This window comes from Scyliorhinus canicula, chromosome 18 (genome assembly GCF_902713615.1).
Source record: "Scyliorhinus canicula chromosome 18, sScyCan1.1, whole genome shotgun sequence".
Taxonomy (NCBI): domain Eukaryota; kingdom Metazoa; phylum Chordata; class Chondrichthyes; order Carcharhiniformes; family Scyliorhinidae; genus Scyliorhinus; species Scyliorhinus canicula.
The window spans coordinates 10,884,667-11,028,845 of NC_052163.1; the positions used below are offsets into that span (position 1 = coordinate 10,884,667).

Sequence of the window (144,179 nt, forward strand, 5' to 3'; positions counted from 1 at the left end):
AGTAACTTCATTTGAAGCCTAATCGTGACAATAAGCGATTTTCATTTCATTTCCTTCCTAAAATGAGGCGACCAGAACTGCACACAGTACTCCAAATGTGGCCTGACCAAGGTTTTGTACAGCTGCATCATCACCTCACGGCTCTTAAATTCAATCCCTCTGCTAATGAACGCTAGCACACCATAGGCCTTCTCCACAGCTCCACTTTCAAAGGTCTATGAACATAGCCTTGCACCCTGGCAGTGCCACCTGGGCACCCTGACAGTCCCACCCTGGCAGTCCCACCCTGGCAGTGCCACCTGGGCACCCTGACAGTCCCACCCTGACAGTCCCACCCTGACAGTCCCACCCTGGCAGTGCCACTGTGCCAGATTGTCAGTGTCAAGTTTTGCAGATGGTAGGGGGAGTGCCAGGGTAACATATACTGCAGTACTGAGGGGGTGCTGCACTGCCAGAGGTGCCATCTTTCAGTTACATTTATAATTAGTACCCAATTATTTATTTATTTTCAAATTAAGGGGCAATTTAGCACGGCCAATCCACCTAGCCTGCAAATCTTTGGGTTGTGGGGGTGAAACCCACGCAGACACGGGGAGAATGTGAATCCCGCCCCCGCCATATTCTCCGGCCCACCAAAAATCCCCCCGACGTGAATCGCCCATTTTAGACCCATCCCGCCGGCATAAATTAAGGTAGGTACTTACCGGCGGGACATGGCTCTGCGGGGGCGGCCTCCGGGGTCCTCGGGTAGGTGCGGGGGGGTGGATCTGGCCCTGGGGTAGGGGGGGGGGATCGGAGCCCACCTATCCAGGGGCGGGCCTGTGCCGTGGGGGCACTCTATTCCTCCACGTTGGCTGCTGTGGACCTTTGCGATGGCCGACGTGGAGATGAACCCCCCCCCTGCGGATGCACTGAGATGACGTCAGCATACGCTGGCGCTCCCACGCATTTCGCTGGCCGGCCGGAGGCCCTTCGCGCTGGTTGGCGTAAGTCCCTTTCACGCCTGCCGGTGTGGCGCAAACCATTCCGGCGCCGAGCTAGCCCCTGAAGGTGCGGAGGATTCCCGACGCCGGAGTGGTTCACGCCACTTCTTGGCGCCGGAGTTGCCTGCCCCGCCGGTTTCCGAAGAATCCCGCCCACGGTCTTGTAAAACATTCTTTCACATGAAACATTTCTCAAACCCGGCGACACAGGCCCAAGCCTTCCAATCAGAATCCCAGCCCCTATTTCCAGCCCTGATCAGACAAAGAAATACCCTCTTCCTTCCTCCCATTTTCCTGGGCAATCCTCAGTTGAAGGATTCTTCCAAAGTGATTCAGCTCAGGAAACCTCGGAGACCTCGGCAAAGGGTCAGGCCCCCTTTTTTGCTTCACTAGTTGCCGCCTTCGGCTGAGTAAAAGGTTTAAATGTCCCAAAGCCTATTTGAAAAGTGACAGAAAGAAGGTAAGTGGGTGAAGGGGAAGGGTGGGTCATGCAGTAAAGGGGTATGGTGGTAGGGTGAGGAAGGGGGAAGGGTGGGTGAGGTAAGTGGGTGAGGGGGTAGGGAATGTGAAGAAGATGGTTGGATGGGTAAAGTAAGTGGGTATGATGGTAGGGTGGGTGACGTTAGTGGGTAAGGTGGGTCAGATCTAGGAGTGGGCCAGTCAGTCAAAGGTTTTCAGCCGCTTGTGTACCTTTATTTTTACAAGGGTGGCTGGGGTAAGGGGGTACGCTGGATAAGGGCATACGCTGGCAGCTGGATAAGGTGGTGAGGGTCAGGTAAGGCCAGGGGGAGTCAGGGTTTCAGGGGAGGAGGCAGATGGTGAGGTCACGTCAAATCGAGTCAGCGGTTGGGGGAGTCGGGGAGTCGAGGGGTGGGGGGAGTCGATTGTTGACGTCGGGTCAGGGGGGAGTTGGGGTATTCCAGGGGTTAGTTATGGGATTGGAGCTACCTGGGGGTTGAGGTGAGAGTTGTAAGGGATGGGACTCAGTTGTATTGTTACCCACGAGTTCGATTCTGTCCCGGTTTCCTGGATAACTATTCAGGTAAGCAAGTCAGATAAGGAGGATTCCTTTTCCTCAGAACTCATTGAACCTGTGGGATTCTTTAGCGCAGATGGTTGTCGAGACTGGGTCATTCAGTATGTTCAAGGCTGTGATGGATAGATTTTTAATCAGTAAGGAAATCAAGGGTTATGGGGTTAGGCGGGAAAGTGGAGTTGAAGATTATTAGATCAGTCATGTTCTGAATGATGGAGCAGACCTGATGGGCTGAATGGCCTATTTCTCCTACGTCTTATGATCTTATATGAAGTCTTTAACTCAAGACTGGAAACTTTTTTGGAGGGTCCCGAGAAGCAGGGGAAGTACAAACTTACAATTTTCACAGAGTCAGAGCACTGGGACTTGGGGTGCAATCATCGCACATCTCCGGGTGGGGGGCAGGGGGTTGGTGAGGGGTGGGGGGGGGGGGGGGGGGGGGGAGGGGGATGGTACCTCCGGTTTCTGACTATCTAGTCCATTAAAACATGACTTTTCTGCATCTACTTTGGGCTTTCTCGAAAGGGTTAAAGAGGTGGGCAGGGCAGAATATTTAAGGGTTTCACTGATTAGCATTCAATGAAATATGTCAAAAAACATCAGACCCACGTCAAGATAACAAATTACACTTGACAAATACTTGAATGTGCACGTTTTAATTTAACACCAGAATACCTCAGCAGCAAGGACATTTAGCAGCAACTGGAACCAACAATCTCACTGGATTTACAAATGAAAAGGTTATAAAGGTTGCTAAAAACAACAAACAAACATTTCTGTTCAGGCACTTGTACAATAGAATTACAACATCAAAAAAACAATAGGAAACAAAAAGCAGAGTTTCCATTCTATACCTGATCCATGATATATGGAACAACTGATGCCCAGAAGCATCATTCAGATAACAATGGGATACCGAGTTGTGATTATAAACCATAATCCTGTCAACATGATGTCATAAATATCTTGAGTACTTCATCACAGCTAATTGTCATCCACCAGAATCAATACCACATCACTCTATGGTTGGAGGACTTCACAAGTGGAGTTCCATTGACGGGATGGGCCGAAGGGCCTTGTCTGTGCTGTAGATCTGTACACTTTTACTGGCCACAAAGGTCAGCAGGGCAACTTTGCACAACTTTGCTTCTGAAATTCACTGAAGATTCTTAATGTACGTTACACCATCTGGAAGACTCAGTGCTGTTGATTGTGTTAACTAGTCAACATACACCACTGGTCACGGCTAGGAATACAGAGAGCGTTGGGACATTGGTGGTCGTAACGGTTGCTATATAAATGCAAATGTTTCCTTTTTTTATGAAAGTAGAAATGTACACAATAGTAACACATACAACTTGAAAAATTCTGGGTCCTGACAAGATCACGGCGCCAAGCAATGTAGAAGTACTTCCTTCTTAACTAAGACTAAAATCTTACTGTTCCATTTACAGTCTGAAAAGGAATGGTCTTTAAAAAAGCAAGGGCTCAGGACTGTCTTTCCAACAGATGTGTACCTTATTTATTCTGATTATATATAATCAATCTCAATGGAAAATAAACAGAAGTTAAACCATTTTTACTGCATTGCAAACGCAAGTCTGCAGTTACAATAATCATCCCTTTGCTCATTGTTATTCCAAAGGTTTACTTATTTGGACCTTTCAGGTTGGTGTGGCAAATATTTCCTGAGAGGAATCATGGGCACATGAATTTGGAATTAAGGCAGTGCAAATACTTGGGTATCCCGTGGTCCATTGTTCTTAAGTTGATTTCCCATCAGCCTGCTTTACTTTCCTCCGCCTTACTTTCCCAAGGACAAATCACCTCCTTCGCAGAGTGATTGTGGGGGCAGTGACAATCTTCACCCTCATCCTCGGAATCGATGGGGTAAATTTTGCTTTCGGATGGGATGTCCACTTTGATTTGGAAAAAGCTGAGGGAACAGAATGAAACACAACAAATGGTTCCAAAAACATTCGAAATGCTTTGAGGATCACACCGGATAAAAGCAAATTACTGCGGATGCTGGAATCTGAAACGAAAGAGAAAATGCTGGAAAACCTCAGCAGGTCTGGCAGCATCTGCAGGGAGAGAAAAGAGCAAACGTTTCCAGTCCAATGACTCTTTGTCAAAGGTCTTCCATGCTTAACATTCCAGGCCCAAAACACTCATTCCAGGTTAAGCAGCGTTTCACTTGCACCTCTTTCAATCTGGTCTATTGCATTCGCTGCTCCCAATGTGGTCTCCTCTATATCGGAGAGACCAAACACAGACTGGGTGATCGCTTTGCTGAGCATCTTCGGTCTGTGCGCATTCAGGACCCTGGCCTTCCTGTTGCTTGCCATTTTAACAAAAGACCCTGCTCCCATGCCCCCATGTCTGAGCTTGGCCTGCTGCAGTGTTCCAGTGAAGCTCAACGCAAACTGGAGGAACAACATCTCATCTTCCGGTTAGGCACGCTACAGCCTTCCGGCCTGATCATCGAATTCAACAACTTCAGATGATCAGCTCTACCCATTTGTTTTCATCCCATTTCATTTTAACTGTCTTTTACCATTTATTTCTTTCTTCTCTTTCTTAATATATATTAACCCCCCCCCCCCAATCTTATCCACCTTTCCTTACCCCTTCTCCCCTTTGCTTCCCCCTTCCTCTCCCCCCATATCTACATCAGTCACAGTTTCACCTCTGATGTTAGTTTCTCTGCTGTTTGATCTTTTGTTCTCTCTGGGAACTGCCATTAGCACTCTCCCAGCGCCGGCCCTAGGGTTGCTGGCGCCCCGGGCAAGCTGAACTTCAGCGCCCTTCGGGGGGGGGGGGGGGGCGGGGGGCGGAGCCGGGGGGTGGGGGGGGGGGGGGGGGGGCGAGGGGGGGGGTGGGGCCGAGGGGCGGGGCCGAGGGGCGGGGCCGAGGGGCGGGCGGGGGCGGATGGAGGGGGGGGCCGCCCTGGGGGAGGGCGGCCACCGCGCATGCGCTGGTTGACACCGGCACAACTGCGCATGCGCGGGACCCGAGTCTTTGGCGCCCCCTAGCACATGGCGCCCCGGGCGACTGCCCGAGTTGCCGGTACCTTGGGCCGGCCCTGCTCTTTCCCCTTGGTTTCTGTGGCCATTAGCACCCGGTTTCCCTGGGTTTCTGTGGCTATGACTCATCTTTCATTCTCACTCACAGTATAAATATTTCCCACTTTGTCTGTTAGCTTTGACAAAGAGTCATCGGACTCGAAACGTTAGCTCTTTTCTCTCCCTACAGATGCTGTCAGACCTGCTGAGATTTTCCAGCATTTTCTCTTTCCTTTAAGGATCACAGTTGCTCTGGGCTTTTTCATTTGCTGATTGCCCTCGGTTCATATTTTTTTTGTCCTTTTCTTTTCTGAAGGTGCTACTTCTCGCTGGGATACAGCTCCGTGAATACCAACCCTCTCCAATACCTGAGCCAAGTGGTGATCACTCATATTTGAGTCAGGTCTGGTCAGTGGGTATTGGTACAGTGTCAATGTGGCCCGTTCCTGTCCAACTTCATTCCTTACTGGCCCGGAACCAATGATTTAGAACATAAAACATACAGTGCAGAAGGAGGCCATTCGACCCATCGAGTCTGCACCGACCCATGTAAGCCCTTACTTCCAACCTATCCCCATAATCCAATAACCCCTCCTAACCTTTTTGGTCACTAGGGGCAATTTATCTTGGCCAATCCACCTAACCTACACGTCTTTGGATGAACTGTGGGAGGAAACCCGGAGCACCCGGAGGAAACCCACGCAGACGTGGGGAGAACATGCAGAATCCGCACAGATAGTGACCCAGCGGAGTATCGAACCTGGGACCCTGGCGCTGTGAAGCCACAGTGCTAGCCACTTGTGCTACCATGCTGCTCACTGTAATGCCCCTATCACTGATTCCATCTCCACATGCAAAAACTATTATCACTGAGTGTACCAGAGGTAAACGCTGAGACCTTTCCGAATTGGTTTGCTTGACTTAATATGTTATCAGGCATTGCATTTAATCATCTGGAATGGCTTAAGTTGTTCTGGATGCAGATGTGCTCTTCACTGAAAGGATAGTAGGACTGTTGAACTCTCTTCCCTAATCATATTGTGAGAACTGGTTCATCTGAAACTGTCAAGACTCAGGTCAGTAGGTTTTTGTTTGTATGAGTATCAAGACATATGGAACAAATACAAAGAAATGGAATTGAGGTATAGGTCAGCCTTGATTTAATTAAATCGAGGAATGTTCGAGAAGCTGACTGGCCTGAAACTCTACAATGCGTTAATTGAAATCTAGAAATAAATCAAAAAACAGTGGAAGATAAGTGAAACTGCTTACTTGGACACCCTTCTTGGCTTCTGCTGCGGCTGTTTCTCTTCAGCGTTTAGGGGTTGGATCTTTCGATTGTTCAACGAGATGCACTTGGGTGACAAAGTTGCAAAGACGGGAGAATTTGTACAGCCCCGTTTCAAAAACTTGCTGAAGGACAGAGCCATTTTGGATTTCTGAGAAGGTTTGGTTTCCACAGACACTGGTGTCTGGTGGCTGTTGCTCGTTTCAGACCCAGTAGACAACTCGGTGCTTTCAGCAACGGAGGAAAATTGATTAGAAATGGAAGGATTTTGCTCCCATTTTCTTTCTGTTGCTGGGGTGCTGTCTATCGCTACGCTGATGGGTGAGGGGCAGATGGCACTGTTTGGCAGTGGAATATATCTGGGAGAGAAAAAGGGCATATCACCGTTGCTGGGGTTGGATAAGGATGGGCTTGGGGGACAAGGTGGGATACATAAGCCTGTGTACACGGTCAGGTGAGGAACAGGTGCAGTAAACCTGCATATCTATTAAAAAAAAGAAAAAAGGTTCAGAACATAAGACCACAACAAAAAGGTGAAGGAGCAAACCGCCTGACCTCCTTCAGACTGCTAGCTATTCAGTAAGATCAGGGCAAAATCTACCGATCTCGGTCTTGCACAACTCAACAACTGAGCGACCATAGGCCTCATGGGTGGTGAATTCCAGTGTCATTTTCTGGTTACTGTCTGCACAACTCTTTCAACACAAAGAAACAGACATTATAGAATCCTGCCAGGTACAAGGATCACATTGCAACGATTGAGAAGAGGTTTTAGCAACATTGCAATGAATCACACGATCAGTAGCTTCCATGTGTACATCAAGAAAATTAAATAAGAAATGCCATATTTTCCTGATAGTGATGACATTGTGAGAATAGATTCTCTTTCATGTGGTGGGGGTCTTCGCTAATTTTTTTTAAAAAATAATTTTTATTCAAATGTTCACATTTTCACAAAAAAGAAAACAGTAACAGAAAAATCTAAGAACAAAAAGAACAAATCCCCCCATATATACAAAAGAGAAACAATAAATAAACGCCCGTCGTTGGCAAAGATTCAACCCAAACCTAAAACAAAACAAAGAGACCCCCCCCCCCCCCCCCTCTGGGTTGCTACGCTAATTATTTTTAAATGCTGGTCTTGGTGCGGTGTTGTTCCTGGTCTACACCAAAGAGCTTTTCAGGACATGTTGCCATGACTACAGATTATGAAGTTGTGTATCCTTCATTACCAATATATCAGATTGGAAAATATCCACTCAGTCTGTCATTCTCCTGTCATATCTGTAGTGGGAGGCCATTGGATTCTACATCGGAAGTCAGGAACACTGACCCCAGCATTGTGTTCAAGTTTGCAGAAGGCTTTGTAGTGTCTGCCCAGAGAAGGCCATTGTCCTAAGTGTGGACGTTGAGTGCTCCTGCCACCATTATTGCCTCATTGAGTCTTTGCTGTATCCTATAAGCCCTGTCAAAGCAGCTGTATTCTTGCATGACAGAAGCATAGAACAGTAACAACACAGGAGGTCCCGTGGGAGGGTGAGGTGTCATCTGATGTCTGACTCTGGAGTTTTTGTTCTTTTGTTGCAAATTGCATGTTTTTTTTTATTTCCACTAACGTTTTACTTTCTTTTTCTTCACCAGTTTTAAAGATTGTTTTTGGACACTATGCAAAAGTAGAAAATCCCCTAGCATACATTGTGGGCTCTATTTTACTTTATAGGGGTTAGAATAACACAATTTCTGGAAGATTCTCACCTTCCTAACAAATGTAAATTACAGAGACGTCAGCACACGACATGGTGACTAACTGGATACAACCACAAACTGACTTTCCATCATAACTGGTCAAAATGTTGGAACTCCCTCCCTAACAGCACGGTGGGTATACCCGCACCTCAGGGACTGTAGCGGTTCAAGAAGGCAGCTCACCACCACCTTCTCAAGGGGCAATTGGGGATGGGCAACAAATGCTGGCCTAGCCAGGGACACCCACATCCCATGAATTAATTTTTAATAAAATTTACCGGGTTCTCACTTCTGGAAGGGCGTTGGAGCAAGGCCGTTACCGGAATTCTCTGTCCGTTCACACCGGCAGGGTACCCCGGTCCTCGCTGCAGTGAATGGAGTTTTGGCTGAGTGTCCTGAGCTCGTTGGCAGAGGAGGCGGGGCGAACTCGGGTCGGAGAATCTGGCCAGGTGCCATGTCTATCTTCTCAACAGCCCATTAGTGAGCAGCTATGTCTTGTTCCTGGCATCGGGGTGCCAGCTTCTCGAGGGTGCAGGAAACTCATGGAAGGGGAAGAGTGGGGGGCGCGGCAGAGTGTGCTGTGTAGAGAAAATCAGGAAAAATTGATCAAAATACACGGTAAGGGAAGAGATGCGCATGGGAGAAAATGAAGAAATAGCAAATTGGACGGAGTGGAGAAACACTGAAAGATCTCCGGCAGGGTGGGCAAGGACGATGGTTCGCAAAGTAGCGGAATTACTTTATCAAAAGTCAGCAGCAGGAACTGTCTAATCATACAAGTTCCTCAGACCATAATAAATAACAAGGGGGGGGGGGGGGGGGTGACAACTAGCACAGTGGTTAGCACTGGGAATACGGCACTAAGGACCCAGGTTCAATCCCGGCCCCAGGTCACTGTCCGTGTGGAGTTTGCACATTCTCCCTGTGTCTGCGTGGTTTCACCCCCACAACCCAAAGATGTGTAGGTTAGGTGGATTGGCCACGATAAATTGCCCCTTAATTGGAAAAAATTATTAATTGGGTACTCTAAATTTATATTTAAAAATAAATAAATAAATAAATAACAAGGAACAATCTAGAGAGGGAGCTTGATTATTTTAGCACAAAATAAAGCTGAGCTGAACACAAAGACATGGACTTCACTGGACCCAATACAAAAGGGCAAGTGTTGGAGGATGTGCTTTGGGTAAAAGATTGATGTTTTAGAGTTATAAATAAAGATGCAAAAAGGCATAAGATGGTGTTCAACAATGATGGTGGCATTGGGTGCATGGGAAGAAGCTCTGAACATGTGAAAGACACAATGAAAACAAGGAAACGGATTTGGAGTTTTACACCAACACAGAAATGTCAAATCCAGGGTTTGGAACAAGATGAGAACATCAATCAGACTCAACAGAAAACACACAAAGCAGATGTGTAATGATAAGCATGGCTTTATTTTTATTAAATGAACATGAAACAGAACCTTCAGCCACAACATGTCATTTTGCAAATCCACTGTTCACAGGAGCTCCAGTCTGTGGAATTCCAGCGTTAAAATACAGAGTTATGGGAGACATGCTACAAAAACTAATGGCATAACAATCTCAAGTTGTGCAAGGACAGAACTGGGTTAGATGTTGGGGGTATTTTCAGGCCCAGAGTGCTCTGCTGGACTGGCTGTGATCACTGAAGGAGGTTGTTTTACCGCACCATCTACTTGGCAGGTCTCCCCGCTTTATCCACCAACTCCCCACCCGCCATGTAGGGATTTCCTCCCTCCACCGGTGTGATGTCACATGGAGGGGTTGACGACAGGTTTTGTAACACAGGAACCGGGTGAATGGTCCCCGCTGTGGGTGCACGGCTAAGTGCAGCCCACAGGCAGTACCCTGGCAGTGCCTCAGTGGGTAGTGCGGGGGGGGGGGGGGGGGGCTTTCAATGGGGAAGTCCATGGGGGGGGATTCCGGGGGGGGGGGGGGGAGGATGGTTCCCATGTCCAAGTGGGGAGCAGGAGGTTCCCCTGCCTGTGAGAGGGAGGCAGGAGTGAGGGAGTTCACGTGTCCATGGGGGGGGGGCAGAGGGTTCCTCCATCCATGGAGGGGGGGTTTTCTGTATCTGAGTTGGGGGGGGGGGGAATTCTTGTTTTTATTTATATTAGATCTGGGCACCCTTTAAAAATGGCGCAACAATCTCTCGAAGGCCGAGGTTGCTTCACTAAGTTCCTAAAACTCTGTCAGGAGCAGCCGGCAGCGGAGGGTCACTGGCCCTTCAGTTACTAGTTGTCCAAACCCTTCTTTCTCCTCCTTGCTTTATCATGGCCACTTATGGCTTATGGGAAACCTGCTGCTGGGTTTGGCCAATGTTGAAATTGGGAATTGTATGGGAGCAACTCAAGTGGTAAATTGTCCTCCAATCTGGCAGTATAGACTCTGCTGCACTCCCACAGTGACACAATTCTAATTCATGTGTTCGTATCTGTGACCGGGAACGTAGTGGTGTGTGGATCCATTATGAGCACAAAGCTGCTTCTCCCCACTCTGACACACTCGTCTAGTCTAATACTCCAGCACATCATTCGCTGCAGCCGATACACATATTACAAATGAGGATTAACGACATTAAAACTATCGGAATCATAACTTCAGAGCTCATTACAACTAAAATATGTTACTTGTGCTCTGCATATTGTGTAAATTTAAACCTACTTCAAAACAGTAACACATCTTACAGTTGTGAGGACACAGATAAACTACTTGAGCTTGTTTCTACTAGATCGTTAATTGAACCGGTGCATTAATACATTGGAACACACCCTCATACTATCTGATGTTAAGCCTTGTGCTAGATGTATGTTGCCTTGTATAGAGTTCAATCTTAAGTATTGTATATAGCTGTATGTTATCCTATTTATATTTACACCTGTATGTTATCCTATTTATATGGTCTCCTGCTACTGTGTTTTTTCTTAGATGCAAATCATTCCTATAACACACTTTCTCCTGTGATCTGTATTTTTGGTCTGCAAATACAACCCTATTGTTTGATTTGATTTGATTTATTTTGCTGAATCACGGTGAGGCAATGTCGTGGAGAACTGAACTTTCAAAGATCATACACTCTCCATGGGGAAATGCCCGAGATGATAAAACTCATTGTAATTCTTCCTAGACCCCACCTCCCTCCCACACATAGGAATAGGAGCAGACCATTCAGCCCCTCGAGTCTGTCCTGCCATTCAATCAGATCATGGCTGATCTTTGACCTAACTCCATATACCTGCCTGTGGCCACATCTCTCAATATTTTTGCTTAACAATAATCTATCTCAGATTTCCAGTTGCTGTTTGTGAGAGAGTTCCAAATCTCTACCACCCTTTGAGTGAAGAAGTTCTTCCCAACATCTCTCCTGAACAGTCTGGCCCTAATTTTTAGACGATGCACCCAAGTTTTCGAATCTCCAACCCGTGGAAATAGTTTATCTTTATCTACCCTGTCTTTCCCTGTTAATTTCATGAATACTTTGATCAGATCACCCCTTAGCCTTCTAAATTCTAGTGAAAACAGATCTAATTTGAATAATTTCTCCTCGAATCTCAACCCCTGTAATCCAGGTATCATTTTTGTTCAGATAATTGAGTGACAAATGGGGAGGCAAATAGTGCCGTGGTATCGTCACTGGACTAGCAATCCAGATACCCAGGGTAAGGCTCTGGGAATCCGGGTTCAAATCCGCGCCCACCTCGAAACTTGATATCTGGAAGTCTAATGGTGATCATGAAATCAATGGTGACTCTTGTAAAAACCCATCTGGTTCACTAATGTCCTTATACCTGAAAATAAGACTACTGTAACCTGTGTTGTTTCAGCTTGTTGACTCCTTATTTCCTATTGCGCTTTCACCTTTAGTGACTCAAATGAACCATCAGCAGCATCTACTGACGTTAACCTGTTAATTTTGATCTGTTGGGCTCATTAACATCTCCCAGCCACCAGCCTGAAGATGGTATCAGAAATCACGGTTTGCGCTAAAAAACATTCAGAACTTCAACAGAAATTGACCAAAATTATTCAAATAGGGGTGATTGACCATTCTTTGCACCTAATTTTCAGAAAGCAGACATTTATCCTGACAGCAGCATTGGGAAATTTCATAAATAGTACTGTGTGCAGTTCTGGTCGCCTCATTTTAGGTATGTGGAAGCTTTGGAAAAGGTGCAAAGGAGATTTACCAGGATGTTGCCTGGAATGGAGAGTAGGTCTTACGAGGAAAGGTTGAGGGTGCTAGGCCTTTTCTCATTAGAACGGAGAAGGATGAGGGGCGACTTGATAGAGGTTTATAAGATGATCAGGGGAATAGATAAGAATAGACAGTCGGAGACCTTTTCCCCGGGTGGAACAAACCATTACAAGAGGATATAAATTTAAGGTGAATGGTGGAAGATATAGGGGGGATGTCAGAGGTAGGTTCTTTACCCAGAGAGTAGTTGGGGTATGGAATGCACTGCCTGTGGAAGTAGTTGAGTTGGAAACATTAGGGACCATCAAGCGGCTATTGGATAGGTGCATGGATTACGGTAGAATGATGGGGTGTAGATTAATTTGTTCTTAATCTAGGACAAAAGTTCGGCACAACATTAAGGGCCGAAGGGCCTGTTCTGTGCTGTATTTTCTATGTTCTGTGTTCTAAATCTGTACACAATTTCATGTTTAAAAGTTACAAAGGACAACGTGATGATGTTTGTGTTTGCAGGGCTCCCTGTCACCAGATGACTTGTTCTATGTGAGTGCAATAATTATTCTTACTCTACTGAGTACTTTTGTGACTTTTCTATTCCTCTTCCCACTGACTATTTACACATACCCTCCAGCTTACCCATGAACCAGATCACACATTTCCCCACATGAAATTTCCTCCTCAGCTGCCTTGGCAAAGATGTACTCGAGTGGCAGATTTAATAAGGCGCCACCCTCTGAATCTCCCTACCCGCCAATGTAGGCTGCTTTATAAACCTTCAGTGACCACGTTAGCGGCAGGAAGTAATTAATTGAAGTGAAGAAGTATCAGCTTTCAATCACATCAACAGACAGTAACAATTGGCTACTGTGTTCAATAGCCAATATTTAGATTTGCGTAGACACTTACTAGTATAGTTTTAGACAGGTACATTGTACACAGGGTTCGAAGGGAAATGTTAATACAAGGTGTTGGATTCGGGATGGTGGAGATTCTGGGATGCTGAGGTGAGTGATGGTGGGAGATTTGAGATGATGGGGGGTACGTGTAATGGTGGGAGACGCTGATGGGATGTTGGGTGGGAATGCGTTTGGGCTGAACATGGGAAGCAACAGAAAACTGAATGAAATAGTCAACATCTATGAACAATTGGACAATGTGGTACTGCTCGCATGAAAATAATTATTTGGCAACACCGCCTGACTTGCATTATGTGGCTGAGTTCTAAACATGTAGTTAGTGCAGTTGTACTAAAATAAATTCAAAAATGTCTTTACTGTAGTAAAACATACCACGGAGCTTCCACAGAAAAGCATTATCAAACAAAAGCTCACACTAAACCAGATTTATGGATACTTGTGGGCACAGCACCTGCTCTCAAAGGATTTAGCTCTGTGCTGGGACCTCGAGTTTGGAAAATCGGCCCTTTTGCATCAGCTTAATTGGCTGAGGTTATCACAAAGGTCTTCTCAACCTTGCCCATTGCCTGAGATGCGGTGACCCACAGGTTAAATCACCACCAGTCAGCTCTCCCCCTCAAAGTGGAAAGCAGCCTCTGGCACTATGGTGACTTTACTGTTTTATTTTACTTTAATTGGCTCAGCCAATAGAGCCTCTTGCTTGTGAGTTAGGGACGAGAGCTACTCCAACCTGCCAGATTTGACCTTTCACTGAAGCCCAGTCTGCCTGTTTGGGTAGATGTGAAAGAACCTCAGTGAAGGAGATTCAGTGTTTAGGCCGACATTTCTTGACTAGGAATCTCAGATGAGATGCTCATTTCTCTCACCGCTGTTTGTAGGATGCTGCTGAACGCATAATTTCCTGTGAGCTGATTCTGCTCTGTGCCGGCAACATTGCTGCAAGTGAAAGCCTATCTATTTGAGTAAACTGCTTCCCGCTGGCAAAACAACTCCGGGGATAATCCTGGGCAGCACGCTATGCCAGGGTGGCAATAAAATTAATAGATGCCTTGTTTCATTGAGGTGGTGATCAAAAGGTTCCTTTAACTGTGTGACATAAAGGGCAGCACGGTGGCGCAGTGGGTTAGCATTGCTGCCACACGGGCAGCACGGTGGCGCAGTGGGTTAGCATTGCTGCCACATGGGCAGCACGGTGCGCAGTGGGTTAGCATTGCTGCCACACGGGCAGCACGGTGGCGCAGTGGGTTAGCACTGCAGCCTCACGGCGCCGAGGTCCCAGGTTCGATCCCGGCTCCCGGCATAGTTACCAGAGATAACCCCGGTAACTATAGACCAGTGAGCCTTACTTCTGTTGTGGGAAAAGTCTTGGAAAGGTTTATAAGAGATAGGATGTATAATCATCTGGAAAGGAATAATTTGATTAGAGATAGTCAACATGGTTTTGTGAAGGGTAGGTCGTGCCTCACAAACCTCATTGAGTTCTTCGAGAAGGTTAACCAAACAGGTGGATGAGGGTAAAGGAGTTGATGTGGTGTATATGGATTTCAGTAAAGTGTTTGATAAGGTTCCCCACAGTAGGCTATTGCAGAAAATACAGAGGCATGGGATTCAGGGTGATTTAGCAGTTTGGATCAGAAATTGGCTAGCTGATAGAAGACAAAGAGTGGTGGTTGATGGGAAATGCTCTGACTGATGTCCAGTTACTAGTGGTGTGCCACAAGGATCTGTTTTGGGGCCGTTGCTGTTTGTCATTTTTATAAATGACCTGGAGGAGGGCGTAGAAGGATGGGTGAGTAAATTTGCAGATGACACTAAAGTCGGTGGAGTTGTGGACAGTGCAGAAGGATGTTAAAAGTTACAGAGGGACATAGATAAGCTGCAGAGCTGGGCTGACAGGTGGCAAATGGAGTTTAATGCAGAAAAGTGTGAGGTGATTCATTTTGGAAGGAATAACAGAAAGGCAGAGTACTGGGCTAATGGTAAGATTCTTGGAAGTGTGGACAAGCAGAGAGATCTCGGTGTCCATGTCCATAGATCCCTGAAAGTTGCCACCCAGGTTGAGAGGGTTGTTAAGAAGGCGTACGGTGTGTTAGCTTTTATTGGTAGAGGAATTGAGTTTCGGAGCCATGAGGTCATGTTGCAGTTGTACAAAACTCTGGTGCGGCCGAATTTGTAGTATTGTGTGCAGTTCTGGTCGCCACATTATAGGAAGGATGTGGAAGCATTGGAAAGGGTACAGAGGAGATTTACAAGAATGTTGCCTGGTATGGAGGGAAGATCATATGAGGAAAGGCTGAAGGACTTGAGGCTGTTTTCGTTAGAGAGAAGAAGGTTAAGAGGGGACTTAATTGAGGCATACAAGATGATCAGAGGATTAGATAGGGTGGACATCGAGAGCCTTTTTCCTCGGATGGTGATGTCCAACATGAGGGGACATAGCTTTAAATTGAGGGGAGATAGATATAGGACAGATGTCAGAGGTAGGTTCTTTACTCAGAGAGTAGTAAGGGCGTGGAATGCCCTGCCTGCAACAGTAGTGGACTCGCCAACACTAAACGCATTCAAATGGTCATTGGATAGGCATATGGACGATAAGGGAATAGTGTAGAGGGACTTTAGACGCGTTTCACAGGACGGTGCAACATCGTGGGCCGAAGGGCCTGTACTGCGCTGTAATGTTCTATGTTCTGGGTCACTGTCCGTGTGGAGTTTGCACATTCTCCCCGTGTTTGCGTGGGTTTCGCCCCCACAACCCAAAGATGTGCAGTGTAGGTGGATTGGCCACGCTAAATTGCCCCTTAATTGGAAAAAATTAATTGGGTACTCTAAATTTATTTTTTTTAAGCTGTGTGACATAAATGTGAGCTGCCTCTCTCTATCCTCTCTCAGCAGTGAAGGGATGGCGCAAGTTTTCATAGAATTTACAGAGCAGAAGGAGGCCACTCGGCCCATCGAGTCTGCACCGGCTCTTGGAAAGAGCACCCTACCCAAGGTCAACACCTCCACCCTATCCCCATAACCCAGTAACCCCACCCAACACTAAGGGCAATTTTGGACACTAAGGGCAATTGATCATGGCCAAGCCACCTAACCTGCACATCTTTGGACTGTGGGAGGAAACCGGAGCACCCGGAGGAAACCCACGCACACACGGGGAGGATGTGCAGATTCCGCACAGACAGTGACCCAAGCCGGGAATCGAACCTGGGACCCTGGAGCTGTGAAGCAATTGTGCTATCCACAATGCTACCGTGCTGCTCTTTTATGCTAGGTCAAGAAGAATTTTACCACAAAATTATTGCATGTCAGTGAGGCAATGGTGCATTTTAACATGAAATACATCATTGAGCCATTGGTATACCTGAAAAGTAAAGGTTTAGTCAACATTTTTTCCCCATACAAAGACCCCATTCACAGAGAAGGCTCACAGCAATGGCTGGGCGAATTTCACCTCCAGTTTCCTTGTATATTGTTTGACTCAGAATGAGCAGCAATATGGAGAAGAGGGACAAGAGGAGGGGAGAGGCAGGAGGGGAGAGGCAGGAGGGGGAGACAGGAGGAGAGAGGGGGTAAGAGGCAGGAGGGGAGAGGCAGGAGGGGAGAAGCAAGAGGGAGAGACAGGAGGGGAGGGCAAGAGGGGAGGGCAAGAGGGGAGAGGCAGGAGGGGAGAGACAGGAGGGGAGAGACAGGAGGGGAGAGACAGGAGGGGAGAGACAGGAGGGGAGAGACAGGAAGGGAGAGGCAGGAGGGGAGAGGCAGCAGGGGGAGGCAGCAGGGGAGAGACAAGAAGGGAGAGACAGGAGGGGAGAGGAGGGCAGGAGGGGAGAAGCAGGAGGGCAGGATGGGAGCGTGGGAAGGAGTACAGGAGAGCAGGGTGGAGAAGAGGGGAGGGTGTGGAGAGGTTTGATGAAGCAGGACAAGGACAGAAAGGGATAGGCTAGTGGAGACATGCTGGAGGGTAGGGTATGGAAGGAAGCTCACAATAAAGTGACATTTCAGCTTGGTGAAGTGCCGGTGCCAGTATGTGCTGCATCCTCACACACCTCGAGCACCGAGTACCTGCCCTTAACTGTGTTAAATGTTGAATTTATTGAACATTTTGCAGACATGGTGGTCTAGTAATTGCTGAGGCTGTTTACTGAGCCTCTTCCTTGGGAGGCTCCTGCTTCAGCTGGTTCCTGCGATCTAACTTGCTCATAACCTGTGTTATGTCGACCACCTTCGTCCCGCTTGCAGCTGCTTTTGCTCTCGCCTCCAGCTCCAGCTGCCGCAGGATCACTGGACTGGGACTGGAGCGTCGGTGCCTCTTCATGAAAGGGAAGTTACTGTGAACAACAAAAATCATCATATAAGATGCATGAAAAGTGGTTGTTTCTGCGATATTTCTACATCTATTCTGAACGATAAAGAACTCAGCCCCCAGCCCCCCTGCTCACACAGTGGGTTTATACACCACCCCCCGTCCTTTATACATCTCAGGGATGTCTGCTTAGCTGTACACTTGTCAAATGAAACTGCAGCCGAGCGAGAATTGTCCTAAATGCTGCATCACTCAGAAAATGTATTAAGTTATGAAACTTGGGATGTGATGAATCGCTGTGTAAAAGCAAATTGCTTCTTTCAATATCTCTCATTCCTTTCGTTCTCCCCATGTCCGTGGAATGGTTAAACCGTCCACCCATAGGCACAGTTTATATTCCCAACTTGCTGTCTGGGAGGCCGGAGCAGCACATACAACGCACCTCTCAAAACCTCAGGACACCCCCCAACACGCTAATTACATACATTATTTAAAAACAAATGTAATCCCTGCAGTACTGTGGGAAACGTGGCAGTCAATGCACGCAGAGCAGGATCCCACAGACAGCGAGGTGATAATCGGGCAGGAGAGCATTGGAACACCCGGGTCTACAGGATTTCAGCAACAAGTGGGCTGGGGCAGGGGAGGGAGTGGGCGATGCTACGGAAGGAGGTTTGGCCTATTCATACAGCTCGGGTACTAATCCCACCCACACTCAAGAATCCTGAAATCTTAGTGAGGTGAAAGAGAGCCCAGGAGTTGAACCAAAAAATCTTAACACCTCAAGTGTTTAGAAGTGAATCCCCTTCAGAATTCTTCTTCAGCCCCTTCTTGTCTCCCCCCCCCCCCCCCCCCCCCCCCCCCACATGCTCAGCACTGTTGCCAACCGAGAGGAGACTCGGGGATACATGAAAATCTCCAGCCCGCTGCTGATGGGAGCTTCCCTTTTCCAATCTGCTCCAGTGAAGATCAGTGTCTGCATTAACCCAGAGTATTGGAAAGTGGCCTTTTTCTCTTCACTTATTAATGTAACAGATTTATTTTAATGTAGCTGCCCTTTGGCTGATCAGCCAAGGCTCTGGTGCACTTAGAAACTCACCACGATTAAGATCAGTCCACCCAATCTGTTGAGTTTCCACTTGACTGACTGGAGTGTCTGCGCTACTACTGCAAGGACACAGGCCATTTACCTTAAACTTAGATAACAGAAACAACAGGACTGAGACCATGCAGCTCTTTGAGCCTGTTCCCCTGACACAACCACATGCTGGAAATAGCCACGGCTTTGATCTGATAGTGGGCGTAACGGGACTTGTGGAGTTTACCCAGCTGAAACTTCACAGTTTACCAGCATGAATCACTGGCAAACTTCTCCATGTACTGTATAAACCCCCTGCCTGTGGGTTCCAAGATGTGGCGCCCTGAACTGCTCACAGTTAAGGAGATGGAGCCCTGGAAGCAAGTGATTGCCTCTCTACAACCCAATGCAGCCCCGGTGGTGTGGTGGTAATGTCACTTTACTAGTAATCTGGGGATTACTATCACGGCAGCTGGTGGGATTTGAATTCAATGAGTAAATCTGGTCTCAGTCTCTCATCGATTGCTATACAAACCCACCTGGATTAAGGAAGGAAATCTGCCAACCTCACCTGGTCTGGCCGTTCCAGACACACAGCCCTGTGGCTGACTCTTTACTGCCCCTCTGAAACAGTCGAGTCGCTCAGCTCGAGGGCAATTGGGGATGGGCAACATATATCGACCTTGTCAGTGACGCATCGCATGAGCGAATAAATATAAAGTCCCACAGTCGGAACAGAAACACAGTTCGTCTCCACACAATGCCTCTGATATCACAGCTCTCAAAGTTTCCCATCAGCTGCATGTTAGACATCTATATTCAGAATGGTGGAAGTTCCCGTGCAGTCTAGTTTCCTCTCAAAGTCACGGGCTCATCTTTCTTGTTGAGTCAGGTTGAGTGTGAGCCAGCCTACAGCTGGTCAGTGCCACCTCTCCATCTCCATTCCACCACAAGTCCCCTCACAGTCTGACTCCCCTTGTCACATTGTGAATCATGGAAGGCGTAGCACAGAAGGAGGCCTTTCAGCCTTCTGTGTTGGTCCTTTGAAAGAACTGTCCAGTTAGTACCATATCGTCCTGCTCTTTCCCTGTAAACCTGCAGTGTTTTTCCCAATTCCCGGCTGAAAGTCACTCATGACTCTCTTCCACTGTTCTCCCAGACGGTACATCCCAGATCACAACTCAATGCCACTTTGAATATGACTGATTGAAGAGTGGGAACATTCCAGTACTGACCTTTTTTGCTTGGTCTCTTCGGGAATGAGAGCCTTGCCTTCCGTTCCTTTATAAATGGGGGATCGTAGGAAACGTGGGTACGAATCCTGTGCAAGAGAAACAAGAGGTGGTGACCCGAGCGTGATGAGGACAAGTTTCAACCTGCTCTCCGAGAAGCTACCTGTGGCAGTATGATTAGGGATATTACGGTACCTTAGACTGAGCTGCTATTGGTGCAGAGGACTCGCTGCCAATTGGCCCGGGTAAGTCATGTGCCTCTCAGCCAATTGGCTGAGAGGTAGGTAGCTCCACCTACAAGGCGGGTTATAAGAACCCGTGCTTCCCGGCAGTCGGCCATTCTTCTGTACGTCTGCTGTCGGGCACACATCTTGTGCATTAAAGCCTTTTGTTTGGATCACATCTTCGTCTCGTGTCCAATTGATGGTGTATCACTACCCAATGAAGCAACTTTGCCCATCTAGCCACTGTGATAAGGAGTTGTGTAATTGAGGAGAAAACAGACAACGCCGACCCACCCAATCAGAGGTGACAAAGCGACAAAGCTATGAAATCTGCAGAGAGAAAAAAAAATGACTGGTGGACCTTTTTCATCAGCATGTAGATGTGAGTCTGTGCAGCATCCAACACATAGCGATGTGGGTGCTTCAAGCCTTTCACAGTAATCTCCATCGTTCTTCCATCAATATTGATCCAACGCCTTGCGCCCTGTGTGAGGAACGTTCTGAAATCAGAGAAAACAACATTACTGAGTTTAGGTTATGGGCCGGGAGATGTTACCCAGGACATTACAGCTGCTTTCCTCTGCAGAATTTGCTTGTTATTGCTGTAGCTCTTGTCAAATGTTTAAAGCTTTCTGAACTCTTTTGTTGAATGTTACAGAAGTGACTAAACTGACTTACTGTTTTAAGGGGCGTAAATCCAAGAGAGCCATTGGGGGGTGGGGGGGGCGGCACCCTGAGAGATGGCTGGGAATGTATAGGTGGAGGAGGCTTAGGGGATGCGAGGGTCCCGGGGTTGAAGCCATAACTGACTGTCAGTCTCTCACTCTAGAACATAGAACAGTACAGCACAGAACAGTCCCTTCGGCCCTCGATGTTGTGCCGAGCAATGATCACCCTACTCAAACCCACGTATCCACCCTATACCCGTAACCCAACAACCCCCCCTCCCCCCTTAACCTTACTTTTTAGGACACTACGGGCAATTTAGCATGGCCAATCCACCTAACCCGCACATCTTTGGACTGTGGGAGGAAACCGGAGCACCCGGAGGAAACCCACGCACACACGGTGAGGACGTGCAGACTCCGCACAGACAGTGACCCAGCCGGAAATCGAACCTGGGACCCTGGAGCTGTGAAGCATTTATGCTAACCACCATGCTCTTCAATTCTTACAGATATCACAGTATGGATGATATTGTGGAACCTGCAGTAGCTGCCGTTGTCCAGGCGGCTAGACGCTGGAAAAGACAGAGGCCCTGGGCGGCAGCCTGCCCCACACCCTGAGGACCCAGCCACACACCAGGCCAGAGAGGGACCCAAGGTGTACAGGCGTCGCTGGTTATTTGAAGAGATGTCAGACAGCATGTGCCACAGGAGGCTCCGCCTCGCGGATTTGGCACCACGTGGAGGAGGAGGATGCTTGCTCCCAGGGGCCGTGTGGCATTTCCCAGCCAACAGCCCACAAGTGCATCCGTGAAGTCATGGATGCCCTGTTGCCCTTGTTAGCTGCTAACTATATAAACTTTGACCTGGACTAGGTCCATCAAGGTGCCTGGGCAGCACGATTCTCCACCGTCACCGGGATGCACTTGGTCCACGGGTTAATAGATGGCACGCATATCGCCTTGCGTGCACCGGGCGGTTCGGGAGTACCCTTCATTAACAGGGAAGGATTCCACTCCCTGAACGTTCAACTTGTATGTGACCACCAACTCAAGACAGATGAGGCACTGGATGAATTCTTCCAACCGTGCACACTCCCTCAGTAATGCACTGGAGCGTCAGCCAAGATTCTGTGTTTAAATCTCTGGAGTTGGACTTGAACCCCCGACCTTATGACCCACAGCTGAGAGACTGAGCTCTCCATGCTCATACCACATTGTCCCTAAGTTCTGAATTGATTTTATTTCTATTCGTTGTTCCTTTCTCTCTGTCACTGTACCCTTGTCTGCCTGGTTGCGTTTACAAAGCCAATTTAGCATTAGAGCAAAGTAATTCAGTATAACTTGGGTGTTAAGGTCCAACTTCACTTCTGAGTGAGCCCCTCTTTTCTGGTAAGTTGCACCCCATTTCATTCCAGTGGCAAGTTGGGTTATGACCCTGGATTCAGGGATCTCGCTCAACACTCGAGAGATTTTCTCTCACTGTAACCTCTTCCATAGAACCCCTACAGTACAGAAGGAGGCCATTTGGCCCATCGACTCTGCAGCAACCCTCAAAAAAGAGCATTCTTTCTGGGGGTTCGTGCAGACTCCAGGATCCTCTGTTGTCTCTGGGCTCTTCCCATTCCGGCTTCTTGAGCGCCCTTAAATTATGGTCCCCCGTTGGCAGCCTCAACCGCCTGAGCCCTCAGATTTCAATTTCCCTCCTTAAATGCCAGTGTCCCTCTACCTTGTTGCTCCTTTAAGACGCTCCTTAAAATCTACGTCTTTGACCAAGCTTTAGAGCCAGGTGCCTTATTGTCTCGTGTGCCACAGTGCCAGGTTTTGTCTGGCAATATCTCTGTGGAGCACTGTGGGATGTTTTGCTACATCAAAGGCACTATATAAATGCAAATTGTGTTTGTTCTTGAGGAGGCTTCACACCAACTCACTTGTAAATCTCCTCAGCTTTTTCCTTGACCTTTGATTGTTCTCCGTATTTCAAGTCTTCGCAAGCTTCCCAGAATGCCAAGTTCTCTCCTAAAATGCAAAACTACATCATTTAACATTCATCCAGATTTCACATCATTATGTATCTACACATGAAAGCAAGGTATAGTTCAGAAGAAATTAAGCTACTTTTAAATATGCAGAAGTGCATCAAGTACACAGCACACAAACAGGCCATTCAGCCCATCTAATCCATGCAGGCATTTATGCTGCACGCAAGCCTCATCCCATTCTTCCTCAACTAACTCCATCAAGCATAACCCTTTATGACCTTCTCTCTTCACATGTTTATCTAGTTTCCACTTAACTACATCCACACCATTGGCCTCAGCTATTCCCTGTGGCAGCGAGTTCCACATTCTCAACAGCTGTTAAAACAGTCCTCCAGAATTCCCATCTTCCATAAATTTAAACTCGTCCAAAACATTGCTGTCCACATCACAAATCACACCAGGTTTCTGTTCACCTGTCCCCCCTCTGCGTACCGACCCATCTTGGCTCCTGGGAACATCTCGATTTTAAAATTCTTACCCTTGTTTTCAAATCCTTCCATTCCCTCATTACACCCTATCTCCGTAATCTCCTCCAGCCCTCCACAATCCCCTCCAGCCCTACAACCCTCCACAATCCCCTCCAGCCCTACAACCCTCCACAATCCCCTCCAGCCCTACAACCCTCCACAATCTCCTCCAACCCTCCACAATCTCCTCCAGCCCTACAACCCTCCACAATCTCCTCCAGCCCTCCAGCCCTACACAATCCCCTCCAGCCCTACAACCCTCCACAATCCCCTCCAGCCCTACAACCCTCCACAATTCCCTCCAGCCCTACAACCTTCCACAATCCCCTCCAGCCCTACAACCCTCCACAATCCCCTCCAGCCCTACAACCCTCCACAATCTCCTCCAACCCTCCACAATCTCCTCCAGCCCTCCAGCCCTACACAATCCCCTCCAGCCCTACAACCCTCCACAATCTCCTCCAGCCCTCCAGCCCTACACAATCCCCTCCAGCCCTACAACCCTCCACAATCCCCTCCAGCCCTACAACCCTCCACAATTCCCTCCAGCCCTACAACCTTCCACAATCCCCTCCAGCCCTACAACCCTCCACAATCCCCTCCAGCCCTACAACCCTCCACAATCCCCTCCAGCCCTACAACCTTCCACAATCCCCTCCAGCCCTACAACCCTCCACAATCCCCTCCAGCCCTACAACCCTCCACAATCTCCTCCAGCCCTACAACCCTCCACAATCCCCTCCAGCCCTACAACCCTCCACAATCCCCTCCAGCCCTCCACAATCCCCTCCAGCCCTACAACCCTCCACAATCTCCTCCAACCCTACAGCCCTCCACAATCTCCTCCAGCCCTACAACCCTCCACAATCCCCTCCAGCCCTACAACCCTCCACAATCTCCTCCAGCCCTACAACCCTCCACAATCCCCTCCAACCCTCCACAATCTCCTCCAGCCCTCCACAATCCCCTCCAGCCCTACAACCCTCCACAATCTCCTCCAGCCCTACAACCCTCCACAATCCCCTCCAACCCTCCACAATCTCCTCCAGCCCTCCACAATCCCCTCCAGCCCTACAACCCTCCACAATCTCCTCCAGCCCTACAACCCTCCACAATCTCCTCCAGCCCTCCACAATCTCCTCCAGCCCTCCACAATCTCTGGGCTCCTCAAGTTCTGGCCTCTTTAGGTACCCCCTATTTTAATCACTCTACCACTTGCAGTCCAGCTGGCTTGTGCCACCATTCATACTTTGCGTGATCCTCATTACTTTATCCAGCTGCATCAACATAACTTAAATTCTTTTCTCCCTCAGGTGCTCAGCTGGCTTCCCCTTAAATATTATTCACTTCAACTATTCCGTGTGGTAGCGAGTTCTGCATTGTAACTCCCCCGAAGGGTAAAGGGGTTTCTTCTGAATTCCTTATTGGATTTATTTGTGAGTGTCTTATATTCATTAGTGTTCATTTTGCATTTTTAGCATTCTGTAAACGTCTGCGATGTCGACCAGGATTCCAGTGTCCAGTTTAACAACAGAAGCACAGAGCTAGGAAGAGGCCATTCAACCAAACGTGACCGCGCTGCCTGTTCCACCACTATCTCCAACCCACCTCTTCCCATTTGATGGAAAGGTCCGTCTAATGAACTAACCACAATATCTGGCACGCAGCCTCCATCCCTCATCCGCGGGGGCCCAGGGGAGGGCCACGTCAGCTTATCCCTATCTCAGCCACTCCTGACAAACCTCCACCCTCACCTACCGCTGAATTCCTTCCTGAGGAAGAGCTCGAAATCCTGCCGGCCTCTGGGATCCCGCATCAGCTCAATGAAGCTGAAGGTCCATCGCTCGACTCGCAGTTTCGTCGGGTTGTCCACACTGTCGAAAGTGGGTCAGTAAGTAAGTAAGCTCCGGACTGGAAGCAAAAGCCTTTAAACAGGAAGCTATGTTACATTGCCTTCTGCAATAGGATAAAAGGTATCAGCATTTTCTTAAGGGTAGAATCACAGCCAGAGCACTTACATTGGATTATTCAGTTCCCAAAATGTTGTATCATCAGTGAACCAAGGATTACTCGGAAGACACCCAGACATTATAGGATCATGGGTAAAATACTGCTGACAGTATTTTACAATCCTGAAGGAAGGGATAACAAACATGGCATTAATGTTCAGTGCAGCATGATAAACACTGTGAGGACATTGCAGAGTCATTGAAATATCACCTATATTACATATTGTACACTTCTTGTTGCCAAGGGGTGGTCCCCCCCCCCCCCCCCCAAGGGGTGGCCTCCCCCCCCAAGGGGTGGCCTCCTCCCCTCCCCCCCCCCCCCCCCCATTGGCCGGCAGCAGGATCTTCCAGCCCCACCCTATTAAAGGGTTTTCCTGTTGTTCTCGCCCTCCACCACTAGGGACCCTGAGGCGGGAGGTCACCGTCAGCAGGACCAGAAGATCCCGCCAGTGGGAACAACCGGAAAATTTGGGGCCATGTTTTTTGTGTGAATTTTTCAGATTAGAAATTTCCACCTCGGCAGTTATAATGGGAATCGCCCATGTAAACCGTCACGCTGTAAGCGCACTGTCCTTCCAGTGGTGGCGCTGTGGCTCCTCAGTTTTGCATCTTGCGTCACTACTGCAGACAAACTCACATATTCTAAACCAACTCTAATTCTCTCTTCCCAAATCAGTTATTTTTGCTATTTAGCTACAAACGGAATCAAAGTCTGCCGTGTAAAATTAAGGGAAGAATCTTGAAAGGACTGAATTTGTTTTGAGGAACTGCCTCGTGGAGGGGCGGTTTGCCAGTTGTAGGGAGATAGCTGATAAATTTCAGCTGCCCAACTCCAGCCTATTTTGTTATTTTCAAGTTTGTGGCTCCTCGCTTTTCCTTCCTTTCCTATGGCGCCATCGTCTTCCTTGATGACGAGGATTCTGTCCGTCTTGGCCAGGCGAAGGGTTTATTTTGAACCTATTTGGCCATATTACCTCTTGGATCCCTCCCCGCTAGAACGAGGTGTCATAATCTCAGGATAAGGTGCAGCGTTATTTATGTTTGCTCTATTACGTATTTTCTTTTCATGTACGGATGATCTGTCTGAGCTGCACACAGAACAATGTTTTTCACTGTACCCCGGTACACGTGACAATAAACAAATTCAACAATCAAATGGGCCCTTAACCTACCAGTGAGGTTTGGAGTGAGGCCCTTCACAGGGTCAACTCCACGTCTTCATGTGCTTGGTTGAGCCTTATTCAGTTTACGGTGATATACAGGGTGCATGTGACCAGGGCAAGAATGAGTTGGTTTTTTTCCCCAAATGGTGAGGATAGGTGTGATTGCTGTTCTCGTGACCTGACTAGCTACATGCCTAGGTTCTGGTCCTGTCCCAAACGTGTAGACTACTGAGCTTCCTTCTTTAATTCCATGTGGATTTCGATCCATGTCCGCTGGTGGCCATATTTTGGGTGTCGCTTTCGCCGGTGATTCAGTCTGGATTAGAACCGGTTGTCACCGCCTTTGCCGCATTGACAGCCCGGAGGCGAATATTGCTCAGTTGGATGCCTACCATTCTGCCCAGTGCCTCTGCAATGGCTGGGTGGCTTAATGTCTTTCTTACACTTGGAGACAGTCAAATTCATCATCAAGATGTCAGTGGAGAGGTTCTATCTACAACCGTTTGTTTCCTTTTTTAAGGATCTAGTCACCGTCGGCTGTTACGGGTTTAGTTTAGAATCATAGAATTTACAGTGCCGAAGAAGGCCATTCGGCCCATCGAGTCTGCACCGGCCCTTGGAAAGAGCACCCCACCCAAGCCCCACACCACCACCCTATCCCCGTTACCCAGTAACCCCACCCCACCTTTTTGGACACTAAGGGCAATTATCACGGCCAATCCACCGAACCTGCACATCTTTGGACTGTGGGTGGAAACCGGAGCACCCGGAGGAAACCCACGCACACATGGGGAGAGTGTGCAGACTCCACACAGACCGTGACCCAAGCCGGGAATCGAACCTGGGACTCTGGCGCTGTGAAACAACTGTGCTAATCCCTGTGCTACTGTGTTTTATTATTTATTCATGTTCATTGCAACTATGCAACGTATTGGTGAGACCGAACCTGGAGTACTGTGCAGTTTGGGTGCTGTAATAATCCACGGGAGGCAGGAGTTCCGTCACCACACCAATATTTATTTACAATAACGATATTACAGGAGCAGCTACAAACAGTGCTGCTAGCAGTCCAGTCAACTTCAGACTGCTCACAAAGCCTACACAGGTGGTTATATGGGCCCCCTCAATGAGCTATCATTGAGGGAGCTCATACTCCATTGGCCAACCAATAAAGCCAATTGGAGTTCATTACAGGTGCCCTTATTTCAGGAAAGATGTAGTGACATTGGAGGCAGTTCAGAGAAGGTTCACGAGATTGATTCCAGAGAAGAGGGGGTTGTCTTATGAAGACAGAACGTACGGCGCCGAGGTCCCAGGTTCGATCCCGGCTCTGGGTCACTGTCCGTGTGGAGTTTGCACATTCTCCCTGTGTTTGCGTGGGTTTCGCCCCCACAACCCAAAGATGTGCAGGTTAGGTGGATCGGCCATGATAAATTGCCCTTGGTGTCCAAAAATGGTTAGGTGGGGTTACTGGGATGGGGTAGAGGCGTGGGCTTAAGTCGGGTGCTCTTTCCAAGGGCTCATGCAGACTCGATGGGCCAAATGGCCTCCTTCTGCGCTGTAAATTCTATGATAAGAGAGATACAGAAGTTTATGCCTATACTCTCTAGAGTTGCGAGGAATGAGGGGAGATCAAATTGAGATATACAAGATGATAAAAGGTGTGGATAAAATAGACGTGGAACTGATGTTTCCTCTTGTGGGGCATTCTCGAACGATAGGTTATAGTCTCAGGATAAGAGGTAGCAAATTTAAAACATAGATAAGGAAAAACATTCTCCCAAAGGGCTGGGAATCTGTGGAATTCGCTAGCCCAGAGTGTGGTGAATGCTAGGACAGGACAGTGAGTACATTTTAGGAGGAGTTACATGGATTTTTAATTAGTAATGAGTTCAAAGGTTACGGAGAATGGGGAGGTTGGTGGAGTTGAGGCCCTTCAGCCAGGATCATATTGAATGGTGGAGCAATCTCAAATTGCCGACTCCTGCTCCCAGTTCTTATGGGCCGGGATTCTCCCCTACCTGGCGTTGCCCAGGGTCCCGGCGTGTCGGAGTGGCGTGAACCACTCCAGCGTCGGGCCGCCCCAAAGGTGCGGAAGTCTCTGCACCTTTAGGGGCCAAGCCCTCACATTGAGGGGCTAGGCCCGCGCCGGAGTGGTTGGCGCTCCGCCGGCTGGCGTGGACGGCCTTTGGCGCCACGCCAGCCGGGGCCGAAAGGACTTCGCCGGCCTGCGTAAGTCCGCGCATGCGCCGGAGCATCAGCGGCTGCTGACATCATCCCGGCGTTTGTGCAGGAGAGGGGGTCTCTTTCGCCTCTGCCATGGTGAAGACCATGGCGAAGGCGGAGAAAAAGAGTGCCCCCATGACACAGGCCCGTCTGCCGATCGGTGGGCCCTGATCACGGGCCAGTCCACCATGGGGGCACCCCCCGGGTTCAGATCACCCCGCGCTCCCCCCCCAGGACCCCGGAGCCCGCCCGCGCCACCAATCCCGTCGGTCAAGTAGGTGGTTTAATCCACGCCGGCGGGAGAGGCCTATCAGCGGCGGGACTTTGGCCCATTGCGGGCTGGAGAATCGCCGCGGGGGGCCCGCGACTGGCCCGGCGCGATTCCCGCCCCCGCCGAATCTCAGGGGGTGGAGAATTCGGGACACGGCGGGGCGGGATTGACGCCGGCCCCGGGCAATTCTCCGGCCCGGCGGGGAGTCGGAGAATCCCGCCCCTGGTGTCTTGATTAATAAGGGGTTCGGGGTTATGGGGAGAAGGCAGGAGAATGGGGATGAGAAACATATCAGCCACGATCGAATGGCGGAGCAGACGCGATGGGCCAAATGGCCTAATTCTGCTCGTATATCTTATCGTCTTGATTATTGTTTAAAAACCTAAACAAATATATATTTTTTTAAAGCTACACTTGTATGCAACAAGAGATTAATGACTAATATATTATTAACATTTTCCATTGAGTCCTGTCTACAAGCCTTTCTTTTGCTTTTAACATTTTTTAATCACACCTATCCCATTGTCAACATTTTCCATTTAATTTTGCTATGTCTGCTGTCACGTCGCACTGTCAACTCCTGACAACTAGCTGGTTCTCTGGGGCATTTATTATATATACATTGTATGCAAAAAAGCTTATATTCAGCAACTGACCAGGGGCAACACCATTGGCAATTTGAATGTCTAAAACCCTTACAAAAAGCGATCCCTGACACGTACAAACCTTTTTAGTAATTATGTCTGCCAAATGCAATGAGATATTTTATCCCATCTGGGTGTGATATTCATATATTTAATAGAAATGTTCTTGTCTTCTCCACCATACTAATTCACAAATAGAATATGGAACAGTTTGGGTATATGTGGTTAGAACTATTGGCTGACATGGAGAGTGGAGGCTAACATGGATTGGATGGATTGAATGTCCTGTTTCCATGTTGTATATATTTCAGTATATGAGTGAAAGGGGCAATGTGGAGCTGGTCAGGGTTGTGGGCAGGTTCAGTGATTGGAAACTGTCTCGATGGGGAACGTGGAGGAATGTCTACATCTTCAGTCACCTCCACTCAATCATCTCCTTGCTCATTTTCGCACTTATAATTCAGCGTGCAGACGTGGATAAGGCCTTAACCTGCATTTGCATTCTCAAATAAGAACAATTTTAACTTCTGAGTGAGACATGGCAATCTGTTCTGCATAACCTACCCTCCCAGTGAGACTGAAGACTTCACTCTGGATCTGACGAGGATCTGTTGATAGTAGAGAATCTGACACAAACCCAGAAAAACAGAGTCAAAGGCAGCATGTGTAAACGTGAAGGTCAGTCCATGTGTACAATGAAGCAAATGTTAGGGTGTTACTTTGTAAACCTACAATCATTGGGAATTTGACCAGGCCAACAACTGAAATGGCTGGTCAAAACCTGTGGCACTTAAATACATTAACGCAAACACAATGAAACGCTGTCCAATTAAAGTAATTCAAAACCAAATGTTATTCCAAATTTCAGAGCTGATCCTCTCACACAAAATTGAAACATCAGCAAAATATAGCCACAATATTTACCTCTTTTCTGTAATAATCATATGTCTTTTTCTGTTAGGAGAAAGAAAGCAATTATTAATAATTTTTTAAATGAAAATATTTTGACTTTGCTTTGTATTAGATACAATAGAGTTCCGATTAAAGCTGTTCCAACTCCGGCTTGCTTGTATAATGTCTGTGAATGTTTCTGTAATAAGCATCAGCAAATGAACGAGCAATTTGTAATGCTGGTTGCTAATTTGGTGGATGGAGAGTTTCTATCTCAGATCTTCAGGAACTATAGAGGAATGTTGATACCGTGGGTTTCACAGAGTTCTCTCCATTCAGTGATGTGTAGCCAGTGCTAACGGGCAGGAAAGCAACGGGCATTTTTAAAATTAAGAAATATTAATAACAGCAGTGCCACATTTTGAGAATGATGTGGAGATGCCGGCATTTTGAGAAAACTTCATAAATCACTGGGAGCAATTTAACGGGACAAAAACAGAGTCCCATTTTGAGCAGGTTTTGCGGAGTTTCTCGGCGTCTGCAGTGTTGAGAATGACACCGCTATTTAACAGTGCTTTGCTATTTTTATTTTGGCCTCAGTGAGAGACGCCCTGCCTTGGCTACACTTACAATCATTTCCTGCACTGACGGGCTCAGCTTGCCAGTACAGTCAGAGTATTTGCCAATCGGGACGCCATTTTTAAATGCCAACCCGATCTTTCGACTCCCCTCAGCCACCCCACTCCAGACTCCGGACCCTCCCACCACTGCACACAATGTATCTCTTACAGGGTCCTCGAACCCCCCTCAGCCCACCTCTTAAGGGCAACGCACGCCCCGGCCTGAGCAACCTGGCACCTGGGCACTGTCACCCTGGCAGTGCCCCTGCCAGAGCCAAAGTGCCCGAGTGCCAGCAGGTGTATCAGGGTACCACCCTGCCCAGAGCCTGACCACACGACGATCTCTACTGGCCTTGGTGACCCCCTGAGGTGCCGCTAAGCTCGGCCCACGTTTATGCAGACCAATGCTGAACGGCACCCTGGCACGGTGAGGCCGTTAATTCCCGGGTTCGGAGGAATACGCCGCAGGCATATGTGAATTAACCAAATGGCTCGTTTAAGGATGTATATCTGGATCTCACCCAGCGAGGATAAGATTCAGATCACGACGCAACGCAAGATTTCATTAAATATCACCCAGTCAGACATGACGAGGCCATTAAAACACACCAATGTTTTTAAGAAATAAAAAAGTACAATGGCGCAGAATGTTTTTTTAAATAAATTTAGAGTACCCAATTCATTTTCCAATTAAGGGGCAATTTAGCGTGGCCAATCCACCTAGCCTGCACATCTTTTTGGGTTGTGGGGGCGAAACCCACGCAGACACCGGGAGAATGTGCAAACTCCACACAGACAGTGACCCAGAGCCGGGACCGAACCTGGGACCTCAGCGCCGTGAGGCCGCAGGGCTAACCCACTGTGCCACCGTGCTGCCCAATGGCGCAGAATTTGATAGAAAAATAACGCTGTATGACCCATGGTTATTAGTATTGACGGCGAATCTGCCAAAAGATTATGAGGGAGCGATGTCCTGCGATTGTAAATTTTCACAAGTTGCGGGACAAATCGCTGTTAGCTTGACGAACATTTGATGAAATTCCTGCATTTGAACATTAATTTTTTAATTAATCACACCACAGAAAATTGAGCCTAGCAAACAGCAGTGTAAGCATCCTTTTATCAATACAAACGTGACTTATAATCAACCTCTTGGCCCAGAAAATGAACAATTAAAAAAGTGTTGAATCTCATTTCTTCCGGTAGTGAATTGTTGTTGGAGATTTTATAAACTGCTTTCCTTTCTATTTTTTCTTTCGTAATTTAATTTTTCCTTTCCCTCTCTTTAGTTCTGTTTCTGATTCGACATTGGATTCGTCCACCCACCTTCTCCATCCTTTCTCAGTTTATTTCTCAATTCTTTAATCTCATTGGTTAAGGAGATGCACTATTTGGTCCCATCATCCCGAATACCCTGTCATCATTACCAGCTCAAATTTCTAACAACTTGTGGGCAAAAAGTGTTTTAAACCTAAACACGGGGAACAAGTCTAACTAACAGAGTCGGATCTAAGATGCCTCACTCCATTAAATCTGGGCCAATACTTCATTCTCATATCAGAAATTAGTTTAATCTGTATTTGACACAAGTATTTGAACTAATTTTGTATCAGGAATTTTACAATTATGGAGGGTGGAAAGGTCAATTTCCTCGAGGCTTCCCGTCTGACATAAATCTACTGTTTCTAAGTTACAGTGTGGAATGTGAAAACACCCCCAGAGAATTCCCCCCCAAATATGTCTGCCGTCCTCTACACCACCTAGTGATGGTTAGTGGTATTGTCACTGGACTAGTAGTCCAGACACCCAGGCTAATGCTCTGGGGACCCGGGTTCAAATCCCACCACGGCATTTGGTGAAATTTGAATTCAATAAGAAATCTGGAATTAAAAGTCTAAGGATGGCCATGAAACCATTGCCGATTGTCGTCAAAACCCATCTGGTTCACTAATTCCCTTTAGGGAAGGAAATCTGCCTTCCTTACCCCGGTCTGGCCTACATGTGGTTCCAGATCCACAGCCAATGTGGTTGACTCTTAAAATGCCACTCAGCTCGAGGAGCAATAGGGCTGGGGACAACAGATGTGGGCCTCACAGAAAAGGGACAAAGAAAAAAAAAGTGTTCGCCACAGGAGGGCGCTACTGGACATTCCATTACACTGGGATGGGTTACAACAGGTTTCAGCCGAGGTGTTTGACTTACAATCAAAACCTTTCTGAGCCTTGTACACGACGTTGTGTAGAACAGTTGCTGATTTCTGGGAAGGCAACCCTCCGTGGGGAAAATTTGTTAACTTCAGGTTAAAAAAAACAAATTTAATCTTGATACAGAATCGTTTGAGAAACCTTTGCCAAAAGAAAATGACTAACCTTTAATGAGCCAATTCAGGGTGTTAAGCCACGTCATTTTACAGCAGCTGACAATTATTTTAAAAATTGGATGTGGTTCCTAATTAAAAGGGGGGGGGGGCAGAAAGAAAGACTGATTGGGTGCTGAGTAAATCTGTACATGCAGCTGTAAGTGGTGGTGGTATGCCAGACAGAAGGGGATAATCATAAATCATTTTAAATGGTCCTTTAGTCTGACAGCAAATTCCCAATTTGCAAGTTCATGCATATGCAGGAACTAATTATGCCGCAGCGGGAAACTGTGGACATTTCCAAGGTTTTCAAAGCAAAAGGCATGGAAATGTGGGAACATTCGAGCAAAGCCGGGAGGAGTGGGTTGAGGCCAATCATATGGGAGAAATTAGCAGTTTGTGGTTCCAGGTCCCTCATTCCCAAATTCTGTCAAATTTGTATTAAATCTCTCCCTGCCTCGGTTTGGCACCATGTACTCTCCTTTCCACCCACCGACGTGTTGGTTACTCACTAGGGTGGCAGAAACCCTCTGGTACCGAGGCAAGCTCTTCGGCTATGGGGGGCTTCGCTTAGGCGCAGTATCATCTGCCCCTGGTGTCCACTAGGGATGGAAGCAGAAGTGAAAGGGAGAGGGCCGGAGAGGAGGAGTTGGAGTGGAGGTCGGGCGGTGGGGGAGGTTAGTGGGAAGGGGGCAGTGATCAGGAGGTTAGTAGAGGGATGAGGTAGGGTGGGGGTGAATCAGTGGTCGACTTTGTTCCTGGAGTCAGGATGAGATGAAATGTTCTCCCAGCATCATATTTTACACATCCTGTTTGGCTGCCTCTCAGGCATCTTTAATGACTGTTGATTAGGCCATATATGGACCTGGGGTTTTCCTAAAGGTAGCTGGCTCGATGCTGGCTGTGCTCAGCGCAGCACAGATTATCACAACAGGACTTCAGGCAGGAAAGTGTTTTGAGGGCGGCACGGTGGCGCAGTGGTTAGCACTGCAGCCTCACGGCGCCGAGGTCCCAGGCTCGATCCTGGCTCTGGGTCACTGTCCGTGTGGAGTTTGCACGTTCTCCCCGTGTCTGCGTGGGTTTCGCCACCACAACCCAACGTTAGAAATAAGGTAGAATGGGACGGCACGGTGGTACAATGGTTAGCACTGCTGCCTCACAGCGCCGAGGTCCCAGGTTCAATCCCAGCCCTGGGTCACTCTCCCATGTGGAATTTGCACATTCTCCCCGTGTTTGTGTGGGTCTCATCCTCACAACACAAAGATGTGCAGGGTAGGTGGATTGGACACGCTAAATTGCCCCTTGATTGGAAACAAAAAAAATTGGACACTCTAAATGTATAAAATAAAAAAGTAAAAAATACATTTTTTGGAACTAATTAGTGGTTCTGTGACTCTCTTCCTCGACATGTTAGTACAAATAAGTAGAAGGTACGTTTTTTTGACCCAGGGTTCCACCCTGGAATCTTCCTGTGCAGTTATAACATCCACTGGGATCCTTACAACATTCCCCAGTGAAATAAAACCAAGAATATCCTGAGCTGAAAACAGCAACTCAGCTCTTTATGGTTGGAATGTAGAACCTGTGGCCACAAGGGTGACTAACAGAGAATACATTTAACGGGAAGCTGGAGAAATTGAAGAATAGGGTTGTTAGGGTTAGATAGGGTCAGGGGAGGGTCATCTGGAGCATAACCGGCACAGATCGGTTAGACTGGTCTATTTCTGTGCTGTAGGCTCTATGATCCAATGGGACTATTCCTTTCACGACGCCCTGGTCCACTCCTCAATCAACTCTGACACCCTCTCCCCTTGCCCATGGAAGCTCAGCTTCTTCCTTCTCAATGCCCAAAACACCAAATACTCCTTACAAGAGAAACGGCAATTGACTTGTACTTTTTCTGTTTAGTATGTTGTACCCACTGTTCCCAATACTATCTTTCCAACACTCAGGTGACCAAACGCAGACTGGGTAAATGCTTTGTAGAAAACCTCCGTTCAGTTCGCAATCGTGCCCCCGAGCTTCCTGCTGCCTGCCAAGTTTAATTCTCCATCTTGCTCTCACACTGACCTCTCCATCAAGCTAAACTCCAGGAGCAGCATCTTTCAGTGAGGCACTTTGCAGCCTTCCAGACTCAACTATTTCAGGTCAGTGCCTCTGTCCCCACTATTTCTGGACAGCGGTAGTTGGTAATGATTCTGTTCTTCCCATTTCCACACCTACTCAAGACCTGCCTTTTGTTTCTTGTCCCGTTACCATCACCTTTTGCCTTGCCCCATCGTCCCTCCTGCCTCCCACACTATCGCACACTGAACCCTTTGTTACTTCCTCCCCCTTCTCAAAATGTACGACGTTCCCCAGATCTGATGGAAGGTCACTGATCTGAAACTTTGGCCGGAATTCTCCGGTCATCGGGATTCACTTTCCCCACTGGCAGCACCACTCCAGCCCGGGGGGGGGGGGTTTGTGGCGGTGGCTTCAATGGGAAATCCCAGGGGCTGGTTTAGCTCACTGGGCTAAATCGCTGGCTTTTAAAGCAGGCCAGCAGCACGGTTCGATTCCCGTACCAGCCTCCCCGGACAGGCGCCGGAATGTGGCGACTAGGGGCTTTTCACAGTAACTTCATTGAAGCCTACTCGTGACAATAAGCGATTTTCATTTCATTTTCATTTTTCATTGACAAGTGGCGAGAGGATAGAACCCCGATCCAGCGGATGGTGCGCCGCCGGGAAACACGGTGCTGGGAGACCGGAGAATCCGGCTCGTTAACTCAGTCTCTCCCTCTGGAGGTGATGCCAAACCTGCTGAGTGTTTGCAGCATTTTCAGCTTTTATTTAGAGTCATTCGGACAGATCCAGCTCTCATTGTGGAAGCACCATGACCACAAGGACTGACACATGTGAGGAGAGCTTCACCGACCCTTTCCCAGGACATCTGGGCGGGGGGGGGGGGAATTAATGCCAGTTTTGCCAGCGATGCCCAGGACAAAGACGAATCTTACTATTAACACAGGTTTCATGATCTGACATGTGGTGATCTTCAATAACATTGAATGGAAAGGTCACATTCCCCTGTGGTGAATGACTCAGGTTATACCTGAGTGGGAAGTGATTAATGCCGTTGCTGGGAAACTAGAAAAACAGATTATTTTATTTCCCCAATAGTGTATAAGCCTTTCACTTTCTAACATTCAACATGATAGCTAAACAGAGTTCTGAGACGGCTGATAAGTCCAGTGCACCACCTGCAGACTCTGCCACATGTGGGGTAGGTGCTGTTTGAAGGGTTGAGTAGAGTAGATGGGATGTTTGGAGGTTTATGCGACCTCTCTGATGCCTTGACTTCACCTCTGCATGTTCCCAATGAGGTCTGCCTGTGTTTGGTACCTTCCCCAATGGACTTTCCCTATTTTGGTCAGTAAGTAAAGTCACCATAGTCCCAGATGACCATCGGCAAGCTTTCCCCTTTCAGGCGATTTAACCTGAGGATCACCACACATCAGGCGAGGTTGAGAAGGCAGGGTCTTCATGAATAACCTCAGCCGGTACGGGAATTGAACCTGCGCTGCTGACGTTCTTCTGTATCACAAACCAGCTATCCAGCCATCTGAGCTAAACCGGCCCCCGATCCTTTGGTCAGTAACAAGCCAGGGTCTCTTGTGAGTCGATGGGGGTGTTTGACATCCTCAGGGATGATTTGAGGACCTTCTTAAAGTGTTTCCACTGTCCTCCCGGGAGTCTCCTGCCACGAACTTGCCCTGAGTAGAATGGTTGCTTTGGGGGTTTGGTGTCAGGCATATGAACATGTTGCCGCCAGCAGAACTGGCTCTGGGTGATTAGCGCTTCAATGATGGGTAAGTTTGCTTGTGGAGACAATGCTGCTGTAGGTTCTCCATTCTTGCCACTGGATTTGAAAGATTTTGTCAAGGTACCGTTGCTTTCAAGGACCTGTTCAAGTTTCCGAAGCCTACTGGAGATCACTGCTGTCCCGTAAACCATGATCTTCGTCTCAGGATATGAGATCCTGGTCCTCCAATGCTCTTTTACTCAGACAGCTGAAGGTTAAGCTGGCGCGTTGGAGGGAATGAGGAATTTTGTTGTTCATGTCTGCCTTCGTTGAGAAGAGGCTCCCAACAAATGGAAAATGGTCCACGTTTTCCAGGATCCTGACCAATGTTTCTACATACCTCAATTCCTTCTCTCGTACCAAAAACCCACCAAGTTGTCCCACAGAGTCACACACATTGTCCATGTCAATAATTAATTCTGTATTTGCTGCTACCCTCTGACTGAACACAAGTTCCGTTTCATTTCCCAACTTCCTCCGGATTTCCATGGGTACGTTTTTCTATCTGACTAAAGATAGCTTGTTTTATACAAACGCTCGCCCCTCCTCAACGAACTTTAATAAATAAATTGTTTCTGTTAACTTTATAGAAATTTCACCGCATAAAAACTCGCAATAAACTCGTAATAAGAACTCAGAACCTGTGGCTCGCTTTGGGAATACAACCAACCTCAGAAACCTCAATTCCTTCGGGAACGTTTGAGGCAGAAATCATCGTGGGTGGGGCGGAAAATTTGATGGACTGGCAGGAATTTCCCGATTGCGGGATTCAAAATTCCCGACCTCAGAAACTACAATTAGGATTCTCCAACCTGAAGTATTTCTAACTTCCTAAACGCATTCCGTTCTGTTTTATGACGGGAAACATCACAACTGGATTATAGGGAATGAGAACTAAAATCTATAGGAACAGCGGGATGAAGAGGGACATGATAGAAACAAGGATAGGGACAGGGACAGGGCTAGGGGAGAGAGATAGGGACTAGGGAGGAGAGATAGGGAATAGGGAGAGAGGCAAGGAAAGGGAAGAGAGAGGTAAAGGGGAGAGAGACAGAGATAGGGGAGAGAGACAGGGATAGGGGAGAGAGACAGGGATAGGGGAGAGAGACAGGGATGGGGGAGAGAGACAGGGATAGGGGAGAGAGACAGGGATAGGGGAGAGAGATAGGGATGGGGAGAGAGACTGGGATAGGGGAGAGAGACAGGGATAGGGGAGAGAGACAGGGATAGGGGAGAGAGAGACAGGGATGGGGGAGAGAGACAGGGATAGGGGAGAGAGACAGGGATGGGGGAGAGAGACAGGGATAGGGGAGAGAGACAGGGATAGGGGAGAGAGATAGGGATAGGGGAGAGAGAGACAGGGATGGGGAGAGAGACAGGGATAGGGGAGAGAGAGACAGGGATGGGGAGAGAGACAGGGATAGGGGAGAGAGAGACAGGGATGGGGAGAGAGACAGGGATGGGGAAGGAAGAGGGATCGGGAGTGGGACAGGGGAGAGGCAGAAGGACAGAAATAGAGATGGTGATCAAGGATAATGATAAGAAATTGGGATAGAGAGACAATAGGACAGGGACAGAGACAGATACGGAGAGTGAAATATGTTGCAGTCTTACAATGGGTCCAGCAGATAGACAGTCACAAAACACTAATGAACAGGAAGAATCTGAATGGAAACAAAAAGAGAAAAATCAACAGATTTAATCAGTACCCTACACAATTCATGAGCTATACTGTATCAATATCATTACACAGTACTAACATGGGATGTGGGCATTGCTGGCAAGTGCTACTTTTGTTAACCCCCCCTTATTGCCCTCGAATGAGTGAGGCTATTGCAGAAAGCAGTTAAGAGACAATCACATTGCTGTGGGTCTTGGACACACACACTTCCTTCCCTAAAGGACATTACTAAACTGGATGAGGTTGTACAATTGATGAATGTTTCATGATCACCATAACCGAACCTCGTTTTTCCATTCCACGTTTATTTATTGAGATTCGAACCAGAGAGTTTACCTGGGCCTCTGGATTACTGGTGCAGAGATATTTCCAGGACACTTTCTCCCTTATAGATACATACGTCACAAACAGGGAGAGCTTTTGAATATCACAGCACTGGCAGGATTGAGAACAGAATAAGGAGAAAACAAGCACTCCCCGCACCGGGAACACCGGTCAGAACATCGCTCAATTTCTCATTAATTTCATCCAAGTCAAGGGTGTCCGACCAGTGCTCCCGGGAGGATCATTCCTCACCGATCGGAAAATTAACAATAGTCTGTTTTTCTGGTTTCAAGGCCTCAGCTGCACCTTTTAATAAAACAGTCACAGAAAAAGCAGAGCTTTGTGCCAGACGCCTGCCTCCCAGAATGGTGAGCAGCCAGAATGTAGCAAATCAGCAAATCCTTCCCAACTGGGCATTGAACATCTCGCTGTAAAATGTAGCTCAGATTTGGAGAGTGCGTGTTTGATGAAGTGGATGTGGAGAAGTGGTCGGCACAGATCAGCAACGATATCACTGCCTAAACACAATAATAGCTGCCGGTACGGCTTGTACTGAAACTGAGCGCTTTTAACATAGGATCAAATCCCAAAGTGCTTTGCAGGAGCGTTATCAGGTTAAAGATCGACGCTCAACCAAAGGAGAAGCCATTCGGTCAAGTTACCAAGGTGGGAGGGGTTTAGAACATACAGTGCAGAAAGAGGCCATTCGGCCCATTGAGTCCTCATTTCCGCCCTATCCCTGTAACCCAAGAACCCCTCCTAACTTTTTTTGGTCACTAAGGGCAATTTATCATGGCCAATCCACCTAACCTGCACGTCTTTGGACTGTGGGAGGAAACCGGAGCACCCGGAGGAAACCCACGCAGACACAAGGAGAACGTGCAAACTCCGCACACACAGTGACCCAGAGGGGAATCGAACCTGGGACCCTGGCGCTGTGAAGCCACAGTGCTATACACTATGCTACTGTGCTGCCCCTACCTTTAGGGAAAGAATTCCAGAGTTTACAAGGCTGTTTAAGGCACAGCACCAATTTGAAGTGATCAAAACTGGGGATGTGCAATGTTGTGTTCTGTGATATAACTGTAGTAATGATGTACACAAAGCATATAGTTGTTTAACTATAAAGATGATTTATTAACAAACACATGGAAAGATAACTAACAAACTATAATACAGACGATGGCTATTAAATTAATTCAGTGGATTCTCCTGGAGCTACTCTAAGTGCGACTATCTTCTTGTACGCTTTACTACCAACTTTTGGGTGTCTTGGGTCACGTGACAGATCTCTATCACCACCAGCTGGTTAGAGGTTGCATTGCTAACTATATACAGAAGTGTGCGCAGGCATATCACCACATGGAAGAAGAACACAGATATTTCGGAGGGTTGCAGGGCTGCTGGAGATTACAAAGTTAGGGAGGGGCGAGGCCATGGAGGGAATTTAATCACAACCATGAGTATTCTGAGCTGCTGAACAGAAATCACTGCAGGTCAACAAGCACATGCGGTCTTTGGTGAATAAGAATCAGTGCCGGTATTGACTGGATGTCCAGTCTCAACTCTTGCCCCAATCCTCCAAGGCAGCTGCTGAGCTCATGGTCACAGGGATGGGGTGGGGGGAGGAACATCAGTCACCATCGCCATGTCTGATTGTTAGTAAGGACCAAATGACGGAACGTGGGTGTGCCAGGTGACTGATGACAGGTACGGAGTCTCTAATGACCAAACTGCCGACCGACCGTCGAGGGAGGTCCCATGGGTGAGGTGTGGGTGGGTTCCAGAAGCCAAAGGACCCTGTATTCTGGCAAGGGGTCAGCACCCACAGGCCAAGAGGGCAAAAGGACATCAGACAATGGGCAAAATCACTTTTTAAAAAATTAATTCCTCAAGTTAATTCACACAATGTGGGCATCGCTGGCTGGGTCAGCCTTTAATGCCCATCCCTAATTGTCCTTGAGAGGGTGGTGGTGAGCCACCCTCCTGAAATGTTGCAGTTCATGTGATGTAGGTACACCCAGAGTGCTATCAGGGAGGGAGTGCCAGAGACAGTGAAGGAACAGCCGAGAGAGTTGCAAAGAAGGGCTGGGCAGAGACATGCGGAGAGGGGGGAGCAGAGTTATAGCACAGCAGGAGGGAGAGACGCCACCTGGTGGCTTTGGGGTGAATACTTCCCGTAAGAGGAGAGAGTGAGAGGCCCATCAATGCCCACTCCAAATGGATATCGCCTTGAGTGCCTGGCTGGTTTATCTACTCAACTCTGACCTGTCAGGGGTTACGGTGGGGTCAGGAAGTGCCAACACAGGGAAAGCCTGACTCTGAGGAACTGTATTTCAAAATGAAACAGTTTTTGTTTTAATTAAGCAATAACTTAGCCGAGAGACACCAATTTTCAGAATGATTAAATCTAAAGCTGGAAATCCAATTAAAATTACAATTAATGTTGAACTTCTGTGAAGAGATTGCGGTGAGCTAGAATATAAATTACCTCAGAGATGGAACAGATCAAAACAAATCAGGAGGGGACAACCTGCGGGAGAAGCTAAAACATCACAGCTACCAGCTCTCTCTATTTTGCCTTTAAACTTTGTTTTCACTGAGAGAGGATGAAGGGGAACTTTGTTTCAATCTTGGCCAAGCTCACAGTCGCTGCCTCCTGTTTCAGCCACGGTCGGTTGCCTAGCCGACTCGCAGAATGCTCAGATGCTGCCACTCGAAGCGACTGAACAATGCACGTCGCCAAACCCTGGCAGCCTCTTCTGTTCCTGTTGCCCGTGGCAACCTTCGCCCCCGCTCAGCCTCGGCTGCTGCTGAGTCAAAACCAGAGACCCCCCCTCCCCGGGCGAAATGGAGATTCCAACGTTCAGCCCTGGAGAGGCAGGGCTGGGGAACTCTGCAAGGCCCCGCGATTAAACGATTGTGTGGTTCCGAATGAGAGTGGAGCAGCAAGCCTACCCAGATGCAACAACAACAACAACAACTTAGGCTCATGTGGCACCTTTAACATAAAAGCACGCCCCCGAGGCTTTTCACAGTCTGACACTGACGCAAGGCGATACTGGGTTGGATTTTAACGCCAGCTGTGTTACAGGCAGGAGGGGTCTGATAGAATATGTTGGGTAGGTGACCCACCGCCTTCCCACACACTTCCAACCAGCACCCCACAATACAGGGGAGTGGGTAAGTTGCCCATAGCCTGCTCAGCCTAAGGCCTATTGAGGTCCTTAACTACCCACTGAAGGGGCAATCAAGGCCCTCAATTTGCCTTCCCTACCATTGCACGCTGGGCAGTGGGAGGCAGTCACGGGTTGGAAGGCTGATTTTTCACCAAAGTTGGTGCCCCCCCCCCTCTCCCCCCCCCCGCCGCCTAGCCTCCAAAATCCACCCCCCCCCCCCCCCTCACACCCCTTTGTCCATTTCCCGAGGGTCTAATCAGGTTGAACGACACGCTCCTGAGGATGGGACTTCCTTCCACTGAGGGTTGTTCAGGCCACCTGCAGTGTGCCATCGCTGTGGGCGGCCTTTTTAAAAATTGGGCGTGTACAAACATTTCTTCCTGAGGGTCGAACTGTACCCTGCCCCCTATCCTCCTCCGCCCCCTAAAATCCAGACCTTTAGGTCAGATGACCGAAAGCGTGATCAAAGAGGTGAGTTTCAAGAAGTGTCTTAAAGGAGGAAAGGGAGATGGAGACACGTAGGGAGGGAATTCCGGGGCTTGGAGCCTCTGCAGCGAATGGGGGAGCAATTATAATCAGGGAGGTTCAAGAAGTCTGACTTAGATGAGTGCAGATTCCTCAGAGGGACACACTGAATATCAGCAAGCTCATTAACTTTTGCTTTTACTTTAAAAACACAATTTTCCTCTCGTCTCTATCCTCACAGCCCATTTCTTGCTCGGTCAAGGAGTCGCTGCCTTCAGCACTTGGGTTTCCACGATTGGATGTTTATGTCAGGCTCTACTCTCATGTGACTGAATGGGTGGGGCAATGTCAAGATAACGATACAAAATCTCAAAGCTTTAAAAGTCCATCTAAACAAGGGGTGGGCAAACTTTTCTGTGCAAGGGCCACATTCAGAAATTCACAATTTTAAATGGCCGCATAGTATATTAAGTAAAATAATTAATATTTAAAATAGCCAAAATAAAAGGTTTTTAAAGAAAAAAAAAGCTATTAATTTTTATTAATTAATATTTTAAAGTAGAAACTTCACATGAAACACATGTTGTGCCGAGCAATGATCACCCTACTCAAGTCAACGTATCCACCCTATACCAGTAGCTCAACAGCCCCCCCCCCCCCATTAACATTAATTTTTAAAAAAAATTTTTTTTTTAATTTTTAACTTTTTTTTTAATGACTTGATCTTGGTGGGCCGCATAAAGACCTTTGGCGGGCCGAGTTTGCCCACCCCTGATCTAAACCACCTAAATATGTTACAGCTGATCTTGCATTATTCATCGTCAACTCGGCCAGTTCCAGACAGACCGGGAGGGCGGGTGGGGGACAGCTAAACCTAAGAGGAAAGAAAGGCAAACCACAGGAGGGGGTGGGGGTGAAGAGACAGGGAAGAATAGAGAACCAGGGAGGTGGGGGGGGGGGGGGGGGAATGATAGCCAGAAGGAGGGCACGGGAAACGATAACAAACTTGGCATCTACAGGAACAAGGAGAATACAGGCGAAAGACGGGACAAACGGCTGAAGCGGAGGTGAGCACGAGACAACAACGGCAGCGAGATCCGTCCGGGAGAAGCAAGTGACAACACCAACACCAAACCCATTCGAGTATTGCCCACTGTAATTGTTTCTCCAACACCCGAATGTATATCTACCTCCCTAGTCTCCACAGATGCCTACTTAATATGTTGTAAATAATATTGCCAATTGTACAGAGTTACTGCTGTTGAGCTGGTGCATAATACCTTACCAGTTACTTTATTTTATTTTTTATTTGTTTTTTATTATTACTTTTTTTCCCCGTATATATATACCTCTTCTGTATATATATACCTTATTCTGTGTACATAATGGTAAATATACATTGTTCAAAAACCCAATAAAAAACATTTATTAAAAAAAAACTCAGCCAGTTCCACCTTCAGGAGATCTTTGAGCTACTTTCCACTACTCCCATCTAGATAAGCTGTTCTAAGTGTTGGCCACTCCCTGCCCTCCCTTCTCACCTCCCACTGAATCAAAGCCGCTGTTTTTTTTCCCCCAGTTTGTTCTCAGGTCCTCTTCTTCTGCCAACCTGTGCCAGGTCAAGGGGGGAGGAATGGGGCACTTTGGTTCCTGTCACCAAGATCCTTTAGTGTCTGAACTGCTTAATGTTGACCCGTCAGGGAAACCTTCAGCCCCACAACCACAGAATAGAATCTCTACAGTGCAGAAGAAGGCCATTCGGCCCTTCAAATCTGCACCGACCCTCTGAAAGGGCATCCCACCTCGGCCCACTCCCCCGCTCTAAACCCGTAACCCCACCTAACCTTTTGAACACTAAGGGGCAATTTAGCACGGCCAATCCACCTAATCTGCACATCTTTGGACTGTGGGAGGAAAGCGGAAACCCACGCACACACGGGGGAAATGAGCAAACGCCACACAGTCACCCGAGGCTGGAATTGAACTTGGGTCCCTGGCGCTGTGAGGCAGCAGTGCTAACCATTGTGCCGCCCTGATGTTTTACAATGTTAATGGCGACATTTAAATACAGGTTTTTGTTCTTATAGTAAGCCACTTACTGTATAAAGGGGAAAATTAAATACCTCACAGTTCCTGGCTACCGCAACAGAGTAATTGCTTCATTATCTTATTGTCCTGACCAATAATTATCGCTCAGTTACACCATTAAAACTGATGCTTTGATCATTATCACATCGCTGTACGTGGGATCTTTCTGTGTATAATTTGGGTGCTATGTTTCCTACATTACAGCAGTGACTGCATCTCATTGGCTGTAAAATGCTTTGCAACAGGCCAATGCAGTGAAAGGCTCTATATAAATGTAAGACTTAGTAAAGGTCGAGGTGTAACAGCAGCCAATTGGTGGTGGAGTTGGATGAGCTCCATAGTGAGATACTGCGATCACGTTCATCGACCAATTGGTATCGTAAAATTCTCCTCATGCCAGGAAAATAACATGGAATCTACTCAGAGATGGAAAATGAAGGATACAATTGAACTAAATGGTAGCGAATAAAATAATGATTGCCTTTTCTAAAGGTCGTCGACCTGAAACGTTAGCCCCGTTTCTCCCTTTTCCCGGCCTCACCTGTACTTCCAGCGCTTTTCCATTTCATTTCAGAATTCCAACATCTGCGCTATTTTGCTTTTGTGTCTGGTGAGTGAGGAGGGGCCCCGGGCCCCCCCCCCCCCCCCCCCCCCCCCCCCCCGCCCACCCCTCCAGCAGCTCTGTCATTCAATAAGCTGAGTTATTTTTATTCCTTCATCTGGTGTGGGTGTCGCTGCCAAGACCTACATTGGTTGCCCATCGCTGTCTGCCCTCGGGACGGTGGCGCCGATCGTGGCCGATTTTCCATTTCAACTCCACTTTCCTGCACTATTCCCTGTCGATGAAACCCCCTCAAATTGATTCTTGCACGTTAATCCAATCAAGCACTCCCTGATCCCAGCTGCTGCCCTCCCTGTGAGCAAACAGCCTTTATTCCGTGAGCGGCGATCACTTATAGAACATAGAACAGTACAGCACAGAACAGGCCCTTCGGCCCTCGATGTTGTGCCGAGCAATGATCACCCTACTCAAACCCACGTATCCACCCTATACCTGTAACCCAAGAACCCCCCCCCCTTAACCTTACTTTTAAGGACACTAAGGGCAATTTATCATGGCCAATCCACCTAACCCGCACATCTTTGGACTGTGGGAGGAAACCGGAGCACCCGGAGGAAACCCACGCACACACGGGGAGGACGTGCAGACTCCGCACAGACAGTGACCCAAGCCGGAATCGAACCTGGGACCCTGGAGCTGTGAAGCATTTATGCTAACCACCATGCTACCGTGCTGCCCCTCTCACACTTATCTCTCACATTCCGCCCACAAGCAGGATGAAACCAGCGGTTTGAGCTCACCATGTGCACAGGAGGATCCCAGCTTTACGAGGTGGTTCTCTCTCCGCAGCAATAGTCGTGCCGCTGTCCGGATTCTGCTCACTGCCCCAGCGCCCCCCCCCCCCCCCCCCCCCCGGTTGGGTAGAGCCGATTTGCGATTCAGCCTGCTGAAAATTCGGCCTGTCTCGGTTGATTGCCACGTGCACCCTGGGAAAATTCATCCGAAACGGTTTCCACAGCTGAACAATGTTGCCAAGACGTCCTCGAACTGGCTGTGTGCCTGGGTGTGGGAGAAGGCCCTGCCATGGCCACAGGGCCCACCATCAGGAACAACTTCCCTCAGGCACCAGAAGGACCCAACCTCACAGCCCCCTGAAAACCAGGCGCCAAAAAGGCCCAGAAGCGGTTCTCACCTGCTCTACCTTGTCTGCATTCGGATCTGTTGCCCGGTTAATCCCGTAATCAAGTACATCGAGAGTTCCAGGCTGTTGGGAAAGTCCCAGGGAAGACACAATGTCAGCCAACAATATACACAACAATTACACAAAGGGTGAATACTGAGGGTGACTACAGCATTTCAAACCTTTTGTTTCTGTTTAGAAGGAATTGAATCTGAGACAGTCAAAGGTTACAGTGTGTGAGGAGGCCATGCAGCCCATCGTGGTGATACCAGGTCAGACAGACCAGCTATGGTCTCATTCTTGCTCCTGAGCCATGTCCCACTCCGGAGACCTGAGCACAATATCCAGGCTGTCACTCCCAGTGCGGTACTGAGGGAGTGCAGCACTGTTGGTGGGGCTGTCTTTTGGATGATGTGTTAGGATCTGGAATGTGCTGCCTGAAAGTGTGGTGGAGGCAGGGTCAATCGAGGCTTTCAAAACCAGAATTAAATCTTTGATCGAAAAGGAAAGGTTTGCAGGGCTGTGGGAGAAGGCAGGGGGAATTGGTCCTTCAGAGGTCTAGCACAGACATGGGCCAAATGGCCACTTCCTGTGCTGTAATCTGTGGCAGCACAGCCCCTTTAAGGGGATGGGCTCAGCAGCCCATGTGACTGGCCCAGGACCAATCGCGTGGTAGCGTGCGAACCCCGGCCAATAGCGTGGGGCTGGGGAGTTGGGGGGCCGGGCTGAATGAAACACGGAGTTGGGGAGTTAACACCTGTGTACAGTTGCTCTGTGCCTGTATCAGACTTACCTTTTGTCTTCTTCAATTAACCCTTTTTGGTTTTAAGCTGGTCTTCCTCGAGCCGCCACATAACCATTCTACCATTCTGTGTTAAATGGAGGCCCCTATGTTCAATAAACTCAGAACTGATGCACTCATGCTAAAATCACTGATAGGTGATCAATACTCACCGCTGGTCTGTGCACTAGCCAATAAGCTCTCTCCTGACAGTCCAGGACAAACCTATCCGCCTTCTTACGCTCTTTACAAGCCCTGGCGAAGAAAACAAAAAGGAGCAATTTACAGAAATCCACTCTCTAACGTGTGAATGGTTCTCAAATCCTGGCAATAGCAGCCCCAAAAGCTCTCTCCAACGTCACGAAGCTGACCTGTGGGAAGACAGCTTATGCTAATAACGGGTGAAATATCTGTCGCATTTGAAAAGAGAGAACTTGCATTTATAGAACACCTTTGCAAACTTCGGAATGTCAAGCACTTTTTGAAGTGTAGTTGCTGTTGCTGATTTAATGCAATACAGCAGCTAATTTGGGCACAGCAAGCTCCCACAAATCAGCAATATAATAATAGCCAAAATCTGCTTTTGTGACATTGATATTGAGGGGTAAACATTGACCGGGACACGAGGGAGAACTCCTCTACTCTTCTTCAAATCACTGTCATCTACCTGTGCCTGAAGACCAGGCCTTGGTATAATGATCACATCTGAAAGACAGGACCAGTAACAGTGCAGCACCTCTCTGGGTACCAGACGAGAGTGTCCCCATAGATTGTGTGCTCAAATCTCCAGAGTGGAACTTCTAACCAGCATGTTTCTTTAACTATTCCTTTACTTTCATAGTACGTGTGATCTCAGGTGTGTCTCGTGAACGACCTCAGTGGGGGTCGTGAGGATTTCTTCTTGTTATCAGCCAGCCAAAACAGCGAGGCCCTGCCTGCCCTTCCTGGGGAAGATCCTGATTGCTTTTGAAGAAGAGTTGGTGAGCTCTCCTAGCGTCTCGGACTGGCACCTCAATCACCATCACCAAAGCTGAACATCAGTTCATTCTCCGCAAATGCTGTCTCTATGGGATCTTGCTGTGTGAAAATTGTCTCTCCCATCTGCTGCACAACAACAGAGACTACACTTCAAAAATTGGCAGTGAAGCAACTTGGGACGTTGGGAAGGATGTAAAGGGTACTATATAAATGAAAGCTCTTTCTTTTCCGGAAGGGTTTAAACTCCAGTGGGGCCACAACACAACCCCAAACTGTAGCACACCCAACGCTTCCTGTTTTTTGCACTGACTCGGCAGCCCCCTCTGCTGCCCATTGCTCATATTACATGTACAGAGAACTGCCCGTTCCACACTCCAAATGGAAAATCATGCACTTGTACCCAACAATGTCCTTTCCATTAAAACCTCAAGCCGTGTGTGTGTGCAGCTTCCCAGTGAAAGACGGTGCAAGTGGAAATATCGCTATATGGCTGACACAGAGGAGGAATAAATTCATCTTCCGGTTAGGCACGCTACAGCCTTCCGGCCTGAACATCCAAATCAACAACTTCAGATGATCAGCCCCACCTCGACGCATTTGTTTTCATTTCATTTTAACTGTCTTTTACCATTTCTTTCTCAATATACATTTAATTTCCCCCCCCCCCCCCCAATCTTATCCACCTTTCCTGCACCTTTCTCCTCTTTGCTCTCCCCCCCCCCCCCCCCCCCCCCCCCCACCTACAGTTCATCCTCTGATGTTAGTTTCCCTGCTGTTTGACCTTTCACGTCTTTTGTCCTCTCTGGGGACTGCCATTAACACTCTTTCCCCTCGGTATCTGTGGCCATTAGCACCCGGTTTCCCTGGGTTTCTGTGGCTATGACTCATCTTTCATTCTCACTCCACAGTATAAATATTTCCCACTTTCTCTGTCTGTTAGCTTTGACAAAGAGTCATCGGACTTGAAACGTTCGCTCTTTTCTCTCCCTACAGATGCTGCCAGACTTGCTGAGATTTTTCAGCATTTTCCCTTTTGTGAGGAATAAATTACTTGCACAGTGCTCCCATGGTTCACAAGTCTGCAGTGCTGCCTCAGCCAGGGCGGATTCACATGTCCTGGCCCAATAGCTATCCCTCAACTAATATCGCAAAGGACCGATGAGGGGTTAAACCGAGACCCAGTCTCCCCATGCAGGTGGACGCGTGAGAAAGATCCCATGCCATTCATTTGAAGAAGAGCAGCATTAACCGCAGTGTCCCGGCCAATATCACTAAAACGAAACCAAAGCAAAATACTGCAGGTGCCGCAAAGCTGAAGAAAAAACCCCAGAATGTGCCGGAAGGACTCTGCATTCTGATGAAAGATCATAAACTGTAAATGGTTGACCTTATCTCTGGTTCACTTTCCCCAGTTCCTTTCTGACCAGCTCAGGTGTTTCCAATATTTTTTAATTCTTACTTCACTAATATGCAGGCAATCATAAGATCATAAGACATAGGAGCAGAATTAGGCCACTTGGCCCATCGAGTCTGCTCCGCCATTCAATCATGGCTGATATTTTCTGATCCCCATTCTCCTGCCTTCTCCCCAGAACCCCTGATCCCGTTATTAATCAAGAACTCTCTGTCTTAAAGACACTCAGTGATTTGGCCTCCACAGCCTTCTGCGGCAAAGAGTTCCACAGATTCACCACCCTCTGGCTGAAGAAATTCCTCCTCATCTCTGTTTTAAAGGATCGTCCCTTTAATCTGAGATGGTGTCATCTGGTTCTAGTTTTTCCTAAAAGTGGAAACATCCTCTCCGTGTCCACTCTATCCAGGCCTCGCTGTATCTTGTACGTTTCAATAAGATCCCCCTCTCATCCTTCTAAACGCCAACGAATACAGACCCAGAGTCCTCAAACGATCTGCTCATTGATCTCATTGCTGTTTGTCAGAGTTGGCTGTGTGCTAATTGGCTACAAAACAAACTTCACTGGCTGTAAACCTTTCTGGAACTTTCTGAGGATGTGAAAGGTGCTACTGGAATGCAAGTTCTTTCTTCTTTATATATATAATTACCCTATGATGAAATCTGAACCTTCTGTGGGCTGGATCTCAGAGCTTTTCCCACTGATTCTCAAGCACCCAGTGCCATTTGTGCAAGAAGGGATTGAACATCGCTGATTGATGATTGCAGCAATAACCCGAACCTACCGATATTGTTCCTTCGCCTGCATGATGACAAAGTCCCACTTGTGATTGATCTTCTTGTTCAAGATGTTGTAATTTTCCTTTGAAGAAACGAAACAATAAACATATAAAACCTTCCCATTCTCAAAATCCTCGCAAGTGTCTCTGTTCTCATTCTCCCAACTATGTCAGAATGGAGCAGTGTCTATAAGGGCTGCCAACTCGCAGGGACTGGCCTGGGGTGTACAGAAATTACAGATTAATGGGCGCGATTCTCCCAGACAGGGAGAAATCGTAAGGCTGGCGTCAAAACCGGGCGGGTTTGACGCCAGTCTCCCCCTCCCCGACCGGGAACCGATTCTGGTCCCCGGTCGGGGCTAGTATGCCGCGGCCATGAACTCCGGCATCGCGGGCTTAACGAATTTCGTTAAGCCCGCTTGCCAGAGTTTGCGCCGGCTGACGCGTCACATGACGTCAGCCGCGCATGCGCGGATTGGAAGACTCCAACCCGCGCATGCGCGGATGACGTCATCGCGCATTTGCGCGAAACCCGCGCATGCGTGGGCCGGGATGCCCCTCAGCCGCCCCGCGAAGTGATACAGCGGGGCGGCGGAAGGACAAAGAGTGCGCGGGAATCGGACCCGCTGCCCGCGATCAGTGCCCACCGATCGCGGGCCCATGGCACCCTTGGCACGGCCGTGGTACTGCCGTGCCAATCGGTGCCATGGTTTTCAAAATCGGGACTTTACGGCCGTTTTTACGAACGGCCAGACCAGGTGTGTTTGCCGTTCGTAAAAACAGCCGTAAAGGGCTTGGACTTCGGCCCATTGGCCGGCTGAGAATCGCTGCTGGGCGTAAAAAAACGGCGGCATCGATTCGTGTCGGGAGTCGGGCGTGGGGGGGGGGGGGGGGGGGGGGGGGGGGGGGGAGAATAGCGGGAGGGCGTCAGACTAGCGTGGCTGTAAAAATTTACGAACCCCGCTATTCTCCGCACCGTCGTGAGTGCGGAGAATTGTGCCCAATAACTTTTTCCAGGCAACTAGGAGAAAACATATTACTGAGGCCACTTCTGTTGTTTATAAAAATGTGACGAAACCTCCAGGAATATGTCCACTCATTGTTGGCGACCTTGCAGTCCCTGATTAATCAATAGCAGAGGATGATGTGGCAGCTTATGAATTAGCCACATAAACAGTCTGGCTCTCCGCTGCCCACTCACATCGCCTGTTCACAGCCACACATGGGCATGAACAATCCGCTGTGTGATTTGGGGTACCTGTGTTTCCTCGTATGGAATCGCCGAGTCCATGAGTCGCGCGACATCATCCACGAGGAACGGTGAGCACCCCCTGATAGTCTACGGCCGTGCGAGCCGTGATTGGCTGCCACAGATTTTGTCACACATTAACTCATTCCTGGTGTCCTGTCTGGCCGTCGATGTGGTGGTCGATGGTTATGTTTTGAGTCAGTCATCCACCAGCCAGCACTAATTGGCCAAAGACTGAGGGATCAAATCCCACCGCAGGCTGTCTGTAGGCTTAAGGGTAGTTCAAAACAATTCCTGATGTTAAAAAGCCAGTGTCCATGAAACTGTTGGATTGTTTTAAAAACCCAACAGGTTACTCAAGGGGCTATTCCCTTTACAGCAGAGATGATTTAATACTGGGTGTTTAGGGGCTGGTTTAGCACAGTGGGCTAAATAGCTGGCTTGTAATGCGGAACAAGGCAGCATCGCTGGTTCAATTCCTGTACCAGCCTCCCCGTACAGGTGCCGGAATGTGGCGACTAGGGGCTTTTCACAGTAACTTCATTGAAGCCTACTTGTGACAATAAGTTATTATTAAAATAATGAAAGGTTTGGATGGAGTAGATCAGGAGAAACTCTATCCGGTGGTAGAAGGTTAGGAGCCAGAGGTCACAGGTTTACTGTGGTGGAAAAGGGAACGAGAGGGTAATGTTTTCTCTCGGCCAAGTACATTTCCGTTAACACGGATATTGGGCGGGATTTTCCGCAACCCCCTCCCCGCGCAGCATGTTTTGTGGCAGCATTGGCTGGCAGTGAGATCGTCTGATTCTGCTGCTGTCAAAGGGGTTTCCCGTCGCTTGCACCCTGTGCTGCCAGGGGACCTGCGGTGGGAGGTCACCATCGGCGACCACTCCCTAACGAGTATGATTGACCACCTAAGGAACTCCGTGTTACTAGCCATGGGTTCTGTGGGTTCCTGTGTGGCTGATGAGCCGGATCCGAGAGCTGTAGGTGACTCCCGGAGGTGGGATTGGTCCTGGAACTCTATCTCGCTAGTATCCCGGGCCTCCCGCCCATTGTATTTACCGAAAGAACAGTGAAAGTAGGATCAATTGGTGAAGGGCTGAGGGAAAACTGCAGAGGAGGAGGACAAATTGGAAAGCTCTCTCAAAGAGCCCGTGCAGCACGATGGGCTGAATGGCCTATTTCTGTGCTGTTATCATTCTATAGGTTTAAGTGGCAGATTATGCAAAGGGATGGGGCTAAACTATGGTACAGATGCAAAGGCCAGATCCTGGTCTAATAAATATCCTGCGTCAACGCGTGTTTGATATCTGCTGAAAAGGAAATACTCAGCAATCGTGTGTTACAAAGAGGAATCTGTTGCGGTGAACTCAGTCAGATTTGATGATCAAGTTCCTCAGCAGATGGTGAAATGTGTGCCAGCTGGAAAAACCCCCTTGTGAGGCCCAAGACAGAAATTGTGGGATTGCGCAGAGGTAATCTCGGATCCAAGATTCCACAACCTTATTTTTAACTTGCTGCTGAATGTCAATGCCTTAATAACTACATTGTTGAGGTTTAATGGCAATTAAGCGTGAGATTTAACTAAATGGGAACATAGCGAGTGCGTTTAGTCGCGTGGTTCCGAGCGCTCACAGCACTGGGAAACACGCTATAAAACGGCTTGATCACGCATGCACAAAAAATGCCAAATTGGCAATGCCAACCTGGCAGTGCCACCCCAGGTACCTTGGTAGAGCCAGGTTGGCACCCAGGTGGCACTGCCAAGCTGAAAATGCCAGGGTTCCCAGGTGGCACAAGCAGTGCCAGGGCACCACATTACCCACAGGGCATGCAGCTGGCAAAGTGCCATTCCGTCTGGTCCCCGTTTGTGGGGACCAGTTTTTTTTGTTTCAAAAAATATACTTTATTCATAAAATCTCTAATAAACATTACAGAACATTTCAAATTGTCTTGACTGTACATTTCCATCAAAGTTACACATTCACTTGTCTTTCTTCCATTCAATTGGGATGACATTACACGCATATCCTTCTTCATGTTACAATTCTTTCTTGTCATGTTTCTTTTATACATTGTGGTATTGAAGACCCAGACCGAGGGGTTTTACACTGTTACCCACCCCTCGGTGTACATTTCCTGGTAAGACCTTACACAGTGGTTTTTCCCCCATTGCGCCTTGGCGGCAGCTGCCCCAAGCTTGAGTGCGTCCCTCAGCACGTAGTCCTGGACCTTGGAATGTGCCAGTCTGCAACACTCGGTCGAGGACAGTTCTTTGCACTGGAAGATCAGCAAGTTTCGGGCAGACCAAAGAGCGTCTTTCACCGAGTTGATGACCTTCCAGCAGCAGTTGATGTTTGTCTCGGTGTGTGTCCCTGGAAACAGTCCGTAGAGCCCAGAGTCCTGTGTCACAGAGCTGCTCGGGATGAACCTTGACAAATCCCACCGCATCTCTCTCCAGACCTTCTTTGCAAAGGCACATTCCACAAGGAGGTGGGTGACCATCTCATTTCCCCCACAGCCACTCCGAGGGCAGCGTGCAACGGTGCTGAGCCTTCGGGAGTACATGAAGAATTTGATGGGGAGGGCCCTTCTCACCACCAGCCAAGCTCGGTCTTGGTGCTTGTTTGTAAGTTCTGGTGATGAGGCGTTCTGCCAGGTGACTCTGACAGTCTGCTCAGGGAACCATCCACAGTCTCCTTTTCCCTGAGGGCCTCGAGGACATTACGTGCTGACCACTGCTTCATTGCCTTGTGGTCAAAGGTGTTTCTCTTCAAAAATGTTTCCACGAGGGACAGGTGGTACGGTACGGTCCAACTACTTGGAGCGTTCCGCGGCAATGAGGCCAGGCCCATCCTTCGTAATACCAGGGACAGGTAGAACCTCAGTATGTAGTGACACTTGGTGTTTGCATACCGGGGCTCCATGTACGCACGCATAGGACCAGCACTAAATGGTGCTCACCCAAGGTACCCAAGGTGAAGGGATTGAATCCCAAAGCTCCAGGTACCCTGAGAATCTGCACATTAGAGTAAGGCTTGCTGCCTCGTTCTAATATGCAGATTTGCCAAAAACTGATCCTGCCCATCATGTGCAAGATTCCCCTTGCCACGTCTTGGCAGCTTGCGTTGAATCTCACGAGGTGTAGCGATTTGGGTAGACCCCAGGAGCGGGGTGTCCCGCCTTTCACTGACCATGTTGCGCTGCAGCGAGCTGCTTTGCTGATGCAGCGTGGCCGCAGGATCGCGCCCTTAGTTTTAACTTCTACTCAAAAGACAATAACCACGGATTGCTGAAGAGAAAAAGTAAACTTGTTTACAGCACACAGACAGCATTAAACTCTCGGGTTAAGATAGTATTTGACAAGTCTCACCTTCTCATATTCTTCTAATATACCTTTCTTGCGGATATTTTTCTTTGCCAAATATATTGCTGTTGAACAAAGAAATAATGAATCAATTAACCATTTCGTAGCAGAAATGTAAAGAACGCTGGCGAGTGTTTCTACTTGACAAGTGACGACAATTCATCAGCACTTCAATGGCTGTAAAGTCATCCTCAGGCGGTGAAAGGCGCTGGACAAATGCAGGTTCTTACCCCCCCCCCCCCCCCCCCCCCCCCCCTCCGTGCGCGTTTTAATTTAAGTATTGATCGATTTGTCTATTGTTAATGCTCTGAGAGTGGGTGGGTGTGAGGAGATGATCACATTGAACCCCGTGGTGAATATCCTTACCATAATCTGTGTCCTCGGCTGGCCACTCCTGGGTGGGCCAGAAGTAAGGAGTCTGCGTGAGATGTAAAAATACAAGAGTCAAAGTGCGTATGGATAGTAGGCTGGGACATACAGAAATGGGCTGAATTTGAAATAGAAAGGCGTTTTGAGAAACCTACCTTTGAACTGTTTCATTACATATTTCATCCAACGCTTTGATCTTTGTGTCCTAAGTTGCAACCCCCCCCCCCCCCCCCCCCCCCCCCCCACAATTGGCTCAATCAAAGTATATTGGCTCTCAGTTAAGCAACCGTGATTTTAAAATACTCATCATAGAATCCCTACAGTGCAGAAGGAGTACATTCGGCCCATTGAGTCTGCACTGACCCTCTGAAAGAGCACCCAGCTCCATCCCCATAACCCCACCGATGGCAATTTAGCACGGCCAATCCACCTAACCTGCACACCTTTTGGACTGTGGGAGGAAACCGGAGCACCCGGAGGAAACCCACGTACACACGGGGAGAACGTGCAGACTCCGCACAGACAGCGTCGAATCTGGGTCCCTGGCGCTGTGAGGCAGCAGTGCTAACCACTGAGCCACCGTGCCTCCCCCGATGTCCGCCTCTCTGCGTTAGCAATCGTGCGACCCTCTGCTGGGACCCTGTGACCCTTCACTCCTTCCCTGAACCTCTCTCTGCCTCACTGCCTCCCTCTCCTCCTTTGCGACGCTCCCTAAAACTCACGGCTTTGACAAAGCTTTTGGTCACCCGACTTGTTGGGCAAAATTCTCCCAAAACATGACTAAGGGCGGGATTCTCCAGCCGCACCCTCCCAGCAACCGGAAATTTCCGCCCCAGGCCAATGGACCTTTACATGGTTCACGTCCTGTCCGTGGCCACCTTGCGGTGGGCGGGGTGGACTGGGATTGCAGGTGATTCCCGTCGGGTGTTTGGGTGCGATCCAGACCTGTATTCGCTCACATTTGGGACATTTTTCTCTTTGAGCTTGGGGAGATTCTCACACTGTGAGGTGGGGGTGCACCATCAGTGGGATTGGAGGATCCCGCTAGCGTCAACAGCCGGTAAATTCCGGCCCCTGAATTTTTCCTGCATTGCGGAACTGGAGTCCCCGGCAAGACTGGCTCCTCAGAGATTGGGGGCCCTTCATAGTCACCCCTCACACCTCCTCCCACTTTATACAGGATATTTGCGGACCTGCTAGTTTGTTTATGGATTGATATTTCAATGCTCTATGATTCCATCCACCGGTATCACAGTTTTACCGTGTGCCCTTGCGGCATTTGTCGACTAGCCCTAGATCCTACCCAATAGGCAGCTAACAGGCCCAAGTGGTGCCTACGTTGGCTGAGAGCCACATCTTGAGCTACATGTGAGCCCCATATTGGAAGAATCCAACGCTTGCCCAGCTTGGAAGCAACAGTTCTAAGATCTCTCCATTGAACTGTAACTTACAATCTTACAATTGCAAAGGATCAAGGCCATTCAGCCCCCTGTGTCTGTGCCAGCTCTCTGAAAGTGCTACATTTTCCCCATAGCCTTCAAATACACATAGAATTTACAGTGCAGAAGGAGGCCATTCGGCCCATCGAGTCTGCACCGGCTCTTGGAAAGAGCACCCTACCCAAGGTCAACACCTCCACCCTATCCCCATAACCCAGTAACCCCACCCAACACTAAGGGCAATTTTGGACACTGAGGGCAATTTTTCATGGCCAATCCACCTAACCTGCACATCTTTGGACTGTGGGAGGAAACCGGAGCACCCGGAAGAAACCCACGCACACACGGGGAGGATGTGCAGACTCCGCACAGACAGTGACCCAAGCCGGAATCGAACCTGGGACCCTGGAGCTGTGAAGTAATTGTGCTAACCACTATGCTACCATGCTGCCCATAAATTCAGAGTACCCAATTCATTTTTTCCAATTAAAGGACAATTTAGTGTGGCCAATCCACCTGGCCTGCACATCTTTGGGTTCTGGGGGTGAAACCCACGCAAACACAGGGAGAATATACAAACTCCACACGGACAGTGACCCGGGGCCAGGATCGAACCTGGGACCTCGGCGCCGTGAGGCAGCAGGGCTAACCCATGCGCCACCGCGCTGCCCGCATTTCCTTTTCCTGCATTTATCTAATTCCCCTTTTGAAACTTACCTTTGGATCTGCGCCCACCGTCCAATCAGGCAGCGATTCCCAGATGATAGCAACTCACTGCATTTTTTTAAAAAGTCTCCGTTTGTCAATTTTGTTAAATCTGTGATTTCCAGTTACTGACCCTCCTTCCCGGAGAAACAGTTCCTCTGTGTGAAGCTGTTCCGGTTTGTACCTGGTGCTACATTTGTAATGTAAACACAGCCCAGGATTGGTGAATCGAAATTAGGGAACAAACTCCCTCCATTAACTACAAACTGCATCCACTCATTTCCGATTAGTGCTAAAGGGAGTTTGTTTACCTGGAATCTGTACAGGCTGCTGTCCTGCCGTAGGATCAGGTTCCTGGGCTCCTGTAATGGGTAGATGTAGCCGAGCCTCACAATCATATTTCCCAAAACGTAGCCTTCTAAAGAAATCAATTCAATGGAACACAATGGTTAGCTAGCGTGAAGTTCTTAAAACAAAAGAAAGTAAATAAAACGGACACGCAGATATATACACACACTACAGATATGTCATGTGTATTTCCACACACACTGGGGGCAGTGTGTTCCGGCCGTTCCCGACGGCGGAATTTTCCGGTCCTGCCGACGGTGACCCCCCTGCGGCGGGCTCCCTGGCGGCAGAGGTTGCGAACAACAGGAAACCCCGTTGACCATGGTAGGACTGAAAGATCCCACTGCTGGCCCATGGCTGTCACAAAACACACCGCATCAGGAAGCGGGGTGGAAATTCTGCCCATACTCTATAGAAATATATTTTCCCAATGTCACTGCAGAATACCATGAAACAGGTGTGTCTGTGTATCTGTGTGTGTGCGAGTGAATAATGTAATTAGATGGAAGACAATTAGACTGCAAGGTTAAAACATTAAAACTGGGTTCGTTGTGAAAGCAAGTATTTTGATGAGCCGATGAGCAGGGCTAATATAGCAATAGTGAGCAACATGAATAGAAATTTGCATTAGGAAGATAAGAGAGTGAATTGAAGTTTAGCTGTTGTATTTCAAAAGGAAAGTTTATAACTGGCAAAGATCATAAATGAGTAAAGGCAAAGTATTGAGTTTATTTTTATCCAAAATCCATGAAAACAATGTGAAAGATGTTTATATTCTGGCACTTCGGCCCAGGCATCATGATCGGTGCAGGCTTGGAGGGCCGAAGGGCCTGTTTCTGTGCTGTACTGTTCTTTGTTCTTTGAAAGCAACCTCCAAAGCAATTTAAGAACAGTAGATTTAAACATGAAAGAGAAAACACGGGCAGCACAGTGGCACAGTGATTACCACTGATGGCTCATGGCACACAGGACCGAGGTGCGATCGTGGGTCACTGTCCGTGTGGAGTTTGCACGTTCTCCCCATGTCTGCGTGGGTCTCACCCCCCACAACCCAAAAAGATGTGCAGGTTAGGTGAATTGGCCACGTTTTATTGCCCCTTAATTGGGAAAAAAAAATTGGATACTCTAAATTTATTTTAAAAAAAGGAGAAAACACAGATTCAATGAAAGGTTGGAAGTGGTATGGGGAGGAATGGCCATAATATCCTGAAGAATGTGCTGTGCTTAGAGAAGCTGTGAAAGAAGTAGAGTGATGCCTAGCAACCCTCAAGGGGAAAAGTGTTTGCCTGCAAGGTTTTGTTACAAGTCTTGAATTTCCATTATTGAGTGAGAGAGACAGACGTCCGGTGAAATACCGATAGAAGCAGTGGATGTAATTTTACTGGGGTTTTATAGATTGAAAATCTATAGGACTGTTTCCTGAAAAGGGGGTGTATAGCTTTGCATTTGACTAAGCAAAATACTTTTGGGAAATATTTGTAGAACTACTGTTAACTGTGTAAAGGTAATCTTATAGCTTTGCGTTTTTTTCAATAAATCATAGAATTTACAGTGCAGAAGGAGGCCATTCGGCCCATCGAGTCTTCACCGGCCCTTGGAAAGAGCACCCTACTTAAGCCCACACCTCCACCCTATCCCCGTAACCCAGTAACCCCACCCACCCTTTTTGGACACTAAGGGCAATTTATCATGGCCCATCCACCTAACCTGCGCATCTTTGGACTGTGGGAGGAAACCGGAGCACCCGGAGGAAACCCACGCAGACACGGGGAGAACGTGCAGACTCCGCATAGACAGTGACCCAAGCTGGGATACGAACCTGGGACCCTGGCGCTGTGAAGCAACAGTGCAAACCACTGCGCTACCGTGCTGCAAATGTTTAAATTTAATATTTTAAATCTCCAGTGGTTTAAAACCTCTGCTCCTGATTTCAGTGCCAGATGCCCTCTCGTTATAAAATACAAATTGCGAATCATTGTGATAGCTTGTCCAAGCTACCCGTTGAGATTTGGACAGCCCAGCAATTGCCACTTGCCATATCATAATAAAATGTACATTTATACACACATCGCATATGTGCACACATCAAATTGTTAGGATGTTGGAATTAGAAAAGTAAAGAATTGGCTGAAGGGGAAACAGGTAGGCATTTAGCTGCGCTGAAGACTTGTGAGGTGTAGATTAGCCTGGCAACAGGGTGAAACAGATACTTTTTAAAGCAAATTCAACCCTGCTTTTGGAAGTATATTTGACAGCGCCTTAATCTGTTCCATTTGAATGCAAAAGAGTGACAAGAACAGAAACCGCAACCAATATACACCATCCTCGGGCTAAGGATTCAGGTGGCACCCTGTATTAAATCCATTTTATCCTTCACTGTCAGCAGCTTCTGTAGGTTCTGTTGTTGATGCCTCGTGATATCCACAATGATGGGCCTGGAATTCAGATCACAGAATGAAGTGATAAGCGGTGGTCGGGGGAGGCAGGGGTGGGGAGAGATGCTGTGGATACATTACGTTACGCAGGATTGGCAGAGGTATGGAAAGGTGAGGGAGATGTTTTTATAAAAAAAAAGAAATCTGCGGGGCATGTATATAAACTTGCGCTCTTACCTTCATCTGTAATTTGCAGGCGCTGAATCAGCCACTCCAATACATCATGCCCTACAAATGGAAGAGGCAGCATTGTGAAAAGGTCCAGAAGCTGGGACTGCCTAATGCACAAAAGGGGTTGGACTGGTTTCAAGCCAAAACTGTTGGTTTGCACACAGACGTTTCTATCCATTTTCGTACCTTCCTTTTGTTATGATCCCAGTTATAATAATAATAATAATCACTTATTGTCACGAGTAGGTTTCAATTAAGTTACTGTGAAAAGCCCCCATCGCCACATACATTCCGGCGCCTGTTCAGGGAGGCCGGTGCGGGAATTGAACCCGCGCTGCTGGCCTTGTTCTGCATTGCAAGCCAGCTGTTTAGCCCACTGTGCTCAACCAGTTGATGTTATAACTGGACGGGATGATCCCAGAATGGAACCCTGGCTCAAAAGACCGTAACTTTTACTTCTTTAAAATAAAATGTGGGAGAACAGAGTCAAGGACTGCTCATTCGTTTTAAGAAAAACGCTTTTACTACACATGGAGACATTGGATTATAATACAATACAATACTCCTTTCCTCCCCTTATCGCTTAACAAATACACACAGATTTAAAGATTAACATGGATTACAAAGTACATCTTAAACTGCAATTGTCTCATTAACACAAAAAGTCCCTCTTAATCACACTGAAAGCGGAATTTTAAGTTACTCGTGTGGAAGCCGGAGTTCAGTGAGACAAGGTGGCTCAAGGTATAAGAATCATCTGGGGCGATTTTGAGGAACATTTAACAGACCTTCACCTGGGTTCAGGGAGGAGTGTGTCTTACCACAATCACACAAGGTGACCACCTTGTCTCACTGAACTCCGGCTTCCTCACGAGTGATTTAAAATCCCGCTTTCAAAAGTCACACTTTCAGATATCATTTACAATTGTGTCCCCCCACCCCCGCTGATTCCTTCAAGGTTTGGGTTTCAGGTTTTACACCTCTCCCTTTAGGTTTCCTTTGTCGTAAAGGCTTTTACACAAAATCCAGAGATCTCTCTGGCCTCTCAACTCTCTGTGATTTTACAGAACAGTAATCTGTACTGGTTCCCAGTTTCTCCTGTTCCGTTAACTCCAGACTTCTTGTAAACTTCTCTTCATTTCTCCAGTTTCCTTAATTAGCTGGACTTTAGATTTCCGACATCTGTTTTCATAACCATGACTCCATGGTATGGCTTTGCTTCTAGCAAGGCTGAGAGATGTTCCCTCTTTAGCCTTCTAAAACCAACTTCTTCAAGCAGAGCTGTGCGAGCTCCCTTCTCTCTCACTACTTATCTCCAACTGCAACCAAATTAATTAAACTAAAACTTAAAAGCGTCTCTACCGCACAAGGCTCCAGTTGCTAAGCCCGGCCCGTATACCTCTGCTGGCCTATTTATTCTTCATGCCGTAGCCCTCTGCAAGCACAATAGAAACACAGTTAGAACTTACCCAGCCCCCATACATCCCTTCTCTCTCACTATCTATTTGTTATAACCCGCAAATATTTACGAGTTGGGAACAATTGACTTCCCCGTAAACCTTGCAGAATACAAACTCCCCCGTTCAAGGGGTTGGGGGGGGTTGGGGCTCTAAACAATGTATACTGGATGGTATATAATTCCAGCCAGTTAGGCATTAGCAACACTGACCCAGTTGGGAGCTACCGTGTGACGTACAGAATAGTTATTGTAAATAAACTAATTTATTTTGTATTACTCGGTGTGAGCTCCTTTGTGGCCTTACAAAAGTATCTCTCACTGCAATCAAATCAACTAAACTGAAATTTAAACGTTTCTCTACCTTCCAAGGCCCCAGTTGCTAAACCACGCCCTCTGCTGGCCTATTTATTCTTCACGCCACAGCCCTCTCCAAACACAGTTGAAACATAATCAACTCCCACACATACAAACACCTTTGTCCAGCATGAATCTAACTATAGGTTTTACCCTGCCAGGCACAGATTCATTCAATTAAACCCACTTAAAGCTATGCCTTATTTCTATAGTTTACCAATACAAACATACATCGCTGAAAACTAACTTTGCTTTCCTATCACTTTTCTGAAGGGATTGATCTACAAATATTCTCATCTTCCACTGGGCCCGGTGAACCATTACCACTGGCTTATTGCCAAATTGGCAGGAAGGTTGGTTGGACTACCTGACATGGTTTTTATTCCTTCGGTTTGGAATAAATATGGCGGGGGGGGGCGAGTTTTAAGCCGCACTCACCATCCGTGGGATCGCCGGCACAGACGGAAAGTCCCGTGAGACCCGATCAGGAAAGCTGGGGGCTGTTAGTCAGAGAGAGTCAGGGAGTTTTAGCGGCCTACAGCACATGAAAAAGCCCTTCAGCCCATTGCGTCTGTACCGGTCAACAACAACCTAACTATTCTATCCCATTCGCCAGCACTTGGCCCATAGCCTTGTATGCCCTGGCATCGCAAGTGCACATCTAAATACTTCTTAAATGTTATGAGGGTCTCTGCCTCCACCAGCCTTTCCGGCAGCGAGTTCCACACTCCCACAACCCTCCGGGGGAATATGTTTTCCCCCAAAGCCCCTCTAAACCTCCTGCCCCTTACCTGCCGCCAGGTCATTGACCCCCCTGCCAAGGGGAAAGTTTTTTCCCCATCTCCCCTATCTATGCCCCTCATAGTTTTATACGTCTCAATCATGTCTCCACTCCGTCTCCTCTGCTCCAAGGAAAACAACCCCCAGTCTATCCAATCTCCCTTCATAACTGAAACTCTCCAGCCCAGGCAACATCCTGGTAAATCTTCTCCGCACCCTTTCCAGTGCTATCACATCCCTCCTGTAATTTGGTTTTCAGACTGCACATAATACTCTAGCTGTGGCCTAGCCAGAGTTTTATACAGTTCCAGCATAACCTCCCTCCTCTTAAACTCTCTGCCTCGGGTAATAAAGGTAGGTAACCTCCTTAACCACTTTATCCACCTCTCCTGCTACCTTAGGGGACCGATGTACATGTACACCCAGGTCCCTCTGAGCCGCTATGCTTCTCAGGCTCCTGCCGTTCATTTTTCAAAATAAATTTAGAGCGTCCAATTTTTTTTCCCCAATTGAGAGGCAATTTAGCGTGGCCAATCCACCTACCCTGCACATCTTTGGGTTGTGGGGGCAAAACCCACGCAAACACGGGGAGAATGTGCAAACTCCACACGGACAGTGATCCGGATCGAACCCGGGTCCTCTGCGTAGTGAGGCAGCAGTGCTAACCACTGCGCAATCGTGCCGCCCCGGGTCCTACCGTTCATTATGTATAGCCTTTCCTTGTTTGTCCTGCCCACTTCTCCGGATTGAACTCCATTTGCCACTGATCAGCTATCTGACCTGGCCGCCTATATCCTCCTGTAATCTGAGGCTATTCTCACTATTTACCACCCCACCAATTTACGTATCATCCACGAACTTACTGATCAACCCTCCTAGTTCAAGTAGGATAAATTTGTACAAATCACAAAGGGCAAGGGCCTCAACACTGATCCCTGTGGGACCCCACTGGACACAGGCTTCCAGTCAGAAAAAACACCCCTCAGCCATCACCCTCTGCTTCCTGCCACTCAGACATTTCTGGATCCAATTTGCCAAATCTACTTGGATCCCATGGGCTCTTACCTTTGCTATCAGTCTCCCTGCTGTTTTGGGTCCTCGATACCTTCCCTAAGCCTCCATTTCTTTCTCTTTATCCAATGCTGTATATCCCTCGATATCCAGGGGTTCACTGGATTGGTTGGCCTCACCCTTTTTCTTTCCTAGAATGTGGTACTGGGGTCAGGCTGACAGAGGGACAAAGACATACAGGCCAAAAACAGGCAATACCAAATCAGAACCTGGCTGGAAGGCTGTCTGCCGGACCACTCAAGTCAGCACAGCATTTATCACCTTTATACAAATGGACAAAAGACCATGCTATGAATATGTAACTAATTTCGAGGCAGTACAGATCAACTTTACAGCAATAACAATGGAATACAAAGAGGACACCAGCTGGCTAATAGTTGGTCGGACAAGAATGTTTCAGAGGACCATGGATCCTGATTAAATCGCCCTGGTTAAACAGGAGTACCCTGTTTATTTCCATTCATGAATTTAAGCCTTGATGATGTTAGGATCCCTGATAAGAACCCAACTATTTGCAATTTGTAAAACTGGGAGGGAATATGACTGCACCACAGGAGTGATAACACTGACCCATAGGTATCTTTCAGAACAAACTTTAATTTAAACACAGAATTAACCATATTAACAATAAATAAATAACTTTACAATTAACAGTCTTAAATCAGAGAAGGAACTCTAACTTACCTACTAAATCTGCCACTAAATATTCTATTTAAGCAAACCAATATAGTCCAAATACCACTTATAAATAAAGTCAACAGCCAATCAGGTTTTACTTGCTTTTCTCCGTTCAGAGACCTTGGAGAGAACCTTTCGGGAGCAAACTGAAAGATACCTTGTCAGGCGAAATGACAAAATTGCAACTATCGACATAGCTGGCTCCTCCCCTTGATTACATAATCTGTACCTAAACCATAAGGCATTTTTGTCTCCTCCCACAATATGTTCCATGACCTGTTTAACCAGGACCAAATACAATATCTCTCATAAATTATCTACACCCAAGGGACCTCCAAACCAAAACAAAACAATATTCCATTAGCCAACTATCTGTAAACAAGTAAATGGTTAAAATCAATGATTACCTCACTTTTAAAACCCCATAATCACAGCTTTAGCAGACATATTGGGCTGGATTCTCCGACCCCCCGCCGGGTCAGAGAATCGCCGGGGGGCGGCGTGAATCCCGCCCCCGCCGTCTCCCGAAGTCTCCGGCACCAGAGATTCGGCGGGGGCGGGAATCGCGCCTGTCGGCGCCCCCCCCCCCCCCCCCCCCGGGCGATTCTCCGGCCCGCGATGGGCCGAAGTCCTGTTGCTGTAATGCTGGTCCCGCTGGCGTGAATCCAAAGACCTCCCTTACTGGCAGAACTGGCGGCGCGGGCGGACTCCGGGGTCCTTGGGGGGGGGGGGCGCGATCTGGCCCCGGGGATGCCCCCACAGTGGCCTGGCTCCCGATCGGGGCCCACCGATCGGCGGGCGGGCCTGTGCCGCGGGGGCACTCTTTTCCTTCCGCGTTGGCCATAGCCTTCACGATGGCCACCGCTCAAGTGACCCCCTCCTCTGCGCATGCACGGGGATGATGTTAGCAGCCGCGGGGATGACGTCAGCAGCCGCTGACACTCCGGCGCATGCGGGGACTTCCGCCGGTCGGCGAAGTCCCTTTGGCCCCGGCTGTCATGGCGCCAAAGGCCTTTCCCGCCGGCTGGCGGGGTGCCAACCACTCCAGCGCGGGCCTAGCCCCTCAAGGTTAGGGTTTGGCCCCTAAAGGTGCGGAGAAATCCGCACTTTTGGGGTGTCCCGACGCCGGAGTGGTTCACGCCACTCCATCACCACCCGGGACCCCCCGCCCCGCCAGGTAGGGGAGAATCCAGCCCACTGTCTGTATGTACCTTACTCAGGATTTTTAACAACATTACTGCAACAAACATAAAATATAAAATATGACAATTGTTTGCATTCATTACAATGAGACAATGGAACTCAGGCCAAGTGTGTGTGTGTTTGTGCATCATGACTCAGCACAAGCAAAATCTGGATAAAAGAAACATTGAAACACAGCATCAGCGACAACCCGGGAATCCCCAGGAGCAAGCATCGCAAAAGCCCGAGGGGCAGAGCAGAAAATGTTCACGCTGAGTGATTGCAGCCTGGTCAGCCCCCTTCACTAGTGCGGGTAGAACCTGGTGCTCAGCTGTGAGTCTGACAAATGTTCTATGTGATTGATTTTGATTGTGATACCCAAATAAAATAGAGTTACAGTGGACAGTGTGCGTCTTTTTGTGTCTGTCTCGGCCGACCGAGCAGCGTCTCGGTTAACATGAACATGTTGGCTTTGTACTCTCCCCACTTCATTCTTGTATGGTTCCCGGTGTTCTGTCACAAATTTATTGAAACGCGTCTGCTCCCAGTCCACTCTGATCAACAGCCTCTTTAAATCCTTGAAAGATGGCGTCCCAATCTCCTTGGAGCCGGTTCCTGTCCCTATGAGACCCCTCCCTGCAAAGTGGCAGCGTAAACTATGCCCACTCATTCTTTTTTATTGTCTATGGGGCTGAGGGTTTGGTGGGAAAACTGGTCTGTGTAACTGGAGACTCCATGCCAGTTTTCTGTCTGACACTTTGCCAAATTCTGCTAAGATTTCACCCATGGTGCAATATATCTGAATTGTAAATCCATCTGCATCCCCTGTCATCAATGGATTGGGCTGTATAGAGTGAAATTACAAGTTTCAGCCAGATAGAACGTGATTGGGTTATTCATTTGTTGTCAAGCGCATCAGGCCATCGCACTGCTGGAAAGAACTGGGATTGATTTTACCCACATAATTTGTATCATATAACTCTCCTGCACTCGCTGCATTTCCCTGGAGAATTAATCTTGCTGCAGTTGGGAGACTCGGTGTGGTGTAGTTTTGGTCATGAGTTCAGAGAAGTTCAAATCCCCCCCCCCATCCCCACTCACCTTCACCCACTGACTGGTATCAATGGTCACTATTTTTAATCAAACAAAAGGAAAACTATGTTGCTTTACACCCAACTGAATGACAAAGTAACGAGATGGTGTCACCCTCCCATGTGGTCCCCACATTCTTTACTCAGTTTTTAATAACCCGACGAAACAGTCACAACAAAAGATGGAATTGGTTCAATGTTGTCAGTGAAATTGAAGGTGTGGATTCTGAATGTTGAAGCTTTTCGTTAGTTGCCAGAATAGAAAATGTATTCTTCCAGGCGAGGTTCTATCTCAACATGAAAACTTCACTGCACAACGTTGCATCAGAGATTTTAAAATCAATTGTTTGGTGAGTGAGCACCGCTCGTGCAATTCTTAATTAATCCAAACACAAAAGAAATACAATCAAGCAGTTAACAAGGACATTTTCACCCTTAATTAAAAACCAATCAAATCCATTGTAAATTAAAGAGTTTAGTTATAGAATCCCTACAGTGCAGAAGGAGGCCATTCAGCCCATTGAGTCTGTACCGACCCTCTGAAAGAGCACCCTACCTGAGCCCAGTGCCTCGCCCTATCCCTGTAACCGCACCTAACCTTTTAGACACTAAGGGGCAATTTACCGTGGCCAATCCACCTAACCTGCATATCTTTGTACTGTGGGAGGAAACTGGAGCACCCGGAGGAAACCCAGGCAGACACGGGGAGAACGTGCCAACTCTACAGTCACCTGAGGTTGGAATTGAATCCAGGTCCCTGGTGCTGTGAAGCAGCAGTGCTAACCACTGTGCCACCATGCCACCCCAGATTCACTGTGCTATATATTGTATTATCTGTAAATAGCTAGGAACTAAATAGTTTCCACACACCATGATCGAATCGCTTTAACAACATATGTAATTATTAAATATTGATTAATCTTCTACACTGCTCATTAAGAGAATCAACAAACCTCAAATGTCTATCAACAAGACCCCAAGATCCAGTTGGTGCCAATTTAATTGTCTGTCCCCAGTGTGCTACAGTCTCTAAGTGAAGCTAAATGGAAGCTGGAGGAAAGATTGGGCGCAACACAGAGTTCAAGTTTCCGATCATAATCATTGCTCCCATTCTCTCGTATGGAGCAATGCTTCTTCTGTTGTCATTCACATCTCCCCATGACCCATCTTTTGTTACTTTACTTGTTACCATCCCCTTCTGCCTTGTGCCATCAACCCTGCTGCTATTTAACCTCTCCTGCCTTCCATCCCATCACAGACCTCCTCTGTCGTTCTTTCCTGCCCTAGGTAGAACGAGGTAGCTGAAGGCACAGTTACCAACTGGAGCAAAAGGATATCAAGATGGGCAAGGGGGCAGAATCAGAGGAGCGCAGAGGTTTTGGAAGGTTTAGGGCCGGAGGAGGTTACTGCCAATCCTCTCCCACATGGGCCAGGTAGCAGACCTGGAGGAACCACAGATCCGACAAGGAGCGCCTTCCTGGAGAATGGGGGCCAAAATTGCAGGAGAATGGTGTTCTGACCATGTCTACTATCTAATAGCTAAATTCGCAAAGGAAATTTCAAAATCAATAGGTTTGCAGTCTCACGTGGGTGTCAGCATTTGGTTTATGTAATCCCCTTACTGTTAGGCCAAGTAACCTAGCAACAGGCTGAGATAATGAAAGGATGAATCATTGGCAAAACTCTTTAGCTGATTTTGTTTTATCTTCTAAGTAGAAAGGACAAGTGGATCATAGTACAGGAACGTGTGGGCTCGATCGGCAGGAGTACAGGAAACAGCAGCCTACAGCAAATATCTGAGCAGGAATAGTAACTTGAGAAACCGAGATAAGAACGGACTTCACGGCAAAGATACACGGTTAACCTCAGATGAGTTTATTCTTGGGAGCTGTTTCCCCCCCTTGAACACACTGCAATAAACCTCCAATGTCACTGTGGATCAAACTTCAAGTCAAATCATGCAAATGAAATGGTCTGGAGTGTGCTTCAAGGGCTGAAAGCATTATCAAGAGTGAAATGATGTGAGTGGGTACTGAGATGAAAGGAGACACAACGAGTGTCTGGAATATGAATCAAGAATAGTAGAAAATCACAATTAGTGAATCCAATACCTCAGCCATAAAAAAAACAGATTGAATTTACATGTGGGGATTAGATCTCATAAAAGGTCTGGTCAAATTTATATTTACCTATTTGTTTCCTCCCCAGTTTACAGACCTGCTGTATATTTCCAGCATAATATCTGACAGCCCAAAAGGATGTTTAACGCCTCATTTTACCTATACTGACTTTCAAAAGGAGTCATCTATTTAATCCCATATTCCTGTCCCTTTCCCGTATTCTTCTCAATTTTACTTCTTCAGATTCACTTTGCTTTGAAAAGCGATTATGCATTTCGCAACCCTCCTATCTACCTATAGATTGGGCAAATCAAATTAGCAAAAATACTATGGCGGACTAATTCCTGGAGTGTGTGCGAGATGGTTTGTTTAGATCAGTATGTCAAGTAACTTCTGGTTATCGATTGTCTCCATATAAATGGCACAGCCAAGTGGAGTTTGCTCATTCTCCCCATGTTTGCGTGGGTTTCTCCCTCATGACCCAAAGGTGTGCAGGGTAGGTGGATTGGCCAGGCTAAATTGCCCCTTAATTGGAAAAAATAATTAATTGGACACTCTAAATTTATAAAAATAAAATAAATAAATAAATGACACAGCCGCTCCGCTTCCATTTTGACTTAATTACCACCACATTTTGGGAATGCCCAGAAATGCTGTAGACTGCTCCGGACCCACAAGACACCTAGGGCGAGATTCTCCCAAAACGGGAGAAATCGAAAAGCTGCCGTAAAACCCGGGCGGGTTTTACGGCAGCGCGCCCCTTCCCGACCGGGGACCGATTCTGGTCCCCGGTCGGGGCTAGCAGCCCGACGCCGTAGGCCCCGGCAAGACGGGCTTAACGAAAATCGTTAAGCCCGCTTGCCAGAGTTAGCGCCGGCTGACGCGTCATATGACGTCAGCCGCGCATGCGCAGTTTGGAAGACTCCAACCCGCGCATGCGCGGGTGACGTCATCGCGTTTTTGCGTGAAACCCGCGCATGCGCGGGCCGGGTTGCCCCTCAGCCGCCCCGCGAATGGATACTGCGGGGCGGCGGAAGGACAAGTAGTGCGCGGGCATCGGGCCCGCTGCCCGCGATCGGTGCCCACCGATCACGGGCCCATGGCACCCTTGGCACGGCCGTGGTACGGCCGTGCCAATCGGTGCCATGGTTATTAATAGCGAGTTTGTGACGCCGTTTTTACGAACGGCAAGACCAGGTGTGTTTGCCGTTCGTAAAAACGGCGGAAAGGGCTGGGACTTCGGCCCATCTAACAGCTGAGAATCGCTGCCGGCCGTAAAAAAACGGCGGCAGCGATTCGGGTCGGGACTTCGGCGGGGAGGGGGGAGAATAGCGGGAGGGCGGCAAAAATGTCGGGAAGGCCCTCCCGCTATTCTCCCACCCGTCGTGGGGGGCGGAGAATTTCGCCCCTAGTTTCAGGTCTTGAGGTTGTTTGGGGCATCGGCTCCGAAGGGGTCTTGAACTTGGTCCATCATCTGGTAGATATTTTCTTCCTCCTATACATCTTAGATGTTACTGAAGTTTGCCGTGCCAGTAATATGGCCCTTTCTGTCACAGTTCTTGCTGAGTGTCTGACTTGTGCACATTGATTACATAGTTGTAGCCTTGAAGACTGGTTTTTGGCAGTCTCCATCTTGCGAATCTTCACTCTAGCTCCTATCTGCGAAGCCTCTTTTGCTGTTAGCTCCACTGATGTAGCAATTTCTCCTTCTGACTTGAGAGTTCAATCGCTGGCAGTAAGCAGCTACCTCTGATTAGCTCTGTGGAGGAGCCCATCACAAAGGGTGTCACCTCCTGTTGCACCAAACCTGCAGCGTTTTGCTAACCTTCTTACGGTCGCCATGAATTGTAAGACGCTTTCCCAGTCTTCCTGGTGGTGGACCCAAAACCTTTCTGCAATTGTAAGTGGCCTTGATGAAAAATGCCCTTCTAGTATCTTCATTAATTTATTGTAGGGTTTATGTCCCGGTTTTGCTGGATGGACCAGGTTTACGGTAGGATAAAGGTTTTATGCCCTACCAAACTGAGGAATGTTGCAACCTTCAGGTCCTCTGATGTTTGATTGGCTATGAGATAAAGTTGAAACCTCTCTTTATACGAGTTCCAAGTCTCACCATCTTTATCAAATGCATCCATTGCGCCACTTTTGGCTGCCAATTCGGATATCGGCTCGCAAGGTCTACAATTCAATCAACCTTCCTCCCTTCCATTTCTTCTTTATGTGTGAAACAAATGGTCTCCTAATCCACATTGTAAAATATAATTTTTTCTTTTGCCTGGATTGGTTTGACTTATTTGAATAATAGCTTGCACGGAATTGGAAAGACCTTTAAATCCCCGTTCCCGCAGCCAGTTTCGCTATGCCCTGTGTGCGGTCTCTGCATTTCCAACGGCAAGCAGGTTTTGAAACTGTTGGTTCTGCTTACCTAACATTTTTGAGTCCTGAGAAGCTTCTCCTCCACTCTAGTCGCCGTTTTCACTTTCCCCCTTGACAATTATAGTGCCTCATCAATTTCCTCTTGCCTCAATCCTCCTCGCCAGTTTGTTCTTGCCTCAATCCTCATTGGCAGTTTTTCCTTTTGTTACATTCTCAATGTGCCGCAAAGAGAAACGGTATTGAGGTGCCACACACTTGGGTTTCCTCCAAACATGAGGCAAGGTTTATTCAGGAGATGTTGCTCATACAATACTAAGATGGAGGACTGAAGCCCACGCATATACTCTGCTGACGTCACTACAAATCACGTGAAGTTCCACAAGCATGGATGTACTACTTAAATACATAACACAATCAGAGTCCATTTGCCAACCAATCAGCACACTCTTCTCATATAGTATAACATTGCTTTGCCTGCACTGCTGTTCATGCAATTGTCCTGATGAGTGGAAGATGAAAAGCTTTGACAAAATGTCCTTTTACAGCAATACTCAAGTTCTATACTACCAAATGACTATTTATTTTCTGGTCTTATGATCCTTGCTGTGTGCAAATTCGCTACCATGGCCGTGATTCTCCCAAAGGGAGACAAAGTGCCGACGCCGGAGTGAAAACCGGAGTGTTTCACTCCAGCGTCGGAGGCCGCTCCTCGCCCCCTATTCTCCCACCCCCAGGGGGCTAGGAGCGGCGACGCATCAATCTCGCGCGCCGGGCCTTGACGCTTGCGGCCAGCGGCGCCTAAATGACATCACCCACGCATGCGCGATTGCCGTCTTCCCCTCCGCTACCCCGCAAGACATGGAGGATTGATCTTGTAGGGCGGCAGAGGGAAAAAAGTGCGTCTTTCAGAGACGCTGGCCCGATGATCGGTGGGCACCGATCGCGGGCCAGACCCCTCCTGAGCACCCCCCTGGTGCTCGATCCTCCCTCCGCCCCCCCCCCCACAGACCCCACACGCAGCGGTCGCTTGCTGTTCACGCCGGCAGCGACCAGGTGTGGTTGGCGCCGGCGTGAACCGGTCGTATTAGGCAGGCCGCTCGGCCCATGCGGGCCAGAGAATCGCCACTCAACCGGAGCGGCGATTCTCCAAGCAGCCTGTCGCAAAACGCGACACGCCGTTTTGTGGCAGTGTGGGAGAATCGCGTGCGGGTGCCAGGGCGGCGTGGCGTGAATCGCCCAGCACTCCTGTGATTCTCCCACCCGGCGTGGGGTCGGAGAATCGCGCCCCATGTTTCTAGATTACAGCAGTGACTATATTTCAAAAATAATTAATTGGCTGTGAAACACTTTGGGTGATGATGAGGTCACGAAAACCCTAAATAAATACAACTTCTTTCATTAAAAAAAATCGTAATCTTTGTATTACGACCCAGAAAGCCAGCAGTAAGGAGAACGTAGGTTTTAATCAAGGTCCACGGCAGTGAACTATTTACATAGCACAGTCCCAATGGTACAACCAGCAGGCCGGTCCCTGTCCGGGCCGGCCTTTGTACACGATTCCTTCGTGCCCCAGCTGGGCAGGCCTCCGCCCACTAGCGGGTAAGTTTATATTCCACCAGTCCCACGGGGAGATCAATCAAGGTATCCCAGTGGGCCTCATGGGGGTTATCACAGTTCGGTACATGGATGATAATTTCAGAATGGGTGCACCAGTAACCTGTACCATCATTGGTAATTCTAGCACTGATGGAATGGTGTTGCAGGGGATTGTTAGGAAGATTCATAACATCCATTTGAAGAAACAACTTGGAGAATAGCTGTCAGGATTGTGGATTGGCACAATGGAAATCATGGGCGAAATTCTCCGACCCCCAGCAGGGTCGGAGAATCGCCTGGGGGCGCCTAAAATCCCACCCCCGCCATGGCAGAGATTCTCCGCCACCCAGGAAGTGGCAGCAGCGGAATCTCGCCACTCCGATCGGAGAGGCCCCTGCGGCGATTCTCCGGCCCTGATGGCCCGCGATCAGGGCCCCCCGATCAGGGGCCGGGCCAGTGCCCTGGGTGCACTATGTTCCTCCGTGACTGCCACGGCCTCCACCATGGCGGAGGCGGAAGGGAACACCACATCGCGTATGCGCCGGCTGACGTCACTGCCGGCGCATGCGCCGACCGGCGAAAGCCTTTCGGCCAGCCCTGCTGGCGGGGGCGCCGGGTGTTTGCACCAGTCTTCTGGTGCAAACCGCTCCGGTGCGGGGCTGGCCCCCAAAGGTGGGGAGAATTCCCCACCTTTGGAGAGGCGCGACCCCTAAGTGGTTGGCGCCACTCCCCTACTCCGGGACCCTCCGTCACGCCGGGGAGGGGACAATGCCGCCCCATGTCTGCAGTAGCAATGAAGGCTATTAATAATAATATCCTTTTATTGTCACAAGTTTGAAGTTACTGTGAAAAACCCCTAGTCGCCACATTCCGGTGCCTGTTCGGGTAAGCTGATATGGGAATTGAACCCACGCTGCTGGCCTTTGTTCTGCATCACAAACCAGTTATCTACCCCACTGAGCTAAACCTGCCCATGCTAGCCTTCTTACCTGTCATGGCATGAGGGATAGTCGTTATCATCAGCCTCTGTGCTTGCATTTTAATTCCGGAATTTGGTTCTTGCATCTCCATTATTAGAGGTTCAATCTAAAGAGAGGAGAGGTCCAAACAAGGTGAAAAGTAGATGATCAAAGGAAAAGTTGAATAACAAAGACAAATATTTCAACACCATTTGCACAGGAGGTGATGCCCATGTAGTTCTCAGACCGTTGAGGTTGAACATTCAGCTCCTGATGGCAGAATGTACAGCTAGTCCCTGAAAGATCAAACAGAACTACCAACATAGAACGTACAGTGCAGAAGGAGGCCATTCGGCCCATCCAGTCTGCACCGACCCACTTAAGCCCTCACTTTCACCCTATCCCCGTAAACCAATAACTCCATCTAACCTTTTTGGTCACTAAGGGCAATTTATCGTGGCCAATCCACCTAACCTGCACGTCTTTGAACTGTGGGAGGAAACCGGAGCACCCGGAGAAAACCCACACAGAGAGAACGTGCAGACTCCTCACAGACAGTGACCCAGCGGGTAATCGAACCTGGGACCCTGGCGCTGTGAAGCCACAGTGCTAGCCACTTGTGCTACCGTGCTGTCCAAACTTTGCAACTATTTCAGAGAGTCACTCCTGATTCACCATCTACGAGGCATAAGTCAGGGGTGTGACGGAATACTCTCCACTTTTCCAGCTGAGTGCAGCTCCAAAACTCTAAAGCTCAACACCATCCAGGACAAAGCCCTCTTGATCGGCACCTCATCCTCCACCTTGACCATTCACTCCCTCCACCACCAACATCCAGTGGCAGCCGTGTGTGTATCGTTTACAAAATGCACTGGAGCAACTCATCAAACCTCTTTCGGCAGCACATTCCAAACCTGTAACCTCTACCGTTTAGAACAGCACCATGGGAATTCTGCCGCCTAACGATTTCCCTCCCGGGTCACCCACCATCCTGACTTGGGAGATATATTGCTGTTCCTTAACTGTCACCGGGTCAAAAACCTGAAACGTCCTTGCTAACTACACTGTGGGTGTACCTACACAACATGAAGCACAGAAGGCAGCTCACCAGCAGCCTCTCAGGGGCAATTGGGAATGGACATCAAATGCCGGCGTTGCTAGCCATACCCACCTCCAGCAAACTAATAAAAATAACTCCACATTCCTATGTCGCAGACAGTTGAACAAATGGCTCACTTTGTACCTCTGGACTGAATTTCCTTTCAACATCAGCATTGCCTGGCATCTCCTCCCCTTCCCCACTCCTCCCCATCCCCACTCCTTCCCCTCCCACTCCACCAAGTTAGGGTACAGATTGACAAAAGTGGCAAATCCATTTATAACCTTCAACATCGCTGAAGTGATATTTGCACCATATCTAGCCACACACTTTTAAGTGGGCACATCCCCACAAGACATTGTATATCTTGTGTTGCCCTATTATGTATTCTCATGTATTTTCTTGAATTTTGTTTAATTCCCTTTTCTTCCCATGTACTGAATGATCTGTTGAGCTGCTCGCAGAAAAATACTTTTCACTGTACCTCGGTACACGTGACAATAAACAAATCCAATCCAATCCAATCCTTTAAATTTGACCCGTAACAGGATTGCTTCCTTTTCCCATTAAGTCACGTGAGTTCAGTCAAGCCGGGAAGGATAAAATACGGATCAATATAAATCATAAGGGAAACTGTTTGCAGCAAACAGACAAACTTTATTTACTTGCTATGGAGCAGAGGAATTATTTTTATTTAAGCTTTCATTCAGCATGTGCTCATTTGTAACAATGCAAATTTAAAAAACCTGCAAGGAGGTCAATGGGATCAGTTAAGCAGCAAATGGCCAGGCCGATGTCAAAAGTAAGAAGTTATTCTCCCCGTGTCTGCGTGGGTTTCGCCCCCACAACCCAAAAATGTGCAGAGTAGGTGGATTGGCCACGCTAAATTGCCCCTTAATTGGAAAAAATAATTGGGTAATCTAAATTTATATTAAAAAAATAAAAAATTTTAAAAAGTAAGAAGTTGAATGTCGTGTGGAAAAGGTTCGGCACATTTTTATCCATTGGGTGGATCCAAACGAGGACCAGAGTGGTCCAGAAAAGGCCCGGGCAGCAGAAGTGGACTCAGCTGTTATGGGGCTGGTTTAGCACACTGGGCTAAATCGCTGGCTTTGAAAGGAGACCAAGGCAGGCCAGCAGCACGGTTCGATTCCCATACCAGCCTCCCCGAACAGGCGCCGGAATGTGGCGACTAGGGGCTTTTCACAGTAACTTCATTGAAGCCTACTCGTGACAATAAGCGATTTTCATTTCATTTCATTTCATTTGCATTGCTACACAATGTGGAGACCCAGTTAGCATGTTAGAGTACCAGCTGCAAACAGGAGAAGACAATTCTGAAGAGGTTATGCCACGATTTGGGTAATCCATTGCTGAAGAAATGAAGAGGTGGTCCCAGTACCCGAAAACTGACACCGTGCTTTCTTACTTCGATGACAATTGCTCACATCGTCAGTATCACTGTGCTCTGTGCAACATCAGATACTGAGCTAAAGAATGAACAGTAGAGAAAAATTAAAGTAAAACATTCTGAATTTCTAGCGTTATTGGAACTGCTTTGTTGGAATTAACAATTCAATCCAGCCAATTAATATCCTCAAATAACTGGGTTTGTTTCCCTGGTCTCAGGAAGGCATTTCTCTCTGATATAGTTAGTCACAGCTTTTAATCACTATAATTACAGCAAATGCTGTATGATCCTGTTTAGCAATTAGTGCACGTAATGTGGCGTTCCCTGAATTAAAAGAACATTTCACCCACTGTATTAACAATGGAGCTTAATTTCAGAACTATAAAAATATAAAGTAAAAAAAATGGGAAGTCCTGCTTAAACTATACAAGCCACTAGTTAGACTGCACTTGGAATACTGTGAACAGTTTTATTCCCTTATCTAAGGAAAGATACACTGGCATTTGAGGCAGTCCAGAGAAGGTTCACAACGTTGATTCCAGGTGTAGGGGAAGTAGGTTCATAGAATTTACAGCACAGAAGGAGGCCATTCAGCCCATCGAGTCTGCACCGGCTCTTGGAAAGAGCACCCCACCCAAGCCCAAATCTCCACCCCACCACCCAGCAACCCCACCCAACACTAAGGGCTATTTTGGACACTAAGCACCTTAGGGGGGGAGGGGGGCGCCTCGGTAGGGGGCTCTTTCCAAATGCCGGTGCAGACTCGATGGGCTGAATAGCCTCCTTCTGAACTGTAAATTCTATGAGACTTATAGGATTCTCAGGGGGTTGGATAGGGTCGATGCTGAGAGGATGTTTCCTCTTGTGGGAGAGTCTAGGACCAGAGGTCATAATCTCAGAGTGAGGGAGGAGGAATTTCTCCTTTCAGAGGGTAGTGAATCTGTAGAGGCTGGGTCTTTAAGCATGTTCAAGGCCGAGATAGACAGGTTTTTAACCAGGGAGCGAATCAACGGTTATGGGGATAAGTGGGGGGAAGTGGAGTTGAGGATTATATCAGATCAACTATGCGCAAACTGGCTGGGCTAAGTGACAGTAAGATTCGTCTTATCTCTCGTTCATAGATAAGTCAGTCCGGTGAATGAATGGAAGCAAAGTTTTTATTTATTAAAAACACATTTTGGTACATTCACACACAATTAACTGGAAAATGTTTTCTCCGTGTCTCTCAAAGTGTCTCATGACTTCTGTGCCACGTTCAAACTCCCTGTGTCACGTCTGGTCTCAGCCAAATATTGTTTCAATCTTGTTGAATGTACCTTCATATCAGATCATGTCAGAACTTCTAGTCCAGTCTTTGTAACATTTGATACAGCCATGGATAGTATTCATAATTATAACTTACTTATTTATTTCTACAAATTCAGTAATTAAGGAATCATTTTAGCTAATATTTTAAAGGACCCCTTCTATAATTGCTGAATCCAACAGTGACCTACTTCTGCTCTTACGTCTTATGGTCTTAACGAGGTTCAAAAACTTAAGAGACAGCTTAACAGCTAAAACTTAGCCTGCAAGATCTGTGACGTTGCTCGGATTCATTACAGTCATCGGTCAAGAGAGATTTCTTTAATTTCATAGAAGCAAAAGAAAGATATCAATCCCCTTCATCGGCTGAAATAATGAACTATAGATCATTACTATCAGTGATCTGTGGCACGTTCTTCCGAACTCTGTTTCAATTTTGGGTCACAATGCAAGCAGTGGGAATCTGCTTTGCGCTGATAATAGTCAGAGTTTTACAGCATAAAAAGAGGCCCTTCGGCCCAACATGTCTGCACCGACCATCAACCACCTATCTATCCTAATCCCATTTCCCACCACTTGGGCTGTGGTCGTGAATGCTGTGGCATTTCAAGTGCTTCATAAATGTAGTGAGGGTTTCCACCTCTGCCACCCTATCAGGCAGCGAGTTCCGGATTCCCACCATCCCCTTGGTGAAAGGTTTTTCCTCAAATACCCTCTAAAGCTCCTGCTCCCGAGCTTAAATCTACGCCCCCTGGTTATTGACACCTCTACTAAGTGGCAATATTCCTTCCTATCTACCCTATCTATGTCCCTCATAAATTTTACACCTCAATCAGGATCCCCTTCGGCTTCTCTGCTCTAAGGAAAACAACCCCCAGCCTAATCAGCCTCTCTCCAAGCTGAAACGCTTCAGCCCAGGCAACAATGAGAACTGCAATAAGCTCTGGCAATGGGCACTGGCAATGGGCACTGGCAATGGGCTCTGGCAATGGGCACTGGCAATGGGCACTGGCAATGGGCTCTGGCAATGGGCACTGGGCAATGGGCTCTGGCAATGGGCATTGGCAATGGGCACTGGCAATGGGCTCTGGCAATGGGCTCTGGCAATGGGCACTGGCAATGGGCTCTGGCAATGGGCTCTGGCAATGGGCACTGGCAATGGACACTGGCAATGAGCACTGGCAATGAGCACTGGCAATGGGCACTGGCAATGGGCACTGGCAATGGGCACTGGCAATTGGCTCTGGCAATGGGCATTGGCAATGGGCACTGGCAATGGGCTCTGGCAATGGGCACTGGGCACTGGCAATGGGCACTGGCAATGGGCTCTGGCAATGGGCTCTGGCAATGGGCTCTGGCAATGGGCACTGGCAATGGACACTGGCAATGAGCACTGGCAATGGGCACTGGCAATGAGCACTGGCAATGGGCACTGGCAATGGGCTCTGGCAATGGGCACTGGCAATGGGCACTGGCAATGGGCTCTGGCAATGGGCTCTGGCAATGGGCCCTGGCAATTGGCACTGGCAATGGGCACTGCCAATGGGCACTGGCAATGGGCACTGGGCTCTGGCAGTGGGCACTGGCAATGAGCACTGGCAATGGGCACTGGCAATGGGCACTGGCAATGGGCACTGGCAATGGGCTCTGGCAATGGGCACTGGCAATGGGCACTGGCAATGAGCACTGGCAATGGGCTCTGGCAATGGGCACTGGCAATGGGCACTGGCAATTGGCTCTGGCAATGGGCACTGGCAATGAGCACTGGCAATGGGCACTGGCAATGGGCTCTGGCAATGGGCACTGGCAATGGGCTCTGGCAATGGGCACTGGCAATGGGCACTGGCAATGGGCACTGGCAATGGGCTCTGGCAGTGGGCACTGGCAATGAGCACTGGCAATGGGCTCTGGCAATGGGCACTGGCAATGGGCACTGGCAATGGAATCTGGCAATGGGCACTGGCAATGAGCACTGGCAATGAGCACTGGCAAAGGGCACTGGCAATGGGCACTGGCAATGGGCACTGGCAATGGGCTCTGGCAATGGGCACTGGCAATAGGCACTCGCAATGGGCTCTGGCAGTGGGACTGGCAATGGGCACTGGCAATGGGCTCTGGCAATGGGCACTGGCAATGGGCTCTGGCAGTGGGACTGGCAATGGGCACTGGCAATGGGCTCTGGCAGTGGGCTCTGGCAATGGGCACTGACAATGGGCACTGGCAATGGGCTCTGGCAGTGGGCTCTGGCAATGGGCACTGGCAATGGGCACTGGCAGTGGGATCTCGATTTTTAAAATTGAGCATTGCTGAACTAGGGGCCAATATTGGCCAGAGAGCACAGAGATGATGGAAGAATGGGAGTTGGAGCCAGGAATGGAGGATATGAGTGACTATGTTCACCCAGTCAACAGTCTCCCTGTGTGTGATGAACAGCTCTGTTATTACTGGAGTCGTTTCAAGCCCCAAATATGACTACCCTCCTTGGCACAGCTCGTGCTGTATCTGGTCAGCTGTTTAGTAGCAAAGGCAGCAGAGTGCTGAGCTGCACCAGCACAAAGACTGAACAACTTCCTTTTCGTGGCCACAAAGATCCCAAACGGTTGCCTTGTTGGATTTTGCAGTCCCCAACCAAGTGAGCTATAGGCTAAGCTCCCTCTCAGCAAGCTGTTCCCCGTGTCTGTAACCTAGGCTGGGCCCGGTTTTAGAACATTGACCGCAGCCTGAAATCTGATCGGTCTGTCCAAGTACACAGGTAGATGACTTCCGAGAAAAGTGTTAATTCTGTTTCTCTCTCCACTCGCACTGTCTTCCCAGTATTTTCTGTTTTTACTCCTGTAGATCTTGGGTGGGCTCAACCCTCAATGCTGTTGGGATGGCAAAACCAAGGGTCTCGTACCAGTAGGGCTTTTCCTCATCTAACTTTCTTTGCCGGTCCTGGCTGTGCACAAACTGTGCAGTTTATATCAGCAGGCAAGTCTCGTTTTCTTATCGCAACTGAAATCAGCTTTTCCTTCAGCTGAGGAACTGACTGACACTTTAGCAGTTTAACTCTTGCAGGGAGACACAGCAAAAGGATTGCTTCATAATAATAATAATAATCACTTGTCACGAGTAGGCTTCAATGAAGTTACTGTGAAAAGCCCCTAGTCGCCACATTCCGGCGCCTGTTCGGGGAGGCTAGAACGGGATTATTAACAGCACGTGACTGCCTTTTTTGCATATTCTGTGGCAACAGGGACATGACCTTACCAGCAGCATGAACTTTCCATTGTCCCTATCACAGACAGAGCTCATCAGCAACTCAAAATGAAATTGGATGATCTGCTGCCATAACGATCTTGTGGAAGGGGAGCTCCAGATTATCTGCCTAACACCCCTCGCCAACCAAACTTTCTTCCCGTCTCCATCAGAAGGAATTGATTCTTCTCGGGGTACAGTTCCACAGGTATCTGCAGTCCCCTGCCCCTGCAGCACAATATCTCCCCTAAGCCACCATTCTCCATGACAGAAAGCATTGAGAAGCTTGTACAGCTGAACCAGACCTGTCCCCACTCAACACATTTCAGCAAGGTCATTGCACAGTATGCAGGGTGAGGACCCCAGCTGACAGCCCCCCGCCCCCGCCCCCTCCCTAAAAGGGAAGGAATGAGGGAAGACCAGATTACCTGTTTTAAAGATGTCAGATCAGCAGAGAGAACTACTTTGTTATTCTTCAAATAGTGCCCTGGGAAGCTTTACATCCACTAGATATATCAGGCAGGGCCAATGTAGGCCGGGAGGTAGGTGGGCAATGGGTGAATGGAACCTGCAGCCAGGAAGGGGGGAACTGGGTGACTGCATTCAGAATCCAGAGAGTAGACAGGGCATCAGCCTACCATATTCTCCGCAGAAGAGCCATACTGGGCTCAAAGTGGGCAGGATTTTCAGGCCATTCCCGCTGGTGGGCAATGAGCGGCCACCTCCATCCCCAGGCTTGCTGGGTTTTTCCAGCATTTCCTGTTTATTATTTAATGTTAAACGTTCAGGATTCCCACTCCTGAGCTTGTCCATTGACCCCACCTACAGAGGTCAATGAGAGTGATTTAATGGGACTGTTTCGGGTGCGTTTAGTGGGGTGATTCTCTGCACCTATAGCGCTGAGAAGGACACCGCTATTTAACGGCGCTTTGCATTTTTTTGGCCTCAACGAGGAACGCCCTGCCAATGCCAACTTACAATGGGCACAGCTCACCTGCGCAGGAAGAGTACTTGTGGATTGGGGCAGCGTTTTAAAATGCCACCCAACTTTTTCGACCCCCCCCCCCCCCCCCACTCAGCCTCCAGTCGCCCCACTGCACCCAACATGTCGCTTACGAGGTCCTCAAGTCCATCCTCACCCCACCTGTTAAGGGCAAGGCTGTCCCGGGCCTGAACCCTGGCATGGGCAACATGGCACTTTGGTACTACCAGCCTGGCACCATGGCAGTGCCCCTACCAGCCTGGCACCATGGCAGTGCCCCTACCAGCCTGGCACCATGGCAGTGCCCCTACCAGCCTGGCACCATGGCAGTGCCCCTACCAGCCTGGCACTATGGCAGTGCCCCTACCAGCCTGGCACCATGGCAGTGCCCCTACCAGCCTGGCACCATGGCAGTGCCCCTACCAGCCTGGCACCATGGCAGTGCCCCTACCAGCCTGGCACCATGGCAGTGCCCCTACCAGCCTGGCACCATGGCAGTGCCCCTACCAGCCTGGCACCATGGCAGTGCCCCTACCAGCCTGGCAACACCACCCAGGCACCCAAGCAGTGCCAGGGCGGCACTCCAAGGTGCCAGGCTGGCAGTGCCAAGGTGTCAGGGTACGAGCAGGAGTACCACCCTGCCCAGAGCCCGACCACCCGGGGGGAGTCTCTAATGGACTGGGAGGCCCCCTCCCAGATGCCGTTACACCTGGTCCACGTTTGTATGGACCAGTGCGAAATGGCGCCATGGCGAGGTCTCCTCGGCACAGCCGTTAGTTCCCAGGCCTCACGGTAGCATTGTGGATAGCATAATTGCTTCACAGCTCCAGGGTACCAGGTTCGATTCCCGGCTGGGTCACTGTCTGTGCGGAGTCTGCACATCCTCCCCGTGTGTGCGTGGGTTTCCTCCGGGTGCTCCGGTTTCCTCCCACAGTCCAAAGATGTGGAGGTTAGGTGGATTGGCCATGATAAATTGCCCTTAGTGTCCAAAATTGTCCTTAGTGTTGGGTGGGGTTACTGGGTTATGGGAATAGGGTGGAGGTGTTGACCTTGGGTAGGGTGCTCTTTCCAAGAGCCGGTGCAGACTCGATGGGCCAAATGGCCTCCTTCTGCATTGTAAATTCTATGATGTTTAGATGAGGCGAATGGCTCAGTTAAATATGTCACGGGTGAGATCCAGATCGGGACGTTTCGCGAGATTGCGTTAAACCTGAGAACATAGAACATACAATGCAGAAGGAGGCTATTCGGCCCATCGAGTTTGCACCGACCCACTTAAGCCCTCATTTCCACCCTAACCCTAACCTTTTTGGACACTAAGGGCAATTTATCACGGCCAAGCCACCTAACCTGCACGTCTTTGGTCTGTGGGAGGAAACCAGAGCGCCCGGAGGAAACCCACGTGGACACGGGGAGAACGTGCAGACTCCGCACAGACAGTGACCCAGTGGGGAATCAAACCTGGGACCCTGGCGCTGTGAAGCCACGGTGCTACTCACTTGTGCTACCGTGATGCCCTTACGAGACGCTTCGAGTGTCACGAATCTTGCGGGAGGCCTCTCGTGAGATTAAACGGCCTCGTCGCCTCACCAAGTCCCATGCGACAAGGCCATTGAATCGCGCCCAATGAGTTTAGTTGGCCCGGCTGTGATGCTCCCCACAGCCAAACAGCCTGCTGTCACTCAAGTGCCCAGGCTTCAAAATGAAGATTGCGCACTTGGTTCAAGCCTGAGAGAGTTGCCAGCACCTGTGGAACTATAATCCACTGGGAACCAGTGACACCCAAACAGATTGGCTGAAAGTAAACGAGCGCAATGGGAAGAAAACAGTAAACATGTGAAATCAATTACAGTTTTGGCAAATGAAAAACAACAGGAAATTTGTATGTTTCCTTGTGAATTCTTGAACAGCGAGCACATATATGACCTAATTCTGGGTTATTCCCTTAACGATAACTGAGCACAAGTGCACAACATTGGACTGTAATCAGTTTGAATTTCCTGAGCAGACACTCAGGGGCGTTCTGCAAGTGAAACAAATGGGCTTATATGTGCATTTTATAATTAACATTCTGGTTGAACCGTTTCAGCGACGCAAGGCATCTTTTTCACAGGTATCTGGTCATCTATCTACATCTGGTGGCAATGTGAACCCATTGATGTCATTACAATGACATGACTCCTCGCCACGGCAATTAGCAATGCAGACGGTGTTCACTCCAATGGAAGGCACCCAGGAGGAGTAAGATACAGGTTCATACCTGTGATTTGTTTCCTGGAGTGGGTACTGGCATTGCTGCAGTAATAATAAAAGAGCCGATAACCCAGTGGAGTTCAACTTCCACAGGTCTGAGATTTAATTACATCCTCCCTGGGAGATTCTGGCCAATTTATTCAGAGTTACAAACATGTGCGTGTTCTTATTTAATGCGATTCCTTGGTAATATCCAGGCTTTATTAAAACCCCTTTCAGAGGGATAAACAGGAATAGGTTCCGCAAGTAGCGTCAACTGTTGGAGCTGATCCAATCCCCAAATTTTCATAGAATTAGAATTTACAGTGCAGAAGGAGGCCATTCGGCCAATCAAGTCTGCACCGGCTCCTGGAATGAGCACCCTACCCAAGGTTAACACCTCCACCCTATCCCCATAACCCAGTAACCCCACCGAACACTAGGGGCAATTTTGGACACTGAGGGCAATTTATCATGTCCAATCCACCTAACTTGAACATCTTTGGACTGTGGGAGGAAACCGGAGCACCCGGAGAAAACCCACGCACACACAGGGAGGATGTGCAGACTCCGCACAGACAGTGACCCAAGCCGAGAATCGAACCTGGGACCCTGGAGCTGTGAAGCGATTGTGCTATCCACAATGCTACCGTGCTGCCCTAAAAAAAGAATTTTAAAAATATTTAGAGTACCCAATTCATTTTTTCCAATTCAGGGGCAATTTATCGAGACCAATCCACCTACTCTGCACATCTTTGGGTTGTGGGGGCGAAACCCACGCAAACACGGGGAGAATGTGCAAACTCCACACGGACTGTGACCCAGAGCCAGGATCAAACCTGGGACCTCTGCGCCATGAGGCAGTAGGGCTAACCCGCTGCGCCACCGTGCTGCTCAACAAATTTGAACAGTGGGATCCAAGTATGTTCACTATTTTGCTACAACCAGGTGAGGAGGGAGTCGAATGGCTCCCCTCCTTTTTCCTCTCCCATTTGACCACAAGAGGAATGTTCCTGTTTGAAAAGGATTCACTTGCCAGTTCAGTGAACATTGAACTGTAAATGCACTGTGATCATCAAACAATCAATTGAGTTTAACAAAGAGGTTTGCTTTATTGTACGTCAACCGATCTGAGTAAAATATTAAAATATAACATTGACTTTCACGCACTCCCACTCAAATTTCACGCACACACAAATATAGATGACAGGGCGGGGAAAGCCAGGTTGGCCAAGTTACAGCCCAGCAATGAAATGAAGAATATACAGTCTGTAGTTTGGTGGCTCAGCTGAGTTCAGGCTGAATGCTCTCGACGTTATTGATTTAAATGTGTAGGAAACGGAGTTGCTGTTCTTCAGGAGACAGTAGTGTGGGGGTGGGGTTGGATTCTTTTCAGAAATCCCTGGACGTCCCTGGACGATCAGCCAGCAAACAGGACCCGAAGCTTTCCAGGTGGGATGGGGGGAAAAGGAGGTAAGGGCGACCTGGCTTAGGTCTTGTTCCTAAGCTGCTTGTTCTCAGCTTTGCTGAGAAAACATGTGGTTGAAACAAAGGGTCGATTTGTCAAGTGACCTTCTTCCTTTATCTGTCGGGGGGGCTGAGAAGAAACAATGTCTGTGTATTCCAAAGGTGGTTTGATTAGCTCATGTCTGGAAACTAACTTAGCCAAGATCCCACTGTCCAAGCAGTTAGTCTTAAAAGTCTATCTCCTTTAAAAAAAAATTTTTTAAGTACTCTATTCATTTTTTTTTCCAATTAAGGGGCAATTTAGCGTGGCCCATACACCTACCCTGCACATCTTTGGGTTGTGGGGGTGAAACCCACGCAGACACGGGGAGAATGTGCAAACTCCACACGGACAGTGACCTGGGGCCGGGATCGAACCAGATCCTCAGCGCCGTAAGGCAGCAGTGCTAACCACCGCACCACCAACTAGCTCATTTTCCAACACTCGAATACTTTAGATTTTTGGCATAGCTGCCTTGCTAATGAGATGGGAGATGAGAGTCCTTCAACTCTCCTGAAGTCTAAGGCGGGAGATTTTGAGCCCGTGTTAGTGGTCCACGGGCTCGCCAACGTGGGCGGAGAATATAGGGAGAATGGGAAAATGCAATTCTCTCCGGAAAGACCGGTCTCCCGATTTTACACACCCCTCACTGGTGAAGTCCCATGGTTCACGCCCACAAAGGACGCAAACCTCATTTGAATGACATCACTAGTGCCCTGGCACCGCCACCTTCGGGCAGGACCTGAAGGGGAGAGGGTCAATTGGGGGGGAGCGTATGGTGACCCCCATAGCGGGGTGTCAATCACTTGTGGGGGTGGTGCGCTGGTACTGGCAATGTGGAGTGAGGGGGAGGGACCTGATGCAGGCGATGGAGGAGGGGGTCTTTGCCAGCAAGAAGGGTGCGGGGGACGGAACATTGTCTCAGGGGCCAGACCTGCCGGCATCTTCAGGTCTCGCATGCTTCATTCTGACGCACTTCACCCCAACCTCCAAATAAATTTCTAGGTGTGGGTGGATAACAATCTCGATAGTGCCAAACCAGCCAGCGGAATTGGCACTTAATTTCACGCTGGAGACCACACTTTTAAATGTTTTGGGAGAGTTGCACCCTGTGTTCTTCAAGTTTGTTTTTCAAAGTTCAATTCAGGTTCCCAGCTGGTAGAATAAAAATACTTATTTGGCATAAAGCACTTCTTCATGACAATATCAACGGATGCATTCCATCGGTCTGTAACCTGCTCAAACCCAAAAAGCTAGTGACTATCCTCAGGATTGATTCTTCACCCCTGAACCTTTGATCATTAGACTTGCAGTCCTTTGAACAAAAAGGACTAGACGGTGTTCAAATTGAGGTATTCTGGATGATCATCCCTGTGTTCAATGGCCTACACTGGGTCAAGTTACGCCTTGACTTCAAAATTCTCATCCTCATTTTCAAATCCCTCCATGGCCTCACCCCTGCGTTTCTCTGGCATCTCCTCCAGCCCCACAATCCTCTGAGATACCTCTGTTCCTCTAATCCTGGCCTCTTGTGCGTCCTTGGTTTTAATCGTTCTACCTTTGATCGTGGCAACTACCAAGGCCCAAGCTCTGGAATTTCCTCCCGATACCTCTCCATTTCTCGACCTCACTTTCTTCCTTTAAAATGCCCCTTAAAACTTACCTCTTTGACCAAGTTTTTGTCACCAGACCTACTGTCACCTTGTGTGGCTCATTGTTGTCTTATTTTGGACAACCACACTACCAGAAGGATGTGGAGGCGTTAGAGAGGGTGCAGAAGAGATTTGCCAGGATGTTGCCTGGTATGGAGGACATTAGCTATGAGGAGCGGTTGAATAAACTCGGTTTGTTCTCACTGGAACGACGGAGGTTGAGGGGCGACCTGATAGAGGTCTACAAAATTATGAGGGGCATAGACAGAGTGGACAGTCAGAGGCTTTTCCCCAGGATAGAGGGGTCAATTAATAGGGGGCATAGATTTAACGTGTGACGGGCAAGGTTTAGAGGAGATGTACGAGGCAAGTTTTTTACACAGAGGGTAGTGGGTGCCTGGAATTCGCTGCCGGAGGAGGTGGTAGAAGCAGGGACGATAGTGACATTTAAGGGGCATCTTGACAATGACATGAATAGGATGGGAATAGAGGGATTCGGACCCCGGAAGTGTAGAAGATTTTAGTTTAGACGGGCAGCATGGTCGGCCCAGGCTGGGAGGGCCGAAGGGCCTGTTCCTGTGCTGTACTTTCCTTTGTTCTTTGTTTGTTTGATAATGTTCCTGTAAAACAACTTGGGATGTTTTATTTAATTAAAGATATGATATAAATGGGCAGCACGGTGGCCTAGTGGTTAGCACAACCACCTCACGGCGCTGAGGTCCCAGGTTCGATCCCAGCTCTGGGTCACTGTCCGTGTGGAGTTTGCACATTCTCCCTGTGTCTGCGTGGGTTTCGCCCCCACAACCCAAAAATGTGCAGAGTAGGTGGATTGGCCATGCTAAATTGCCCCTTAATTGGAAAAAATAATTGGGTAATCTAAATTTAAAAAAAAGATATGATATAAATATACATTTTTGGTATTTTCAAAGGAGTTGATCGGGTCGACAGAAAGAAACTATTTCTCTGATATGTGGTGGGGGAGGGGGGTGTATTGCGACTAGGTAGTTCAAGGGTGTTGTCAGGAAACTTATCTTCACACAAAAAAACTAATGAAAATCTGGAACTCTCTACCAGCCAAAGCTCTGGAGGATGGTGGGTCAATTAAAGATTTCAAAATTGTGGTGAATAGATTTTTGTGCAGTACGGGTATTCAGGGAGGTAGTCTGGCATAGTGCTACCGTCCCCTACCTCGGAGACAGAAACTTGATTCAGGTCCCACTTTATAAGAATTCTTCCTGTTCATTTCCTTTGTTCCCATTTCCTTTATTTTGGGTCCCTTAGAATCAGAACATGCCTGAAGCAGAAGAGTGCTTGCCAGGACAGTGTGTTCCTAGGTTTTGTATTTTGGAGAGGAGAAACCAGACCCTTCGGTGCCAGGTGAATCTTAGGAACCAACTTTGGAGGAAGTTGATTTGATTGGCTAATTGGCAACTGGTGAGTTGGACAAGGCCAGTGTTCTGCCTGACAACAGTCAGTGATTGGTTCCTGCGTGATGCTTTCTGACAGAGAGCTTATAGAACATAGAACATAGAACAGTACAGCACAGAACAGGCCCTTCGGCCCTCGATGTTGTGCCGAGCAATGATCACCCCACTTAAACCCACGTAACCTGCATACCCGTAACCCAACAATCCCCCCATTAACCTTATACTACGGGCAATTTAGCATGGCCAATCCACCTAACCCGCACATCTTTGGACTATGGGAGGAAACCGGAGCACCCGGAGGAAACCCACGCACACACGGGGAGGACGTGCAGACTCCACACAGACAGTGACCCAGCCGGGAATCGAACCTGGGACCCTGGAGCTGTGAAGCATTGATGCTAACCACCATGCTACCGTGAGGCCCTTATCGCACTTGGCTTGCACATCCCCACTCGCTGAAAGAACTGCTTTATTGTTCCAACATCAGTGAGTGCCTGGCACATCTTTGCTGTAAACTCGAAAAGATACTAAATCTAGAGAAAAAAGTGGACAACCTTGCCAGAGAAAACCATCTGAAGCCTCGAAGGAAGAGGAGCTGTGTTTTCTCCCTGCCTCTGCTACCCGTTGCCTGTTGTGTCCGTAAATTGCATGAAGATCATTATAAGCTGAAGGAAAAGGAAGTACCCAACTGAAGGCCTAATCTTGAGAAAGAAACTAACTGGAAGACATTCGTTTGCATCAAAGATCCTTTATCCTTTTATTTTATTATATTTTCTTTCCCTCTCATCCACCCTTTGCCTTGGTATTGTTTGTCTGTGTGTGTGTCACGAGTCAGGGAGTTAGAAAAGGGGAGGCGGGGACTTGGGAATCAGATAGTAGATAGCCAGTTGTATTTTTTGCTTATTAATTATAATGACTGTTAATAATAAAAGGTTAGCTGTGTTTAAATTTTACAAACCTGGTGACTGTAGTCAATTTAAATCAATCAAAGCCTCAGGTATTAATTTAAAATCTAATTTCACCTGTGCACTGATTCTAGGTCAGGTGGGGCTGGAACTGACTGTGCGCTAGCTCAGGGCATCATAACAACTTCAAGGGGCAGGATTCCCCGACCCCCCCCCCCCCCCCCCCCCCCCGGCCGGGTCAGAGAGGGGGGGGTGAATCCTGCCCCCACCGGCCGCCGAATTCTCCGACACCGGAGATTCGGCGGGGGTGAGAATCCCGCCGCGCCAGTTGACAGCCGCTCGCAGCGGCCCCCCCAGCGATTCTCCAGCCCGCGATGGGCCGAAGTCCCGCTGGTTCTTTGCCAGTCCCGCCAGCGTAAATTAGACTAGGTCCCTTACCGGCAGGACCTGGCGGCGCGGGCGGGCTCCGGGGTCCTGGGGGGCCGCGGGGCGATCTGGCCCCGGGAAGTGCCCCCACGGTGGCCTGGCCCGCGATCGGGGCCCACCGATCCGCGGGCGGCCTGTGCCCTGGGGGCACTCTTTTCCTACACGTCGGCTTTGTCAGCCTCCGCGATGGCCGACGCGTAGGTGAACCCACCCCCCCCCCCGCGTAGGCGCGGGGATGACGTCAGCAGCCGCTGACGCTCCCGCGCATGCACGGACCCGCGCTGGCCAGCGAAGTCCCTTCGGCCCCGGCTGGCGTGGCGCCAAAGGCCTTCCACGCCGGCCGGCGGGGCGCAAACCGCTCCGGCGCCGGCCTAGCCCCTAAAGGTGCGGAGGATTAATAATTTAACTCCAGGTACGGGAGAATCCCGCCCAAGGTCTTTGATGACCATGGAAGGTATGTCCATACCATGGTCAAATGGATTGATTATCAGCCCCTAAATCCTTCCAATATGCATGATGGTGGGCGGGAGAGTTTTATGGTCAGCCAGACTACAGGAGGCAATGGCAAACCCCTGCAGTAAAATGCCAAGCACGATCATGGACCAAATCCAATGGAAATCCGTGGTTGTCCACATCCTCGTAGGGGACGGTACCTGAAGGAGGAAGGGTTACAGAAGTAAAGCTGGTAAATGGAGTTAAGTTATTAATTAGCCATGATCTAATTGAATGGTGGAACAGGTTCAAGGGGTTTAATGGCCTACTCATCCTATGTATGTTGGCTATTGGAATGGTGCAGTGATAGTCATTACTATCCCTGTAGATTTAACAGGTAAAATGAAATAAAGAAAATAATATATTTTTCCTTTATCTTGCACAAGTTGCTGTTTACAGATCTAATACTATGGATTTTTCTCAGCTGGTTTCCATTTGTTGGTCAGAATATGACGTGATCCTTACTTAAAGACATGGGGATTGTCATTGATCGCTTTGACCCAAGAGTTACAAAAGGAGATGAATTTACGATGGAAACAAGTCTTCTTTCTCGGTGATTAGCATCATTACTTAAATGAGATAACCTCCTGCGGATGGGAGGAACATCAATTAAAGATTGGCACAGTCCTGCATTATACCCGGAAAGGAAAGAGAAAAAGAATTGTCGAGTGGCTGGTGACCTGAATGCAGAATGCTGTTCCAAACCTGAGATGCACTCACACTAATTAAACCTAGATTAGAATGGATATTTTAATGGATGGAGAGATTTCACCACTAAGGTTTTGTCCTTTTACTAAAATTGCTTTCAACTGGTAGAATACTTAGAAGGCAGAATTTTGCTACAGCCAGTTGTGGTTTGACACCAATCCAAACTTTGCCGGTGCAGTTATCATGGTAAAGATGCAAAGGACTAGGAGGTCCAGTGCGGTTGCTGGGTTCCAAAAGGCAGAGTTCAAAAACAGAAACTGGATGGTCCATTATACACGGGATACTGAATCCTGAGCTTCCTCAATGTGCTGCACTCCCTCCTAGCCAGTGTGCAACAGGACATGGTCTGACCCATTCCCTCTTCAACAGGTTAAAGACAAACTGTAAGGGGATAAATGTCCTTCATTGTAAGGATCTCACTATCTCCTGACAGCCAGCACCCCAGTAATAGTCTTCTTTAAAACTGGACCAATAGCTGAACATTTTGGAAAGAAACGCGAGTCGTCAACTCATGTTGGAATTAGAGAAGCCGAAAAACGGAATGAATTCAGATTGTTCCAAGGGTGATTGTTTTAAGGAAGCTTAATTACAGTATTTGAAGCCATGCTGGATTATAAATAGAAACAAATCATAAAAGGAATGGCGTATTCAGAATGCCCTTTTGAACTAAAGTGCTGTTCTTGCGGCAATGACTGAGCCTGGAGCCTGGGTGTAGAGAATTGAGTGACGCAACCTTACATTACGGAGCTGGTGATGTGCAGAGCTGACCTGAATTGGATGGAGTACTGTTTCTTTTTCCATCAGCACCTGTTGCAATTTCCATACAATTCAAAAAGATAATGTAAAGTTTTTGGCATTTGCTGGGTCTTATGTCAGGGGATTTGCGCGGTTGCCTATTTTAATAGAAGCAGAAGTGTAACTCACAAAAATAAGCATTAAAAAGACATATTTATCTTTCTCCAACATACACACGTGCTCCACCCTTTGGTTGAAGAGTTATACTTACCCTCCTGTTTCCCCTCCCTCCTATGGAGAGAAGGAAATGTACATTCTCTTATTCTTTAGACATGGAGCTTCACTCCCCATTGTCATGAACCAAACTGATGTTATGTGCGAAGGTATCCCAATTTGGAACACCAGTTTGTGGGGGATGTATAGTTTTATTTTGTTTTGGTGTGAGGAGACAAGTGACACCCCAGTGAGAATAAATAGCCCAGTCATCGTGTAACAATTATTAAAGACTATTTATTAAAGTATAAAAAAAAGACAAACACACACAAACAGGACGACTCTCCTCTCACCCAATTAAGATGTATGAACTACTAAACACACACAGTTTCTATAGAACATAAATGAAATGAAAATGAAATGAAAATCGCTTATTGTCACGAGTAGGCTTCAATGAAGTTACTGTGAAAAGCCCCTAGTCGCCACATTCCGGCGCCTGTCCGGGAAGGCTGGTACTGGGCTGGTACATACCCCTTATAACAAAATATACCTACTATACCTGAACTGTGCAAGACTTCCCTGTCCCCAAACAACATCCAAATTGAATAACCAGCTGTAGTTACCACACCTTACAGGGATGATACTCAAATCTGGGAACCGCCTTTTTCCTGCTTCAGCAAATATACTGTAAAACTGCAGTCATGAAGGTTTACTGCACTGCCTTGGCTCTAAGACTTAGAAGCCTGTAATCTTGGCAGCTAGAAACTAGCCTATTCTCTTTCTGAGACTGCTAGATGGTAAAAGCCTCTCCTGGCTTTCCAGGGTCTGGGCAATTATACCTTTGTTGTTCTTTGATTATGCCTCCTGTGTTTTCGGCTCTCTGCTCCTTTCAACTTCCTCGATTATACATGAACATATGTACATCTCCGGGACCTTCCCAATCATCTATAATCTGCTTCTCTTCCATACACTGTTCATACTTGATTATTATCTAAACTGCAGTTCTAACCTCGTTACGGGGAGACGCATCCTTTGAATACTATCGATTGCTGTCTCCAGGCAGATTCATGACACCATCCACACCCATTTTGGCCTTGTCATTGTAGGGTGGACAACCATTTCCCCACAGAGACAGGCACTTCCTGGGGGACTGCCATAGAAACGACAGAGATGAAAATGGGTAATAACCCACCAAGGAAAAGATAATGAAATGAACAGTCTCAACAATTACCACTTCAGATGGTCGCCACTGCCCCAAAAATGCTTGATGTCCAAGGGAATGGACAATTTTCATATGCAGAAACAGTAGAAAGGATCACTGCTGCCCAAATAGTTTGCTGAGGGATGTTCTCCCACCAATCACCATGAATAAACTTACCAAATACAATATAATTTCTAAAGGGCTTGCCAAACACACCCATGCCGAGAAGATCAGCATTTATTTTCACCTACATTGACTCAAAATGCAGTGTCATGCTCTCAAATTCTGAGCATCATCAATTGAGAGGTAGATTATTATTCTACATTCCAAATGATTATTTGGCAAGTTTGATCTGTTAAAGATGTCTTTGGCTGTCAGATGTTATCTGATGCCTTATAAGCCTTTGAATATCTTGAAGGCATAAGTACATCAGTTCTTGATAAGCAAGGGGGTGAAAGGTTCCACTTCCCCGCCCTATCCCCATAGCCCCACTTAACCTGCACACCTTTGGACACTAAGGGGAAATTTAGCGTGGCCAATCCACCCAACCGGCACTTTTTTGGACTGTGGGAGGAAACTCACACAGACACGGGGAGAAAGTGCAAACTCCACACAGTCACCCGAGGATGGAATTGAACCCAGGTCCCTGGTGCTGTGAGACAGCAGTGCCACCATTTTGCCCTGTATTGTCAACCTCATTTGTATCACCGCAACATTGCCACCAAAATCCAGGTTGCCAAATGTACCAATGGATTCATACTATGGGCCATTGATACTAACCTATTAATCTAACATCTATTATAAAATCTGAGCAGGAAACTAGACTTATTGCTACTATAATATACTTTATTAGCATAATAAATGGTTATTGAAACATACTTTACTGACATAATAATTAGCCACGGCAATTAGTTTGTTATTAAAACTGAAAATTCTGAAATATTCATTGGGTTCAGAATGATGTGCTTTCTTCAGCACTGAGAGAAGTTAAAGATCTCACAGCCCGTGAGAAAGGAAATGAAATGAAAATTGGTTATTGTCACGAGTAGGCTTCAATGAAGTTACTGTGAAAAGCCCCTAGTCGCCACATTCCGGCGCCTGTCTGGGGAGACTGTTACAGGAATCGAACCGTGCTGCTGGCCTGCTTGGTCTGCTTTCAAAGCCAACGATTTAGCCCTGTGCTAAGGGTCAGAGTCAGGGGGCAGTGGTGGTGTGTGGTGGTAGGGACAAAAGGGAAGATCTGTGGGAGGGCAGAGAGGAAGAGCGACTAAATGATAAAAGAGATGATTGTGCACAGCAAGAGAAGATAATAAGTGGGCAGTAAACCAACAAAAAATGGGTCTAGAAGAGGTGTAATTGGCAACAGCTGGAACCATTATCTGTACTTTCTGCCCGAGAATGGGAACAGTGTTTGCGATCAAATTTATTTTTGGAATTTAACTTGCCTGAACACTGCCTTAAAGGTGGCCCATTTTTCCAAATGAAAAAAAAAATTTAGAGTACCCAATTCATTTTTCCAATTAAGGGACAATTTAGCGTATTCAATCCACCTACCTTGCACGTCTTTGGGTTGTGGGGGCGAAACCCACACAAACACGGGGAGAATGTGCAAACTCCACAGGGCCAGTGACCCAGAGCCGGGATTCAAACCTGGGGCCTCGGCGCCGTGAGACAGTAGGGCTAACCCACTGCGCCACCGTGCTGCCCTCATTTTTACAAATATTTACATAACGTGCAAGATTGCCTCAAGATCACTGTGAATTAAGAAATTCTCATTAACACCAGGAATTCTATAATACCAATTATTCTTAAAACAATTCCAATGTTAAAAAGAGGTGGCGATTTGCCAGAGAGGATCTTGCACAAGTAAAAAGGCGGAACGTGTCTAAAAAAAATGTTTTTATTCGGCATCAAGTTTTTACAAGTTGTATGGGGCTTACAAATAAAAAATGATGGCTGCTAATCAAATGCCTGAGGAGTATGATGTTTAGTGTAGGTGTTTGGGAAAATGATCATGAATACGATTGATAATTCGTTCCAGCCCCCTTCGTATTCAAGAATTAAAATTCACCTCCATGCACCAGAGTCTCCTTAGCTCTTCATCATCTGCACATTTGCGAAAGGGAGTTTGACTGTTTCATTATGCGTTGCTCTGTCAATTGGCTGATTTATTGCAGTCATACTCTGATAGCACACACATTAAATTGTTAATGTGGAAAATTCATGCATCGATCAAGCTTTGTATCACTTGAGTGAAATCAGTGTAGGACACAATATCAAAATTCCCTCATGCACTCCCATTAGTCAGAAACAGGCAGAGAGCAATGCCTCACGTCTCATGGAGGTTAGGAGAATGCTTGTTTTTTTTAAAGTGTTTCATGAAGGGTTTAGGTAGATTATATGCTGAGAATACATTTCCAGTGGCTGGTGGGTCTGTAACCAGTGAGCACAGATTTAGCCGGCAAATGAACCAGAGGATTTTTTAAAAAATGCAATGGGTGGTTAGGATTTGGAGTGCATTTCCTGACATAGGGTGACTGGTACAGATGCAACAGCTGCCTTCAAAAGAGAATTGAATAAATACTTGAAGGCGAAAATTACAGGGATAGAGGGGTACACTTCCTTAAATATTGAGGGCAGAAGTCACAGTGTTCCAGGTGTGATCTCACCAAGACTCGAGACACTTGCAGCATGACTTCGCTATTCTTGTACTCAAAGCCCATAGAATCCCTACAGGAGGAGGCCATTCGGCCCATCAGGTCTGCACCGGCCCTACTAAGAGCACCCTGCCTAGGCCCATTCCCCTGCTCTATCTCTGTAATCTAACCTGCACATTTTTGGATTTATCCCTTTGTAATAAGGGCCATCATGCCATTTGCTTTCCTAATTGCTTGCCCTAACAGCATGGTAACTTTTTTGTGTTTTATGTACAAGTATGCCCAAATCTCTCTGAACACCTTAATTTTCATGCCTTTTCAAAAATTAAGCGTTATTTAATTCTGGCATGCAATCTCTGTTACAGATATACTGAATTATATTATAAAGACAGATTAAAAACTGAAAAAGGTGAATCTCATGTTTTTTTTAACCTGATTTTTTAACCTGTTTTTATAAAGAACTGCTTAATTCCTTGGCATTCAAATATATTAAATAAATATATTAAAAATATACTACAAATGGCATTACAAACAATAATAGCTGTGTGAAAGTCATGCTGGATTACTCCAAAAATTGATATCAAAGGCAGTAAACGCTCATACCCTCCACCACCGATGAACAGTGGCAGCCATGTGTACCATCTACAAGATGCACTGCAGGAACTCACCAAGGTTCCTTAGACAGCACTTTTCAACCCCACCACCACTACTATCTAGAACAGGGGTGGGCAAACTTTTCCGTGCAAGGGCCACATTCAGAAATTCACAATTCACAAAGGGCCGCATAGTATATTAAGTAAAATAATTACTTCACCCGGTTATGATTCTGGGCGCCTCATAGAGAACATAGAACAGCACAGAACAGGCCCTTCGGCCCTCGACGTTGTGCCGAGCAATGATCACCCTACTCAAGTCAACGTATCCACCCTATACCAGTAAGTAACCCAACAGCCCCCCCGCATTAACCTTAAAAAAAAATTAAAAAAAAAAAAAAAAAATTTAAAAAAAAAAAAAATTTTTTTTTTTTTTTTTTAATGACTTGGTGGGCCGCAGAAATACCTTTGGCGGGCCGCATGCGGCCCGCGGGCCGTAGTTTGCCCACCCCTGATCTAGAAGGACAAGAGCAGCAAATACCTGGGAACCCCACCACCTGGAGGTTCCCCTCCAAGTCACTCACCAAGCTGACTTGGAAATAGATCGCCATTCCTTCACTGTCGCTGGGTCAAAATCATGGAACTCCCTCCCTAACAGCACAGTGGGTGTATCTACACCTCCGATACTGCAGCAGCTCAAGACGGCAACTCACCATCATCTTCTGAAAGGCAACTAGAGATGGGTAATAAATGCTGGCCTAACCACTTTCCCATTTGAAAACTCGGGGCAAGTCCATACCAAGATGTGAGAACTATTCACAAACCACTCAAAGCCTTGTCATGTATCCATTATTCCGAATATGAAAGGAAATGAAAATCGCTTACTGTCACAAGTAGGCTTCAAATTAAGTTACTGTGAAAAGCCCCTAGTCGCCACATTCCGGCGCCTGTTGGGGAGGCTGTTACGGGAATCGAACCGTGCTGCTGGCCTGCTTTCAAAGCCAGCGATTTAGCCCTGTGCTAAACCAGCCCCTGGTAACCCCTTTGATTACACAGCAACCTTGTGAATACTCCCCAAGTGTTTTAATCCACATTATTATTATGTGCATAAACCAGGTGAGCTGTATCAGTTTAGAGAACAGCCTGCAGGAAATGTATGACAGAGGAGGCTATTCAGGCCATCTTGCCTGGGGCTGCTGAGAAAGAGATACCAATCCAGCCTAATCCCAGCTCTTGGTCAAGAGGTCCTGTCGACTATGACACTTCAAGTGCATTTCCAAGTTTTTTTTAAAGAATGCAACGAGTGTTTCTTCCTTTCTGGCAGTGAGCTCCAGACCCCCTCTATCCTCTGGAGGAAAGTAATCCTCCTCAAGATAAAGATAATTCAGGAATATGTGGACGCAGCACATATCGGGTGAGTGCTCACAAATACCATCATAGACTAGTCGGGCTGAACAACTGTTTTCCTATCTTGTAACTTACTCATAATTCTATGTAACATTCTTTCCGCAACCGAGCCATCTCTTCCTCTCTTTCAACAGCACAAATATCACCCATTTTTAAAATAAATTTAAAGTGTCCAATTCTTTTTTTTCCCAATTATGGGACAAATTAGTGTGGCCAATCCACTTACCCTGCACATCTTCGGGTTGTGGGGGTGAGACCCACACGCAGACACTGGGAAAATGTGCAATTGCCAGACGGACAGCGACCGGGATCGAACTCGGGTCCTCAGTGCCATGATACAGCAGTGCTAACCACTGCACCTCCGTACTGCCCACACAAATATCACCCATACAGCACGGTAGCACAGTGGTTAGCACAGTTGCTTCACATCTCCAGAGTCCCAGGTTCGATTCCCGGCTTGGGGCACTGTCTGTGCTGAGTCTGCTTTTCCCCCCCGTGACTGTGTGGATTTCTTCCGTGTGCTCCGGTTTCCTCCCACAGGCCAAAGATGAGCGGGTTAGGTGGATTGGCCATGCTAAATTGCCCCTTAGTGTCCAAAGAAGGTTGTGGGCTTACTGGATTATGGAGATAGGGTGGAGACGTGGGCTTGAGTAGGGTGCTCTTTCCAAGGGCTGGGGCAGATCCGATGAGCTGATTGGCCTCCTTCTGCACGGTAAATTCTATGATCCTATGATGCTCTTAGACCAGCTCTCTCCCTCTGTCAGCGAAAGGGGCCCAACTATCATCTGTAAACTTCCATAAACAGCAGCGGGACTTGCTTTAGTGATGTTATGATGTGGAGATGCCGGCGGTGGACTGGGGTGGGCACAGTAAGAAATCTTACCAACACCGGGTTGAAGTCCAACAGGTTTGTTTGGAGTCACTAGCTTTCGGAGCACAGCTCCTTCCTCAGGTGAGTCTCAAACAAACCTGTTGGACTTTAACCTGGTGTTGTAAGACTTCTTTAAGTGATGTTGATGGAGGGATATGTTCCCTGTCCTTCTTCCAAATAGTGCCCGAGGATCTTTGGAGGCTCCCAGAGAGAGCAAATCAGGCCTTGGTCTGAGTTGTTGAGGGATTTGGACCCTCAATGTGCTGACTCAGGAGTGAGAGAAGCTGAGTTTACAGCCGAGTGCAGGTGAGGAAAAGGTGAACTTGATCAAACATCAAAAGCAAATGGGTCATCGGCGAAAGACCACCTCCCCCCCCCCCCCCCCGCCCCACCCCGATCAGTTCCCCTCCCAGTTCCAATTACTTTATTATCCCAGTGGTTTATCTGAGGGAGAAGGATGGCGTTCAGTGTGAGAGCCGGTGGAATGGTGCAACCCCGGCACCAGACGGTGACACTGAGGGAACACTGAGGGAAGGGTGGACGGAGCCCGGACATTACTGGCGGGCAGCCCGCGCTTCATCCTCCGTCATGGAGCCCGCTGGCCCCTCGGGGCAATATTTCTAAAGCAGAAGAACGAGACAGGGGCTGAAAATGGGAGCAAATCGTTGAGCCTGGGAAGGAGCTGAAGGTCGGCGATGGGATGCTGCGGCGCGTTTGAAGTGAATTCCCTTCAAATGCCTCGCGCTTAGACGTCGAGCTTTATTATTTAACGTGTGGTTTATAGTAAATAGCGATACATTTCTCTCGCCGGCAGCCTTTCTGCTGATGCCCCCCCCCCCCTGTCTGACTGAGACACACCTCAGGTATGTTGTCCTGTCATTCTCAGTAAAGTTAATTCTATGAAATGGGATAAAGGCGTCCGTCTCCCTGGATCCTGACTAACCCCCCTACACCCCCATACACACACCCTTCCCGTTTGGTTATCGCTGGTTCCCATCAAGATGATCGTTTTTTCTCTCGAAGGGGCGGTGCACAGCATCTTTCTCAGGAAAGAGATGGGGGGGGGGGGGGGGGATCAAATGCGTCCTCTGACATTTCTAATCATTTCACCCACAAAAGTTCACACAGCAAAGGGAAAATTAAACGCATGGCAAGTCCGATTGCCCAGGCGCAGACAACTTGCCCTTGTTGCATAAACAATAGACAAGTGAGCTGGGTCCATGCAGCACACAGTGTAGGACAATCATCTGTTGCTGATCCTGATTTGAGCAAATGAATGCAACATAGATAAATGAACCTTGAGCAATGCTTGCATATGTGTGTGTGTAAGAGAGAGACATCTGCACCTCGATCACAAAATTACACTTGACATTAATTAGTACTTCACAGAGGAAGACAGCTCCAATTTTCTCTTCACGGATCGAAGCCAATTTACAAGATTGTCTCCCACTCCGAAGGAGCAGCCCTGGTTGAGTTTATTATTCCTCTCTTTTGTTCCCCCTCCCCTCTCTCTTACCTTACGCAGGAAAGCCATTCGAGGCCGGTATTGCTGCCCCTGATTGAAGCTCTTGATGGTCATGTTGCCCCCTCAGTTTGCAATGTCTCAGCTTTGAGAATGAATTGTATCCAACTGGTGCTGGTAGCAGCGTGCGCTCAGTGCGCAGACTCGCCCCCATTCGGCTGCCAAGGCAACGGCGGCTCGCGGCCCCGGGTAGCCTGTCAATCAGCGCCCCCCCCCGCGCATGCGCGCACCTACCTACCGCACCTCCAGGTAATTTTAGTGTTTGTCAACTTTTTAAAAATAAATTTAGAATACCCAATTCATTTTTTTTTCCAATTAAGGGGCAATTTAGCATGGCCAATCTACCTACCCTGCACATCTTTGGGTTGTGGGGGCGAAACCCACGCAAACATGGGGAGAATGTGCAAACTCCACACGGACAGTGGCCCAGAGCTGGGATCGAACCTGGGACCTCGGCGCTGTGAGGCTTCAGGGCTAACCCACTGCACCACCGTGCTGCCCCCTGTGTTTGTCAACTTAATATAATAACAGAAATAAACTCAGGGACAATAAAAAAAAAATTTGAGTACCCAATTCATTTTTTCCAATTAATGGGCAATTTAGCACGGCCAATCCACCTACACTGCACATCTTTATGTTGCAGGGGTGAGGCCCATGCAGAAACAGGGAGAATGTGCAAACTCCACATGGACAGTGACCCTGGGATCAAACCTGGGACCTTGGCGCTGTGAGGAAGCAGTACTAACCACTGAGCCACCGTGCTGCCCAACTCAGGGACAAATCCTGCTAGGGGCAAAATAACAAAGAGCAACGGAAACTTGCCAAACACCAAATCAAAGCATGATGGGGGGGGGGGTCAATAAAGCAATCCAACCCCTGCTGTGCTCGAGGGTGCCTGTGGACACCGCTTGCTCCCTCTCCAGGGTCACCTGGCTGCGAACATGGCCGCAGAAGAGGGCAGACCCCCCCCCTCGGTCACCCGCTGCCTGGACCTGTTAATTCAGCTTGCTGACCCTCTCGTAGGAGAACTTCACTGGGAGAAGGCAACAACAACCTGCATTTATATAGTCCTTTCATGGCGTAAAAGAAAATGCCCCACATAAAATAGTCAACCAGCCACATAAGGAGGTAGCAGGACAGCTGACCAAATGCTTGGTCAAGAGATTTTAAGGAGAGTTTGTACTCGACCAAGAATGTGGATGCACTGGCAGAGTATGTGTGCTGGAGACAGGTTCAATGGGAACTAGATAGTTACTTGAAATGGAAGCAGGTGCAGGGTTAGGGGGACGGCAGGAAAATGGCTCCAGATGAATTTCTCACTGAGATATCTGACGTGGACATAATGGGTCGAATAGCCTCCTGTGCTGTAATAATTCTGATTCATCTGATCAAGTGCGTGGCTGTAACTGAACAGCCTTCACTAAATCCAGTAGTCACCTGGTCAGCCTTCCACTTTACACCCTGTGTTAATCTGAGCTCATTCAAAACTATGCAAGCCCTTGCCCTGACTTGCATTAAGTCCTGTTCACCCATCACCCTTTATCTTGCATTGTTTCTTGGTCCAACAATGCTTCAATTTTAAAGTTCTCATCCGTGTTTTCAAATCTTTCCACAGTCTCTGTAACATCCTTCAACCTCTGAGCTCCCAGTGCTTCTCCAATTCTAACCTCAGTTTTCATTGCTCTACCATTGGTAGCCGTATCTTCAGCTGCGTTGGTCCAAAGCTCTGGAATTCATTCCCTGAAAGTCTCCACCCCTCTTTCATTCTCTTTCCCGGTAAGATGCTGCTTAAAACCCGCTAATTGTCTGTCTGCAAGTAGCTCTATAGAGCAGTTGGTGCGAGAGGCGTTATAAAGTTCGACCCTTGAGGAGCACACTGGACAAGATGGTTGGCAAGAGAAAAGTAGCTGCTCTTAAGGGTGCTGTGACATTGAGTTTATAGACAGAAATAAAGACAGTGCAGCCATAGAAACATAAATTGGATTGGATGGGACTGGTTTATTGTCACGTGTACTGAAAAGTATTGTTCTGTGGTTTTTTTTGCGTGTGTTGGATCTCTCTGTTGTTTAAAATGTTAAAATGTTAAAATTATAAATGCCTCAATAAAATATTTTCTAAAAAAAAAGAAAAGTATTGTTCTGCGTGCAGCTCAGACAGATCATTCCGTACATGAAAAGAAAATACATAATGGCCAAACATAAAATATACAATGTAAGTACATAGATACAGGCATCGGGTGAAGCATACAGGAGTGTAGTACGACCCGGTAGATAAGTATTGAAGTATAAATATTCAATCGACCATACATATTTGCAAATTCATTTACATGAAAGTATTGTTTTATTGAAGGTCTTTCTTGGGATTAAAACAAATTTAGTTTGAAAATAGCAATTCATAAGACGCAGTTATCACAAATGTTGTTGAAATGAAGAAGTATTTTTGCAATCTAATGTGGATGTGATCAGAAATTTACAGTTGACGTGAAAATTGGTAGTGTGGTAAATAGCGAAGTGGAAAGCTAAAGTAGATAACTATGTGTATCCATGTATCTAAGCAAGATGGGTAGAGCAGTGACAAATGGAATTTAACCCTGAAAAGTGTGAGGTGATGTATTTTGGGAGGTCTAACAAGGCAAGAGATACACAATGAACGGTAGGACACTAGAAAGTGCAGAGGACCAGAGGGACCTTGGGGTGAATGTCTAAATATCCTTGAAGTCAGCAAGACAGGTGGGTAAGGTGGTTAAGAAGGCGTTGAAAGGGCAGCACGGTGGCCTAGTGGTTAGCACAGCTGCCTCACGGCGCTGAGGTCTCAGGTTCGATCCCGGCTCTGGATCACTGTCCGTGTGGAGTTTGCACATTCTCCCCGTGTCTGCGTGGGTTTCGCCCCCACAACCCAAAAATGTGCAGATAGGTGGATTGGCTATGCTAAATTGCCCCTTAATTGGAAAAAATAATTGGGTAATCTAAATTTTTTTTTAAAAGAAAAAAGAAGGTGTTGAAATCTATCATGCGGTTTAAGTGTAGTCTCCTATACACTTTTAACTCAGTAGAAATTTAAGCTACACGTCTCGGGTGCGAAATGAAATCTTTTATTGTGTCTATTGATTATAATTGAGAGTTTGAGATGTTTTTGTGGTTACAAATCAAATGTTCTCAGAAAAGCCCCTGCCAGCAGAAGACATTAAGAGATATAATTAACTTAGTGGTTTACAAACAAATTGAACTTTCAAAATACAGTAATGGTTTCTTGCTCAAAGCAACAGTTTGCGCAGACTTAAGAGTTAGAATGGCAATATGAAAATATGAAATTAGGATAGTGAGTAGTTAGGTAAATAGTATAGAGTCATCCTGGAATGGAAAATGGCTGCCTGGACCTCTATCTTAAAGGAAAATGTAATCAGTTTGACTCCATCTCTCCTGACCCCTGTAATGTGCTGATTGGCTTGGATGAGTCTCAAATGCATTTGATTGGATGGTTAGTTGTCAATCATCAATGTGCAACATAGCTGTGAATATGTTGCATCTTTGGGTGTTTGCTGTGTATTGGAATGTGACTTACACTTTTAATCAGATCTGGTTTCTGCTGACTGCTATACTTGTTCACATTTTGAACAATGGCAGATTCATCTTATTCATGTTAACTTATTGTGACCTTCATTGACTTGTTTCATTTGCTTCTAGTTAGACTGTAGATGTTTCAAATCCATGCTTTCATTATTGCAATCTGCACACTGTAATCTGAAGGTATACTGGGCGCGATTCTCCGCTGCCCACGACGGGTCGGAGAATAGCGGGAGGGACTTCCCGACAATTTTCACGGCCTCCCGCTATTCTCCCCCCCTCCGACCACCCCCCCCCCCCCCCCGACACGAATCGCTGCTCGCCATTTTTTACGACGAACAGCGATTCTCCGCAGGCCGATGGGCCGAATACCGCAGAGTTTACAGCCGTTTTCACAGCCGCGATCACACCTGTTTTCAGGGTTCGTGAAAATAGCCGCAAAGTGCCCGTCCCGGACAACCATAGCACGATTGGCACGGCCACAACACGGCCGTGCCAAGGGTGGCATGGGCCTGCGATCAGTGGGCACCGATCGCGGGCAGCGGGTCCGATACCCGCGCACTATTTGTTCTTCCGCCGCCCCGCTGGATCAGTCCGCGGGGCGGCTGAGGGGCATGACGGCCCGCACATGCGGGTTTGATGCGTCTGCATGATGATGTCATCCGCGCATGCGCGGGTTGGAGCCGTCAATCCCGCGCATGCGCGGATGATGTCATCGTGCGCGTCAGCCGCCGTGAGTCTTGGCGGGCGGAGTTAGCGACGTTCGCTAACTCCGCGTCGCCGTGATTCCCCGGGCCCCGATACTAGCCCCACCCGGGGGGGAGAATCGGATCCCGGGACGGAGCTCCGAGGCTGGCGTGAAACACGGCCAGTTTCACGGCACGCCGGATTTGCGGAGAATCGCGCCCACTGTGTTTGCAGTCTTATGATGGAATTCATTTTTAAATGAATTTTGACATGGGCTTTAATATTTACATCAAAATGCCTAAATCAATGATCCTCTTACCTATCAGAAATAGCTGGTCCCTTCAGAAGACATATGGGATACTTGACTTTATTAGCCGAGGAGCAAGGAGGTTATAACGGAGCTGTGTAAAACATGCCTTCAGCCACAGCTAGAGTGCCGTGAGCAATTCTGGTTACTACAATATAGGAAGGATATGATTGCACTAGAAAATTATCATAGAATTTGCAGTGCAGAAGGAGGCCATTCGGCCCATCGAGTCTACACCGGCTCTTGGAAAGAGCACCCTACCCAAGGTTAACACCCCCACCCTATCTCCATAACCCAGTAACCCCATCCAATACTAAGGGCAATTTTGGACACTAAGGGCAATTTTTCATGGCCAATCCACCCAACCTGCACATCTTTGGACTGTGGGAGGAAACCTGAGCACCTGGAGGAAACTCACGCACACACGGGGAGGATGTGCAGACTCCGCACAGACAGTGACCCAAGCCAGAATCGAACCTGGGACCCTGGAGCTGTGAAGCAATTGTGCTATCCACAATGCTACCGTGCTAGGTGCAGAGGCGACTCACTCGGATGTTACTTAGAGTCTTTCAACTATGAAGAGAGGCTGATTAGGCTGGGGTTGTTTTCTTTAGAGCCGAGGAGGGACATGATTGAGATATGCAAAATTATGAAGGACATAGACAGGGTAGATAGGAAGAAGATTCCCCTTACCGGAGGAGTCAATAACCAGGGGGCAAAGATTCAAGGTAAGAGGCAGGAGATTTAGAGGGGATTTTAATAAAATCTTTTTCACACAGAGGGTCATGTTCCTTCTATTGTTCACCAAGATAGCCAAAGTAATCGTGTTTACAAAGAACATAGAGCTATATGTTTAAACCAAAGCTAGTTTATTTTACACTACTTGAAATGGTATGCACACTACTGAATAACAGCTAACAAAATAGTAGTATTCAATCTATGTTACAGTAATGAATTATCTCGCACCAATACAAACTACACTCTAACTCAACCTCACTATCCTTCTCCAACAGCTTCTCCCACACCTTCTCCCAGAATGCTTAGAGGCGCAGCCTTTTATAAGACTACTCAGTGATGCCATCTAGAGTTGATATACATGAACATCATCTTGTTAACCCTTTACTCTCCTTAATTCCTACACACCATTACAGTGGGAATCTGGAATTCATTGCCTGAAAGGAATGGAATCCTTGCAACATTTAAGAAGCATTTAGATGAGCACATGAAATGCCAGAGCACACAAGGCACCAAGTGCTAGAAAATGGGATTAGAATAGACAGGTGCTTGATGTTCAACATAGACATGATGGGCTGAAGGGCCTCTTTCTGTGCTGTTAAACTCCGTGACTCAATGAACAATAAATGACAAACGAAGCAAGCATAAGAAAGAATATATATTTGTGCATCGAGCTTTGAGGAAAATATGAAAATGAAAATCACTTATTGTCACAAGTAGGCTTCAATGAAGTTACTGTGAAAAGCCCCTAGTCGCCACATTCGGCGCCTGGTACGGGAACCATGCTGCTGGCCTGCCTTGGCTTGCTTTAAAAGCCAGCTATTTAGCCCAGTGTGCTAAACCAGCCCCTCAGCCATAATCAGACTTGCAAGACTGCTGAGTAGTAATTGTTCAAATGTGAGTACATAAACTGTTCAATTTATTCATCAGTTATGTGCTTATTGATGTGTTTAAAGCCAACTACAAGGTTCCAATATTCATAGGAGTTTCTGTGTTTTATAGGGAAAAATATCAATTGTAGGCATCAATATGGAAAATATGTCAATTAACAGGGGAGATAGTGAGGAATGCAGAAACTGTGTCCTATGGATAATCCCTTTACAGGTTATAGGATTTTAACAATGAGATCTTATACAATCCATGAAGGATGTGTTCACTCTCCATGGGAACATATCCAGGAAACAACAAATTTCAGCAGATGTGACCCAAGAATAATGGCTCCAGAGGGGATAGTGACATACGCCAAGAGCAACGAACGAATTTCTGAATGGCACAATGTCAAACTCAATGTAATTGTCCCTATGGGAGTCTTATTGTCATTTTACTCTCAAGGACAAAATGGGCAGAATTGAAAATAACAACGCAAAAAATACTGAACAGAAAATAGATTTTCTCCAGTTAAGTTGTGTCTTTGAACAAAGTCGGCGCCCTTCAGAATAATCGGCAGGAAATCATTGACAGGATCTGCAATACTGTAACATTATTGTTTTATTCAATGAAATGCTTTCTAGACAGTTTTAAATTTCCATCACCAACCCACAGTCCACATCATTAACATCACTCCCCATTAATCATGCGACTAGGGGCTTTTCACAGTAACTTCATTTGAAGCCTACTTGTGACAATAAGCAGCACAGGGCTAAATCGCTGGCTTTGAAAGCAGACCAAGGCAGGCCAGCAGCATGGTTCAATTCCTGTAACAGCCTCCCCGAACAGGCGGTGGAATGTGGCAACTGGGGGCCTTTCATAGTAACTCCATTTGAAGCCTACTTGTGACAATAAGTGTTTTTCATTTCATTTCATCGCTCAGTGTCATTTCGGAGTCCAGTTTTGGAAAGAAGCTCATAGCAGAATTTCACTCTTGACCAGTTTAATTCTGAACCAACGAATCATGATTAAAAGTTTAACACAGCACTAATCTAATCTTGTTGAATATATATTTTTAAATAGCTGTGTAAAATAAACCAGCTCGCAGTCTCATTTGTTGCAACTGCTTTGCTTAATTCCTCATCGACCCCACTGTGCAAGTTGCAATGACTGAAGAAGCTGGCACCCGAGATGGTGCTGAGAGTAAGAGAATGAAGTGAAGCCTGTATGCTGAGAAGCTAAGCAGGAGGTTACCACTAAGGTTGAGCATGGCTGGGCAATGCAGGGATTCGAACTAGTGTTACAATCCCACCTCGATAGATAGTAACTTTTATTTTTTGTTTTGATACATAGATTATCATAGAATTTACAGTGCAGAAGGAGGCCATTCGGCCCATATAGTCTGCACCGGCTCTTGGAAAGAGCACCCTACCCAAGGTCAATACCTCCACCCTATCCCCATAACCCAGTAACCCCACCCAACACTAAGGGCAATTTATCATGGCCAATCCACCTAACCTGCACATCTTTGGCCTGTGGGAGGAAACCGGAGCACCTGGAGGAAACCCACGCACACACGGGGAGGATGTGCAGGCTCCGCACAGACAGTGACCCAAGCCAGAATCGAACCTGGGACCCTGGAGCTGTGAAGCAATTGTGCTATCCACAATGCTACCGTGCTGCCCATAGATGAACAGAGTAACAGGAGTGCTGCAAAACTTCTAACAAAAGGATAAAACGTTTATTAAACAAGAGAAGGTTAACTATAATACAATACTCCTTCACCCCAGCTATACCTTTGCAAATATACACAGATTTACAAGGATAACACAAGTTCTAATTTATGTTATAATCTAATGTTCTCAGTAAGTACACAGTCCATGTAAACCAATAGGTGAAATGTGGTCAGACACAGCACACTCTGTAACCAAGTGGCAGATGCCACCCAAAACAACTTCTGTGGATTTCCTCAAATCTGCCCAGATACTTATTATGCTGTGAACCAATTGATCCCACTGGAAGTCTCGCTTTCACACAAGAGTTTCCAAATTCCACTTCAAAGAGTACGCTCAGAATCTTCTCCCACACAAAGCTTTCTTTCAGATATCTTCACCAAAGATCCACATGCAGGATTTCAAACTCTCATTTTAGTATGCCTCCCCCTGGCTCAACACGTGCCTTAAAGTCTCCACACAATCTCTCAGATACCAAGCCACATCAAAACAACACCACTGTTTCACAGGCTGTATTAAGGTGTCACCGAACCTAGGATTACTTAAGATTACTGGCTTCTCAATAACTGACCTCTCCAGGTCTGCGCTTTTCATCTCTGTCTATTTCTGCCTCTTTCTTTATCTTCAGTGATCAGTACCTTCTTCAGGTTTTGGTTCTTTGTTCCTTTGTCTTCAGTCTTTTCTCTTTAAAATAAATTTAGATTACCCAATTCATTTTTTCCAATTAAGGGGCAATTTAGCGTGGCCAATCCACCTAGCCTGGACATCTTTGCGTTGTGGGGGCGAAACCCATGAAAACACGGGGAGAATGTGCAAACTCCACACAGACAGTGACCCAAAGCCGGGATCGAACCTGGGACCTCGGCGCCGTGCGGCTGCAGGCTAACCCACTGTGCCACCGTGCTGCCCTTTTCTCTTAGTTTCCCTGGTTTCTGGAACTTTCTGTTCTTTGACTTCTAGGACTTGCTTTCTGCATCCCTGTATTGTCCTGTCTGTCCTGGCCACTTCTGTGGAAAGCTTCTTGCTTCTCGATTATCTGGTTCCAACTGAACTCTGAAACTCCTGCTTTTCAGTGTGGGCCTCTGGTTGTTAAGCAACTGCTTAGATGTTTTAAAGCCTGTAATTGCTTTTCCATTGTAAAACCTTGACTACAATGAAGGAAAAGTTTAAAGTGAAACTAAACTATAGATATGCAGGCACGTTTGTTTAACATGAAGCTGAATTAAAGTTTTAAGCCTTTCTGAGCACACAAATATAGAAAAACAAAGTAAGCTTAAACTTATTCTTTATTACTGTTATAACACAAAAACAAATAAGATATCCTCTCCTAGGGGATGTGAGGTACTTCAGGAGCAACACAAATTGCTTTTGACGGTAGAAATGTCTCAAGGCACTTTGCAAGACTGGATTAGTGAACAAAATGTAGGTGTACATGAAATATTTACTGTTTTTAACTAATGACTGTATGATTACAGGGCAGCACGGTAGCATAGTGGATAGCACAATTGCTTTACAGCTCCAGGGTCCCAAGTTCGATTCCCTGCTTGGGTCACTGTCTGTGTGGAGTCTGCACATTCTCCCCGTGTGTGCCTGGTTTTCCTCCGGATGCTCCGGTTTCCTCCCACAGTCCAAAGATGTGCAGGTTAGGTGGATTGGCCTTGATAAATTGCCCTTATTGTCCAAAATTGCCCTTAGTGTGGGAGGGGTTATTTGGTTACTGGGTTATGGGGATGGAGTGGAGGTGTGTACTTGAGTAGGGTGCTCTTTCCAAGAGCCAGTGCAGACTCGATGGGCTGAATAGCCTCCTTCTGACTGTAAATTATTTTTCTATTAGATTACATGTTATACTGGAGGTGAAGCCAAAGACAAATTTCCACTATTGCGCAGACAATGTATCTCTATTCACATTAGGCATGAAGGCTAGATTAGGATTGGCCAAAGAGGTAGGTTTCAAGGAATGTCTTAAAGAAGGAGAAAAAGGTCACGGGGTAGAGAGGTTTGCGGAGGGAATTTCAAAGTTTAGAGCCGACACAGCTGACGACATGGTGTCAGTGGTGGAGTAATTAAAATCAGGGATACATAAAAGACAGAATTGGAGGAGTGCAGAAGGTTTGTGGGGCTAGAAGTGGTGGCAGAGTAGGCAAGGGTGAGGCTGTGGAAGGATTGGGATGATAGGAAGGCGAATCTTTCACAGAAAGTGAGGCAGCATCATTCATGAAGTTAAATCATAAAATGTCAAAGGCATAGTCGCAGGGTTCGTAAACCAGAAGGGAAGAGGCAGAAACAGATGTGGGCATTGTCACAAGGTTGGAAGAAAGGAATATACTTCCAATCAGAATGGATGTTTAGTGACCTCAGCCTGGGGTAGTAGAACAATAACTACACCTTTCACAATTCAATTTAGGGTGGTAGCCAAAGTCAGAGGCTATCGGTGAGAACCTAAAATGATAACTTTGGTTTTGACAACATCAATCTGGAGATTAGGGCTCATCTAGGCAATTAGACGGGCAGCATGGTGGCGTAGTGGTTAGCACTGCTGCCTCATGGCGCCGAGGTCCCAAGTTTAATCCCGGTCCTGGGTCACTGTCTGTGTGGAGTTTGCACATTCTCCCCATGTTTGCGTGGGTTTCGCCCACACAACCCAAAAGATGTGCAGGGTAGGTGGATTGTCCACGCTAAATTGCTCCTTAATTGGAAAAAACGAATTGGGTACTCTAAATTTAAAAAAAAACTCTAGGCAATTAGACAGTCCAGCAACAATCCTTGAATTGGCAAGGGAACTATAGATAAATAAATTATGTACAAGGTTTGTGATGATGTTAACAAATTGTAAGATATAAATAAGACAATAAGACCATAGACATGGGAGTGAATTTGGCCACTTGGCCCATCAAGTCTGCTCTGCCATTCAATGAGATGATAACTCAGTGTTCTTCAAACTGTTTTTCCATGGACCCATTTTTACCAACAGGCCAACCTTCGGGACCCAACCCGGCCGTCCTTCGCGACCCACGCCGGCCGACCTGTGCGACCCACCATTTTCTCTTACCTTGTTTGCTGCTGACAAAAATGGAGGAAATGGTTTTGGGTCCCTTTGGCCCTCGTACACGCGCCTCCAATGGAACCTGTTGGATGAAGGTGAAGCCTTCCCATGTTGGATAGTATGGAGTCTCCATCTGTCCAAAGTTCTGAATTTTTTTCCTGTAAAATGTTATCAAATAAACCCCCCCCTCGTACTTGTAAAAAGAAATAAAAATAAAATGAGTAAAATAAATGAAAGAAATGAATACTACCCCCCCGAACTTGTAAAAAAAAAATCAATGAAATAAATGAAAAAAATAAAAATGAAATGAATAAAATAAATGAATAAAAACCACTACAGAACTTGTAAAACCAAAAGCTGCAACCGTTCAAAAAAATAGCGGCCGCACTGCGCATGCGTGCCCGATCATCATGCGCGCATGCGCAATGCAGCCGAATCTTCTGTGCATGCATGCCGATCATAGTGCGGCATGAAAAGCCGGCTGCTGCACGGGGATTTGCACGATTGGGAGCACCGCGGACGACGGCTCCGCAATGTTCCCGACACCCGGCCACAAACCACCCGCGTGTCACGCCCCTGACTTTGAAGAACACTGTCATAACTGATCTGATATGATAATCGTCAACTCCACTTTCCCGTATTGTCGCCATAACACTTGATTTCTTTACTGATTAAAAATCTGTCCATCCCGGCTTTGAACATACTTAACGACCCAGCCTTTACAGCCTCTGTGGTAAAGATTTTCACAGAGTCATTACCCGCTTAAAGAAATTCCTTCTTATTTCTGTCTTAAATTCCCAAGATTCGATAGAATCTGAAACACTTCCTAAAGATTGGAGGGTAGCTAATGTAACCCCATTATTTGAAAAGGGAGGTAGGGAGAGAACAGAGAATTATAGACCAGTCAGCCTGATGTCAGTAGAGGAGGAGAGTCTAGAACCCATTTTCAAAGATTGAATAGAAGAACACTTGGGAAAACAGTGACAGAATCGGACATAGTCAGAATTGATTTACAAAAGGAAAATCATGCTTGACAAATCTACTGGAATTAATAATAATAATCTTTATTGTAACAAGTAGGCTTACATTAACACTGCAATGAAGTTACTGTGAAAATCCACTAGTCGCCACATTCTGGCGCCTGTTCAAGTACACATAAAAGACACAAAAACAAGCCACTGGATCAATTTAATCAGTTTAATGATTTCCACACTTTTCTGAGTATCTTTTCACCAGTAGTTGAGTTGAAAGAAAGGATGCCTTTCCTGACCCTGCGAGAATCCCGAGTTGCTCTGCTTTTTCTAAAGGATTTTGAAACAAATTGGGAGGCACGGGGCAAACTCTGTGTCACAGTAACAGTGGCGTGACTATCTGGTCCATCGGCACTTCTCCTGGCGTTCTGAGTCATTGGGTCACTATACGTTATCGTTCCCTAATAGCTGATTGTACCACTCTGCAGGAGGCGATGAGGCCCCGCCATCTCGTGACTGACAGAGCTGCCCTGCAGGATGCCAACTTCGTTGGTGTCTTGTGACATGGCAATGTCTCCAACAGATGCCTGCTGAGGAGTTCTTCCTTACTTGAGAAGGGGCTGTGGTCACCCTACTGGGACACTGGGGTGATCGGAAATACCATCCACCCTGCTCATCTGGCTAGAATAGCTCACAGCATCGGCTCTGCACCAACCTTGGGCGACGATTCTTCGAGGATGTAACTAGTACGGTTGATGAGGGGGCATCAATGGATGTGGTATATTTGGACTTTCAGAAGGCTTTTGACAAGGTACAACATAAGAGATTAGCGTGTAAAATTAAAGTGCATGGGATTGGGGGTAATATTTTGAGACGGATGGAAAACTGGTTTGCAGACAGGAAACAAAGAGTAGGAATAAATGGGTAATTTTCCAAATGGCAGGCAGTGACGTGTGCCGGACCACAGGGACCTGGAATATTGTGTGCAGTTTGGTCTCATTACCTGAGGAGGGAGTGCACCAAAGATTTACCAGGCTGATTTCTGCGATGGTGGGACTGACATACAAGGAGAGATTGAGTCGGTTAGGATTATATTTGCTATTCACAATATATATTAATGATTTGACTGAGGGAATGAAATGTAATATCTCCAAATTTGCAGATGACACAAAGCTGGGTGGGAGGGTGATCTGTGAGGAGGATGCAGAGATGCTTCAGTGTGATTTGGACAAGCTGAGTGGGCAAATGCATGACAAATGCAGTTTAATATGGATAACTATAAGGTTATCCACTTTGGAACAAAAACCAGAAGATTATTATTGGAATAACTATAAATTGAGGGAGGGGAATCTGCAATGAGACTGGGTGTCCTCATACACCAGTTGCTGAAGGTAGGCGTGCAGATGCAGCAGGTGGTAAAAAGGGCAGATAGTATGTTGGCCTCATGAATGTTTGAGTATAACAGCAAGGATGTTATGCAGTGCCTTGGTGACGCCACACCTGGAATATTGTGTGCAGTTTGGTCTCATTACCTGTGGAGGGAGTGCAGCAAAGGTTTACCAGACTGTTTTCTACAATGGCGGGAGTGACATACAAGGAGAGATTGAGTCGTTTAGGATTATAATGTGCAGGGATCTCATAGAAACCTATAAAATTCTAACAGGTCTAGAAAGGGTAGCTGCAGGAGTTGTCAGTGGTGGAGGAGTCCAGAACCAGGGGTCACAGACTTAGGATACAGGGTGACCATTTTAAAACTGAGATGAGGAGAAATGTCTTCACCCAGAGAGTGGCGAGCCTGTGGTATTTGCTACCGCATAAAGTAATTGAGGCCAAAACATTCTATGTTTTCAAGGTGTACATATAGCTCTTAGGGCTAAAGGGGTCGGCGTGGTGGCACAGTGGTTATCACCACTGCCTGACAGCACCAAGGATCCGGGTTACTTCCAGACTTGGTTAACTGTCTATTTGGAGGATTGGCCATGCTAAATTGCCCCTTAGTGTCCAGGGATGTGCAGGTTAGGTTCTAGGGTTATGGGGATAGGGGGCATGGATAGAGTGCTCATTTGAAGAGTCGGTGCAGACTCGATGGGCTGAATAGTCTCCTTCTGCACTGTTCTATGGTATGTATGGGGGAGAAGGTGGAAACACGCTGTTGAGTTGGATGATTAGCCATGGTGATAATGAATGGCGGAGCAGGTTCCAAGGCATTTGAATGGACATCTCTAACTTTCCCCACTTCAGTTGAATGGCAGTAACTTCGAAATGCCGCGCTCCCTCCATGTTAGCTCTGTGCACAGATCTGCTCGGAGTTGAGGTTATCCAAACCTGGTACCATGTGGGCATGTTGCCGATGCTGAGAGTCGGGCCGTGCCGGGGGCTGGGCGAGGTGTCCTCTGACGTCACGCCACTCCCCTTCCCTCTCGGAAAGGCGCCAAACCGGCTCTGCATGAATGGCCCGCCCGCCCCGCACGCTGGGCGGAGCCGTTCGCCCATTGGTGGAACCCGATGGTGACCGAGCCCTTTGTGACGTGCGGGCGCCGGGACGGGCGGCGCAGGCGCAGTGCCGCCCTCTTCCTCCACCGCCGCCTGCTTTTGCCCTTAAAGCCGCCATTACCGAGTTCCTGCCTGTGCGGCCAAAGCCCATAGAGTTTATCCATCGTAAAAATAATAATAATAATAATAATAAACCCGCCGCAATCAACTGGAGGGGGAAAACAGAAGGAGGGAAAAAAGGCAAGTCCCCTCCCTCCCGAATTCACCCTCGCCTGTGAACAAAGCGGGAAGGGAAGCCGCCGTGGTGAAGAAAGGGACGTTTGCTGAGAGGAAGATGGGCGACAAACTCGACATGTCCCTGGACGACATCATCAAACTCAACCGGCAGAAAAGCCCGGGCGGCCGCGGCGGCAGAGGCGGCCGGGGAGGAGGAGGAGGAGGAGGAGGTGGTGGAGGCGGCGGCGGGATGGGCCGGGGAGCAGGCCGCGGCGGCGGCCTGGCCGCCCGAGGAGCAGCGGGAGGCCGCGGCGGGGCGGGGGGCCTGGCTGTGGGCCTCATGCGCAACAGACAGAGTGCAATCCGAGGGAGAAACCGACCGGCTCCGTACAGCAGGGTAGGAAGCGACCGCGGTGTTCTTGTTTTTTTTTGAGAGAGAAAAAAAAATAAATTAAAAAAAAAAATGTGTTGCATTTAAATCCAGAGAGAGAGAGAGAGAGAAAGAAAGCGAGAAAAGAAAGAAAATCATTGTAGGGTTTTTCCCCTTTTTGGAAGTGATTTTATTTTCGGTTTGAAATTTTGAACCGTGGCGGAGCGGCGCCATATTGGAGCCGTTAGAGATTCGATTTTATAAAAGAAACCCTCCCAAAATTATATATATATTTTTTTATTAGTCCGTTTAATTTAACCCCCACCTCTCTCCCCCACCCCCCTGGCTTCGAGTTTCAACACCGGAGAGTGGAAGAAAGAATGGGAAACACGGAGGGATTGTTGCAGCACGTCTCGGATCGGTCGGACGGAGGAGGACGAACGTGGATGCGGCTTTTTACTTTTTTTTTTCCTCTAATCTCGATCTATAAGTATATATATATATTTTTTAAAGTGTGTGTTTTGTGTCCGCTGCACCGACGGCCGCCGCCGACTTTCTTCAGGAGCTTAAAATGGCGGCCGGGAGCCAACACTAAAGATGTCGCCGGCCTGGGGGGGTCTACTATTCGGCAACGCCAGCCACATGCTCGCCAACTGCACTTCTCCAGCCTTGTATCGCGAAGGGATTTACAAACTGCTTCAATACCGCACAACACACACACAGTCGCCATCTGCAAGGACGTCCCAAAGGACCTGCTTTTCGCAAAGATGACTTTGTACTGACTTTCTCAACAGCGACTTTCCGTCATATCTTAATCGCCTGCTTTGAGCAGATCTGCAGCAAAACTACCCGTTTGGTGGACTTGTACGACCATTTGACTGAAATAATTGTCCCTCAACTGAACTATCACTTTACATGTATCGCTCGCGCCCACACACGGGTGTCCTGAGAACTGGTGGACTTTTGAAATACTTTCTTTAATCAGTACTCTTAAAAGGAGCTCGGCGCCCATACAAATAAGCTCCTCTTTTTTTTGGGACTGCTCGAGAGATTTCTGGAGAAATGGAATGCATCCGTTTGGAAAAGGTGGAGGCGTTGCAGCTGTTCTCACTGGAGAAGCTACCAACAGCTGAGGAGAATTTCAGACCAGAGTATCTGGCTAGTGGCTATTAAAAGGAATCCAGGCTTTAGTTCGAGATGTGCTGTGGAAACAGTGGTAGGATAATAAATAAGTGAATTTATTTCTCACCAAGTAAACAGTTGCATCTGATTCTCTTGTGCTTAAATTTCATTTATCATTGTGTATACAGGAGCACTTTACATGTTACTAATTTAGTGAACTGTGGAAACAACGTAATTAGCTACCCAATATATTCACTACATACCTGCATCATTGTGTTAAGTAGCTAATCCAGTGGTGGGCAACCTGCAGTCTGGGGGCCGCATGTGCCTTACCTGGGTTGTGTGCGCAGTCCTCGAGACATTCGTTGGCATTTTCCGTCAATGTCATTTTTCCCCCCCTCCGTTGTGATTGGAGTAATACTCACGTAAAGCAAGGACAAGTGAGGTGCATGCTGATTGTACACCAGATTGACAGCTGTGCACTCCCTCTTCCAAAGTATAATTTTTTGAAAAGAATATTTGAAGTTGATCTATTAATATATTCATAGTTATGCATTTTCTATAATGAAATATTTAGCGTCCACTTATTCATGGGGTCATATTAGTGCCCAAGCCCCATTTCAATCTTATGGCCCACTGAGGTGAAGGAGGGTCACTCATACGGCCCACTCACTAGCCTAGGTTGCCTATCACTGAGCTCGTCCATCTCAGGTAAGGTTGATGTCCTTATTTTGTACTTCCCGTAACAAGACAATTGCTGAATCTTATCTACACATTTGTCAATTAAGTATTGTGGGTGGGGGGGGGGGGGGGGGGGGGGGGGGGGAAATAGTGGCATGAGATAGGTGGATATGTGAATTAACCAATGTTTGGGGTAACAAAATGTAGGAAGTCAGCGAGGTGTATCTCTCTTTCCTTATAGCCGAAACAACTACCAGACAAGTGGCAGCATGACCTTTTTGACAGTGGTTTTGGAGCTAGCGGTGGGGTTGAAACTGGCGGAAAACTCTTGGTGTCGAACTTAGACTTTGGTGTGTCTGATGCAGATATTCAGGTAAGTGAAATGCAGAGTGTTGGTCATTTGTTTTGCATGCATGTTGTGGATGAGAAATATTTTTGGGTGTTTGTAGTTTGGTTAGGATTGAGCTTTGTTTGGCACTGTTATTTATCCTAGAAAATCAATCCTAGAATAGTATAGCAGAGGAGGTGGTAATTTGGTCCATCGAGCCTGTACTGACTCGAGAGCAACCCGTTAGTATTTCTATTCTACCATATGCTTCCATGTGTGTTTACCCAATTCTCTTTAGATGGCTACTTCAATCTGTACCCACCACCCCCAACGGGCAGTGGATTCCAAATCCTAACCACTTGAATTGGTTCTGTTTCAACCAGTCACCTGAAATCGGATCAATCACCAGTGGACACATTGTCATTGAAAACTGTTTCTCTCGAAATGCTTCACGAGATTAAATCCCACTATCGTGACTCCCCATGACCTTTTCTGTTTGAAGTGCAATCCATATACCTACAATGCAAAAGAGAGCCATTTGACCCATCAAGTCTGCATCAGCCCTCTGAAAAAGCACTCTACCTAGGTCCACTCCACCCTATCCCTGTAACCCTGTGCTTTGATCATGGTCAATCCACCTAACCTGCGCAGCTTTGGATCCAGCTTCTCCTGTAATCCCTTTTCCATGGAACTGTTGTTGTCAACCTCTGAACTCTCTACTGATCCCAGCTGGTGAACCAGAGCTTTATATGGTTGACCATAATTCTGGATTTGTGCTGTCTCGTTTTACAAGCTCAGGATCCCATTCGCTTCACTACTTTTTCAACCTTTCCTTGCACCTTGTGTACACGCACCCTCCAATCCCTCTTGCACCCATTCTAAAAATGCTAGATTGGTATTGTTTATGGCCCATCCCATCAGAGATGTCCTTTTTATAGCATTAAATTTCATCTACCATTTCATCAACTTCTCTATGAACCTCATTATTGTATTTCCAAGTTGAGTTATCCAGCCCTGGTACCATGTGGGCACGTTGTCGATGCTGAGAGTCGGTGGGGCCCCGGGGTATTTCCAAGTTTTGAGTCATTTGCAGACTTCAAGATTTTCTTGTCCCGAGGACAACACGGTGGCGTAGTTGGTTAGCCCTGCAGCCTCGCGGCGCCGAGGTCCCAGGTTCGATCCCGGCTCTGGGTAACTGTGGAGTTTGCACATTCTCCCCGTGTTTGCGTGGGTTTTGCCCCCACAACCCAAAGATGTGCAGGCTAGGTGGATTGGGTACTCTAAATTTATTTTTTAAAACATTCAAGATTGTCTTGTACGCAATGTCTGGGTCATTAAATGTATTATCAAAACCTGCAGTGGACTTGGTGCTGAGTCCTAGAGAACTCCACTTTATACCCCTCTCCTGTCTCTAAAAACAGTCATTTGTCTCAACCCTTTTCCTATGCATAACCAGTTTTGTATCCATGTTGCTGTGCCCCTTTTATCCTATGAGCTATAATTTTATAGCCTACCTAGTAGGTGATATCAGCTTTCATTCGAAGAGTGAAGTGAACACATGCTCTTTTACATCTACAGTATACACCTAGATTTGACTTCTTGTGACTGCTCAATTTGAGCTCAGAAACTGCCCGTTTGTTCCTGATATTGCCAGAGCGGTAGTTTTTAGACAGGTGTGATGTCTTTAACCATTGTACTGAAAGTAGATTAACTGTTGGGTATTGTTCATCCTTCATATCTGCTGTGCCCAGTGCAGCACAGTGGTTAGCATTGCTGCATCACGGCACCAAGGTCCCAGGTTCGATTCTGGGTCACTGTCCGTGTGGAGCTTGCACATTCTCCCCATGTTTGAGTGGGTTTCACCCCGACAACGCAAAGATGTGCAGGGTAGGTGGATTGGCAAGGCTAAACTGCCCCTTAATTGGAAAAAAATAATTGGGTACACAGGTCCCAAGTCTACCTCAGCTTGAATGCGAATCAAACTGTTGCTGTCAGCACTAATTCTAAACTGTGTGGTAGTTAGCTAAACTAACCAACCCCCTATTTACTGTTACTGCTGACTAAACACAGTTGAATCTTTTACCTCCGAATGCATGAGTGTCTGATTTTACCAGTTTCTGATTCCATGTCTTCCACTAGAAAATTATATTCTGATTGTGATTGAATTTGCAGTAGCACAGTGTGATGGCCCTTGCTTTAAGTTATTTGGGAGGGCAGCATTTGGCGCAGTGGTTATGACTGGAACTATGGCGCTGAAGACCCAGTTTTGAGCCCTGGGCCACTGTCTGTGTGGAGTTTACTCATTCTCCCTGTGTCTGCGTGGGTTTCACTCCCACAACCCAAAGATGTGCAGGTTTGGAGGATTGGCCATGCTAAATTGCCTCTTAATTGAAAAAAATTATTGGGTATTCTAAATTTATTTTAAAGTTGTTTTTGGGTATTCGATCGTGAAGCTAAATGTCCAAAGTAAAAATTACCGGAATATAAAAATCCCAAACTAGTTTTCTGGTCTGTCTCCTGCTCTCCACTCTGCATTGACCTGATGATCCAAACTGACCATAGAACATAGAACAGTACAGCACAGAACAGGCCCTTCGGCCCTCGATGTTGTGCCGAGCAATGATCACCCTACTTAAACCCACGTAACCCGTATACCCGTAACCCAACAACCCCCCCCTTAACCTTACACTACGGGCAATTTAGCATGGCCAATCCACCTAACCCGCACATCTTTGGACTGTGGGAGGAAACCGGAGCACCCGGAGGAAACCCACGCACACACGGGGAGGACGTGCAGACTCCACACAGACAGTGACCCAGCTGGGAATCGAACCTGGGACCCTGGAGCTGTGAAGCATTGATGCTAACCACCATGCTACCGTGAGGCCTTTCCCATTCACGACATTTAGCTCCTTGAGAAACGCCTCAATATTAAAAATTCTGACCCTTGTTTTCAAATCCTTTTGCCCCCTCCGCACAACCATCCAAAACCTCCTCTTCCAATTTGTGCCCCATGTGCACCCCTGATTTTTATTACACCACTGCCTGTCGCCCTCAGCTCTAGAATTCCTTTAAACTGCTCTGAAAGACTCCATTTTGCCCAAGCTTTCTGTCACATGCCCTTTTTTGACTTGGTGTCAGAATTTAACACTCCTGAAATGAAAATTGCTTATTGTCATGAGTAGGCTTCAATGAAGTTACTGTGAAAAGCCCCTAGTCGCCTCATTCTGTCGCCTGTTCGGGGAGGCTGGTACGGGAATTGAACCGTGCTGCTGGCCTGCCTTGGTGTGCTTTAAAAGCCAGCGATTTAGCCCCGTGTGCTAAACCACCCCCTAAGGGCTGCTTAGGGATTTTTGCTGCATTAAGGGTGTTCACGAGGAGCTGAAGCTCCTCCCCTCGTTATTCCTTTTTATATTGTGCTTCTAGGCAGTATTTTACTTTCCAGATATTTAGTTATAGAACTGTCTGTTAACATTTAGTCTATTTTTCTGTAGTTAAAACGAATTATCGGCCAGTCATTCTTAGTGGGCTAATCCAAACTTTGCCTTGAATGAGCTGTCAGTGGAAAACAAGCAACCTGTCAGTACTTGGCATTCAAATTCTTGATCTAAATGTAGTTTCAAAAGTAACAAAATCATGGTTTCTGTTTCTTGTGCTTTTGAGATACCAGTAAGCCAGGATCTGTTTCTAAATTGTAAAAATAAGTATGCAATGCAACTGCAAATGGCATTGAATATTTAATACATTGAAAGCTAATATCAAGGATTGGGATTTCAGTAGAATCAATTTCTCGGCCCTGCCAGAGAGAGGTATGCTGTTGGCTCTGCTCCTTTAGAGATCTCTGAACTATGTTTTTTTTTTAAAGGAACTTTTTGCTGAGTTTGGGACACTGAAGAAAGCAGCTGTGCATTATGATCGATCGGGTCGCAGCCTGGGGACAGCAGATGTACACTTTGAAAGAAAAGCAGATGCTCTGAAGGCAATGAAGCAGTATAATGGAGTTCCCTTGGATGGTAATTTTAATCTTATATGGTAGAATATATGAATTGAATAAATGATGTTTAAATTGAACCCAGTTTAAGGTCGTCGTTTATAGCATAATAGCTTACGGATCCTGAGAACAACTTTGCTTCTTTGCCACAAATTGATAGATCTATGTTGAAAGTGTGGTGAAAGAACTTGTTGAATACTAAAAGTAAAAATACCACAAAGCATTAATATTTATGTTAATATATATTTATATTATATTTGTTATATAACAAATATATAACAGGGGCTGTTTAGCTCACTGGGCTAATCGTTGGCTTTGAAGGCAAACCAAAGCAAGATGGCAGCACAGTTCGATTCCCGTAACAGCCTCCCCGAACAGGCGCCGGAATGTGGCGACTAGGGACTTTTCACAGTAACTTCATTTGAAGCCTACTCGTGACAAGGGATTTTCATTTCATTTCATATTTAAGATTTTTTTATTAGGGGCTGGTTTAGCACAGGGCTAAATACCTGGCTTTTAAAGCAGACCAAGGCAGACCAGCAGCATGGTTCAATTCCCGTACCAGCCGCCCCGCACAGGCGGCAGAATGTGGCAACTAGGGGCTTTTCACAGTAACTTTATTTGAAGACTACTTGTGACAATAAGCAATTTTCATTTCATTTTATGGTACAGCACCAGTTTTACTTTCTAATTATTCAGCTGGTTTGTCTTCTGCCATCGGGTCCCTCTTAAATACGTACATACTTTCTGGATCCCACTACCTTATTTTGAAAATGTCTGATGCAGCTCAAATCTTGCTAGTATGACAGATATCTGCGAGCAGGAGGTTGAGGTGGTAGATGCACAAATTGCAATTAATGCTCTGAGTTGCCTCCTAATTGGAGGAAAACCTGGCTTGAATTGCAAGGCTAGAATTGAACATATCGATTTCATGCGTTAAGCAACTACCGTTGATCTTTTACAAATCCAAGAGAAGCTGCTGTGGGTCATAAGGGTTTTTAATGATCTGGGCTGCTTTTCTATAGCCCAGAGATGGGGTAGTCTGGACCACTCTTCAATGACTGGTTGGTTGGATTTTAATTTTTGAAGTGTCATCTATCATTAGCTCAGTGTAGTATGATTAGTTTATATTGGAGCGTGTATTGACTGACAATACTCATAAATTGAGATTTACAAAGCCAACTGTTGCACGTTTTACTTGAGTATATTACACGTTTTATTGGAGTGTATTAACATGCCTCCGTTTAAAGGCCGTGTGCTTAACACTACTACAGCTCTGTGTATGTAATTATGCTCGGAGTCGCCAGGTGCCGTATTTAGACACCAAGTATATCAAGGTCAGGTTCAAAGTAATAAATCTGTACACCGATTAGTAAGTTCAAACGATTGATATTTATTATAACAAATATAATAAATACACATGCATACGCTAAAGAGACTAAGTTACTTCTAAACTAAACGACTAAAATACTTATCTAAACAGGAACAGGCAAGGTCAGGGAGCGAGGGCTTCGTCCTGTTCTTGGTCTGCAACTCTCAGAGTGTTAAAGGTCGTCAGGATCTAGCAAGTCTGGCTCGCGTAGCGATCGTTGTGGTGAAACTTACAGTTCGATGGCTGGTGGCTCAACGGCTGGTGATGGAACTGGAGTCAGGATGCGATGTATCAGCAAACGATGAAGACAGCAGAGAGCCGGAGCCAAGACAACAGACCGGACCATGTGCGGGGTCTACTTTTATAGGCCCCCCAAAGTCCGTGCCTCTTCGGGGCGGTCTCTACCTGCTGTATATCGATTGGGTCTTCTCCCAATCGATATTTTCCAAACCCCCCAATCTGAGGGTTGCTTCTCGATGGGTGGGGCGGTCTCTATGGTGCTTTGTGATGGATACTTATGGTGCCGTTTCGTCTGGGCGTCTACTCAAAGTATCCATTCAAACCTAAATGTTTCTATTGTGTGGGCCTGGATCTAGATCACCTCATTACTATGCAAATCGTTGTTGCCATTTACACCGTTAGCTGAGATTCTGCACCTGGCCATAAACTGGTTTCTGTACGTGCAGAATGCTAATTAGCCTTCTGCAAACTGCTTGTCCTTGCTAAGACTGTTTTCTCCCTGCAGCCTTAGCAGTTCTCCATGTTGTAGCTCAGTGTCCATCTTAGGTGGCTACACAACCATGTAGGGTTAAGGTTTGAGCATTACTGTAAAATGGTTCAGATATCTAAGGGACAAATCAATGGCAGGTTTCATGGCTTCATATTCTACCTCTTGATTTGAGCTCAATGGAGCAAATTGATATTGTTCAGTTTCAGCTGACCAGAATCATAGCTTGTGGTGTTACCATCATAACCTGAAATGTGACTGCCCTATTGCTATATTTGCAGGGGGTTTGTATTTGAATTATCTCTGAATATTCTGCCGTGCTTTTGTAGAGAAGATGTGGTTTTGAATTGTCAACTAACATTTTTGTCTTTCTATTTGTGCGGAAAAGGGCGACCAATGAACATTCAACTGGTTACCTCACAAATTGATGCCCAAAGAAGACCACTTGTTGGGTGAGTTTTTTCCCTCTATCTTGAGATTTATCTTGTAGTATTTTGACATTTTAAATGAATTAAAAGATTTTTGTGGGAAAGGCACTGATTTATTGCTGACTAGTCAATCCTTGGAGTGGTAATCTTTCCCATGACCACACACTTCCTTTTGTAATTGTAGTGGAAATCGAGGATTAAGCCGAATGCGCGGTAGTGCATTCGGGGGTGGGAACAGACGATCCAGAGGTGGCAACAGAGGTGGAAGAGGTGGTCGGGGTGGAAGGAATCCGAGGCAGCAGCTTTCTGCAGAAGAGCTAGATGCCCAATTGGATGCTTATAATGCCAGGGTGAGTCTGGTGGTGGGTTGTCTTCAGTATTTGGTGGGTTGTCTTCAGTATTTGGTTATCATCAAAGTCATTAGTGTGATTTAAATCCGTGTGCTCTCTTTCTCCTCCTTCCCCACACCCAAAAAAAAAGTTTGGTACTTGGTCTGTGCATCTCAGTCAAGGTGGTAACAGATGTGCTGCTGTTGGGTTTTGTGCTATTAGGAAGAAGCAAAACCAAATTGTTGGGCACCCAAGAGAATTTTGTTGAGTGGTTGATCCTTTAAAGGAGAAGGTACAGTTGAAGCTCGACTGATACATTATCTCCAAGGATCTGGGAGTTTGAAGGAAAGGCCCTAAGTGGGGTTTTGACTTGTTAAGTGGTGGTGGTTGAATAATGGTCATAAATGACTGCAAGTGGGCTATAACAAAATCAGCGATGATTGCATTGATTGGTGGTGCGGTCGTGGAGGGCTATTTGCCATCCCCCACCCCTTTCCCCTTTTTGCTTGTGTTTTTTTGAGGCAAGATGATGGACCAAAGGAGTGGAACTTAGAAAATGTGGGTGACAATAGGCATACTTTTTTTCCTCGGGTGTAGACTGCACAAGTATATGTGGGTGGTAATCAAAGAAATGGTTGGAAGCAGTCTTGCCAGTAATAGAAGCCTCAGGTAGAAAGACCACGTGGCATGTTTGTAGAAGTGCGGTAAGAGGATGAGAGCTCTTAACAGGATAGTAGAGGGGTGCTTGGGCGGCACAGTGGTTAGCACTGCTGCCTCACAGCTCCAGGGACCCGGGTTCCATTCCGGTGTCTGGTGAGTTTGCACTTCCTCCCAGTGTCTGTGTGGGTTTCCTCCCACAATCCAAAGATGTGCGAGTTAGGTGGATTGGCCACGCTAAATTGCCCCTTAGTGCCCAAAACATTACATGGGGTTCCTGGCTTGTCGGGACAGGCTTGAGATGTGGTCTTACATAGGGTGCTCTTGGGCAGCATGTGGCACAGTGGTTAGCATTGTTGCTGGCGGGGCTGAGGACCTGGGTTCGAATCCCGGCCCTGAGTCACTATTCGTGTGGAGTTTGCACATTCTCCCCCTGTCTGTGGGTTTCACCCCCACAACCCAAAGATGTGCAGGTTAGATGGATTGGCCAGGCTAAATTGCCCCTTAATTGGGAAAAAACATTTGGGTACTCTAGGGCTGGTACAGACTTGGATCGGCCAAATGACCTCCTTCTGCGCTGTAAATTCTATGCTTGAAGTGAGACGTTTAGGTTAGCTATGACCCAAAAGTTTGGATGAGGAACATGTAGTTAGGTGAACCATTGCAGTTGAAGGGGCAAAATATATCCAAGTTCTTCATCAGTGGATTCATCCAAGATTGGATCATGGGTTTGTTTCTGAAGCAGCCATTGTGTGGAAGAAATAAAGAATGGATTGATGTGAAATTTGTACCTAATGGGCTGAATCTTCAGTTGCAATTTGGTAAGAACCAGTGATGTATATGTAGATCGTTGAGTATTGGCAGATTAAACAGATTTGTGTGGGTGAATGTCATTAGTGCAAAAAAGTTACTGAAATTCTGAGTTTGTGTGAAAGTGAAAAGTTAGGCGAGCAGCAGCCAGGTGTTCGGATAACCATGGATCCAAGTATCACATGTCATGGTGCAGAAGGAGGCCACTTCCATTGTATCTGCACATGCTGTCCAAATGAGCACCCTGACATACTGCCTTTCCCTGTACCCATGCAGGTTGCTTCTATTCAAGTAATCATCTAATGCCCTCTTGAATACCTCGATTGAACCTGCCTCCATCACACTTCCAGGCAGTGCATTCCAGACCCAAAACATTTGTTTTTCATGTTTGCTTCTTTTGCAAATCACTTTAAATCTCTCGTTCTTGACCTTTTTTTAATGAGAGGAACAGTTTCTCATTTACATATAGCCTTCCTTCAGTGTTATCAATAAAAGTAAGGAGCATCCAACAACCAGACAAAGAACTGGTCTGCTGAGGGGGTCAAAAGAGAGCTGGTTGTAGCATTGTTTGTGAGGACACAGGGCCAGTAACCTGATGCCACTGTCTGATTTTTTATTTTGGAGGAAATGGTCTACTGCCAGCTATTGGTTCCGTATGGATTTAGCAAAATTGGCATAAAAGCTGTATTAACATTATCTAGAATGTTTAAAATCTTGATGCTGATTATGCTGACGTATAACATTGGTCTGTTTCTTTTCTTGCAGATGGATACAAGTTAAGTGACCTTGAAATTAACTCATCAGTGGTTGACTTTTTCTTCCTTGTGGGAGGGACACAAACAATGTAGTCTAATAACTCCTCGAAATAGGTTTTTAAATATATGTAACTTTTTAAAGTCACAGTCTTGTTTTGTACTGAATGTTTTCATTTTGGGATACGCTTTACTGGTTGCATGTCTTCATGGGAGGATGGACTTGCCCCGCCAGACCATGAAATAAATGCGCACTGTTAACTGAATGTACCTGGCTTTCTTGTCTCATTATGCAACTTGGAGGGCCATATATAACTCAAGATTTTGAATGTTATACATCTCGATATATGGGAATTGGGAAGGTGCGGTGACTTGGGAGTCAGTTTGTCCAGTTAACACCACAAATACTGAGTGTGGACATGTTGGAACCAGTTGATTGAACTGAATCTGGAATATTAACTTATGAAGAATATGAATATTCAAGTGTAAAGGTAAATTGGGATGTTTTAACTTGGTACATTGGTCACACTTATTTCAAAAAGACCCTGAAGTTTCTAACCTGAATGTTGCAATCTGCCAAATTATTCAAAACCTGCAGATTTTGCAGCAAAAAAAGTACTAACATTGGAAAATAAGCAAAGGGGTTTTCACCAGTATTAAGTTGTCAATGCCTACCTTTTTTAATGTTAATCCCTTTTTTTTGGCGAGAAGCACTAAAGATTTGTTAAATTGTTTTTTAAGTGTTGAACTTGAATAGCAGGGATTTTTTTATAGAATGCATGTGGGGGTGGGGGGCAGTTCTTTGTTGTCCGTACAGCTACATTCTATGCATTTCTTACCCTGTTTAATTTGTTGATCTGCACCATATTTATGCCACGTTTGATAAACTGTGAACTTATTTATTCCTATATTGTGGCTAAAAGCATCAACATTCTTTCTAAAAGCATTGCATTCTTTCCAATTTGCCTCACTTAAAGCATGCATATAAATAAATCCGTATTTGTATGTAAGACATCTTCCATATAAAAGCCATCAGTAAGATGGGTATATCCGTTTCCCCAAAATAAGTTTCTTTCATACAAGTTTATGAAGTGATTGTACAAAAGCGACTTGTAGCACAACATAACTCTGGCTTAGTATTTCCATTGATTATTGATGTGTTGCTATTGATATGTTGCAGTGTTCCATTGTAATTCTGAAAGATTGTCTGCAGAACTCATCTTGTATCAAAACAGTTGAAGCTAATTACTCAGCAATTAACCGTAGCACCTCCCACTTCACCTGAGATCACTTCCATGATCAACATGGTTGAGTTTGCAACTTTTAACAAACTAGATCCTTTCCCAAAATAATTGAATACCTAAATGCCCCCAATTTAATTCAAGCACTTGCCTCCGTGTCAGAGAGTTAAGCTGCTACATTGGCACCATTTCCATTGAGCAATAATTGTTGTCTGGCAAAGACACAGCATAAGCATTCCAAAAAAGCACAGTATTCAACAGACCTCCAGCATTTTCTATTTAGAAGGATTAATGGAAGTAAAACTAATCTTTAGCAAATTTGCATGCTTGGTTTGATCAAGCTAACCAGCCATTGTTAATGCCAGCTATATATTTGCATTTCAGTAAATTCTTAGCTGGGGTGTTTTTCTGGTACTGTGTAGAGTAGTAAATAAAAAGACAGTATTGCTGATGCCAAATATGCAGTGTGTAAAACTGCATTGGATAGCAGTGGCGAAGACTGCTTTGGAGTTTAGAGAAAGTGAGTGAGATCGAAACCCCCAGATCTGGAAGTTGTCCACTCCCTTCACTTTGTCAATCTGGCCCCTGTTCTTTAGAAGGACTTTCTCCGCCTTTTGTCCCTGTGGTAATGAAAGCTATGAATTGAACAAACTGGAGGGTCATGGGTCAAAAACATTCTCAAGAAGAGGTTTTCAGAGGTGCATACAGTTATGGGGAGATTCAGATAATATGCACTGGGAGGAAGATGTACAGAAGCAGAGACAGAGGTGTAATGTGAAATTGTGGTGGTGGGCAATCCTTTGGCATTCTGTAAACTGCAGCAATTAATTATTCCTGTGACCCAGAATGGAACAGTACCTGCTTAAATTTCTTGCTTTGCAATATGCCATCGGGTCAGTTTTATTGAGCCACAAATAGTATTAGATGCTGCAATGTGTAGCATTCTTGCCTCCTGGGTTCAGGTCCCAGTCAGACACTAGTGCAATTATTATTAAATATTGAGGGAGTGTTAGGTTATTGAGGATGAGATTTAACTCTGGTCCAATCTGTATCCTCCAGTAAAGGTAAAGAACCCATGGCACTATTTTGAATGGCAATGGCGTTCTCCCTGGTATTCTGACTAATATTTATCCCTCATTCAAACACTTCTCTGATGATCACGTTGTTTGTGGGAACTTGTATGCAAATTGTCTCCCCTTTGACAATATACTCCCTTATTGGTTAAAAAGTGACTGCTGAGGTGAAATTGCACTTAAACTAAACTGATTTATTTCTTAAAGCCATTGGGTGAAATTCATAACGAGGCGTAAATTAAATGTTAGCTGTAGTGTGCCTGTGGATTCTCAGCTTTCCTCTTAAGGTGGCCAGGTTATGAAGATTAACAGAAATAAAGTTTTCACTTTTTATACAGTTCTTCAGTTATTTGCTTTTTTAAACAGTCGTGCAAATCTTTCGCATAGCAGCAGCATGGTGGCACAGTGGTTAGCACTGTACCTCACAGCAGGTTCAATTCCAACCTCAGGTGACTGTGGAGTTTGTATGTTCTCCCTGTGTCTGCGTGGGTTTCCTCCCACAGTCCAAAGATGTGCAGGTTGGGTGGATTGGCCGTGCTAAATTGCCCCGAGGTGGGGTTACAGAAATTGGGCCTGGTAGGGTGGTCTTTCCAGAGGGCTGGTGCAGCCTCAATGGGCTGAATGGCCTCATGCACCATAGGGATTCAATGATTCTAAGACTTAGTGGAATATACACGAGTGGTTATTGATTTTTGGGTGTGGGGTGCTGCTGGAGCTCCCCATTATAAGTCTAACTGATCATTTCAAGGGGTCCTAAAATAATTAGAATGAGCTTTTTAAAAATCTTGTACCCATAATTGCTATTCAGATTGAATGCCTACATCTATCTGAATTTGCCTAAATAGGGTTACTCCATTCACAAAGATAATTCACACAAGTCTTTTGAAAAGGCATTTAATACGGTTATGTATTTATTGCAGCATGAATTCCACCATGTGTCCTGAAACCAATCGTGGATGTAGGTTCCTGACCTCCCCAGTCTCATGGTGACAGTCAGGAGTGAGAGGGAACCTTTGTTTGGCATGGAAGGGGATGGGTTTTTAATACATCTGATCATTAAAGTTAGTGACCGGACAAAACCTTTTTTTGCAGAAGTAATGAATCATACAATATTAACTTCAATTGCGGAGGGAAGCCTTGTGGTATTGGGTTTGAAGTTGGCTTGTTTCACGTTAATTAATGCAAAAATGTTAATTCTCTAATTTTTTATAAGATGTGCATGTTGGATCTTTTGTGGCTTTACACATTTAAATTGAAGTATAGGGTCGTATAACACAACATAGTTAATTTGTGATACAGGTGGGTGGGGGACATTTTTGCATTCTTATCTCGTTCTTTCAGGAAAATAGAGCAGGAATGGGTTGGGACAGTTTTCCAAGGGTTGCCTCTTGCTGCTTGCCCCTAGACTCAATCGGTGCTGTCAGTTCTTAAGTATTTTGTATTTGTTTTCAGAAACTTGGTATTGCAAATCAAATTTGCATGGGCATAAGCAACCAGTGCATTACCCACCAATGACAGCATTGTCAGTCCTTCCACTGGTCATTTTAATTCTCTACTCCTTGCCTATGATTTAAAGAGCAACACGTTTTTTTTCCACTTCAAGGAGCAAATGGTGAACTCAGGCCTGTTGCATCATAAAATATTCCAGATACAGGGCAGCGCGGTGGCACAGTGGATATCACTGGGACTGCGGCGCTGAGGACCTGGGTCACTGTGTGTGGAGTTTGCACATTCTCCCAGTGTCTGTGTGGGTTTCACCCCACAACCCAAAGATGTGCAGGGTAGGTGGATTGGTCATGCTAAATTGCCCCTTAATTGGAAAAAATAACAATTGGGTACTCTTTATTTAAAAAAAATAAAATATTCCAGATACCAAATCTTATGGTCTTTAGAAAAACATCCTCTCAGGTTTTAATGTGACTCCTGTCTGATTCTTATCTCAATTTGACTTGTGGCATCAAATCTAATGCAGCATTGGTGGAAATGCTTACTTCCAGATGTTGATTGAGGTGGTATCTGCCTGTTGGAGTGGATAGTTGCCTGTGAGAGCTTTGTGATAAATGTCTTGCTTACCAACAGGAGCTATTCAATGTAATTTATTCTATTTTTGGGGGGCGTCCAGAGAACATAGATTGTTAAAGAACCCACGATTTTATTTCTTTCCTTCTTCCAGTATGGTAATAGAAATAATGTTACCTTGCAAAATGCCAGCAGTATGCTTGCATTGAAGAGTTCACATCTCTATCTTGTTCTTCCAGAAGTATTGACATGTGATGGAAAATTTTCTTATTAAAATTATTGCCAATTCATTATAAATGGTGTCTTGTTCTTGAATAATTGGGGTACTCCCACTATGTACATTCACACACCTCACCGTTGCTCTCAAAGTATTATGTTTGAAAATGCTTATTCAGATATGTGGGTGACATTAATAAATCTGAGTTTGTATTTGTAGTTTGTGATCTCATGAGTCAGAAGCTCCTGTACAACAAGGTAGGTGTTATGTGGTGACTGCCAAGCAGAATAACTAGGAACTATTAACAATATAGTTATGAGATAGATAGAGAAATACAGCACAGAACAGGCCCTTCGGCCCACGATGTTGCGCCGAACTTTTGTCCTAGGTTAATCATAGAATTTTGGACAATTTTTCATGGCCAATCCACCCAACCTGCACATCTTTGGACTGTGGGAGGAAACCGGAGTACCCGGAGGAAACCCACGCAGTCACGGGGAGGATGTGCAGACTCCACACAGACAGTGACCCAAGTCGAAATCGAACTTGGGACCCTGGAGCTGTGAAGCAATTGTGCTATCCACAATGCTACCGTGCTGCCCTTAAGAAGTTAACCTACACTCCATTATTCTACCCTAATCCAAGTACCTATCCAATAGCCGCTTGAAGGTCCCTAACTTTTCCGACTCAACTACTACCACAGGCAGTGCATTCCATGCCCCCACTACTCTCTGGGTAAAGAACCTACCTCTGACATCCCCTCTATATCTTCCACCATTTATCTTAAATTTATGTCCCCTTGTAATGGTGTGTTCCACCCGGGGAAAAAGTCTCTGACTCTCTACTCTATCTATTCCCCTGATCATCTTATAAACCTCTATCAAGTCGCCCCTCATCCTTCTCCGTTCTAATGAGAAACGGCCTAGCACCCTCAACCTTTCCTCGTATGACCTACTCTCCATTCCAGGCAACATCCTGGTAAATCTCCTTTGCACCTTTTCCAAAGCTTCCACATCCTTCCTAAAATGAGGTGACCAGAACTGCACACCGTACTCCAAATGTGGCCTGACCAAGGTTTTGTACAGCTGCATCATCACCTCACGGCTCTTAAATTCAATCCCTCTGCTAATTAACGCTAGCACACCATAGGCCTTCTTCACAGCTCTATCCACTTTCAACTTTCAAAGATCTATGAACATAGACCCCAAGATCTCTCTGCTCCTCCACATTGCCAAGAACCCTACCATTAACCCTGTATTCCGCATTCATATTTGTCCTTCCAAAATGGACAACCTCACACTTGTCAGGGTTAAACTCCATCTGCCACTTCTCAGCCCAGCTCTGCATTCTATCTATGTCTCTTTGAAGCCGACAACAGCCCTCCTCACTATCCACAACTCCACCAATCTTCGTATCATCTGCAAATTTACTGACCCACCCTTCAACTCCCTCATCCAAGTCGTTAATGAAAATCACAAACAGCAGAGGACCCAGAACTGATCCCTGCGGTACGCCACTGATAACTGGGCTCCAGGCTGAATATTTGCCATCCACCACCACTCTGTTTTCTATCGGTTAGCCAGTTTGTTATCCAACTGGCCAAATTTCCCACTATCCCATGCCTCCTTACTTTCTGCATAAGCCTACCATGGGGAACCTTATCAAATGCCTTACTAAAATCCATGTACACTACATCCACTGCTTTACCTTCATCCACATGCTTGGTCACCTCCTCAAAGAATTCAATAAGACTTGTAAGGCAAGACCTACCCCTCACAAATCCGTGCTGACTATCCCTAATCAAGCAATGCCTTTCCAGATGCTCAGAAATCCTATCCCTCAGTACCCTTTCCATTACTTTGCCTACCACCGAAGTAAGACTAACTGGTCTGTAATTCCCAGGGTTATCCCTATTCCCTTTTTTGAACAGGGGCACGACATTCGCCACTCTCCAATCCTCTGGTACCACCCCTGTTGACAGCGAGGACGAAAAGATCATTGCCAACGGCTCTGCAATTTCATTTCTTGCTTCCCATAGAATCCTTGGATATATCCCGTCAGGCCCAGGGGACTTGTCTATCCTCAAGTTTTTCAAAACGCGCAACACATCTTCCTTCCTGACAAGTATCTCCTCAAGCTTATCAGTCTGCTTCACGCTGTCCTCTCCAACAATATGGCCCCTCTCGTTTGTAAATACTGAAGAAAAATACTTGTTCAAGACCTCTCCTATCTCTTCAGACTCAATACACAATCTCCCGCTACTTTCCTTAATCGGACCTACCCTCGCTCTAGTCATTCTCATATTTCTCACATATGTGTAAAAGGCCTTGGGGTTTTCCTTGATCCTACCCGCCAAAGATTTTTCATGCCCTCTCTTAGCTCTCATAGAGAATGATAATGGTACTGATGATTTTGACTCCAGGAATACCTGTCCTCAGCCCCAGGCTTTGCATGGTCTGGCCTGATTGGCCCAACAGGTCACATGGCCCTCTGAGAACCCACCCCTTAAAGGGCATGCTTACACCCCACCCATTTAAGTTCCTCAATAATACATTCAATAACAATGGAACTAATTACAATGTACAACAAATGAATCTCAACACTCTCCTATAAGTCAGGGGACACCTGATTCTTTGGGAGTGTCTTAATTTGCTGGCAGGTGTTCCAACAGTAGATATGTAATTCCATTTTGAACTTCAATGGGTTGACTCGACTTGCAATGGTGCGTCAGTGCAAATAACTTCAGCAGTTCCCACTGGAACATTACTTGGCTCTTGGGGTATCTTGCTGCAGCATTCCTTTCATCCATAGTCGTATCACTGACTGGCATGTTAGGGATGGACTGCCCCACAGATTGTGTGCAATTCTAAAATGGTCTGGGTGTTTCTTCACCCTCTTACTGTGAACATTCTGTACAATACTGGACCTGTTCTGGCCACCATCATTACAGGGATCCAATTCAGACCAGCACCAAAATTCTTCACACATACCAAGTCATCCACCTCAAATGTTCTGTTTTTTAAAAAAAATCATGATGTTTCTTTTGCACATTGTGCCTCTACCCTCCTGACCAAATTTGGAAACGGGTCCAAATACACCTACCCATCATCAACTCTAGTGGGAGATGGCTCAAGGTGTCTGCATTTGATTTGTGTCCCTGGTCCGCGCTGGAAAGTATATTCCGTTGTATCCTCCCAGACTATTGTAGAAATAGATTTCTTCTCTAAATGAACTTTAGCAGGGGTGGGATTTATGATCAGTAACTATGGTGAAATGCTGCCTGTAAACATATTGGTGGAATTTCTCTATTCTGAAGATGATGGCCAGTCCCTGTTCTCCCCCACCCCTCACACTGTGAGTGTGCCTCTTCAGCATCAGAAGTCGTCCTTGAAGAATAGCTGATAAACTGGAGGATGGGTTAGCCAGGCTATGTGACAAGACTGCTCCTATTCCATATGGGAATGCATCAGAAGTGAAAATGATTTCTTATTGAAAGGTCAAAATGGCAGCATGACTGCAGGGCTGGTTTTGCTGTGTCTTCTAGTGCTGTCTCTGGTGTTTTAATAATGCTGGTAGAGGTGCCAATATCATGGTCACATTTGAAATAAACCTTCCATAATATACCATTCCAAGAAAATACTTTGACATCTTTGGGGCTGGTGCTTCTTTAATGGCTCTAACTTTTCTTCTGTCAGGTGAAATCCTTGTGCATCTACTCTTTTTTGAAATAATTTTTATTGAAAAATTTTGAATTTATACAACAATAACCCACCATAGTAAAATACCAAAAATAACAATATTAACAGTCATAAACATTTGCCCCACCTCCATGAACAACACAGCATTTTAACAACAATGCAAATTAACGCAATATAAAGTTACAGAATAGACACTACAATAAGGAACCCCCCCCCCCCCCCCCCCCCGGGGTTGCTGCTGCTATTGACCAAGATACCTATCTTTGAGCCAGGAAGTCCAGAAAAGGCTGCCATCGTTTATAGAACCCTTGTATTGATCCTCTCAGGGCAAATTTGACCCTTTCCAATTTTATAAATCCCGCCATGTCACTGATCCAGGTCTCCACACTTGGGGGCTTTGCATCCTTCCACTAGCAGAATCCTTCGTCGGGCTACTAGGGACGCAAAGGCCAGGACACCGGCCTCTTTCGCCTCCTGCACTCCTGGCTCTACCGCAACTCCAAAAATTGCGAGTCCCCGCCCTGGCTTGACCCTGGATCCAACCACCCTCGACACCGTCCCCGCCACCCCCTTCCAGAATTCTTCCAGTGCTGGGCATGCCCAGAATATATGGGCGTGGTTTGCTGGACTCCCCGAACATCTGGTGCACCTGTCCTCACCCCCAAAGAACCAACTCATCCTAGTCCCGGACATGTGGGCCCGGTGCAGCACCTTAAATTGGATGAGACTAAGCCTCGCACATGAGGAGGAAGAGTTGACTCTCCAAGGCATCCGCCCAAGTCCCGTCCTCTATCTGCTCCCCGAGTTCCTCCTCTCATTTAGCCTTCAGCTCCTCCACTGACGACGACTCCACCTCCTGCATTACCGTACAGATGTCAGACACCTTCCCCTCTCCGACCCAAACCCCCGAAAGCACTCTGTCCATCGTCCCCCGCGAGGGCAGCAGAGGGAATCCCTCTACCTGTCGCCTAGCAAACGCCTTTACCTGCAAGTATCTGAACATGTTCCCTTGGGGAAGGCCAAATTTATCTTCCAGTTCCCCCAGGCCCGCAAACCTCCCGCCAATAAACAGGTCCCTCAATTTGCTGATGCCCGCCCTTTGCCACCCCCTAAATCCCCCATCCTTATTCCCCGGGATGAACCGATGGTTGCCACCCAGTGGAGCCTCCATCGAGCCCCCTGTTTCCCCCCTATGCCGTCTCCACTGTCCCCAGATTCTCAGGGTCGCCGCCACCACCGGGCTCGCAGTAAACCTCTTAGGGGAGAGCGGCAACGGCGCCGTTACCATGGCGCCCAGGCTCGTACCTCTACATTCGGTGCAGCGCGGTAGCATGGTGGTTAGCATAAATGCTTCACAGCTCCAGGGTCCCAGGTTCGGTTCCCGGCTGGGCCACTGTCTGTGCGGAGTCTGCACGTCCTCCCCGTGTGTGCGTGGGTTTCCTCCGGGTGCTCCGGTTTCCTCCCACAGTCCAAAGATGTGCGGGTTAGGTGGATTGGCCATGCTAAATTGCCCGTAGTGTCCTAAAAGTAAGGTTAAGGGGGGGTTGTTGGGTTACGGATATAGGATGGATACGTGGGTTTGAGTCGGGTGATCATTGCTCGGCACAACATCAAGGGCCGAAGGGCCTGTTCTGTGCTGTACTGTTCTATGTTCTATGACACCATCTCCATTCTTTTCCACGCCGCCCCTCCCCCCTCCATCACCCATTTACGCACCATTGACACATCGGCCGCCCAATAGTACCCCAGAAGGTTGGGCAGCGCCAGCCCGCCTCTATCCTTCCCTCGCTCCAGGAACACCCTCTTCACTCTCGGAGTCCCATGTGCCCACACAAAGCTCAAAATACTGCTAGTCACTCTCCTAAAGAAGGCCCTGGGGATAAAGATGGGCAGGCACTGAAAGAGGAACAAGAACCTCGGAAGCACCGTCATTTTGACGGACTGTACCCTCCCTGCCAATGATAATGGCAGCATGTCCCACCTCTTGAACTCCTCCTCCATCTGATCTACAAGTCTGGTGAAATTATGCTTGTGAAGAGTCCCCCAGTCCCTGGCCACCTGCACCCCCAGGTACCTAAAGCTCTCCCCTGCCCGCCTAAGCGGGAGCCTACCAATTCCTTCCTCCTGGTCTCCAGGGTGCACCACAAACACCTCACTTGCCTAAATTTAATTTATAACCTGAAAAGGTCCCAAACTCAGCTAGCAGCTCCATCACCCCCGGCATCCCTCCCACCGCGTCCGCCACATGCAGTAACAGGTCATCGGCATACAACGACACCCTATGTTCCTCCCCACCTCGCACCAAACCTCTCCACCTCTCTGAATCCCTCAACGCCATCGCCAGCGGCTCGATTGCCAGTGCAAACAACAAGGGGGACAGGGGGCAACCCTGCCTGGTCCCTCGGTAAAGCCGGAAGTACTCCGACCTCCTCCTATTCGTGGCCACGCATGCCATCAGGGCCTCATATAGCAGCTTTACCCATCTAATGAACCCTTCACCAAATCCAAACCTCCCCAACACCTCCCATAGGTACCCCCACTCCACTCTATCGAAGGCCTTCTCCGCATCCAGCGCCACCACTATCTCTGCCTCCCCCTCAATCGCCGGCATCATGATGACATTCAACAATCTCCGCACATTCGTGTTCAGCTGCCTTCCCTTTACAAAACCTGTCTGGTCCTCGTGCATAACCCCTGGCACACAGTCCTCTATCCTGGTGGCCAGGATTTTTGCCAGCACCTTAGCATCCACGTTGAGGAGAGATATGGGCCTGTATGAACCACACTGCTGGGGGTCCTTGTCCCTCTTTAAAATTAACGAGATCAGCGCCCGTGACATCGTCGGGGGCAAAGTCCCCCCTTCCCACGCTTCATTGAGTGTTCGCACCAGCAAGGGGCCCACTAGGTCCACAAACTTTTTATAAAATTACACCGGGAACCCATCCGGCCCCAGTGCCTTCCCTGACTGCATCTGCCCGATCCCCTTAACTAGCTCCTCCAGCTCAATCGGCGCACCCAACCCCTCCACCTTCTCCTCCTGCACCTTCGGGAAAGAAAACCTGTCAAGGAACCTCCCCATTCCCCTCCTCTCCCCCGTTGGCTCCGACCGGTACAGTTCCCCGTAAAAGTCCTTGAAGACCTCATTCACCTCTACCCCCTTCCGCACCACATTCCCACTCTTGTCTCTCACTCCAGCAATTTCCTTAGCCGCATCCCGCTTGCGGTGCTGATGAGCCAGCATCCTACTCGCCTTTTCACCATGTTCGTACACTGCCCCTTGTGCCTTCCTCCACTGTGCCTCCGCCTTTCCAGTGGTCAGCAAATCAAATTTAGCCTGCAGGCTGCGCCTCTCCCCCAACAGTCCCTCCTCTGGTGCCTCTGCATACCTCCTGTCCACCTCCAGCATCTTTCCCACCAGTCTATCCCTCTCACTCCTCTCGCTCCTCTCCCTGTATGCCCGGATGGATATCAGCTCCCACGAATCACTGCCTTCAGGGTTTCCCAGACCGTCCCCACCTGAACCTCCCCTGTATCATTCACCTCGAGGTACCCCTTAATACTTGCCCGGACCCCCCTACACACCTCCTCCACCAACAACCCCACATCCAACCGCCACAACGGGCGCTAGTCCCGCACCTCCCCCGTCTCCAACTCTATCCAATGCGGAGCGTGGTCGGAGATTGCAATGGCCGAATACTCGGCCTCCTCCACTCTCGGAATCAGTCCCCTACTCACCACGAAGAAGTCTATCCGAGAGTAGACCCTATGTACGTGGGAGAAGAAAGAGTACTCGCAAGCCCTCGGCCTCACAAACCTCCATGGATCCACCCCACCCATCTGGTCCATCAACCCTCTCAGTACCTTGGCCGCCGCCGGCCTCCTACCCGTCCTAGACCTGGACCGATCCAGTGAAGGATCCAACACCGTATTAAAGTCCCCCCCCCATGATCAGACCTCCCGCCTCCAGATCCGGGACCCGTCCCAACATATGCCTCATAAAGCCCGCATCGTCCCAATTTGGGGCATACACACTAGCAAGTACCACCTTCTCTCCTTGTAGCCTGCCCCTAACCATAACATACCTCCCCCCTTTATCCGCCACCACCTCCGATGCCTCAAACAACACATTTTTCCCCACCAGAATCGCCACTCCCCGGTTCCTCACATCCAACCCCGAGTGGAAAACCTGCCCCACCCATCCCTTCCTCAGGCGGACCTGGTCCGCCACCTTCAGGTGGGTCTCCTGAAGCATTGCCACATCTGCCTTTAGCCCCTTCAGATGAGCCAGTACCCTCGACCGCTTCACCGGCCCATTCAACCCTCTCGCATTCCAGGTGACCAACCGGATCAGAGGGTGTCCCGCCCCCCTCCCCCGTCGACTAGCCATAGCCCGTTGACTGCCCGCCCCAGGCCAGCACCCCCTGCCCGACCCAGTCCCCACAGCGACAACACCTCACCTCTGTCCCCCCAGCCCCCACCAGCTCCTTCCTGACCCTACCAGCAGCAACCCGGTATTCTCCTTTCCCCCCTCCCTTCCCCCCCAGGCTAGGAACCCTCCCAGCCGCGAACTGTCCTCCATTGTACTTCCGTGGGTCAGCTAACTTCTGCTGGCCCCGGAAACTCCCGCCAATAACCCGACCCCTCCCAAAGTGGGATCCTCCCCCAATCTATCCCTCCTCCAGGCACCGCTCCAGCGCGGGGAAGAACCAGTTAAGGCCCCACCTCCCCCGTCACCGTCTCCGCCCCCCCAGCCCCGCAGCGCGGGAAACCAGAGGAAAGCCCGCGCTTTCGCACTGCCCCACCACACCCTTCTGACGCAGCTCCCAAATACCAGCTCCACTCCATACCCCCAACCCGACATAGAATACAACAAACCCCCCCAACCCTCCCCGCAAGATACAAAACTCAAACAATGCCCCACAGCAAAAAAATACATAACAGAACAACACCCCCATAAATAACCGTATCAAAATTGCAAAAGTACAAAAAAAAGAGAACACAGCAACAGCAGAATCCAGCAATAAAATATTACAACCGACCCCACAACCCCCAACCCCTAGTTCAAGTCCAGTTTCTCCATCCGCACGAAGGCCACGCCTCCTTCGGGGAATCAAAATAATAATGCCGGGTGCATCTACTCTTAAAACCATTTGCCTTAAAGGCTCCCTCTAATCTCACTCTAGCTTCCTGGAATCTTATGTTACGAACCATGTTGATAAGTGCAATGGCATCCCAAAACGTGGCATGGTAACCTGGAACACCAGTTTGTAGTGGTGTATGTTTTTTTTGGTATGTGAGAAATGGTGTACAACTCACAAACAGTTGGTCATTGTGAACAATTAATAAAGAATATTTATTAACTTGAAAGACACATGACAATACATTGTAGTCATGTATACTGATGACTACACCCACATATTTTTACATGAAAGGCGGCAAACCATAGCGAGTGTGTCGGCCTTGCCAGCCATAGTAAGTTTCCCGGCAGCCCAGTTGGGCTTCCCGACCCAATGGAACCATACTTGTAGCTCATTGGAGCTACTTTGCATGTCACTGGCGGGCAGGATGCGCCAGTTGAGAGCCCTACTGGAGTAAATTGGTGCAAGCATTGAGGAGTGCCGACCTGGCATCTTGCAGTCCGAAGGGTGGCAAGGTGCTAAGGACCCTCCCAACAATTACTGCCAGGGTGCTGAGGAGGAGGGCCCTTCCTGGGAAGTGAGGGTCAGCGAGCCCCCCTCCCCCCCACCTCCCAGGAAGGACTGCCCCTGGTTAAATGCTCTCATCATTGGTTTCAAAATTTGATGCATCTCTAATGCCCTGTGACTCTGGGTGATACACCAATAATTGATATTGTCTTATTTCCAGACTATTCATGACCTTTATAAATAAATCATCCTGACATGCAATTTGACTGTCATCTGATTGTATCCCTTTCAGTAAACCATATCTAGTAATGAACCTGGTTAATTCCTCTACCATTCTCTTGGCTGTAATGGTTCTTAATGATGTGGAGATGCCGGCGTTTGACTGGGGTGAGCACAGTAAGAAGTCTTACAACACCAGGTTAAAGTCCCAACAGGTTTGTTTCAAACACGAGCTTTCGGAACACTGCTCCTTCTTTCTTAATGGTATTGCTTCAGGAAATCTAGTGTATATATCCATAATAGTTAACAGGCATTGATTATAAAATTTCCACTCCGCGTTATCGACAACGGTCCTACACAGTCAACCAGAACTCTTGTAAAAGGTTCTTTCAAAATTGGAATAGGGATCAAAGATGCTGGCTTTATTGCAGCTTGGTTTCCCTATTGACATGATTTGACATAAGTTAACTATATCTTTATGTAGTCCCGGCCAATAAAACTTTTTCTGTATCTTTGCTTGTGTTTTCTTGATGTCCCCCAAAGCTATCCTAATAATCTCTTTCCGATACTCGGGAAGTAATATAATTTAATGTATCTCTGCCTATTTGTCATTGCTCTAAAGCATGGAATTTTCGAGCATTCTAAAGCATAAGCATTGAAGCATTCATGAGCACTGCTGCATGTAATCCAACTATGTCATTCCCTAGAATGAATTAAACCCCATGCAATGGGGGATTTTAAAATAAATTTAGAGTACCCAATTCATTTTTTCCAATTAAGGGGCAATTTAGTGTGGTCCCGGCTGGGTCACTGTCTGTGTGGAGTCTGCACGTCCTCCCCCTGTGTGCGTGGGTTTCCTCCGGGTGCTCCGGTTTCCTCCCACAGTCCAAAGATGTGCGGGTTAGGTGGATTGGCCATGCTAAATTGCCCGTAGTGTCTTAATAAAAGTAAGGTTAAGGAGGGGGGGTTGTTGGGTTATGGGTATAGGGTGGATACGTGGGTTTGAGTAGGGTGATCATGGCTCGGCACAACATTGAGGGCCGAAGAGCCTGTTCTGTGCTGTACTGTTCTATGTTCTATGTGACTGAAGCTTTTTTCCTTGTACTTCAGCCACACACGTCTTTCTTTTCTTTTTTTAAATTTAGAGTACCCAATTCATTTTTTCCAATTAAGGGGCAATTTAGTGTGGTCAATCCACCTACCTTGCACATCTTTGGGTTGTGGGGGTGAAACCCACGCAAACACGGGGAGAATGTACAAACTCCATGCGGACAATGACCTAGAGCTGGGATCAAATCTGGGACCTCGGAGCTGTGAGATTGCAGTGGTGCCACCGTGCTGCCCTGCAATGGGGAATGTTTTTGCTGCTACTACGACTCGTTCTCCCATCTTCAAGCTGCTTCTTAAATGTATTGCCACCAAAGGAAATGTTCTTGTTTTACCGCGAATCCTGCTGACCAGAAATATTGCTTCTAGACAACAAATACCCTTATCCCAGAACATTGGGGATTGACTTTCTCCTGTATCTCAAAATGTTAATATCAAGGCAGCATGGTGATGCTGTGGGTTAGCACTGCGGCCTCATGGCACCGAGGTCCCAGGTTTGATCCCGGCTCTGGGTCACTGGAGCTTGCACGTTCTCCCTGTGTTTGCGTGGGTATTGCCCCCACAACCCAAAGATGTGCAGGGTAGGTGGATTGGCCACGCTAAATTGCCCCTTAATTGGAAAAAATAAATTGGGTACTCTAAATTTATTTTTTTAAATGTTCATATCATTCCCCATGCCATTGTTTATACATTGGAAAGCTTTCCCTTCAGATGAAAAATTCCTAAACATATCAGCCACCTGCTGGTCATTCTGTGCAATTTGTGCGCAGGTTTTTATCCCTATTGTTTGGTTTTCTCTGTGTATAACCCTATCGACTGGTCTTGGATTTAATAGTTCCTTTCTTAAGATTTATAACTCCAACCGGCTTTCCATTTAAATCCCAACACTACAATCTATTATAATGAAAGCATCTAACTTTCCTCATATCTCTCAGTCCGTCAGCATAATCTTTTTCACTTTGAAGTAAAGTCTTGGAATTTTCAACCACTCCCTCTCTTGCTTGTCTGTCTTTTCTCAGGCCTTCCCATTTTCTATCTTTCTCAGATTTAAAAGTGTGTTGCACTAACTCATAGTCGGCAGCAAGCTCCGCAGCTTGCGGTTTTAACTCTTTGTTCCTCCACATGAGTTCTTTTCACTGCAGGTAATGAATCTTTCAATTTTTCCACAGAATTACTTCTCTAAGGACCTCACAGGTTCCTTCTACTTTTATGCCTCACTTGCCAATCAAAATTACTTTGTTTAACTCTTTCAAATTCAATGTAAGTCTGTCCAGACAGCTTTTTTCCATTTTGAAACTTTTGCCTGAAAGCCTCTGATACTAACTCATAAGCACTCAATATAGCAATCTTCACGTATCGTACTCCCCAGGCCTTTCCTCTGACAACACATAAGACCTCACTATCCCTACCTACAAATTTACTCTGTAAGAGCAGTGTCCAAATATCTTATGACCATTTCATTTGTCTGGATATTTTTGTCGTATTCAATATTTTCCCCGCTTCTTGACTGTGATAGAGAAATTCAAACAGCATTCATTAGGTAAGCAAAACTGAACTTTATTTACGAATTAGAACTGACTGCTGGCAGTAATGGCTGAGACTTGAAGTCAGAAGGCAGTCAAATACAAACTGCTTGGTCCGTCCCAAGTCTGCGATATTACAGAAGAATAAGGCGATTTTTATACATTATAGGATCAAGATAACATGAATACAACTTGGTCAGG

General features: G+C 47.2%; 2 protein-coding genes across 3 annotated transcripts; one reads left to right on the forward strand and one right to left on the reverse strand.

Annotated features, from left to right (window-relative positions):
* Positions 1-2,704: 2,704 nt before the first annotated feature.
* rgs9b (regulator of G protein signaling 9b) lies at positions 2,705-101,211 on the reverse strand. 2 transcript variants are annotated; one of them, XM_038776864.1, is made up of 19 exons: positions 101,049-101,211; positions 74,503-74,599; positions 60,813-60,863; positions 58,164-58,270; positions 55,706-55,757; positions 55,346-55,404; positions 50,727-50,803; positions 47,726-47,807; positions 46,784-46,855; positions 30,501-30,530; positions 30,141-30,202; positions 25,282-25,395; positions 25,022-25,137; positions 22,686-22,773; positions 20,452-20,590; positions 19,870-19,955; positions 17,458-17,581; positions 6,357-6,856; positions 2,705-3,955 (listed from the first exon to the last, which is right to left on the reverse strand). In XM_038776864.1, the coding sequence occupies exons 1-19, from the start codon at positions 101,109-101,111 to the stop codon at positions 3,799-3,801; spliced, it is 2,076 nt and encodes a 691-aa protein (XP_038632792.1). In that variant the 5' UTR covers positions 101,112-101,211; the 3' UTR covers positions 2,705-3,798. The 2 variants fall into 2 exon arrangements, with proteins under 2 accessions (XP_038632792.1, XP_038632791.1); XM_038776863.1 differs by lacking the exons at positions 2,705-3,955; positions 6,357-6,856 and having other exon boundaries at positions 17,327-17,581; positions 46,793-46,855; positions 101,049-101,200.
* A 14,308-nt stretch (positions 101,212-115,519) lies between these two features.
* alyref (Aly/REF export factor) lies at positions 115,520-131,866 on the forward strand. Its single transcript, XM_038776446.1, has 6 exons — positions 115,520-116,066; positions 118,084-118,215; positions 122,036-122,183; positions 124,649-124,712; positions 124,873-125,038; positions 127,250-131,866. The coding sequence occupies exons 1-6, from the start codon at positions 115,788-115,790 to the stop codon at positions 127,262-127,264; spliced, it is 804 nt and encodes a 267-aa protein (XP_038632374.1). The 5' UTR covers positions 115,520-115,787; the 3' UTR covers positions 127,265-131,866.
* The last annotated feature ends 12,313 nt before the right edge of the window (positions 131,867-144,179 follow it).

What these genes read in the sequence shown, in the direction of transcription:
- rgs9b (XM_038776864.1), bottom strand. Translation starts at nt 101,111, where the DNA reads ATGACCATCAAGAGCTTCAATCAGGGGCAGCAATACCGGCCTCGAATG. An exon ending in CAGGCGAAGGAACAATATCG is followed by an intron (nt 47,808 to 50,726) that starts GTAGGTTCGGGT and finishes TTTCTTCGCCAG; the next exon opens with GGCTTGTAAAGAGCGTAAGA. An exon ending in ATGCAGACAAGGTAGAGCAG is followed by an intron (nt 30,531 to 46,783) that starts GTGAGAACCGCT and finishes TTCTCCTAACAG; the next exon opens with AAAAAGACATATGATTATTA.
- alyref (XM_038776446.1), top strand. Translation starts at nt 115,788, where the DNA reads ATGGGCGACAAACTCGACATGTCCCTGGACGACATCATCAAACTCAAC. An exon ending in GACCGGCTCCGTACAGCAGG is followed by an intron (nt 116,067 to 118,083) that starts GTAGGAAGCGAC and finishes CTTTCCTTATAG; the next exon opens with CCGAAACAACTACCAGACAA. An exon ending in TGTCTGATGCAGATATTCAG is followed by an intron (nt 118,216 to 122,035) that starts GTAAGTGAAATG and finishes TTTTTTTTAAAG; the next exon opens with GAACTTTTTGCTGAGTTTGG.